We start from the raw sequence: 140,134 nt of genomic DNA on the forward strand, positions 1-140,134 counted from the left end.
CAAGGACATCCTTGGCAAATTCCTGAAATAGGCAATGATCGAAATGATCGAGCATCTCTTGCATTCTGAGATATCAAATGTGCAGCTTCACCTGCTTGCCTTGCTAGGATTCCTTTGTTCTTTCCCTCAAGGGTCTTTCTTCTTATGCTTTTCAGCTTCTTCTTTTACACACACACACACACACACAAAGAAAACCAAAAAAAAAACAAAAAAAAAAAAAAAACCCAAAAACCCAAACAAACAAACAAAACAAAACAAAAAAAAAAAAGGGGGGGGAGGACTAAGCAAAATCCAAACTCTATCCAAACTCTTCCTTTTTCCTGCTTGCTGTCCATATCTTCTGTGAAAAGGTTCCACAGCTGCCTGCATGACACGTAAGCCACTGGCCCAATTCTCCTCTACAATTTATTCAGATCACAGCTCCTTCTTTTTCAATTCTGTGCACAGAAAGGAAACAGCAGAAGGAGAAACAGCAGAAGGAGAAACAGCAAGTTCCCAACCCTTCTAACCCAGCTGTCTCAAAACCAAATTGGGGCAGATGAGAGCCTGGCAGCCTGATCTGAGATCCCCATCCCCACAGATCTTCCACTGGCCATGTGCAAGTGGAATATGTGAGTCTGTGTCAGCTGAGCATATCCCAGATGGGGCCAGAGCTCTCGGAGCACCTTTCCTTCCAAGAATGATTTATGGGCCCTGCCAGTCCAGCAGACTGAACTGCAGAGACAACTGGAGCATGCAGCAAAGAGCACAGCAATCCATCAGCACCAGCTGAGAATCACTCAGGAATCCATCAAGAGCTTCACCACGGTGACATCTTTGCAGAGGCAGAAGGAGAAACAAAGGAAAAAGACAAAGACAGAGACAGAGTGAGCAGGGACTGGACAATCCACACAGCATTTCTCAGAATTTCAAAGCCATGGAAGCAAAGCAAGATGACAGACATTTTTTGGGTCTTTAGTGATTGAGGTGGTCCTGTTTCAAAGCCACAAGTCACAATGCCTCACACAGCTGAGCAGGGCTTTCAGTGCCAGCAGTATTTAGGAATTGCTTTCCCACTGGCTACCTTTGTGGAGGTGTTACTCACTTCCAGGTAGGACAACTGCACGGTTTTGAAGGCAAGAATATTTTATTTTTCAGAAGCTGCTATTGGCAGAAGGAAACAAGCCTAGCTCCACTACAGAGAAGAAAGGTGATGCCCTGTAGTTCAAGAAATATAAAACAAGCTGCAGCATGTCACTATACAGCACTGGAGTTTGTACCCTGACCTAAACCTGACACCTCAGCAAGAGCCAAGCTGAGCCATTTTTCACCCAAAAAACACATAGATACAAGTAGCCCGGACCAGGAAGGACACAAGACCATACACAAAACCTGTAGAGACACCCAAGTTCAGAAAATTCCATGTGCAACAGGTCAGCATACACAAAAAGAAAGGGGTAAACACGGAAATTAAGTGTCTGGAATCTACAGGTTTGGCAGAAACCTAGAAGATGCAGACACACTCATCTGTGCAGTGCCAGTACGAACACAAGAGTGCACACTGTCTGTCTGTCTGTCTTTGATCTACAGCTCAGTGGTAGGAGATATGTCAGGGTCCCCAGTAACACAACTTCTCTCCATCCCAAACTCTCTAAAACAAACAGAATGAAATTTGTCTTAAATCTGTGTTAAGCATCATGGAGAGTAGTAAAGAAGTGAGATTCTGCTCTTAGAGGAAATAAAATTAATTCATATTTGAATAGAGAGCAGCAGAACAAAGCACATTATTTCTTTTGCTTTATGGAGAGACACTGTTGATATTTTGAGTGATGCTGATTTCAGGTTACCTCAGGAAAGATGAAGGATGTGTTGGGACATCTCAGAACACCAGAAAATTTGGCAAAAAACTAATATCAAATGAACAAAAGGATTCAGAAGCTGGAAGTAGAGACAACAAATGTATTTTTACATCACAAGGTGGATAGGATTCAGCAGGTACAAGAGATATGGTGAGGGTCAGGGCATCTGTGGGCAGAAAGCAGAGGTGAGCATGGGCTGGAATGACTGCACAGGAGGAGAGCAAATACCTGAGGCTGGGAAGAAGAGGTCACACATCTCCTGACACAGGTTTATTTCTGATATTATTTCTGTCTCTCCTGGGGTCCCTGACTTACCTCCAGAAGACCTTCTCCCTACCTAAGCCATCCATGATAGAATGAGAGGAGAGGGAGTGTGTCATTGCAATGGGCCCCCAGCTGGGTAATAATTAACATTGATTCCATGAATCACAGAAGGCTGATCAGTCTCTATCTTTTTATTCAGAAACTCATTGCTTTTGTAGACAGTTACAATACAGGTAGACCTAATTGGTCCTCCAATCCAAACACCATCACCAGTGGCTAATTAAGAAACCACTCTTTGGTAAACAAATTTCCATAACACATTTCACATGTTCACAACAACAGGTGCAGCAAGTGAAGATGAGAATTGCTTATTGTTCTCTTCTCTGATCTTCTCACAACCTTTCCCAGGATGATACCAGGGAAAGTTATGTTTTGCTCTCTGTGGCCAGAGAGCTGCTGCCACAAGAGTTTACCTCCCTGCCCTGAGAACACAAGACAGTGTGGGGACAATATGATTATCATTTGTCTTAGGTTGCAAATGAAAGATGTGGCTGGGGGTGTGGATTCCATTGCCGTCTGTTGGACGTGGGGCAGTTATCCTCTGTTAATTTGGCCACCTGGGGCAGCTTTCTTTATCCCTTCCACAACCAATCCTCTCTCTGGAAATTATCTTCTGTTCATGGGCCATTGAGGGTCCCTGCATGGCTGATAAAATTACATCATTTCATTGTGAGATGCTCCACCCCAGAGGAGAAAAGCATTCCTACCTGGATAGAATCTGAGATTTAGAACACCACAGCAGCCTTTTCCCACTGTATTCCCAGAGGAGCAACTTTCTTCTCTACAGGATTCCCAGAGAAAGACCAGGCCCATCTACACCAGCACTGGACCTTCAGAGGAAAACTCCACCCTTCTCCAGGATCACAGCTTCAACAGAACCACATTTGTCACTCCAGGAAGACTGTAAATACCACTTAATCAGACTGCTATTGACACCCTGACCCACAGGGTGTCAGGTCACATTCTGACTCTGGCAGTGTTGTGTTGTATTTTTATTTTTATATTTTCTTTAATTTTTTTTCCTTAATAAAGAACTGTTATTCCTGCTCCCATATATTTGCCTGAGATTCCCTTAACTTCAAAATTATAATAATTTGGAGGGAGGGGGTTTGTACTTTTTGCTTCAAGGGAGGTTTCTGCTTTCCTTAGCAGACACCTGTCTTTTCAAAGCAAGACACCAGTGTAGCAGGAGCTGTTTTCAGAGCACAAGACAGGCTGTGCTGTGTCCAGTTACTGCCAGCACATCCTCTGGTGCCATCTGTGTCACGCAGACCATGTGGAGCCATTTCAGTTCATGATCCTTTTATCTGCATAACCAAGGGATTGTACACTGCTTGTCCCAAGAAGAATAATGAAGCCTCATACATTACACATCACCCCAAAGGATTTAATTACCCTTAACCTAAGGGGAGGATTTGCCTTCAGTCTCCAGCCCTTTTATTATCCAGTTGTTGCTCCATCTACAGCACAGATCACAAAGGAATTTTTTAAGTCAACCTTTGCTTGGGCATCATTAAGGCCTTACATAAAGTCTCATGCTGCTCACAGCTTAGAGGAACAGAATGAGACAGAAGCACTGAAGGCAGCATGGCCTTGTTCTCCCTCTTAACATTGCCCTGCAAGGACAAGGGGATGTCTGGCTCATCACCAGAAAGATTAAATGATGGGTCAAGAGAAATGAAGCACTGACACTTACCCTTTCCTCAGACCCAAGTTTGCTCTGAAATATGCTGCTCAGGCAAACAGTAATAGCTCTGGCTTGGTGAAATACTGTTATTCACACTGTGGGAGCAGCAGCAGCATTAACCAGCGAGCCAAGACTCCTCTGGGCTACACAAGGTGCAAAAATACACCAAGACAACTGCCCCACTGCAGAGAACATAGCCAGTGCTCTCAGCTGTTTTAAACATGCACACGCAGGTGAGCTGGGGCTACTGAATTCATTCTGCTCCTGGCTCTTCCAGTGATCCACAACCTATTTCTTCATATTTCTTATTTCATATTTCTTCAGCTGTCTTTGCTTCTCTTCCCATGTCTGCAAACTGGAGTCTTACAGTTGAATAAAGTAGATTATTTTAAAGAGTCTAGATGTCAGAGTGTTACAACTCAGCACGTAAGAGAAGCTCTACAGGGTTAATCGAGGCATCCCATTCTCTATTTTTTTAACAGCTTTCTGTTCTGGCTAACTTTAGAGATGGCTGCCTGGGGCTGCTGAGCACCCTCCCACGCACAGCACCCCAATTTACCTGCCAATTTGCAGCATGGCCTACTAAAAACAAACAGCTCTCCTACACACAGAATTTAAACACATGGAAACAATAATAATAGTAAAAAAAAAGTGGCCTTACTGTGCATTATAAAATAATGAAACTGGGGTTTTTTCAATTTGTTTCTATCCCAGATAGTGGCAGTGATCAGCACTTTACAAAATATGCTTCTTCCACATCCTGGCATATGTTATTACTGTTATTAATAGCCAGCTATTCCCGAGGGCAGCACTATGTACAGGTACATTTATTTCCTTCCCAGCCCTGTCACCCCCTTGCTGGTGCTCCAGCTCCCTAGATCACATCCCACTCTGAGGCAAGGGAGGCAAATGGAAAGTTAGGTACCATTCTGCCACTCTCCAGACACAGCTGAACCTCATTCTGTCACTCAGGATGTGCCTCTTGTTAGTTTTATATCACCATAATGGCATTACCTGTCTCTCATGCTATTGTTATTTTCTGCTCCTTCCTCCTAAATCAAAACTGGCCATAGAAGAGGGAAATACTTGAACACTGCCTCCTTCCCTCAGAGCTACCAGGAATGGGAGTTATCAAAAACCTGCTACTCAGTAATGAGGCCAACTCTTAATTTTCTTTTTCCAAGTGCTGATTCATGCCTTTTGTCCTCTGGGCATGATCTGACATGTCCCTTGCATGGCTAGTTCTTCTCAGGAGGGCTGCAATAATCAGGTATGTGCCTCGGTGTTACTATGAGGTTCCCAGTCACTGCCTCACATCACACCCTGGCATTCAGATATATAATGAATTGCAGCTTAAAGATATAATGTGCAACAGCTGAGCTGGAATAACCACCCTCTGTCCACCCAAACGATAAAATGGACAAACAAGTCAGTGCACAGCTTTGTTTCTCCACCTCTATGTGGATGTGACATCAGAGAGAGAGAAAGCTAGATAAGTTTTCCCAGAATTGGCCTGGGAAGCTTGAGGGAGCTGGAGATAAACAATGATAGCCAATTATTAAAAACAACCTGTAGGTGTTGTTTTTATAAAATCTGTTTTCCTGTTATTCTCATAAGATTGTTTACAAATTGATGTCTTGTTAATTAGTCAATCAGGTGAAATGTACTGATTAAATGACCAAGCAGGTCCACCAGTGTATAAAAGAAGTAGCTTATGCCACTTAGCCTTTTGGCTGACTCTGTATCATTTCTGACTCAGTGATGCTCTCTACTGCCCATCTCCCACTCTGGGAAGCAAGTCTCTTGGTGTCCAACAGAGCAGGAAGGTGGCCTGAGCAAGGAGAGCATCTCCAGGGAAATTCACCACCTTAGGGAGTTCTTGGGCTGGATTCACAACACACAGAATGCATTGTCTCTAAGGCAGATGTGGTGAGCTCCTTCCTTTCCTAGTTAGTAGCAACTTTTGTAGTCACATTTGCCTTCCCTGGGTGGGATGAGGCTCTGGGTAGTCACTAAAGTGTTAAACCAACACCCTGTCAACAATGCAATCCAGATTTGTGAGCAGAGAAGAAATCAATACCACAGGGAAGTTCAGCTCCTCTTTGCCCACTGGCCACGTTCATCACCAGCACAAGGTAACAATCTAGAGCTGTTTAATAACACAGCTCATTAGGCTTCTGACAACAGGGGATGATGGAACTAAGGCCTCAAACACAAGCCTCATGATTTTATGTGCAAATGCAGTTTTAGGCTGGGTATGCTATACTTCCCAGCATGTGAGGGACACAGGTCTGGCATAAGATTCAGAGGGAAATTTCCTATGAAAATCATGTAGGAACCCCCTGAGGGAGCAAGACAGAATGCTCAGAAAACTGAAAAATAGTTTACATTATGCAGATAGAGATAACCTAGACTAGACAGTTTCTTCAGCTTCCCAATGTCAGGAAAGCATACAGAGCTCACTTTTGTCAGAGAAACTTCAAAAGAAACACTTCTGGATATTCTATTCTGGATTGTAACTTTTCTCCTTGAAAAGTTTGATTTGGACCTGAAGCTTCTCTGCTATTTCTGATAAAAATACTCATAGAGAAACAGAAGTGTAATGGATAACCAGAGTCCAGTTAAGAATACACTGCAGTTGCATGGAAAGAATCTCATTAGCTGCAAGCTTAGACGTGGTTTTCACACAGGTGAAGACCAGTCCCTGCCCAGCCAGCAGAAGAGTACAAGGACACAAGGCACAGCTGTCCTGCCAGGACCATGGTGCCATAGACAAAGGCTGGAGAACTAAATTCACCAATAAAACAAGGAGTAAAATCCTGATCCCTTTGATGCTCACTGATTTTAAGGATGTTATAGTCCCTCTATAACACCCTGTATAGTGCCAGAAGAAGGTAGAGGTGATGTGGAAACCAGAGCAAGGCTCCCAGCCACTACAGCTGAAACACCACCACATTCCTTCAGCAAGCCAGGCCACCTAAGGGATCATAGACTTTTTGGAAGAACCCCCAGCCTGATTCAAAGTTTCCTAATAGGAGACAATCCACCAGAATCTGAGGCAAATTGCCCCATAATTATCTCCTTGTTTATGTTTTATTCCCAGCATGAGTCAGATGACATACACTTCCAGCTATTCCATTTCTAGGCGCTGGATCTCACTGTGGCCGTTGTCTGCTAGATTAATGAGTTTTCTATTATCAGAAATCTTTTCCTTGTACTTACAGACCGTGATTAAGTCAACTCTTTAGCTTCCTTTGTATAAAGGAATATGCAATTTCTTGGCACTGCCACATTTCACAGAGTTGCATAAGAATAAATATACACAAGTTGTGATCCTACCATGATGGAAAACAAGAGTTTTCAGAAATCAGAGCTGTTTACTGAGTTTATCTGTACTAGACACAAAATTTTGATAAAAATTCAAAGGCTTGAGCAGTTATTACTTTGCTGTTGGCCACACAAGTCACATAGAACAGTTTCAATTGAAGGGCACAGAAGTGTGTAGCTGTTCATGTTGACTCCTCTGAGTGCTTGTGCATGAAGCTTCAAATTACTTCAAGAAGCCTTTGTACCAGCAAAATGCACCTAGTTAAATATTTTTATTAAATTTAGTTAAATAGTCTGGTTTTCCCTAACATTCTTCTGCTTCTAACAGGAGAGGCAGTATGATTTTGTCAGAACATGCAAACAGACTCAGTGCCCACAAACAGTCTTCAGATTCTGAACACAGCTCAGACCTTGGGTGAATCCAGACTTTTCTTTGGGAAACTATACCTCAGCAAGTTAGCTGAAATCATGCAGTTTAATCACAGTGGCTGGTTTATAATACGCAGCTTGCTACTCTAGCCTCATTCCAGCTCTTTGGCTTTTGTTCAGCTTTTATTCCATTCTTCTTGTTATGTCCCCCAACATCCTTCAGGAAAGTTGAGGCTTATTTCTCTCCCCCCTCTGATGCTGTTGAATAAGGGATGGAATGAAATTACTCCAAGTCACAGAAGGCAAAAAAGAGAATTTATTGAAAGTAGCACGTCTTTTTATAGTCTGATTCACTGAAAATGGTGAAATATGATTGGTCTCAAAGTAAAACCTTTCACACTATTGGTGAACTATGTATAACACCCCTCCACCACATGAGAGCTCATAAAGCAGTGCAATGAGCAAAAGACCTGAAATACTCTAACAAACAAAGCAATGTAGCTGAACCAGAAGAATCAGAATTAACTCAGTTCACTTCTTACCTGGTCAGTCCAGGCTTTCTTATTCTCCAAACAAACATACTTCTCTGAGCTTGAAATTAGCATTCATTTTAAATGTTTTCACACTCTAAAATGGTTTCTAAATGTGCATATTAGATAGTGAAAGAACTTAGTTAATCTGCACAAGGTAACATTTCATCTCAGCAAAAGCCTATTATACTTTATATGCCTTTGCCTTCATTTCTCAGGATCATAGTACTCAGAAGCACTAATGAAATCCACATATTGACTCTTCATCCAGAACTAGAGAGAGAAGGGTGCCAAGACCAGAATAAAACATACATTTTAGTTTTAGAAGTGCATTCATACAAGAGACATTTGTGCAAGTTTAGCAAAGATGGAGAAACACAACTTCCATACAACCTTCCACACCAAACCATGTTTGGAGGGAGAACTGTGAAAACAACATTTGCTTGATCTCAAGAAGCAAGATGAAAAAAAAAGGTGTTTTAGGGAAAGTTTTTAATGTAACTGCAGCCCAAAAAGGCCAGAGCTGTTATGCTCTTGCCTCACTTGAGGATCAGTCTGAGATTCTAACAGACCTTGCTGTCAGTCATAGAGTTTAATAGGACAACACCTTGAGTGTCCAGGGCACTTTTGGTGGTGACAGATCAGGTCACTGTCCATGTGCAAGAAGACAACAGTGCTCCAGCCTTTGCCAAGGCTCCTGGAAGGTACAGTGCTTCTCTGATAATTGGGAGGAATTCAGTGCTGCTACAGTTAAACCACCTGAAAAAGCCACACAAGCTGCACTAGCAAAATACCGTTTTGCAGGTGTCAGTAATGTCTGTACAAAAGAAAATCACAAGACTTGTCTATGATTTTTCCCACCTCTTGCTGGTAAGGCTATCTGGTAGACACTTCAGATCTAGGGCAGAATACAAAGTGACTTTCAACTGCTATCTGTCAAGGAATACAGAACTATGATAGGCAGGAGTTTGAAAGCACTCAGCTGCAAAATGGGAATGGAAGTGATCCTTGGCATTAGTTTAATCCATATCTGAGACAGAATTGGGTCACACTCCTGGGAAGATACACCTAAAGCATTGGCCAGGGAGGAGAGACACAGTAGCCCTTGTCTTGCCCATTTACCAACATACTTACAACAGTGAAAGGACTTGCTCAAGCTATGTAATGTGTAAAGTACCACCTGGAGATTTCTGGCAGATTTAAATAGGTTCTTGCCTTGTTCCTGGATTGTTACTTCTAAGCAAGGAATAAAGAAATTTCAGCAGTTTACTTTGGGCAGAGAAGGGAGAGGGCAAGTTTCAAAAGTGTTTGGACAGCTGAAAGGTATGTAGGTGTGCTTGGGACACTTTTGGGATGCAATGGACTGGGCTGGGGAATGTTCCAGGCTGCCTTTGTGGGGGCAACGAGACAGTCTGCATAGAGGAGGAGCCCAGTTGGCAGTCTCCATCAGCGAGGGGAGCACAAGAAGCTCCCTGTGGGACACACGGCTCTAGAACTATGGGGATCCTACTCAGATCATTGCTGCTACCCCACAGGAGATAAGTGTTTTGGGGAAAGCTCAATCCATGCTTCTGCAGTGCAGGACATTTGCAAAGCCCCAGCATCTGGCAGAAGGGGAAGGGAAGAATGTGTCTGGCATCACTCCAGTCCCATCCACCTTCCCCAAAACCACAGAAATCCAGTCTAGCTCACAAGTCTCTCCCTTCTTCCTCTCCTCTTTCTGCCTAAGTGTTTGCTAGTGATGGTGTAACAGGGACAGAGAATAAATCAAGTGCTATATCAGAGTGTTCTATCCCTGACTGTGTAAAGAGCTGCTATTGTGACTTGCTGATATGATTTACCACACAGTGACAACGTTTAATGTCCACCGGTGTTATAATCTACTTTATCTTAACACAATCTTCCCCTGCTGAACCCTCCAGAGTCTTAACATCTATTTTCATGGAGTTTTTTTATTTTTATTACTTGATACTGTGATTACTGTTGCACTCCTGCTCTTTGTGGAAGGAGAAATTAATAAGATTTTTTCTTAAGCACTTTGCACCAGAACAGAATACCAATCAGCCTTCAAGCTGGGTTCCTGCCCCTGCTGGATTCATTTATGAACCTTTGCTCTGACTTTCCAAGACACAGCACTTTTCAGATCAACAGCAAGTCAGCACATAAGGCCTTGTTCCCCTTTCCATAGGCTCTCATTGTGGGAAGGAAAGGAGGCAGCCACTGAGAGGGGAAATATGACTTTTCGTAGTTATTTCCACAGATGTGTTCCTGAATCAGGGCATCGGCCTCATCACACCTTGGAGAGGAGGGTTCAATCACTGCCAATTATATGAATTATTCTCTTCCTTTGCCATCCTTGCTCAGTCTCCCAACCTCCTTTCAGAGGTCGCTGCATCTTCCATTCTCTCCAGGAAATCATTGTTATTATGCTATAACTCATCTCTCTGCTCCAACAGCAATGACACTGTGCTCTCCTGGAATGAACACATCCCAGTTGAGGGTCAGGCTACAGAATCCAAGACCTGCCAGTTAGTTAAACTCTAACACAGATGGAAGAGGTTTTGTTTCTGCACACAGAAGTTGTTTATTTCTACCATGGAAACCACTTAGTTCAATGTCTAGTCCTTTCTTTCCCTTTCTACACTCTCTAGAAAAGGAGTCAGAGCTTTCTGCTGTTCCTAGCCTCTTCCACCTCCTGAATAGTGTCTTCTGTTTCTATTTTCTGTTTCTTCTGCTGTCTCCATAACCCAGCAGTCAGCCACTCTAGAGCATGTGTATGAACAAGCCATGAAAGGAGTGCATACACACAAGGTGCCATTTCTACCAGGATGATGTCTATCTCTTCCACTCCTAAGGATTCATTTGGTCTGTCACTGAAATATTTCACAGCTAAAGATGGATGGCTGGCACAGGTCCTCAGAAATGCACTGCAAGGATTGAAAACTAGAGTGATATTGTGTCCTTGCCTTGGATTAGGCTGTTCCAACTTGGCACCTTATTGCTATTACAATACAAAAAGCTTCCCTTCTGCTAGGCAGCATTTGACACCTGATTTGGACAAGTATAATTGAGCATGCAAAGCTGAGGAGATGAAGGGGAATACACTTGGGCTCTCATTTTTCAAGTTTTTTTCCTAAACATAGACCTGAAAGGCAGGATCTGGGTGAGAGTCCTGGCTTCCTGTAACAGGGGACACACATGAAACACATTCACATGAAACACCAGAGAGGCTTCACTGAATAGATACCCACAGATACCAATAAACACAACCAGACAAAGGCACCTCCCAGCTCCCTGTGGTACAAAAAACTAAATTCCATGGGCTTTAAATCCTACAGGAAGAGTTCAGGGCACAGTCTGGTATTCATTGCCTGTGTCTAGGCTCTTGGGGATGATCCTATAGCATTTACCTCTCCCACTCCTGTTTTTTTGGGATGATCAAACCCTCATCATCTCCCAAAGAGCTGACTGCTAAGGCAGCAGGCTAAGTTGGCTGCATGAGCAGCCAGGCTTGGAGCCCAGCCTGCAGAGAAGTGCCAGTATTGATTAGGAAACCTGTAAAAAATAAACAAGCTCCCTGTAATTACTCAGCCTGATGGATGCCAGTGGGTTTGTTTGCTTCCTGCAAAGATGCCAATAGCCTAACGGAGCAAATATCACTGTTATGTAATAAAACAATGCAGATAATTAAAAACATCCTGACAGGACTATAAACATAAGCATTGTCTATTAACTCTTTCAGTGGAGGGGAAGGATGAAGATTTTGCTTTATTTGAGGGGAGATAGATTTAAAGGATACTTGAATAAGAGCTGAGCCAGTAGGTAATCACATAGAGTTCAACATCACCCTCTTTTCTGCCATGAAATATCCCCTTGAATATTACAGCATTCTTAAAGATCTCCAATTAAACCAGGGCCCCACTGCACTGTGTTTATTCTGTATCAACACCTCAGAGACTTTACCTTAAAACAAATAAAAAAAAATGTAGAGGTGCCTTCCAGAGGACATCAGACACCTGATGCACAGCCTTCACCTCAACAGGCCTCTGGTACTGGTCTGTCAGCAGGCAGGAAGCAGGGAGAAATTGAACTATTTAAATGCATTAAGCATTCAATCCTCACTCTGGGATCTGGTCCTGCTGGCATTCCTTACCTTAATGTTTTTACAGAAGGTTTTGACCTCAAACCATGACAGGCAGAGCACTGAGGGGAGGGGACACTTGGCCAGGCCACAGTGGGAACCACGGGGTCAGGGAGTTAGTAGTGTGCAAATAGATCCTTCCTGTATTTGGTCAGTCCCCAGTTTCCCTTCAACATTGGTCAAGATCTTTTTCTTACAAGGTCATAACCAGAGTTCACATTTTGGGCATTGTGCCCCTATACCTGGCTGCATTGGGTCTTTGGTTCTAGTCTCTGTACTCTGCACTTTCCACATTTGCTATTTTTGTTATTAAAGTTTTTATTTTCCAGGCTAGACCATCATTTCCCGTTCCTCTTATTTAGCCAGCTCCTCCTAGCCAAGCCATACAGGGGACTACAGTGGGCTTCTAAGCTCACACCTCACCACAGCACAGCTGGCAGCATAACAACTTCATAAAACTCTTGTTGAAGCCAGAAAAATCTAAGTATAGGCTTCAGTGAGACTTTGCTGGAAACTCGGAGATTTCTGACAACTCCTTGTTAAATATTTTAAATAATTCTCTGTTTTCCTTCTTCAAGTGTATTTGAAAAATACCATTTTTCTATCAAGGATCATGATCAAGCAACTGTGACGTTCAATTGCATCAGTATTAAATGGCAACTGCTCTGAACAGCAGTTCATGAGGAGATTTTGGAAGAAAGGTCAAACTCCTATGTCATGTGCAGCACAGATTAGACAAGGTTTAAGCCAGAAAGCTGCATTCAATGCCTAAAGGGGCCATGCTGCTATTCCTGTCAACAACCAGCTGGGAAGCCTTGGATAACATTTTCCTGCCTTAATTTCCCCTCAATCACAGAACAATTAATTTGTTGGTGCTTCAGCATCATTAAGGCCTGACAGACAGTGCTGTGGACATGTGAGCTATTTCTTTGCCAGACCTTGATGAAAAGTACTGACATGAGCATAGATCACAAAATGTGATCCTGGAGAAGCAGAGATCCACAGATTCAGCTGTGTTGACTCTGTGACTCACTAGATCACAATAGTCCTTAGGGTTTAAATATAGTTTATTTATAGCTGCTCTGAGCACAGAGTCCCTGGCTCTCAGAATGACAGCTGGGAAAGGAAATGTAGATATTTTTTAATTATTTTACCTCTGGTGAATGTTTCCTGCTCACAAGAAGACATAATTAAATCAACACAGACATAAAAATTCCTCAATCACAGACAATGCTGCATTGTATCTCACCTCTTCTGCCTTGCCTACTGAGCAAAAGCTGACCGTGCTCATCTAAGAAACTTATCTGGTGCATGGAAATCACAGCCAGACAAACCTAGGCAGTGAGAAGAAACTGGAAAAGCAGCCAGGTTCTCTTAGAGAGATATGAAGTGTACAGGGACTATACCACCTTTGAGACAGCTCAACTGCACCCTAAACCATCTTTAGAGACTTTGATACTGCAAGAAATTGTAATGTTTTTTTCAAACTGCCCAGCAGCAGGGATAGCATGAAACTCTCCTGGTGTAAGAATTCCTTCCAATATTGCTCCTTCAAGTTTAGGAGACAGGCAGACCTGCATTAGGGACAGGTAGCCTGGGAGCCAGGAAACAAAATATTGCAGGGCCTGTCCAGCATCAAATGAACCAATACCATTCATATTCTATACCACCAAGAGCTATCTCTCACCTACCATTACAAAAAAACTCAGCAGACTCCTTTACTTCCACACAACAGATAATAAATATTTCTTACTGTTTATAAAAGCATAATTACAGAAAATTTTAAGCACAGTAAAGAAAAAGTAAGGCAGAATTTTCCTAAAAGCTTTTCTAATGGCAAAACAGACTTGTCAGTGGAAAGGAAAATTTCCAAGGCAGCTTATATTCTAAAACATATGGGAAATAAGATCTCTGGATGACTTTTGCCTAGCACAAAACTGTTTGTAAGAACGGCACTGACAGGATCTGAAGCTGGAACTCCAGATTTTCAGCTTTGACAATGGAATTATTGCACATTATTCTTTCTAAGTAAATTAAACCCATTAATCATCATAATTAGTAATGTTCTCTGTCAGTGATATGGTAACAGAGCTAATGATTATATTCTGCTAAAGAAACTAAGGAATGGTACTACAGCCACTCCATGCTGCTTGCTGTCACTGGCTGGCTGTGAAGGAGGATGTGAATGCCCAAGGCTCAAGAGAGATGCCAACTTCAAAGAGATACGAGGCAAGCAAGAGATTCCATCTCTCCCGCGTTGGCTTTAAAGCCCCAGGAATGCTGAGAGTTAGAGGAAAAGAACAAATTCATCCTTTGTATGATTCTGTTTGAGTCATTTCAAGCATGACAAAAATGATTTTGGTCCATGAGGTTTCCATCTTGATTTATGCCTAGCAAAGACAATATTATTCAAATGTGAAGCCAACTCCAGTGACATTTCCCCAGGCATGGGCCAGGTTTTGTGTGGAGTCCATCAGGAGGCTGAGCTTTGGCACAATTGTCCTGATGCTGCTCACATCAACATTTCATCACCATTTATATTGGAATAATGTGATTACCAAGCATGAAAGATCTATCCATTAATAAGTGAGTGGGAGATTTTGCTACACATTTATCATTATGCAAGTGCCTTATACCCAAACCCTAACATGTAATACTGAGACTCTAGATGTGTTAAGATATTTGTGCAATACCATAATCTGGTTGTAGTCCATTTTTATTTGTTTGAATGTATTTTTATGCATACTCATAATGTCAGAGGGCAATCTATGTGCTCTATGCAATGCAACCATAGAAAATGAGGCCCCTGATGGTCCATGCCACAGTTTACTAGTCATCCAAATCACAACAAATAACTTTCAGTAAGTTTCTCTTCCTTCTCTTGCAAAATGTCTCTGGAGAGAGGGAGATTTTTAACAGATTCTAGCAGATTTGTTACTTGTAATCAGTTACTAAAATGTTTCACTAATTTCATTTTCATTCCTGCTCACTAGTCACGCTAGGTTGCTTAGTTACAATTGTCATTTGGAATTACTTTTGCTCCATTACTTGACAAATGATGAGCTCTCTGATTGATTCTGATGTCGATACTGACAGAAATTGAATGTAACACTTTTTACATCCTACCTAGTATGACTGCATGGTACGAATGTTACTGAAAAGAATCAATCTGAATGCCTTCCTCATAAAGAACATTTCTCATAGTAATGTCAGTGAAACAACTTGCCTGGAGTGGAAGAAAGGCCAAAATAAACTGATGCAGAAAGATTTGTCTATTTATTCTGTGACAGGCATGTGCTTGAAGAGACAATGTGCTCACATAAACCTGTGCTTGATAAAATGCCATTGTCCTGTAGCAGCTGTCTTTACCTGTTCCACAGAATACTCTTAGGACAGGTGCCCAAACTGCCCAGAAATATGGGATACATTAGATCCTCAGAGCAGTGTCTCACTGAATTGCAACTGCAAAGTAACAGCTCTCAACTCTCTGCTTCCTCATCCCCCATTCTTTAGTGTCAGAACTCAAAATGTCCCTCAGACATTCTTGGAGGTTCCAGGCCCAGGTCAGAAGCATTTGAGACCCTGGCAGGCAGCTGCAAACAGCTGTGATTTTGGATTTGAGCCATGGAATGAATTACCAACTTTGCAGGAAGAACAAGAAGTCACAAAAGTTTAAATATTAGAGTAGAAGTAGTCACAAAGTAAAGGGAAGAATTTTTGAGTGCTGTACAAGGGGGTTTTGGTTTTGTACATGGGGGTCAGAGGTTTTAAGAAGGAGGGATTTTGACCATTCCTGTCCTCCCTCTTTCTTCTTCCTTACCTCCATGTTCTTGGTGATGTTGGCACTCACAGATTGGTTTAGAGTAGGAAAGCACCATTTAATATAGGTAATAGGCATTGGGGAAAAACTGTAACCATGTAACTTGTAATGTACCATATAAAAGATAGAAAAACACCACTTAATATAGGTAGTAGGCATTGGGAAAATCTATAAACATTTTAACACGTAATGTACCATATAAAAGAGAGCAGCAGCCCTGGGCAGGGAGAGAAGAAGCTGTCGGGAGTCAGAGAGGATGTCAGGGTGTGTGTGTGCCTCTGCCTGAGCTGTGAGCAAACCACAGCAGCCCAAGAAGAAAATCTTTTAGATAACTTGCAATAAACAACCATGAGACCAAACAACAGAGACTGCTGAGCCTTTCTTTGGAAGCACGGGTGGGAGGAGAGACTTTTCCACCACATGGAGCCACCCCCGACCCAGGGTGGTCTCCAGCACTTTAGTACCCTCCATGCTCCACTCCATTCACTTCACATTCCATCTTTACCCCATGCATTAATTTGCCATCTCTCACACCAGCTCCTTCTAAACCACACAGTTTAGTTAATAACAGCATTTGGCTCTTCCAAGTCAAGGATTTCTTATGTTGTGAGCTCCATCTGGTGATGTAACTGAATCCTTCTCTCCAGCCAATCTTCACAGTGCATGCAAGATATTTTGTGCTAGACACGAGGGATCTGGAATTAAACATCACCAGGATATAAAGCCTTTCTGCTATTGGAATTTCTTTAAAGGGAACAGTAACTACAAGAGCTGCTGTGTGGCACAGGCAGTGCAGTCAGCTGGGGAGCCAGGCAGAAGGCCAGAGGGAAGTGGGGGAACATGGCCCAGCAGCTTCAGAGAGGACTGCCTCCATATCCACCCCAGACAGGTTCTGTCTGCAATGAGACACATCTCCTACCACAGATGTATCTTCCTGAGTTAATCCTTTTTGGAGCAGTGCCTTTTCAGAGTCACACACAGAATGGGCTGGTCTCCTGCTGTTGCAGAAAGGATCTTGTGGATTTGGTTGAACCACACTGACAGAGCAGTCAGAGGGAAACTGATTTCTCATTAGCTGTAGCAGCAGAGCACTTGGGCTTCCTCTGCTGTCAGCACAAATCTTTCCATCAGAACTTGTTAAAATTGGGCATCAGAGGCCAATAAAAAGATGACAGAAAAGAATAAAGCAGTTTTCCTCCCTGTATATCTAGCTCCCTTCAGAACTATAAGTAACACTGATGTGAAAAATCATAGCACCATGAAGAGAAGACAATTCCACTGTGATCAGGATTCAGTGGAAGTTCTAAAACTGCTGTGGGTGCCACAGGCTGCTGGACTGCATTTCATGCTGAGTTTTGACCACTTGCCCCCACATCCTACTGAGAAGCTGCTTTGAGGCTGACACACTTTTGGAATCACAGGCAAAACTTTGAAGATCAAGGAGAATCAGGTTCCCAGGAGGGGATGAAACAGAGTTACTTGGAACAAGAAAATACTTTCCTTAGGCCTGAAATCTCCAACCAGCCTCCTTTCCTCAATGGGTGTCCTCCACTAAACCCTCATCCTGTGGTTTCCACTGAGTTATCCTGTCCTGCCTCATTGCCTATCCTCTCTTTTTGGTCAGGATCCCATCCACCAGAGGACTCAATTCTGAGCATGGACTTCTGAGAGATCTGGTTCAGACCCCTTTGCAATGACAACTATATCATAAGAATGCAGATACAAAGTGAAATGCACATTTATGTATGTTCCAGCTGCTCTCCCTCGGTTTCTCCCTTTTTGGGCAGCATATTTGGCTTCCTGGAGACATTTTACTGGGACATCAGCAGGGAATAAAGTGTGGCAGCAGCTCTCTGGCCACAGAGAGCAAAACAACTTTCCTTGGCATCATCCTGGGAAAGGCTGTGAGATCAGAGAAAAGAATGATAAGCAATTCTTATCTCCACTTGCTGCACCTGTTGTTGTGCACATGTGGAATGTTTTATGGAGATTTGTTTACCAAAGGGTGGTTTCTTAATTGGCCACTGGTGATGGTGTTTGAATTGAAGGACCAATTGAGCCCATCTGGATTGTGACTGCCTATAAGGGTGATGGGTTTCTTAATAATATAGAATAATAAAGTGATTTTTCCATTTCAGGGGAGGCTTCTGCCTTCCTTAGCAGATGCCCATCTTTCCAAACCAAGAGAGGTTCCTCTAGAGAAAAGGTGCTGCAGCAGCAATGGAAGAGCAATGCTGCCATCTGCAGACACTCAGATTTGAAGCATCCTTATTTGGAAAGAGCAGCCATGTATTGATGTCATGCTGTCCTGCATTTTATCTTTATAACTCTAAATACATTTGTGAAGCACACTCTGCCATTGCCCAAGGCAGGATAATTTCAAATCATTATTTAGGCTCATTTATGACACACAAGGGGGAGGCATTATGCTGTCACAGTTGTATGGAGCAGTGACCATAGCACTGAAAAACTGGTGAGAAGTTCATCTTTATTAAAGGTATTAAAGCTCAGCTGAATCCTCCTTACAAATACTGAACAGTACATGGCACAGAAAACTGCATCAGAGAAAATTCTGCACATTGATTAATATACCAGAACTATTCTAAGCCTGCCATTAGTAGGAAATGATCACTGCTACAGAACTGTTTGCCTTGTGATAAAGGACAGGGTTATGTGATTCATAAAAGGACTTTTACACCAAAAAAAAAAAGTATTATTTTTCAGGCACTTACACTATAAACAAGGCAAATGAAGACTTTCTCTCTTTCTTTTGTGATCATGATTTAATCCATGTACAAAAATACAACTTGAATAATATAAAAGAATCAAACACAGCATAATTAACTGAGTAACATTCAGACAGTTTATTGGGTAAGAAGAAAGACCAGGAGGTGCTTTAGAACACATTAACAGATGGGCTACAGATCAGTTCATCTACCAGTGCACATTCATCACACTGCAATACAGCTCATCAAGAGTGACCTGACAGAAGTTTCTGAAGTTTATATTCAGGGAAAGTAGCATGGGACAGGGAAAAGTGAGGTAGGGAAAGAGACCCAGCATCTTCATCACAAAGCAAACCAATAAATGAACCTCTCTTACCACTCAATGATTATATGTGAAGATTATTTTGGGCTAATTACATTGGTTAAGTCACCCTTTATGTTAATTCATATCTAAAATGCTTTCTAGTACTAACAAGCTTTTTGGAAAGCACAGAAATAAAGCACTTTTTACTTTCAAAGCTCTTTATAACAATGATGTCAGCTCAGCAACTCTGTAAGTTAGGCAAAAATTAGCTGTTTTCTGAGACACAGAGAAGTTAAATACTTCCTCAAAACCATGGTGAAGATGTGTTAGATATTACTAATATCCTTAAGAACCTGGAATGATACTATTTTTCAAAGAGAGGGAACTGGAGGCAACCAGCATCTGCTAGTAAGGAATTACCAAATTTTCTCCTCAGTTTTACTATTAAAACACTTTTAATTCCCCCTACCTTGGAAAGTGTTCCACATATATATATTTTTTTGTAATAATGAGCTGTTTCATCTCAGTAACAAAAAGCACTGGTCCTTTCCAGCCCTAAGTAGACATCCCACCCAAGAAAGGGTAGACAAGATGCAATAAGAGTTACATACTCCACAGCACTAATGATCTTCCCATTATTACAATTACAGTTATCAAAGATACAGACCAAGTTACTTTAAGGAATTTAGCTGGAATACTGTGGTTTTTGTAAAAAAAGTAGAGGAAATTAACCATTCTTTGAAAGGGAAAACCATTAAAAACCAAGCTATCCTAAAATGAAGCACACAGCTGCTACAAAGGAAAGGATTAACCCAATAAACCTGCTTATCCCCAGTTGCAAGGTTAACAGATTTGTCAGCTCAGCCCTTACTTATCCCTACAAAAGCTTTTGGTTTGCAGAAATGTGAAATGGATATTTGAGCTAGGCTCTTCTTCATTCTGTAGGTCCACGAAGAAGCAACAGCAGAAACTCTGTTGTGTGTATTTGCATTGAATAGTTTCCAAAACCTTCTGGATATCCCCTTCATCCGAGCTGAAGTCTTGCATTTTCTCCTTGTGCTTTTAATCCTAACAAGTATTTTGCTGTAGGAAGCAGCTGCTGAAGTCCATCTTTTCTTGTCCTGTGCCTAGCCAGATTAGAAAGATAATTTGCCCATTTCAATAAAAAAAAGATGAAACTGTGGCTCCTTAAATAGGCCTGCATTTCCATTAGCTTCAGCTCAGATATAACTGCTGGATAACACAAAGCCATAAAAGTAGTCTCTAAATAGTGTTACCATTTAATCTGGTACCATCAACTCAGCCCTAAAGGAACACTTGGCTCTTTCAGACTTACACCACGAGGGCATAACTCACCTGTGACAGATGCAGGGTAACACCACGTGAGTTTACTCCTAGCTTATTGCTTGTGTGTAAAAGCCTGACCCAGTGGTGACACACACACACACTTGTACAACAGCAGGGCTGTGACCTGGCACCAGGAGCTCTCTCACCTGTGCCAATTCCTCTGAGCTTATCAGAGCTCCTGCAAAGGAGCTTTTCACAAAAACCTGTGTACAGCTACTAAATAACACAGAAGAGAATTCAGTTGCCACTAAGTAATATGTTGTGGATCATATGGATCAAATCCATCTTTGCACTGGAAGGCACATATTCTCTCCATTATGTTTGGCATGTTTTTCACACAGCTACAGAGCTGCTGAAAGAAACAAATCTCCAAAGGGCCACATGAACAGCAAGTGGCAAGATCTGCAGGAGAAAACAAAGCAATGCTGTAAGGTATAGAGTGGGGAAAAGAGGTGGGGAACTCCCCTTCAGAGGTCACTTAATTGTGACTCATTAGGACTCCATTAGGAAAAATCTTGTTAACAAAATTGGTTTCTTCCCATTTCCAGTCCTAATTTTTATGCAGAGCAAATGCAATAATCCAGATTTGTTTTTTGTAACGCTGTAACTTTCTTCTTTGGTGAAATGGGCTTCTTACAAGACATTTCATGATAATACTGTGAATAATACTTTAAATAAAGAGAGAAAAACAAATTAAAAAAAAAAAAAGCTTTTTTTAAAATCAAGAATTTGTTTTCCACCTACGTACCCACTAATCCACAGCTATTCAGAGAAATACGTCACTCTGTCACCTCCCCCTAACTCAAAAACTGTCATTTCAGAGAGTAAATTCTATGCAAATAAAAAATGGAAACCATTTGTTTTTCTACCCATTAAGGGCTTTCCAGTTGCATGTTTGCATTTACATCTTCAGCTTTTGTAGAAGAATACAGATATACTGGTTTTGGCCTGAAGTTTGTGCAGTGGGCTATTTGTGCCTCATTTTAGCACTACAATCCACAGAGATTTATAACTTTGAGATTTCTAGACTATATGGGACAAGCAGAAGCAATAGTTCATGAATCAGTATCTAGTGCATTTCGGGGGGCTTGGAAATAAAAGCTCAAAATTTGGCTAGGAAAAGCAAAACAAAAATTAAAACATACTAGAGATGAAGATGAAATACACTTAAAAGGAAGTGAATTAATGGCACCTACATTGTGATGCTAAACATTTGGCAGTGTTTTCTGACTCCCATATGGGAGCCACTGGACTCTTTCACCACTATAAGAAAAGAAGTGATAAGAGAAATCATTGTGCTTGTGAAGTGAATGGAGAGTGTGATTTGAGGCTCTATCTTTCATAGAGTGAACTGACAGTGAAAAAATTACATAGCAGAAGGATGAGGTTCTTTAAACATTTCCTTGACCTGTCCCCTTGTTCCTCACATCAAAGCCACACAGTTCTTCTGAAGAACTGATAAATCACTTTTTTGAAAGTATAAGCTGTGTTCTATAAGCTTTCCATGACCAGAAATCATAATTTCACTATCAACAGTGCAAGGTCTTTCCATTCTTCTCACTGTCCATAACGTCCATTTATTCATAAATTCATATTTATTCACTGTTAATTGGCATGAATAGTGAATTATGAGGCTTGACCCTACAGCTCTTTTCACAGTTTGGGCAGAGCACCAGCTGGTGCCAAGGTAATGCCAAAGACATAGAAAAGGCCCAGCAGTAGGTTGAGTTTGGCTGTCCGCTGAGGAATTTTGCAGAAGTTCTGACTCCGGAATTGTCTTTCCAGCGAAAATGCCATGGGGATGGTGAGCAGTGGCAGTGCCATGCTGATGGTATAACGTGTGGCCAGCACACAGAAAATCAGGTAGGGCAAGAAGAGCAGCACAGTGTAGAGGATATAGGAGAAGGTGGGGCCAATGAGGATGGCCAAGGTGACAATGCCCGCCTGCCGGTCCGACTCCATGTCCCGTGTGTTGTTGCTGTGCAGGATGGCCTCAGTGCTGAGGGCCAGAGGGACAGCGTAGAGCAGGGGTGACAGAGACAGGTAACCAACCTGCACTGCGTGGGCAAACATCACAGCCAGGGGCCCAAAGGTGATCAGGATCACCACGTCGCCAAGCGCAACGTATTTAAATCCAATTCCTGTGGCAAGACACAAGGATAAAGTCAAGCATCATTAAATAATTCAAATGACAGAAGAGCATGGATGACATAACAGTTCCCATAGGAATATTCCTATTCCTGAAACGTAAATTTTAAGGAATTTAGGGATTTTAAAGGAGCTAAGATTTTAGTTAGAGATAAGCCTTACTAGAATTAATTAAAATAAATGAGTAGGCCGTGATGAAGTTAAGAGTTAGGAGTTAACTAATAATTGATTGCTTGTCAGCACAATGTTTAGTTATCTGGGTTTATAATGAAGAATACACAAACTGACAAATAGCTTTTAGGAACATAAGACAATTGTGGCCTCCTCTGTTCTGAAACCAATTGAAGACAAGGAATGGGAGTTCTACCAAGAGTTCATTTGTGATATTGGCATTGAAAAGGTAGAAAGGTCAGAACGAGGAAGACTTCATTTACTTCCTCATTTTGGGACCCCTCCCCATGAAAGGGACACCGACCCATTTCAAGGAACAAACCATGCATGCTGAATGGCTTTTGAAGTGATTAGCATACAAAGCAGGGAATGGGATGTACCAAAATGATGAATATGGATTTGTATTTTGGATATTCAATATTTGTATGGATAAAAAGACTCTGTAATCACCTGGAAGCTGCGGTGTGGATTTGGGAGTGATCCTACACACAATAAACACACATTTTTCAACTTTAAACTGTTAGAGAGTTTTTGTCCATCACAGTTGGATATTGGTACTAGATCAATATCCATATTTTTAAATAAATCATTCCCATATTTCTATATATCCAGCCTTGATGCTGTTGAGGCAGGATAGGAATGAATAGACTTTGTTCAGAAGGCTGCGAGTATAACTCTGATTTATTTATCACTCTTTATATTGGTCCTGAAGTAAAAACATCTCACCTATTGATGTGCAGTGAAAGACATGCAGTACCAAAACCTAACTATAAACAATGTGAACAACAAGAAGATAAAGAACCTTATTTACATTCTTCTCAACAGTTTCTCAGGCTTCTGTCTGGTTAGAAACTTTCCATTTCTCTCTGAGAATACCCACACAGCCTTTCTCATAGGAACATTACAAAACAACCAAAGCACATGCAGCTATGGACAAGAAACACATTATCTCCTTCTTTTTTAAGGTAAGAATTTCTCCAGACAAAAAATGTAAGGGCCAGGTTTTAATGCCCATCTAGAAAGACCTGTCTTTTCAGAAACCTACAGAAATAAGGTATTTTTTTTTCAGTGTGATCATGTATACGAAAACCTGATCCTAAAGAAATATAGAAAATGCTCAGAACAAAATGCAAAAAATGACAAGACAGTTTCAGGGAAACCCGCATAACTGAAATTCTGACAGTTAGAAACTCAGCTGTTTTTTCTTCCCCTACTAATGATGTTTGTATCTGTCTATCCAATACAGGAAGACACTAAAATATCCTTGTCTTATTAAGGAGAATCACACACTGTACAGCATTCATAGTGAAGCTCCATCTAAAGAATAACAACGAAACATTCCAAAACAAAGTAACATTCCCAGCAAAGAAAATATGCCATTAGCAACACTGCTAAAGGATATGAGATAAACTTCACAAAAAGATTCAGCAACAGTTCTGGGAAGCATCTAAAGCCATATTTGTAAACAGTAATGCCTCAACACCACTATCTAAGTGAAGATGTTAGTATGACTCTTCCCACAATATTCAATTGCAAAGAATATAACTTTATGTACCAGTACTTCAGGAAACACCACAAATATTTTATTGCAGTGCACTGTGTCTTCTAGAAGCCTCTTGACAATTCCGCTGATTCTATCACTTCTACAAGCAGATTCACAACTAACGGGATGCAGCACTTACCTCCGGTATAAAGGAAGGAGCTGGAAAGTCCTCCAAAGTAAATCAGGGCCAGGTGCTCCAGCTTGAGCGTCGAGACAGCGTAGAGACCAGCAGCGCAGATACAGCCCACGGTGTAGAGAAAAACTCCAAACCGCACCACATCCTGCGGCTCCAAAATCTGGTCCACCAACGTCCTGTCATCACTCTTCTTATGATCGATGCCTTTGGAAAAGTCATAATAGGTGTTCACCAAGTTGCCGGCCCCGTGCACAGCCAGGACGGTCACGGCGCTCCCTAGCAGCAGCCCCGGGTCCAGCGCTCCCTCGGCGCGGTAGGCCAGCGCGCTGCCCAGCGCCACGGGGGTCAGCGAGGCGCTGAAGCTCCAGGGCCGGAGCGCCAGCACGTAGGCCGCACACTTGTGCCTCCAGCTGCCGGGGGCGGCTCCCTCAACGCCCGCCAACGCCGCACCGCCGCTCTCGCTGCCGCTGCCGCGGGGGCTCTCGGCGCTGATACTGATCTTCTGCACCAGCTCCGCCGGTCCCATGCTCGCCCCGCCGCCTCGCAGCGGCAGCACCTAGAGGGGGAAGGGCCGCTCGTTAGCGGGGCCCGGGCGGAGCGAGGGGCGCCGCCGCCGTCACGGCCGGCGGGAGATGCGCGGGCGCCGCCATTACGTGGCCGCCGGCCTGCGCGGCCTCGCCACCCCCGCGGCCCCGCGCCAAGAGTTCCGCACCTGCCGGCACCTCCCGCTGTCAAATTAAAACGAAAATTTAGCGGCCCGCGGTGTCACGCGAGGCAGCGAGGGGGTCACCCCGCAGCACGCGCCGGCACTACGATTCGTGTCATAGCCGCCACGACACGAAGCCTGGCGCGGACACAGCCGCCCTTGCGCTGTCACGGGCAGCCGGACACATTTCGGCGGAGCACGGCGCGGCAGTGCCCTCCCCGCTCCCGTCACGCATGCGCAAAGCGCACTCGGGGCTCAGCTTGCGCCGGGATGGAGCTTAAAGCTCCTCTGGTTTCATCCCGCCACGGGCAGGACACCTTCCACTGGCCCAGGCCCCATCCAACACTTCCATGGATGGGGCAGCCACAGCTTCTCTGTGCCACGACCTCCCCAAACATTTTCCTAACATCTAAACTGAATTTCCTCTCTTTTAGTCTGAACCTGTTCGCCCTTGTTCCTGGTTAAGAGTCCCTCCTTGTATGCCCCTCCTGGTACTGAAAGGCTGCTCCGAGATCTGCACACAGCCTTCTCTTCTTCCACAAGAGCACCGCACAGCTCGGTGTCACTTGCTGAGGGTGCCTCAATCCCATTGTCCATGTCGCCGACAAAGTTGGTGAATACTATCAGCCCCAGCACCACCCCTGAGGGACGCCACTCGTCCCTGGTCTCGATGTGGACAATGAACCGCTGACCGCAACTCTTTACGAGCGTCTATCCAGCTAGTTCTTTATCCAACGAGTGGTCTATCCATCAAATCCACGTCTCTCCAGTTCAGAGACCGGGATGTCATGCGGAACGGTGCCAAAGGCTTCACACAAGCTCGAGCAGGCGATGATAGTTACCTACCCATGCTGCAGCCCGGCCATAGCCGGCACCTCACGGAAGGGCGGAAGCCGGCGTCGGGAAGGCGGGCCTACTGGGTAAACCCAGCCATTCTATTGGTCAGCTTTACTGCCACTCAGTCTCTACTGCCTTGATGATTGGTCGAAAGGCGGCTGTCCTTGCGGTTCTTTGGGTCAGGGGCGGAGATTTGAGCGCGTTTTCCCCGTTTCTCTTTTCCTATTGGTCAGACGAGATGCCGATCAAGGCATTCCTGGGCGCCTATTGGCCAGCGGCGGCTCGCCGGCGCTGCGGGCGCGGCGGCGGGGCAGGCACGGGCCTGGGGCCCGGAGTAGGGGAGGCGGCGGCGGGTGAGTGAGTGAGAGCGGCGGTGCCTGTCATCATCATCGGCTCCCCTTCCCCTCAGCTCCCGCTTCCCGCCCGCCCCGACCTGCCCGAGCCCCCGGCCGCGCGGCGCTGCCGCCCTGCGGCCCCGCCGGCCGTGCTCGCCTCGCCCCGCCTCACCCTCCCTCACGCTCGGCCTGCGGCGCTCCCCCAGCCCCGGCTCGGGCCCGCCGCGTTCTGTGGCCCTGAGGGAGTGCCAGGCACCGGCTCCGGGCTGGGTTGATGTCAGTATCCACCCCCCGCGCTGCTCTTTGATGCGGAGCCTCTCCTGGGCTCCTGCCAGCAGCCGCCTCACCTGTGGTCCCGCTGGATGTCTGCGAGCGCGTGTGGAATATTTGGGGAGTTCTGGTGTTAGTGCTTGGCTTGGTTTTATGTAATCTGAATATGGGGGGGCGTCAAGCGTCTGAAATGTTTTTGACATAAAGAAAGGCTCCCGAGAAAGTTTGTTTATGTGTCATGCTAGGAAACCCCCTGTTGCAATGATTGGTGTTGCTATAACTGGACCTCCCATCTCTAAATATCTGTTGGAGAATGTAACACTTGCCAGTGCTGAGTCTTCCTTGTGTTGGTGTAACACTGAGATTTCTGTGAAGAAACTTGGATGAAAGTGTTCAGGGAGGAGTCAGATATGATCGTGATATAATCCTTGGAATGGTTGTGCTTACTTATTATTGGTAATTGCAAACCCTGGTTTTACCCTGCTGTTTTTCAACTGTTGCATTACTCTTGATTTAAGATTAGATCACCCTAGAGGACCTGGCCTACTGTAATGTATTTTGGTATTTGAGGAACTAGAGAGCAAATAGGCTGGGTGTCATGATACGTGGTGATACAGTTTTATCATGGAGTGTAATGCCTAAGGAATATAGTCATTACTTGTAATTTTATGGTCTACACAGCATCTTTATGGGTATTTTGGGAACAGTCAGGAGGGAAGGCCTTACGAGAGAAGCTTGGAGATTTCAATTCAAGCAGTAAAAAATGTGTCTCTCTGAAGAATTTACAGGACTTGATGCCCCTGAGCCCCAGCACACTACCACCATGTCGGGCACTGTGTCCATTCTCCAGCAATTTGCCAATGGCTTGAAGAGTCGCAGCGAGGAGACGAGGGCGAAAGCTGCCAAGGACCTGCAGCATTATGTCACCATGGAGCTGCGTGAGGTGAGTGCTACAAATGGGATTATTTATCTTTGTGCATCATCTGAGTGTAGATTATTGGGCTGGGTGCCTTGGGAATGGAGGTTTTTGGAATATGGAAGCTGGTCTCAGGGAAGAAATGGGGCACAGTGGAGAGCTTGTCTTTGCTCCCTGGCATGTAGGAGAGGTGAGCAAGTTGGTGACACAAACGGGTAGTCAAATACCAGAATAAATAAATTTGCTGCATATAGGTCACAAATAAGAGAAACTTTTTTTGAGCTTGTAATGTATGGTTGATTTAATGTCTTTCTGTTTAAGTGGCATATGAAGCACTGTCTTTTTGGAGGTTTTGGAGCAGGAGGGACGAAGAGAATGCTGAAAGCTGATTTGAACTTTTTGCTTTTACAGATGAGTCAGGAAGAATCTACCAGGTTTTACGATCAGCTGAACCATCACATATTTGAGCTGGTCTCTAGCTCTGATGCAAATGAAAGGAAGGGTGGCATTCTGGCTATAGGTAAGTGAAAGTGCATAATGCCTCTGCTGAGTTTTCTTTTCATGCAACTATCTTTAGGGACACATTTCAAAAGGAATGAGCTTTTATGGTCGGGGTCTGATGTCTGACAGCTCAAGATACTGGATGTGTTCTAGTTGCTGGCTCTGAAAATCTGCCTGAAGTGTCAGCATGGGAGCTACTGAGAGTGGCTGAAAACCTGGTACTTAATGGACTCTCAGCTCTTCTGGGAGTTGAGCATCAAATGTGAATGCTGAGCTCATGAAAATTCTGTTCTGGAGCTCAGCTGAGAACACTTTGTACTGCCCCTTTATATGTTTCAGGCTAGGCTGACTTTCTCAACTCTCTTCCATCTGGAAAGATTGATTCTTGTTATTTAAATTTACCTGGCTCTATAACAGTAACTTGCATCCCCAAGAGGGGCTCACATAGCTTCTGCTGTGATTGTGATCAGCCTCTCCATTAGTGGCTCTGGCTGTGTGCTCTCTGTGAGATTGCAGAGCTGCCTGAATCCCCACTCTATGGGAAGTCAGCTTGCATAAATACTTTGCCTTCCAGGCAAAGAGCCTGTATTGTAGCTGTTACTCCTTAAATAGCCAAAGAGATGTTTATGGTTTAGGCTCACAGACATAATCATCCAATCCCAATGTGTTTGAAGGCAGTGTAAATCCCTTAGAGAAATCTTTATTGATAACATCAGGTCTTAAGCTTACAGTATCACATTCAAATTGCTTTGTGAATTTAATGATGTTGAAAGCTGCCAGCTTGACAACCCTGATAGCCTCTTTATCTATAAAACAAGTGCAACCCAGGCACTGGCAACAAAAGCTTCTGCCATGCTGGTGTCTGAGGAATTGCCTCCACCCTGACCAGGAGAGACTGTCTCTAGGGCTGAGGAGGAGAGCATTTCCTTGGTCTCTTCAGTCTTTGACCTCTCTTGTGAGGTGGACTAGCTATAGTAGTTGCATGCAGATGTATGTCTTTCTATTAGGAACAGGTCTATGATCACAGGGTGAATTACTTTTTTTTCTCTTCTAAAACTAAAAATGGGGAAAATCTATGAGGCTACCAGATGCATTTTTCCACTCACTTGAAAACTTCAGGCTCAAAAGAATGGTGGCCTTTTCCTGTGCTTGATTTTTTTTTTTTTTCACCCTGTGGATTTTTAGTTTAGAGGGACTTAATAGGAATCTTTAAGGAATGTGTAGGGAATACTAGCTGTCATCCAGGGATTTTCTGCTGTCTGCCTTATGACTCTTTGGGAGAACTGCAGCACATGAGAACTACAGCATTGCTCCCTTTCTCTGCAGCAAGTCTTATCGGTGTTGAAGGAGGCAATGCCACCCGTATTGGCAGGTTTGCCAACTACCTGAGGAACCTCTTGCCATCCAATGACCCTGTTGTAATGGAGATGGCTTCCAAGGCTATTGGGCGGCTTGCAATGGCTGGTGACACCTTCACAGCTGAGTATGTGGAGTTTGAGGTGAAAAGAGCTCTGGAATGGCTGGGAGCTGACAGGAATGAAGGTCGTAGACATGCAGCTGTAAGTGATGCCTTTTTATTTTCCTGAAATAGTTGGGATTAGTGAACAGTGGTAGGAAATATGCACAGAAATCTTCAGAAAAGCTTTGGTCAGGATGGGAATGGTTGCCAGTCCATATCTGAGAATCTGTAATGCTGTCATGGCAGACAGTGTGCTGCTTCATTGCTTCTCCATTAGCTCAGTGACTAATGAAGACCAAGACACTGTTATGCTGGGAATTGTCAGAGTGTGGGGATGGAACAGCTCACAGATGTTGACAGTCTAAACAAATGGTGCTACACTGTAAAAGTTATGAGGTTTGTCTCTGTGTGTCTCATCTTTCAGATTGTTGCTGTTTCCCTCCCCACCTCCAGGTTCTTGTCTTGCGGGAGCTGGCAATCAGCGTGCCTACCTTCTTCTTCCAACAAGTGCAGCCGTTCTTTGACAATATATTTGTGGCTGTGTGGGATCCCAAACAGGCCATCCGAGAGGGAGCTGTCTCTGCCTTAAGAGCCTGCCTTATCCTTACCACGCAACGGGAGCCAAAAGAGATGCAGAAGCCCCAGTGGTACAGAGTAAGAAAATAAATTTGTTTTGAAGCAGCCCCTTATAATGCAGATGGTGAAGTGCCAGTTTTCAGAAGAGCTGGCTAAGCTAAGAACCTGTCACCTTTGTCAGTAAAAAACTGCCTCTCCTTGAAAGGGTTGAAAATACAATAGCTTCTAAAGTGAGTAGCTCTTTTAGCCTACTGCTGCAAAAGTAAGCAAGGTTTAACTCCTTCAAGATTACATTGTTCTATCTGCAACTCATCTTCAGCTGTTGAACTTGACCTAGTTTTATAGCCATGCAATTATCTAGTTTAATCTCTTTCTAGTAGAGGGTTTTATTAGTGTAGATAAAACATAAGTGTGAAAGGTAAGAATTCTTATGTCTGAACCTTTGCTGCCATTGTCACATGAATTCAAGCTTAGTGATATCAAGTAAGTTTTGGGCAGTGCAGTCAGATGTTATGAATTTGAATTTCTTGTAATCAAATAAGTGCTGTAGATAGCAATGAAGCTGATACCATGTTGTTGGATTAGTGCTGCTGAAAATGCTCTGCAGCAGAGTCCACAACTTCTGGGTGAATCAGAATTTTATTGCCTTATATTTCTTTTATTACTCAGTTGGGGTTTGTGGCTACTCTTGGAAAATTCAGAATGTCAGTAGCTCTTGACTGACAGTACTACTTCATTTCCACAGACTTTGTTTCTGCCTTGTCACTGAGATTTTTTTCTTTTCCCCCAAGCATACATATGAAGAGGCTGAGAAGGGCTTTGATGAGACTTTGGCCAAAGAGAAAGGAATGAATCGTGATGACCGAATCCACGGTGCCTTACTGATCCTCAATGAGCTAGTGAGAATCAGCAGTATGGAGGGAGAGGTGAGCAAAGGAGCAAGGTGGTGATTATGGGGGTTGATTGAGAGTATATAGCAGCTCTGCAGTCTGTGGAAATATCTTAGTGTTGCAATGGGTTTGTTGAGTGCAAAACTCATCTCGTTGAGCATTAAAGTGTGTTAGAGAATTAGAAGGGACAAGTTTGGGCTGAGGAGGTAATAAGCTCTGACAGAAAGTCTATTACCTTGATTAAATACAATGAAAAATGTTTTTTCTAAGGAATGAGGACTCTCTTGCATGTTAGATACTCAAATATTTTTGCTGGATTTTACTCAGTTGATGTTTTACAGCCGTTTCAATATTGATTATACAGGATGCTATTCAGGAGATTTGGGTAACACTGTACTGAGAGTATCTTAGTTACATTTTATTTTTTTAATGTTTCTCTACTTTGTCCAGCGCCTTAGAGAGGAGATGGAGGAGATCACTCAGCAGCAGCTTGTGCATGACAAGTACTGCAAAGACCTGATGGGCTTCAGTACCAAGCCTCGCCACATCACTCCCTTCACAAGTTTTCAGTCTCTTCAGCCCTCTCAGTCAAATGCTTTGGCTGGTCTCCTGGGGTACAGTGCTCACCAAGGAATTATGGGTTTTGCAACCTCTCCTGTCCCAGTAAAATCTACTTTGGTAGAAAGTCGATGCTGCAGGGATCTCATGGAAGAGAAATTTGATCAAGTATGTATTTGTTCCTCAACTTGTCTCCCAACATTGTCAACATCTGTTCTGAAAGAACAGATGTTCTCCATGTTTTTACTTAGCAGGCAATACCAGCTAGTATTGAACTGAGCCTTCAAAACTCAATATTTACATGTATTGTGGCTTTGTAATTGTCTGTCTTGGGGCAAATTGTTTATTTCCTTTTGGAAGCAGTCTTGCTTTTCCTTTTCTTTGATGGACTCTGAAGCAAAATGTCAGTAGAATGCCTAAAAGCACACAGGTAATAAACATTTGTGTGCTACTGCCGATGGCCATTCTTTTAAAGCCTAATCTATTTCCTTCCAGGTCTGTCAGTGGGTTCTCAAGTGCAGAACCAGCAAAAATTCTTTGATCCAGATGACAGTTCTCAATCTGCTACCACGATTGGCAGCTTTCCGTCCTTCAGCATTCACAGGTGACAAGATGCATGGTTGGATGTTAGAAATATTGGGGAATTTGAGCTGGAAGTTATCCAGATCTCTGTGGTCCAGGTGAACTTGTGCAGCACACCAATTGTGATGCTGGTCTGATGAGCACATTCCTCTGTGGGAAGACAGTCTTTTTTTCTGAATAAGTGTGACTTGATAGCTGATGCCAGAATGTTGCTCTGATGAAGAAAATACATTGAAATCTATTGTCAGAATTTGGTGATCAATACCATAAGACATAAACACCTCCTTTTTTTGTTTTCTCCTCAATATGTCAGACTTAGAGGAGAATTCTCTCATGCTCTGACTCGGTATATGCCAAATATTGTTAGAGTTCTCTTCCTTTTTCTCAGTAGCATGTACTGGGAAATACCTGCCAGCTTTAAAGCAGTTTAGTTGATTTATCAAGCAAGTTTAGGAAAGTATCAGAGTTGGAGCTCTTAGTGGGTTGTAACAATTTTTCCTTTAATTATTCCAAATTTCCAATCAATCACCATGAAACCAAGATGCTTGGATCTTATATGTGTTTAAAACCTCTTGCAGTGAGGGTGTTTTATAGCTCTTTTATTCTGATGATTTTTCTTTTTAAAAACAAAGCCTTTGTTTATTATATGGGGACATGTTTGCCACTGATCACATCAGCAAATTTAATATTACTATGTCTGTTTTCTAGTTTTACACTTGTAAATGTTTAGTTGGAAATGTTATGCAGCTGTATAAACCTAAGTGAATTCTAATATCTGTATTGTTTTCTCTTATGGGCAGCTGATCAGTATCTTCCAGACACCATGAATCATGTTCTCAGTTGTGTGAAGAAGGAGAAGGAGCGAACAGCAGCCTTCCAGGCCTTGGGTTTGCTTTCTGTGGCCGTGAGGTCTGAGTTTCAAGCTTACCTACCAAAAGTCCTTGAAATCATAAAAGCAGCTCTTCCCCCAAAGGACTTTGCCCACAAGTAAGTATGTGAAAGTTAGAGGAAGAAATGGAAACATTTGCTCTTTATATAATTTTTGTAATGTGGGATCAAATTCTTGTAGTAAAATCAGAAGTGTTTCTGTGAGAGTGATAGCACAGAAGGAGGATGAGGAAAGATGTTTGAAAAATAGCAGCTCCTAGTAATTTTGTGGTCCTTTTCCAGGAGACAGAAGTCTGTGCAGGTTGATGCCACAGTCTTCACCTGCATTAGTATGCTGGCACGAGCCATGGGACCCAGTATCCAGCAGGACATCAAAGAGCTTTTGGAACCTATGCTGGCTGTGGGCCTGAGGTAAGCATAAATCTGTTTTGCTGTTAGCTGCAGGATGGCATTGTCAACCATACAGAGTGAGATCTTAAAAGTTTTCAGATTGATAAGGAAGATTATTGCTTTTAAGTTGACATAAGTGATCTTTCAGAAGATCACTATAGCTGTTTCAGAAGAACGGTATCTTTTAACTGTTAACGTGTCTGTTGTTTAAGAGAATTCATATCTCAGTAAAGAATTCTTGTTGTAGAACAGCTAGTCCAAAAGCAGTCTCCTTTATTTTCCACTATTCAATCATGTTTGACAGCAGCCTGTGAAATTTTTGAAAGCATCTGACAGCCAGTAGATTTGTGCCATATCAAACTGGCAGAGAAGGAGAGCTGAAGTGCTGAGTAATTGCTCCTGGCTTCTTTCACCTTTGTAGCTGCCACTCCTTATTGGAGGAGTTCATTAAGTTGTTAGTATGGAAAGGTGTGGAGAATGTTTTCATGTAGCACAACGCTGTTTAAATTATATTGTCATCTGGAAGTAAATTTAGTTGCTTTTTTGTTTAAAAAAACCTAAGTGTAAGAAGTCATTTAGATTTGTAACAGTATTACAGCAACACTGGCTAATGTAGTGATGTCCCAGCAGTCCTGAGACTTTGCTCACCCAGTTTATACAGGAAGGTCACCTCGTGCCTCAGTTCACACAAGGACCCTGTGCTCTGCTTGCAGATGTTGCTCTTGTGTGTGAATGGCCACAATTATATTCTGATTGGCAAAGGCATAAATAACCAAAAAGGTGAAATATGCACATCATTGTTTCTTTTCTAATGACTTTTGCTTGTTTCTTGCCCTCAGCCCTGCTCTAACAGCTGTGCTGTACGATTTGAGCCGTCAGATCCCACAGCTGAAGAAAGATATCCAGGATGGGCTGCTGAAAATGCTCTCTCTTGTTCTGATGCACAAGCCTCTGCGACATCCAGGCATGCCAAAGGGCCTTGCCCACCAGCTGGCCTCCCCCAGTCTCACCAACATCCCAGAGGCCAGTGATGTGGGGAGCATCACCCTTGCCCTGCGTACACTCGGTAGCTTTGAGTTTGAAGGTAAGATGAAATAAGGAAGCAGGGGGCAAGGGCATATGGGATAGAAACAGCTGGAGCATTGGAGTAGAGTACAAGTAGCAGAAAAATTCTGGGGGCATGTTCTTTAGACTCCTGTTCTCTGGTAAAACTGGTAATTGAGGTGTAAACCTGTGTTTAACTACCCATCTTGCTCTTTTCAGGCCACTCCCTGACTCAGTTCGTTCGGCATTGCGCAGATCACTTCCTGAACAGCGAACACAAGGAGATCCGCATGGAAGCGGCCCGCACTTGCTCTCGCCTGCTCACACCCTCCATCCACTTGATCAGTGGTCATGCCCATGTGGTCAGTCAGACAGCAGTGCAGGTCGTGGCTGATGTCCTCAGCAAACTGCTTGTAGTTGGAATAACTGACCCAGGTTAGTGTGGAATTCAGAGAAAAGGATTCTACTACCACATGTTAATTTTATCATGTGGGCGGGTGATGATGTTATGAATAGAAATAGAATTTGTAATAGAATTTGAACATATTTTGAACATACACTAAACGTAATCTGTCACTCTTGGTAAATTAGAAAAAAAACTCTCCCAATTTCTTTTTCCACATCTTGATTTTTGAGGTATTAATAGAACACTAGTGTGCCCTTGGTAATCCTTTGAACTAAGTAGAACACTGAGACTCCTTTTGCTGCTGTTATGGGTCACAGCCTTAAATTTATAGTTTGGAAGGGAGTTGGTCCTTCTTGTTGAAGCTTTCTACTTGATTTTTTTCATTCTTCAGTTGAACTCATCTCAGGTTGCCACATAGCATCCAAAAGTGGCACTTGCAGGTGCAAGAGATTGGTACTGTACTAACTTGGTTGTTGGGGCATGTTGAGCAGCACGGAGATTTCTGGGCTGACAACGTGTTTTTTGTGTGTGAAACACTGATGTAGTGTCTTGCTCTGGGGAAGCTCTTGTGTAGAATTTTTGAAGCTGTTTTGTGAATAAAGGCAAAAAGGTGACAGGAATTTAGTGCATTTAAAGAGAAATAAATGTGTTCTTGCAGACCCTGATATACGTTTCTGTGTGTTGGCTTCTCTGGATGAGCGGTTTGATGCTCACCTTGCCCAGGCTGAAAACTTGCAAGCTCTTTTTGTGGCCCTGAATGATCAAGTGTTTGAAATCCGAGAGCTGGCCATCTGCACTGTGGGACGCCTGAGCAGCATGAACCCTGCCTTTGTCATGCCTTTCCTTCGAAAGATGTTAATCCAGGTAAGGAGGAGGGATGCCTGCAGGTAAAACACCGTAATTGATGTTGAGACTAAGGTGGTGTTAAAGAACTGGGCTATCTAGCTGTAAATGCATGGAGAGTGGAGGAATCAGTCTCTTGGAAAATAGTTCTTGCCCAGCTTAGTGGGTTTCAGCAGATCTTTCTCATGATAGATGGTTGGACTGAAGCTCTGTGGATGTATTAGAAGAGAAAGGAGAGATAGCAGTTGTTACTTCACCCCTAGTCATCATGCTGGAGTGCTTTCCATCTCTGTTGAGGAAGAATGTTGTGTGGTGCTTTTAGGTGAATGCATGGTACCTCTTTGTAAACAGACTTTGGAGCCATCACTTTTATGCTAATTAATTTTAGCTTAGTTTAGAATAAATGATAACAGAGTGAGATGTAGAACAGCCTTTGCAAGTACTGAATTGAAGTGACAGAAGGAAATGCAAGAATTTTTACCTGCCTTTATTTTTTTCCTGGTTTGCTTGCTTCCATTGTCTCTTGTGCAGATTCTAACAGAGCTGGAGCACAGCGGTGTTGGCAGAATCAAAGAGCAAAGTGCCAGGATGTTGGGTCACCTGGTTTCTAATGCTCCACGCCTCATCCGTCCCTATATGGAGCCTATCCTTAAGGTAGAGTCTCTACCTTTCCTGGTGAATTTGGAATGAAATGACACAGCAAGTGCTTGCATGACCCTCAGGAGCTACAGTTCTTTTTCTTCATCATAGCAGGAAAGAAAACAAATTGGTGTAGATGTTACTCACAGGAATGCACATAGGTGATAGTTTAGCCCAGTTTAATTCCAGATTTGCATAATGCTTATGATACTCAAGTTTCTTTTACTGTTGAAATTCTTACTATGATTGTGGGGCCAATTTCAGGTGTAAACAAAAGGAAAGATAATTTTCAGTACTCTTTAAACACATTATAATTTGTTCCACTGTCATCCACCAGGCGCTGATTGTGAAACTGAAAGATCCTGATCCAGATCCCAATCCAGGCGTGATTAACAATGTCCTGGCTACTATAGGGGAGCTTGCACAGGTAGGGGTATACTGCAGGTACCTCTTTGCCATGCTTGTTAAGGTTTTTCGGAATGCTGGATGAAGGATGAATTTTTTCTTTCAATAGGTCAGTGGGCTGGAGATGAGGAAGTGGGTGGATGAGCTCTTCATTATAATTATGGACATGCTACAGGACTCCTCCCTGCTGGCTAAAAGACAAGTAAGTGTTTGCAACTGTGCTAAACTTGATAGCTGTATAAACTTGATACATATATGAACTTGATATGATATAGTGACCAGAGCTGCAACAAAATATCCACATGTCCCATCATAGCTGCTAAAATGAAACTTTAAATCACTCAAGTCTCTAGTGGAGTTGCAGCCGTGGTACACAGGTGAGTGTTTACAGTGCCTGTTGTGAAATAGTTCAGGGCTGTTAGAGGAAAAAGAAGAGGGAAAAGAAAGCTGTTTTTATTGGAAGGCTTGGACTCACTGAATTGAATGTTTATTTGAATTGTACCTCTGAGTGAGAGCAATTGTGACATCCTAAGATATTGTTAATTATTACTTTATTTATTATTGCTTATAGAAAAATGTTCTTTATAGAGGCTTTCCAACCATGGACTGTGATTTGCAGTGTGATCTAAAATGCTCAAAGAAACTTTACCAAAGTTGCATGACTGATGTATCAGCAGGCATAATAAATTCCCTGGTCAAAACTAATCTTCTTTGGGTTTCATCTATGTAGGTGGCTCTTTGGACACTGGGGCAGCTTGTGGCTAGCACTGGTTATGTGGTAGAACCATACAGGAAGTACCCAACTTTGCTGGAGGTGCTTCTGAACTTCCTGAAGACTGAGCAAAACCAGGGCACCCGCAGAGAGGTATGAGCATGAAACTATCACACAACCACTTAGCAAAGCTTTTTGGGAAGAGAGAGGTGCCAAATAAATGTGCCTGCATAGATTTGAGACAGGGAGGGAGACATCATTGTTGTGGCTGAGCAAAATGCAATAAGCAGAAATAAGAGAGTGCATGTGTTAAGCCAATGAAATGGCTTCCAGAAGCTGGATGAAAAACACTGTTTTTCCCAGGCAGTCACTTCAGTTCCAGATCTTCCCTCTTAAATTATCAGGATCTTTTCAAATATGGGGGTTTGAATGTTGTGTTTGGCCTTAGTGATGAAGTTCTGGTGAATTTTCTTTGTGTCTTTTCAGGCTATTCGTGTGTTAGGGCTGCTGGGTGCTTTGGACCCTTACAAACATAAAGTGAACATTGGCATGATCGATCAGTCACGAGATGCTTCAGCTGTTAGCCTCTCGGAGTCCAAATCCAGCCAGGATTCTTGTAAGCATCTCAATTTCTTTCAGATAGATAGCTTTATGATTTACAAACAGAGCTTGACTGTTTTGCTACCAGTTTGTCTCTTCTTCTTAAAGAATTGTTAGTATACATTTTTCAAATTTTCACTTAAGTGTTCCTGAACCCATATTCAAGACCTTTTAATACCTAGCACATGACACTTCCTTCTTTCTTCTAGCTGACTATAGCACCAGTGAGATGTTGGTGAACATGGGCAACCTCCCTCTGGATGAGTTCTATCCAGCTGTCTCTATGGTGGCACTGATGAGAATTTTCCGAGACCAATCCTTGTCCCAGCACCACACTATGGTAGTTCAGGCCATCACCTTTATTTTCAAATCCCTTGGACTGAAGTGTGTGCAGTTCCTGCCCCAGGTCATGCCAACGTTCCTTAATGTAATACGGGTGTGTGATGGTGCCATCCGAGAGGTGAGTGTGCCAGGGACCACTCCTTGCTGCTCCACTGTATGAAATTAAGAATCCATTTCCTTGAAGAGACTGTGACTGGCTTTGGGCATTGCTGTGCTATGTGTCGATGCCAAGCACACTGCAGAAGTGAGGTTCAGCTTTGCTTTTTCCCTTCTGCGAGCAATTACTGGAATGCCCAGTGCAAACAATTTCTCTGCTTTTTATTGAAATGGCTGCTTCTGAGCATAATCCTTGGAAGGCCAGTATTTGATATTGTGTTTTTACCAAGCTGTTCTTGTTCAGGAGAACATCTGTGCAGCTTCCAGATCTTTCAGTGATCTCTGTGTTAATACTCGGTGGCAAACAATATTATTAAATAATAGGGGTAGATTCTTCAAATTTATGTACAATCATGTACTTTGGCTCATCTCTGAGAAGGAAAACTCAATTTGATACAGTCTGCTAAAATTTAGAGCACCATGGGTGGTGATTCCACAGCAATGCTTTCTCTTCCTTCCCCCTTAAGTTACAGTTATAGAAGGAAATGAGAATTGTGTGAAGATTATGATGGGCTTAAGGTTCACCCAGCCAGAGGAGGCTGCTGTTTGCCAAGGCTCTTCTTCAGGCAGCCAAACACTCTGGGGTGTGAAGGACAGTTTGTACTCGTTATTGCTGCTGTGTTTTATAGGTGGGACAGGTGCTCCCTTAGCAGAATCCCAGCTCTGCTATAGAACTGCTGTTTTCTCCCAGCCTGAACTACTACTCAGATTGTAAGGAAATCATCTTGTGTCTGGGTTGTCTGAGGTTCTAGACCTGACTGATCTAACTTGCTTGAAAGCTATGCACTTGTGCACACTCTGTTTAAAAATTTTCAGGTAAAAGAAGATGGTGAAAGTGTACTGGGGAGAAGAGCTGAGGTGGGTATGCGTGACATAAAGCCTAAAAGAGGAAGGTCCTTGTCCTGTATGTAAGCATCCTCTCACTACACCAAAAAATGGGCACAGTACAGGAGCTCAGAGTTCATCTTTGGTAAATGTATGTTCTCATTAAAGAAGCTGAGATTATTTACTTAGTTCTCATGAAAGCGTTATATCTTTTTATGAGCTCCATGTTGTATTTTGTGACTGTAGTCTTCAAAAACTGCATGAAGAAATGAAATTTAATAGAGGAAAACTTACATTTTCCTATTTTTTGTAGAGCAAATAGACTATCTACATCAAAGTGATTTAGCCCACATGATTTCATACCAATTTAAAGAGTAAATTCATTGTTACAATTGGATGTTTAAGATTGTATTGTGGTGGAAGGAATTGCAAAACTTTCATAGTGTAACCAAATAAAATTCTTAAGTCAAAATTCTTCTTGGTGGTGAAGAATGAATGGTATAATCAACCATCTTTTTAAAAAATGCAGTATTTCTGGCAAGGACCTAACTGCGTTCCCCAGTAACTTTTCACCAATATATCTTGGTGGGGATGGGAAAAAGTCCAGAAGGAGTATCTTAAAATGTGTGTCAGTTTGGTTTTCAGGCAGGGGGAAAAGACTAGGGGCTAAATTTTTGGAAGCATCCTCCAAACATACATTGCAGTACTCTGTAATTGAGGTGTCTGTGCTTGCAAGTCTGTTCAGACACTGTAGATTTGCTGGCACTTTATAAACCCCTGTTTGTGTGCTTGACTGTCTGAGGCTTTGAGCTCACAATTTTTTTTAATGCAAGCTGCAAGCAAACCCACAATAAACCCAAAATCACTTTTCTTCCCCATTGCCCTCTTAAAAACCAACAACCATAAAAATTAATCAAAAACCCAAAACCCATGAAAACCCACAAAACTTCTGAGCTGAAGCTGCCAAGAATTTAGCCCCAGATTTTGAGCAGATGGGAGCTATGCATGCTATTTGGTAAATGAGCTTGCAATTGCCTGTGAAGCTCTTCACCCAGTGGCTTTGATATTTGGATTAGCTACACTGATTATTACACATTTCTTCCTTCCAGTTCTTGTTCCAGCAGCTAGGAATGTTGGTGTCCTTTGTGAGAAGTCATATTCGGCCCTATATGGATGAAATTGTCACCCTGATGAGAGTGAGTGCAATCTTCATACCAGTACTTTACTGTCACAGACAGGTGGACAGTCTTTTTCAAATAACTTTCCAAAAGTATAAATTACTTCAGAAGTTCATTGGAAGTGCAGAGTTGCATACATTTGAAGTAATAATTGTATTTGGAAATACCATTTATTTGGAGTTACAATATACATTATTGGTAGTAACTGAAGTAAGTACAGCTTCAGGTTCTGATAGTGACTGAGTTCTTTTCAGCGCTTGGATTTTATGCACTTATTACTTTCAGAAACAGTTTTAGCAAGAGATATCTGGAGTTCATAAATAGATGTAATTTCACAAAATTTTCACTAAATGTTTGCAAACTTGTAGAAGGATTAGGAAAAAATCAGCTTTCCAGAGGTTGTTTTCAACAACTGTAATTGTAATGGAAGTGCAGAGTGTTTTAAAAACAGAACATATAGTCCTTCCCTGCAATCTTTAATTGATGTACAGACCATCTCCTGCAGTTGCTTTTTTTGTAATTGGTACTGCTCATCTGAAGAACTGCTGGATATTTTTTCCCTTTTTTTTTCTTTCTTCTGTAGGACTTCTGGGTTATGAACAACTCCATACAGAGCACAATTATCCTGCTTATTGAGCAGATTGTGGTAGCTCTAGGAGGTGAATTCAAACTCTACCTGCCTCAGCTCATTCCTCACATGTTACGGGTCTTCATGCATGACAACAGTCAGGGTCGCATTGTTTCTGTGAAGGTGAGTGGGGCTGCAGTAACTGCTGTGCTTTGGGCAGGTGCTCAATCAAATGGGACAGGTGCAGTTCAGCAGTGGCTTAGTGTGAAATGATGCAGACAGTTGTTTAAAGTGCAGAGTTGAAGAAACTTTTCACTGGATACTGTCTTGTTTAAAATTAATCTCATCCATGACTTTGAATCACACTGGGTCCTTTTGGCTGAAGGATTTGGTTCTCCCCCTGTATTCTACTCTCGTGAGACCCCACTTGGAGCATTATATACAGTTCTGGTGTCCTCAGTGTAAGAAGGACATGAATCTTTTGGAGCAGGTTCAGAGGAAGCCACAAAGTTGATAAGAGGACTAGAGCACCTCCCCTATAAAGACAGGCTGAGGAAGTTGGGGCTCTTCAGCCTGGAGAATAAAAGGTTATACGGAGACCCACTATGTGAAAGGAGCTATTGAGCATCCAGAGAGAGACTCTTTGTCAGGAGCTGTAGTGACAGGAAAAGGAGTAACAGGTACAAATTGAAAGAGGGGAAATTTAGGTTAGACATTAAGAAGACATTCTTTACTGCATGGGTGGTGAGACACTGGAGCACATTGCATGTGGAAGTTGTGGATGCCCCAACATTGGCAGGGTTCAGAGTCAGGTTGGATATGAGCAAGCTGGTCTAGTAGAAGGTGTCCCTGCCCATGGCAGGGGGGGTTGTGACTAGATGATCTTTAAGATCTGTTCAAACCCCTTGACATTCTAGTCTTTTATGATTTTTCTCTCCAGCTGCTTAATGCGATCCAGCTCTTTGGAGCTAACCTGGATGACTACCTTCATTTGTTACTACCTCCCATTGTAAAGCTATTTGATGCCCCAGATGTCCCTGTGGTGGCTCGCAAGTAAGTGCTGGTGGCTTTGCAGTCTCTCTCTTTGTAGTTTTACTTGTGATATCCAAGTTCTGCAGTGGCTGAACGTTTACAATTAAATACCACTTCATCCCTTTTCAGTTTTTCAGTGTTAAATCATTGTGGAAGGTTATTTTTGTTTGGACATTACAGCAGTGTCACTAGTTTTTTGGGATTGTTGGTGGGTTTTGCAAACTGTCCTGCAAGTACTAGGTGTTTTAACAGAGTTCTGGTGGCCTGTTTTTTCCTATTATTATTAATCTTAGGAGGATTGAGCACTTTAATAATTTTTCTTATTCCTTCTTAACACTGAGAGATAAGTTCTTCCCTCTTTTTGCTCTGACTTAAGAGCTGCTCTAGAAACAGTGGACCGCTTGACAGAGTCCCTGGATTTCACAGATTATGCATCACGGATTATTCATCCCATTGTACGAACACTAGATCAGAGCCCTGAGCTACGAACAACTGCAATGGACACCCTCTCCTCTCTGGTGTTCCAGCTGGGAAAGAAGGTAATATTATTCTTTGGCTTGAAAGCTCACAGAAGGTGTGACTGTCCCAGAGATCAAGGCTTTAAAATTGAAGTTTTGTAATGTACTCATGGATTTCCCAGAGAACTGATTTTTCTTCTCTTAGCTGTTTCTGGCATAGGGAGTTACTGAAATCAAACTGTCAGGATTGGTTTCCCATCAATGAAACAATGTGATGGAATTTTACTGTTCCTGGTGCCACTGAGTAACAAGTTTATGATGCATTCCCTTTTACAGTACCAAATTTTTATCCCGATGGTGAACAAAGTCCTGGTGCGACACAGAATTAACCATCAACGCTATGATGTTCTCATCTGCAGAATTGTAAAGGTAAGCTGACAAGTGTACAGTTGTTTGCACTTTTGGGATGTTGTCATGTAAACAGATGTAACTGGAACCTTCACTTGGATCTACTCATAAAATGAGGAGTGGTTGTTGCTCTGTTTTTGTGTTTAGTGCAGCTTTTTAATGCAACTTTCAGGTTGCAATGGGGAATTTTTTGTATACTGATATTAAATATTTCCTACAGAAAAATCATAGCGAAGAACTTAGACTTGTAGCCAGTGTCATTACTATTCTTTTTCTTGGTAGTTCTTAAATGTGGTTTTATCCTATTTTTCCCATGGTTTCAGGACTTGAGGAGACCTTGTTATCTATTTTCTGTGGAATGTCTTACATTTTAAAACTTTAGTAACCAGTTTACCAATTTGTGTGGAACAAGCAACTAGCAAGTCAAATAGGCAACAGTGCTTGTTTCAATATGTATTATTTTGGCTTTTTATACTAGGAGCTAAGAGTTCTTGACAGTTACATTGAGCAGCAAAGGGATATTGTTTAGAGTTTCTGCCTTATAAGGTGTAATCTTTATAATGAAACATGGTTATTTGCTTCACAGATTTTGCTGTAAGATTTTGCTGCAAGTGCTCTTTTTTTGGCTTGTCAAGAATTGCTTCTGTATGTGTGGGTGTGATCTTCACTGTAAACCAATTATTGTAGGGTTACACTCTTGCTGATGAAGAAGAGGATCCCCTGATTTATCAGCATCGAATGTTGAGAAGCAACCAGGGAGAAACTTTGCCCAGTGGTCCTGTGGAAACCGGTCCCATGAAAAAATTACATGTGAGCACCATCAACCTGCAGAAGGTAAGACTAGAGCCTTCACACATGAATTTGCCCCTGAAGGGAGCTAATGTGTCACACTGAAGGAGTTTTGTCTGGTGCATCTGAACCACATTTATTTATATTGCTTTTATGTTGCTTTTCTATTCTGTACAAAACTGAGGTCATAGTGTCTGAGACTCTTTAAAAGTAGAAGGTGCTGAGCAGCTTTAAAGATAGGAGTGAATGGCTGTGAAGTAACCTTTACATTTGCTTGTTAAGTATGAACAAGACTTTCTATATCACAATGAATAATCTCTCACCAACAGAGACATCTTTTTCAGAGCCTCTGCCTGAATTTTTGCTTTTGCTCCTCTTACATCCTAGTTTTATGTTTTCTTGGAGGCAGAACTTAATAGCTAAGCACTGGGTAGTTTGAACAGTATGTGCATGCAGCACACAGTTCAGTAATGGGATGGATTGGTTTAAAAATGCTGGACTTAAAAATATAATTCTAAGTGCATTAAGTATTTTTAAGCTGATGTTTCAACAGTGTCTTCAGCCCTACATGTATTTTTGTAGAGAAAGGATTGTTCATGTTAAATACTTGCCATGTCATGGCAGGAATACATTTAGGGAAGATTTCTTAGACATGAGACTTAACTACTGCAGATTATCTGGTAAAGGTAATGGATTTCAGGAAATTTAAAAGGAATTCTCAGCATGTGGTTTGGAGCTGTAAAGAAGTAATGCTGCCTGCTGAAGGATTTTTGTGCTCTTGGATAGTTCTTTGTTTGGTAGGTGAATTGTCTTCCTTTGTACTGCAGGCCTGGGGAGCAGCAAGAAGAGTTTCCAAGGATGACTGGTTGGAATGGTTAAGGAGGCTGAGTTTGGAGCTGCTGAAAGATTCTTCCTCCCCATCCCTGCGCTCGTGTTGGGCCCTGGCTCAAGCCTATAATCCCATGGCTCGGTACAGTATTTCTGGATTTTTATCTCACTTGAAATGGCAGATGGAAGCCAGATATTATAAGGAAAACAAGTTATTTAGAAGCTCTTAGGTTTCATAAATATAGTTTCTGCTTTGGTATAAATCAAAGAGCCAACAGCTTGATTTCATTTCCAGTCTTCCTAGTTGGCTGCTCCATGATGTGCACAAAATCTTCCATTAAAATTCTGCATGTTAGTCCAGAAATATGATAATGCACATAAGTGAAGCTGGAAAAACAGCAGAGTATGAAATATTTGTATTGAGTATTTACTGTGGGGATTAAAAATGCCTCTGAGTGGAATAAACTGCAGTGTTTCTTTACAACCAGCATATTTGGAGAAACTTTGAAAACATATGATAGTACAATATTTCTCTTACTATAGTATACCAGCCTGTTCTATATTTTTTAAATGAAGGTTTCACAGAAGTTAGCTTTATTAAAACTAATTACTGTTTATTGCAGGTAGGCATGTAAGTGTATTTTTTAGCTCTCTTTCTCTGGGTAAGAAGATGAGCCCACTGTCAAACAGACTTATTCTCATTAATCCCCTCCTCACACTGTTGTTTGTGTTCCTCCCCAGAGACCTCTTCAATGCTGCTTTTGTTTCATGTTGGTCTGAACTGAATGAAGACCAGCAGGATGAGCTGATCCGAAGCATTGAGTTGGCCTTGACATCTCAGGATATTGCAGAAGTCACTCAGACTCTTCTGAACTTGGCAGAATTCATGGAGCACAGTGACAAGGTAGAGAGATGCTGTTGGGCAGCTCCTTTTATTGCTATTGTGGTGGCTATTCTGTGTGGAGTTCATGACTACTTTGTAGAATTCATCCTGTTTTTGATGTGTGTGCTCCTTCCCAGGGCCCACTGCCTTTGAGAGATGACAATGGCATTGTCCTGCTGGGGGAAAGAGCTGCCAAATGTCGAGCATATGCTAAGGCCCTTCACTACAAAGAGCTGGAATTTCAAAAAGGTCCCACCCCAGCTATTCTAGAGTCTCTCATCAGGTAGGACCACAACTGATGAGATTTCTGCTCTTGCTGTAGCTACAATTTAAGATACCACTAGGATTAATCTAGGCAGTTCTTAGGACTTCATGCTGTCACAAGATGTTGTTAAACTACTTGCAAATGTGCAATTTTAACTCCTGAGTTCTGTCCTTCTAGTGTGTGGTTAAAACTATGCTAGAAGCTCAGGGAAGTTGTGCAGGAAGAAGTGCAGGAAAAAGTTGTGATTCCCCTCTCTCACCCTTCCAGCTCACTATGGAATGTCATGAAGTGGCTGCAGATTAAATTAGACAGATTTCTACACCTGCATATAAATAAGTCAGAAAAGTTGAAGTTCTTAATTAAAATTTCTCATCACATTCTGCTGATTTACCTTAGATAGGTCTCATTGCTCTGATGTCAAATAGAAGATACTATAAATTATGTGTTGTTTCTGAGCTTGGTCAGTGACACAGATGTTAGCCTGAAATACCTGCACAGGATTTGATGTTTTAAAATGTGAATCTCTATTCTATATCACAGAATTGTTAGCTCAGCTATTTGAGGTGAACAAATTGATTTTGATTGAGCAAAAACTTAACTTTGTCTTTATGTGGTGATTTTTTCAACCCTCCTACTTCCTTGGAATTGTGTTTTCCAATTTTTTTCTCCTCTATTATTTTTTCACCCTTCATTCTGCCTCATGTTATTGAGAAAAATACAAAATTCAGTGTATTTTTAAATTTTTTTCTTGGTCTCAGTTGGTAATGCAGTTGTTTTTTTGTGTATCAAAAAGCAAGTTAAGGAGCAAAGAATTGATGTAAAGCACCCTTAAAAATGAAACAATTTATTAGAAATGAAGATGTTTTAGAAACCTCTAAAAATCCATTATAGACAACAGTTAAAATAGCTCCAACTGTAGTTCCACACAGTTGAAAATTGCATTATGAATATTTGAACATATGTAAATTCCCAAGACACCTTTATATCTTCCATTTCACACAGGACTGAACAACCTATTCTAGATTCAAACTCTCTTCAAGGTGAATAAAAATAGATATATTAATTATAACAATCTTTTCCAACATTTTCAAACAATGGTAGGGCTATAGGAGGAGTCTCATTCTTTTTTAACTGTTATCTTTAACACTGTGTTATGTGAGAGAGAAGTTTACTATTTTTGACAGACTATCCCTAAGTAACTTCCAGCTGGGGTAGTTTTCAAAACAGATTTTGATACTCCTCAATCTGCTGTGCTAGCAAACATTCCCTTACTTTTGGCACTTAGGGATTCTCTGGTGTGTACTGGTGTTCTGCTCATGAATACAGTGGTTTTAAATGTTGGATCTGAGTTCTTTGGCTGCATCAGGACTTTTTTCTAGTTTATCAGCATTTAGGTGATCTGTATGGATAGAAATAAACATTGGAGGGCCCATGGGACAAATCCTCCTCCAGTGCTGCTATCTGTTAGGGCAGCCTTCAGTGAGGATTATTTGAGGCAGCAGCAGGAGGTGGCAGTAAAACTTCAGGGGAGAATCTGGACAATGCTAATTAACACAACATTTTTGAGATTTGTTCTTTCTTCTGTGGGAAGGTAAGCCACTTAGTATACACTAAAGAAAGGTGCATCAAAGACGCTTCTGATTGATTCCTCTGGCTTGAAATGAGTCCATAACTTTTGTGGTTTGAGTACTTCTTGAAGGAAGTTGCTTAGCAGTGCTTGCTCCAGACACTGAAGGAAAGGAAGCCAAGAGGCTTTTGCTTTTCAGTCCCTGCCTATCTGGTTAATAGTACTAAGGCAACCCAGTAATCACACTGCTAGTGAAAACACAGCCGTAGGTTTTCTGAAGGTGCTATAAGTGCATTCAGTTCTAAGCTACTCTAACACAATATTTTTCCCTTTGGAAAGAGCCTGAAGAGGAGGAAACAAGCCTGAGTCCTGATAATACTGGTGGCTGTGACTGGTGTCGCAGTGTTTGTGTACATCACCAGTACATAGCTGTTGCATGTATTGGATGAAATGAAACATTATTTGGCTGTTTATAGCCCACCTTTTGCGTGGTGATGTCATGTAGCTGTACAATCAAACGTTGATTTCTTCTATGGTTTGAAATCCTCTGGCCGGATCTTCATCTCCACTCTCTTGAGTGAATAGGTCGATCCGTGCCATCCGTACCAGGTGATGCCATCCATGCTCTTGGTGTGCTCTCCTTTGCGGTAGTAAACCCCATTCAGGTTGGAATCTGTGCAGCAGTTGTACCAATATCCACCTTGTCAGGAAATACAATAGATTCCTGGTGAGTCATTTATGTTAATAATTACTACTTGTTCCAGAGGACAGGGAGCAGAATACAGCATTTAATCCCTGGAGCCCGTGGCTCTGATAGTTGAGGTTGCAGGTAAATTTAAAACTTAACATAGATATTTAGGAACTTAAAGGCATTACAGCTCTATAGTCAAATTGGTCCAGTAGCTTTTCATTTACTTGCTCATTCCTCTTAGAATATTTCCTTAACGTGTTTCTGACTCTGTGAGTTAGCATAGGAAATGAATCTGGGTAATTCGCTAGAGCATCTTAAGGTGTTTAAAAAGTTCCTGAACTCTCTGAGTATTTATTGAGACTGAGATCAACAGTTTTATTTGCATGTTGTATGGGACAAAATGGGGAAATTAAAGAGCAAGATGTAATGAATAAAATTATCTTTGGCAAAACTCAAAGATACTAAAATTAAGAAAGTAACCTCATTAGAGGTTTGTAATAGGATTGTAATAAAGATCACAAGTTTAGCTGAATGTGGAGGTGAATACAGGAGAATTACAGGTGCCTAATACTAGGATTTGAAAACTTACAAAAATATAAGAAAAAATAAGAACCAGTAGATATTAAGAAATAACTTCCTGTATCACTGTATTTTATCAGCATGTGAAATAGTCTGGCAGATACTATAATGGGTAACGGTGTGTAGGGGAGAGCACACACAGTATTGTGTGTGTGTGCACACAATATTCCTAAAATAAGAGTATTACAATATTCTTATTTTAAGAGTATTGTAGTAGACAGGCTGGCTCTCTGTAAATCAGCTTTAACTGTCAGATTTCCCACATAAGTGTATTTTCCAGAACTGCTCACCTCTCTCTTGATTTGCCATTCAGATGTGACTGGTTTCATGCAAAGAGGGAGTGTTGGGCTCTCTACAACTGACCCAAGCAGCTCTGTTGGGACAGGAAGGGGCTTGTGTGTTTTACCTTTCCGGAACTGGGCGCAGTCATCCACACACTTGTCGTTGTCCTTGTCCTTTGTGCTGAAGGCCGTGTTGTTGTGGTACCTCAGGGAGTCCCGCCCAGTGTTCCCTGTGTAATTCCCCAGGAACAGGCGGTAGCTGTTGATTTCATTGCTCAGGGTGAATTGCTGGTATTGGGCATAGCGTGTGTTACCCTCCCAGTCCTGCACAGAACAGGGGAGGAGAGCTCAGTCCTGTTAGAACACTTACCAAAAAGACTCCAACATCCACGATTATAGACATATATTTTTACTGTATCTGACTGCAAAAACTGCTCTGTTAAGGCAAAGGAACTTTCCAGAAAAAAGCATGAAACATCCAAGTCTCATCTGCCCTGTATTGTACAGAAAACTTCATGTGCAGCTCTTGCATTCAATATCCTTGTGTCAGCAAGCTGCCTCAAGTCATTTTTTTCCTCTCTGAAACTTTAGATATTTAGATATTAACTTTTAATATTAACTATATTTACTTTTCGATATTAAGCCTTTCAGTTTATACGTGTCTTATCCCTCAAAGCTATTGTACCAACTATAAACTAGTCTAGGTCAAATCCAAGCCTTTAACAGACTGAAGAAACTGAGGATAATACAACACAAACTCTTGTGCCCAGGCTGGAAGGAAGTGCTGCAAAATGAAAAGACTCAGAGGCTTGGCAACTTAATGGGACATCTCTTTGAATTTTTAAATCCGAGATGATCAGCAGTTTGATCTCTGTCTTCAGTGACTTCTGCAAAGAACCCCACATGTTCTGAGGACACTGTATGTGTGCAGACAGAAGGTTGTGCTACTGACTTTGCACAGGGGAGAACAGACTTCTGTTTTGTGTTTAAATGTAATCCTAGGCTGATCCTACTTCCTTCTCTTGTAATTAAAGCATGGAAATTCTTTGGGCCTCCGACAGAGACAGGAGATGGTATCTGGTACTGGGGAATAAAAAAGCCTTTTGCTGCTGAAATTAAGAGCTCATTAATTACCTCCAACTCTACTCGCAGAACAGTGGGGCGTCTTGAAAGTCGGTAGATATTTTCATTTCCCAGCCAAAAATCTCCCTTAATATTGCCAAATCCTTCCTTGTATTGTTTCCAGTCCCTATTGAACGATGTCAAACCAACTTTACGTCTTTGGATGACAGTCCAGCCACCTCCATCTGTCTCCATGTCACAGAACACCTGGAATAGGAAAAAAAAGCTGTGGTTACTTGTCAGTAGACTTAGGAAGGTTCAGTTCTCTTAACACAAGACATTGTTCCAGATTTCACAACCTGAAGAAACTTCTATGGCAAAAAATTATTAGATAAACCCTTTTTCTATTTTCTCTCTTAAATGTACATACACTCTTTCCATCCTTTAAGTTTGCTTACATAAAAATGCTGATGGCAAGTGCAGGGTACCAAAACTTAGTGTGTGCTTTTTTCATCTCTGTAGAGAGGTATTTCTTGATTGTATTTTAAAAGAAATGTAATATACATTGTGTACTGAATAGCCTTACCTCCAGATCTGGAATTCCCAAAAATTCATCAGGAGGTAGCTTGTAAACACCAGAAATTCGGTAGTTCCTCTGGTAAAGTGATGAGCAATCATAAACAGCATCTACTTGAATCAGAACCAGAAAGTGAGAATCTGAGCAGGAAGAACTCTTCTGTGAAGGTGCTTTCTGCAAAGTTTAGTTTGTAGTACAAGGAGTAATGAAGAAGGCTTTCCACAAGTCTAATGTTTTCTTGAAATGGCTTTGTTATGAGTAGTGTATGCATTGGCAAAAGGTGTTGGAACTCTGGGATTTTGTGACTTTTATTAAGTTGTTTAATTTTTTTTAACCTCTTCTTTGCAAAAAGACATTTCTGCTTTCTCATCACAGTGCCACTGTGCTGGATAGTATATTTGCTGACCCCCTACTAAGTAATAAAGACTCATCCAATGAAATGGCCAGGCCTGCTGCCAGGTGTCTGTTTTGGATGTGTGAACAGGTTGGCCAAGTTTGTGGATGAGGGATATTTGTTCAGCTCTTTTTGCCCTGGCATCTGTGACTGAGAAAATGCCTTTAAACTGCAGTCAGTCAGTCAGTGAAAGCCTCTTTTCCTCCTGGTGCAGGAGCTGACTTGAAGATGGTAAAATGCATGGCTGTTTTGAGCAGGACAAATAAGCTGAAGCAAGGCTTTATAATGTCTGACAGTTTTCAAAAATGTCTCTTAACCTGGTGAGGTGAGACACATCTGTCCTAAATACCTTCTGGGCCACTTTCTGCTGCGTGGAACTGTATTTTCTTCAGCTTCAAAGAGACTTGTTATGGTCTGACTTTTTTTCAAGGCCTATTGTAAATAGTGATTTGTCAAAACTAACCAGGTGCAACTATTTTAGAGGAAGAATTAAGTAAATAGATGTAGAAGTTTTTCCTTAATATTAAAAAAAAAATCCAAATCAAGTCTTTTGGCAAATCCAGTTGAGACTGAGACAATTGAAGCTCTTTGCAGTGAGTTTCATTTGAAGAGAAAAGTCAGCAAAGAGGATGCTTTCTTCTAGAAGTGCCTTTACAGGTAGCTGACCTAAAAATGCACCTGCATTCCACATTGAATACAGGCATGTGCAATCACTGTGTGCAATGACATTTTCCCTCAGGGAAGAGAATTTTGAAGAATTTAACTGTGGTCTGGCTAGGTATAAATCACAGTTTGTATTCAATTCACAGCCTTGAATTTTTAAGAATGATCATTAAAAAATAATGGATCACTCTTTTTCATACTCTGGTTCAGAGATAGTCATAAAGATACAATTACAAATCTTTAGTAATTAATGGAGAGCATTTCTAATTGTTTTAACTATTTCTAGTCTCCTGTCAGCACTGTGAGCTCAGAGGTTATTACTGTCAGAGCCATTCCCTTACCAAGCCAGCTCCCCTTCTTTTAGGATTGGTAGTGTAGTGCTCAGAAAATGAACTATTAGACTGAACTCCTGACTGTAGAAACGCAATACCTGTTCAATTTCTGCACTCCTTAAAAACAGACAGAGATACAAAAATACAGATGAAGAAATTCCAACTAGTTTTCTCAGGGTCACTGCCTAAGCAGCAATTTTCAGTGTGCATGCTTGCTAACCACATTAGCAGGACATGCTGGCACTAGGAACTAGTCATTAGTGGTGCATTGAGAGGTGTGTGTGGGAGCTTGGTGACTCCCTCCTTACCAGCTGATGTCTGGGTGACCATCTGAGCAGCCTGCAGTTGCATGATGTCTATCTGGTTGTTCATTTCGGAATATTTGCTCTCGGCGTCGATGAGGCGGGACTCCATCTGCTTGGCGCTCCCTTCCAGCTCCATCACCTGCATCACCACATTCACCCAGTCCCCTTCCTGCTTCTTGCTCAGCTCCTGCAGCATTCTGCTCAGGTTGGCTACCTGCAGCTTGAGCTCCTTGATCTCCTCGCAGCAGCCTGGCACCTTCAGCTGTGCATTCCCGTGGATCGTTCTCCTCTTGGGAGGTTTCTGCAGCAGCGCTGGGTAGATCGCCACAGACACGGTGACGATGCAGAGCCATGCCAGCTGAACCGTGGGTCTTGCTGGCATTTTTGCTTACAGCAACAGAAACCTTCCAGCTGACTGCAGTAGTCTGAATGCAGCTGGGATAGGTATAAAATTTCCTGCAGCAGCCTGGTACCTTCCTTGCTTCCAATGAAGTGAGTCTCTGAAGGTGGAGCCTGAGGAAGTGGCTTTTTTTCAGACACCTCCTGTCAGTCTATGCACTTTAGAAGTCTGTCTGAAAGCATCTTATATACTATTTTTCTGTTTACCTCCACCCCCCTGAAACTATGAAGAGCTTGCTGGCCCCTCCCAGTTCATCTGTTCATATCAGGTATTTACAGGGTGAAATTGGAGCAGGTTTCAGCCAGGAAAGGTTGGGGAGAGCAGGAGAGACTTCCCTCAGTTCTGTCTTGAAGGGGTGTAGGAGAGGGCTAGGAAATGAGGAGAATTTCCAGCAATTATTGCCTATTGGATTGGAGCCCTCTTGGTGACTAGTTCTGGCATTTAAATAACATGAGAGCATTAGAGATCCAGAATGTGAAAAGGCTGTTCAAAATGTGTGAGTTTTTAGAAGTTCAAGGAAGGTAACTCCCTGGAAGGTAGCCCTGGCTGCTACAAGTCCTACTACGACCCCAGAAGTTGTAGGGGGTAACTCTATGGTTGTATTATTTCTTAGAGGCAGTGTTTTAGCAAATTAATTAGTTAAGCATCTAATCCTCTTCTCTCTGGATACTGGCTTCTCTGCACTATTAATGTTGTAAAATCCACTGCTGTTCTTTTAGAAATGGGATATCTGAGGGTGGGATGAAATTAAATCTGCAGAATGTGTAAGTAAAAACTCACTCCTCTGTTTATTCATAGTGGGCAAGTGAATGGACATTAAGTAATGGTGAGAATCTATGTAAAATTGGCACAGGGTGGTTGTTTTTACAGGCAATGTGATCTAACTCCAGTGTTAGGGAGGCCAGTTTATTAATAGGATTTTGAGAGAAAAATCTATGGTTAATTAAAATATCTGTAGTTACATAAACAGTAGATTTTAGAATAAATCTTAAATTTTAAGATGTTCAGAATATTAGTCCAGTCTCAGCTGGCTGAGATGGAAACTTCCCCTCCTCTTTTATATCTTTAACAGTTCAGAATTTTACTGATCTCCAAATAAAACCATTTCAGCAAAGGTGCAGCATTTTCCAAAAGGTCTGCAGGCTTATTTCTAGATCCTTCTGGATGAGTTTTTGCTCCTCAGGCCAGCTGCTCTGTAACTGCCTAACATATGTGGGTTCTTGCATCTTCCTGCAAAAATTTCTGTTTATGATAATGGGCAGAAATGAGATGAAATAAAGGATTAAATGCCTCATGTATCTGCTCTTTGCATAAATGCTGTGAAATAACAAAAGAAAGCTAATCTTGCACTTCTTAAAAAGGACATTAGGACAAACCCAACTGACACACACTATCCCATCTTGGCTTCTTTTGCTGATCCAAAGTGGCTGCAGGATTTCTGCTTGATTAGGAACCATTAGAAAAGCCTTGCTGACCTGACATTTGCTTTTAAAGAAATAGAAAGCACAATTGCTTGTTGATGCAGTTTCTCTTCCTCCTCAGCTCTGATACACTTGTTGCTTGATGCTTTGTTATTGCCTCTGATTTTCACTGGGACTGGCTAATAATTTTTCTCCAAAACAGACCCAAAGAGTGTGAAGATGTTGGGAGGTGAAGTCATCAAAGCACTGCAGGAGTGGGATATGAATACAGGTGTCTTGTAAACCTGAATTTTCATAGAGAAGGAAAAGGGCATCTTTATGAGGAGGTCAGGATGAGAGCTCCAAACAAGCAGTTGTCTTGTGGGTGACTGACTGCCTGTGTGCTGTGCTCAAAACAACTGGGTCTGTCGTGTCAGCTTGTGAGGCCACTGTGTGGGATTGGTGAGCTGAGATATTGCCAGAGATATGCAAGTACAATTTGTTTAAAGCACAGAGGATACTTCCATAGCAGACCATAGGCTTCAGTCAATTTTTGTCATGAACATTCCAGAAATCTTCCATAGCAAAATTGCTTTTTATACTTCAGACAAGAAAGTGCCACTGCACACAGATGAAAGCCTGACCTTTTTGTTCTGCCTCTAATCCTGTCTGAGCCCTCTTCCAGCTGGAGCTTCTGTGATTCCCAGGGGCAAATTCTTCACTGGCTTCCTGAGATGAGAAACATGTTTTTGTCAAAGTTGGAACAGAAAATGGGACAGGCCAGACTCTGCTTCTCTGCCCCAAAAAGCCACCCTGCTAACACCCCCATTGTGTTACACAGGACTTCAATCCATTCAGCTTCTGCTCCCACTCACCATAACTCTCCTGTCTTGGACAGATGTGGAAGAGGGGAGCCACTTGTAGGTCCATGTGTTCCCTCTTTATACAAATTTTGAAAAGATCCAAGATTCAATTGAACACACATGTTACAAAACACCACAAAAAGGCCTCCAAATCCCTTCTCTCAACTGGAATATTCAATTGGAAATAAGACAGCCAGGGTTTTATTTTTGGTTCAGTTTCTAATTTGTATATCCAAATCCAAACCATCTTTCTTCCAGGTACTTTGATTTACCTGTTTTAAGAGAGAATATTTTGTTCTGTGTAAGAGGGTGACAACAGACATTGTGCAGGAATGGAAAAGCACAAATCTTCCCATCTGTCACTATTTTAGAGAAAGCATTAAAAGAGGATTGGGCAGAGACAGCCCTTGGCAGAGATATCAGCCTTAGTGGAATTTGACTTTTTTATGAGTATTTGAAAGATGGGTCTTTCCCAGTTTCATGGAGAACTGAATATGGTCACTGAGGTGGCAATAGCTACAGATTGTAGTCATTGCCAGGTTAGGGCAGGAGTTGGAGCTGACCAAAGCTGTTCTGCTGTTCTGTACAGTTCTACTTATGATTTGAATTCAGGATCCTGGTACATTTTGTAAAGAGGTAAAGTTTGGGGTATAGCTGGGGAGAAATGAGTTCCATGATTACTGAGTGGGTCCTGTTCTTTCCTTTCCCCAATACTGATGGAGAAATTGAGCATCATTTGACCTGAAATCCATCACCCTAGTTTTCCTCATTATCTTTTGTATGGGAAATACTGTAGTACATGATAGCTAAAAAGCCAAGATCATAAAGTCAAGAACATGAGACAAATCCTTTTTGACTTTATTCATGATGCAGTTCTGAAGTGGTTTGGGAGAGCTGAGGCTAATCATGGTTTCAATTTGTATGTGCCATAGGTTTATAATGTTGATTGATGTTACTAAATTCAAATATATCATTATTACTTGATTAGAACCAGTTATCTCCTGTCCCTGGAGGGCCAGATTAAATTAGAGGTGAGTTTAAATGACTGCCTTCTCTGAGAAGCTGTTCTGGCAGGTGTATGCAAAGCTGAGACAAGAAGGAAAGCTCACTGCCCTGTGGCTATTTATTTGGTAGCCATTCATTGCAAACCCCTTAATATGCATCTGGCAAATGCTTGGAATCTGGAATTCCTGCTGCTTGCCGAGGTGGCAAAAGCTCTCAGCAGCTCTCAGCTGGCCCATTGTGGAGTCCACACTGTGTTGGAGCTCTGAAATACTGCTTTTCCCTCCCAGGAAATGTGAAACTGTTCACCTTTGGCTTTGGAGATGTTCATAATGCTCCAACATTTACTCTGTTATAGCTTTATGGCCAGGATTGTGTTGTTAATCTCTGAAATTATATGGGACAGGTGGAACAGGGGAGAGGGCTCAATAAGAAACAAAACACTGCTACTTCCTGCTTTCTTTAGTGATTTGTGATTTCTCTTTTATTTAAGGCATCCCCTCTTTGCATAATCAATACACAAAGTCTGGCTCTATGTTTCACATTTTTTTGCTGAATATCCTACTTAACAATTTTTTTCTTCTCTGCTTTCTGGTTAATAAAAAATAGGTGATACAAAACCTTTTGCAGCCTAAGCACCAGGGTTAGCTAAGAAATTTATTGTAACATTTTTCACTGATTTTTTTTTTTTCCTTTCAAAACTGATGAATGTTTTTATTTGATTTGCAAGCATTTATACCAAGATTGGGAATTTGGCCAGTTTTGATGCCTGTGAGTAATGTGATATCTCCTTGTTGGAAGCCAAAGGGGCTGCTCTGGCCTGGAAGCACTCAATCATCACAAATCTTTATTGAAAACACTTCTTTCCTGCTATCAGTTTCTCAAACATATTTGTTCCCAGAATGGTAATACTTTTTAGTGGCATGATGGGCATGCATTGGTTTTTGAGATGTCTTGAGTCAAGGACTGGGGGATGCTTCAAGACAAATAAATCATAGAACTGGGGAAAGTGGCCATCAAAGCCAATTCCTTTTGCCAGTGGATTATCTGTTCCCCCAAGCCTCCACAAAGCAGCAGTGCCTTCCAATCCTAACATCAACTCTCAGCACTTCTTCAGAAGGAAAAACAAGCTTGGCTGAGGCTGGTAAAATCTGCCTTATACAGAATCTTTCTGAGCAAACATGAGGAGACTGAAAAAAATAAGAGTTTATCCACTTGTCTAGATACAAGCTGCTTTATTGCAAAAATGAAGTTTCTCTGTTATGTTTGGGATGCATTCTGGCAATAGGAAATGTGTGTGTTCCCTCATGGATAAGTTTGGGACTGCTTGAAAAGGCTCTATTAAAATAAAGGGTTTCTTCTAACTTTTATGAGAAGATGGGGAAAGTGTGGTTGCTTCTGAGTTCTTGAAAATTTAATATCTTTTGAGTGACAGAGAATATTGTCAATATAAAAGATAATGGGAGACTGGACAGCTCCCAGGACTGTAAAAAAGAGGACATTTCTAGTAAACATGACACATTTATGCCTTGGGTTTGTAGGGGAGAAAAGCCCATCATTTGTGTTCCTGTCCCAGTGAACACAGTAAAGTTGGTGAAGTGGTTTTAGTTTGCCTATTTAAGATTTCTCCAATTTTAAGATTTCCCAACAAATGCACTGATGAGTGTGGTGGGTTCAGTGCTGGTTAATCACCAATGCACTCACTTCTTGCTGTGAGGTAGGATTTTGATTCCCAGATCATTTCTGGTTCTGTTTAAATAACCTTTACAATATACAAGAAGTAGGAGTATATTTCTCTTAAGTATTGTTCTTTTTATGATTCTAACTCAGTGTACATGTAAAACCTACAGTTTTGATATCTTAATAATCAAGCAGTAGGCTTATGTAGCTTTTCACTACTAGTAAAAATTTGAAGATTTAAGATTTTTGACCAAGATTTTTATATTAGGAAGTTTGTCAAGGGTAGTCACTTTTTGTAGGGATAGACTGACATAGGAATTGGAAAATGTTTTTCATCAGAAGGCTTGTTTACATTTTAATATCCCACTCATCATGATCAAGTGCTCCAAATAGGTCAGGGTTGGACATGATTCTGACTACAGTACAGATACTGTTTAATAAACAAGGGGGGAAATTTAAATTATATTGTTCTGCATAATCTGATTATGTAGTGAGCCCAGGTGAGCTGAACTCATCCAAAATTTTATTTATAAGAGTTAGTTTTGCAACTGATTTCTGCTCATTTAGATGGAAAGTATAAGGGTCTTCTGTTGCTTTGTTGGTTTTGCTGGTCACTTTGTTTATTGAATAAAATGTGAAATGAAATTGTGGGTGTTAAGCATGGAAATTAGTGCATTAGTTCAAAGTATGTAAAAGTCTAGTTGATATGACTTAGGAAGTCTTGTTATTTCTGTGGTCTCCCACTTGCAAGCATGGGACAGCTCTATCTTGAAATAGCTTCAGAATATTTTAGTAAGTGTGTTAGCATTTAAAACACATAATTTTAAAAACTTTTCCTTGAGCATTAGTAGTAGAAGGCTCTGCCAGCCCATAGCAGGCCGTAGAGCTGAATACTTGGGCCTTTCCTGAGAGACATTGCCAGTGACCTACCAAACCTATACCTAAAAACTTCTAAAATGTTCTAAATGCCCTAAAAATGTTCTTTTTACCTTCAAGTAGGAGATAGTGGTGGAGTTTTTTCTTGCTTTTTAACAAAATGAATATTTCTTCTCTCAGTGGATATGGAGAACAATTGATCTTTTCCTTTAATATTAAATTTAACATTATTCTGAACTAGGAATAATTGCAAGGACATCTACCAGTAAGCAAAGACTTAAGTTACTGTCCAGCAACTTAGCCAACAGCATTGGCTCTCATATCTTGAGAGATGTTTTCCTTCCTTCTCCTTTATTCCAGAGAGATTTTGTAATTATCTTTTTCCAGATTGGAGAAACCCATCCCCTTGATTCTAATCCAGCAAACTGCCCTGATTTCCAGCAGCAGCACTGTGGCTAAAAACTCCTGGCAACTCTGCCTGGCTGGAATATTAGCCCTCAGGGCCTTTTCTGAATGCCTGGATGCTTTTCTGCACTGTTTTTATTTCTGTTCAGTCTCCAGCGTGGTGGCTAGAAAACAGCTCTGTAGTGCTTTGAAGGGTGTTAGAACATTTAGGAAGATTCTGGCTGAGCACAAACTCCTCAGGTCTGCAGGGAAAGGAGCAGTGCCTTCATGGAAAGAAGGTGAAAGAGAAGGAAAGCACAGAATGTTGTATTTTCTTAATGTGAATTTGAATGTACCAGGTTAAAATAGTGTGTATACAAAATAGGCTGGGAGTGAGGAGTCACAACATTTACTGCTTTTGCAGAAATGGTCCTAAGCACAGGGAAAAGCAGCTGCCAGGAGAGGCTTATCCCAGTCAGAGGCTTATCCTAGTCCACAAAATTACCTTGTTGCTGCTCACTGTGTTGTAGGTCATTTGTTACAGGAGAGTAATTTATTATTATTAACAACTGCTGTGTATTGTAAATCAAAGTCTTTGTCCTCTCCCTCCCCATCTTTTCCTTCCCTTTGCTTAAACCTAACTATAAATAGATTTCAAACAGTTAATTCTGATTTGGATAGTTAAGAAAGTAAGAAACAGAAGAAGTAATTGAGTGCACCAGGAAGTGGCAGAAGAGCAGTGCTAATTGTCAGATAATAAAAGAAAATGGTCAGTATTGTCAGGAAGTGTTGTCAAGAAAGATAAAGTGGAAGAAATTAACTGTCTGATGCTGGAATGTGTCTGCCAATGGCTCTTTAAGCCATCGGGCCATGAAATGTGACAGCCATTTATCACTGTTATGAGGCTGCTGCCAAGCTTTCCCTTGAGAAGCTAGCTGGAGTTAGGATGGTCTTTGACTACTTTGTTGAGAAAAATTGCATGGGTCTGTTTTAAGTGCTTCCTATTGTTGGGTGCCAGTCATCTTGAACTGTGATTATGGTGTATTCTTAGTCTGGCTAAATCTGATTTTAGTTCCACCAATCTGAAGGCCCAGTATCCAGGAGTATTTTACTTAACCTTCACAGGTATCCAGAGTATGTCTGGGAGCTTGATTCTTTGCTTGCCAGGAAAGGAGGATTCCAGAAACAGAAGAAATGTAGCATTCATTTGAAAAATTTCCTCTTTTTTTTGTCTGTGTATTATTCCATTCAATATTTTACATTTGCTTCTCTTACTGATCCCCTGCCTCTTATAAGGGGGAAGTCATGTGGCCATTCTGATGCTGGCAGGCAAGAAAGAGCATTTCTGAGAGCTGCCTGTGCCTGTGGTCCTGTTCAAAAACCACTGAAAGTCTCTTTGCACTGCTCTCTGTTGCCATGTTTTGTTTTGTTAATTATGCTGTTTCCATTCCAAACATTAACTAATGTTAATATTGGGCTGTAGGATGTGTTGTAGGTGCTCAGGTGTTGTGATGTTGCTTTGAACAATTTGCACTTCTGGTTCTCCAGAGTCAGTAGGGAAAGAAGAGGGCAATGAACCAGAGGTTGTTCATAAAGAAGCTTTATAAAATAGCAGAAGCTTAACAGAAAATTAATTTCTTCATTAAATTGGGTTTAGGAGCTGTGCTACTCACTGAGTACCCCATTTCTGATAGTAAAATAAGAAAACCAATGTGAAATAGAAATTATTTCAGAGAATAGCTGTACATCATGAACTAGAGAATCAGGTTCAAGAGTAGCCTATTTGCTTGTGCTTCATAAAATTCAGCAGGCCTTGCAAAACAAGTGTGTCCCTGGTACAGACTGAGGATTGGTTGTGATGGCAACAGTTTCTGGCATGTTCTTGAAAACCAGCAAAAGAAAAGTGCCAGTGCTGGTTAGTACCAATGCAGAGGCTTTGTATGAAATGTGAAACTGAAATTAGGGTTGCACACTTTTTATGTCATTTCCTGGTGACATTTTTCAGCTGTTTTAATGATGTAGACTGTTTCCTGCATCATTAAATTCTCTGCTTTGATTTCTAGAGGAGTTGGCAGTCTGTTTAAGGGATTGGGGAGGAAAAAAGTTATTACTGTAAAACTCTTTAAGTACAGCTGTTTGAAAAATCATGCCTTTAAAATTATTGGCAACTATTCTTCTCACTATGCAGGCTGTTAAATAGCATTGATAATCATATACTATCTCTATTTTGTGTGATAAGTCTTCATATTATGTGCACAGAATGTGTGCACCTATTGTTTGAAAAAAATACAGGTTAATGTGTGCTTTATGTAGTTTAATTGTTCATGTGGAAGTCTAAACAAAAATAATGTTCCATTGGTATTTCTAAATGATAGAGCTTGGTATCATGAATTAGAAGCTTCTACCAACCCCTAATATGCCAATTATGTTAAACCATCTTTCTTTTCCTCCCTTTCCAGCATTAACAATAAACTCCAGCAGCCAGAAGCAGCTGCTGGTGTGCTGGAATATGCCATGAAGCACTTTGGGGAGCTGGTGAGTCCTGCTGGATAATCTGCTTCTTTGTGTCTTATGCTTTTATGGTTTCTGTACTTAGTTTTTTGGTGGGTGGTGGTGTGTTTTCTCAATCAATCACATTGAGGTTCTATCCCTGCTTATAATATTTCATTGTTCAGTGGGATGCTCAGTGGGCACTTTGCAGCAAATGCTGGGTACAGGGTGGGCTTCAAGAACCTGATTTGGAGGAGAATTTTGCAGCTGCTGTTGATACTAAATGCAGCTGTGAGCAACTAGCAACTTGACAATATAAGTCCTTTTATTTAGGATAAGCTGGGAAGGGAGGGAGTGAGTTATTGTTCTAAGCTTAAAGGATTTGAGAAAATGCATCAAAACACTCGAGATGTTAATGGAAGTTACCCTCTAGTATCTCTCAAGTGTTCACAGGTATTACTTAGAATAACAAGGTAACCAGTCCCTTGCAATTTAGACTGCTCACCAAAATCAAGTAACCCCCATATGTATTTGTTTGTGTCTTTCTGAGAATGATGTACCTTTTATTATTTCTTCTCATTTTATGAGTAATTTAATTTGTGTTCAAGGACCAAACCACCTATGCTCTCCTGATAGTTCTACTGGAAAAAGGATGATTTTGCAGTGGTAATTGTTTTAGTGTCTTAGGATAATTAGGAAAAGGGAGGCAGCTGTGGAAGCACAGTAGCCCAGCCTCTCTAAGTAGTAACCTCTAGAAAGTGGGAATCAGGAATAAGCACAAAATGGTAGAAGTCCTCTGGTGTAGTATTATGTGTGGTTTTGACCTAGACTGGAAAATAAGTCCTTTCTGGGAGAAGTATAGGCTTCAGAACATCTTTTCAGCTTCTTATAATTCCTTGGGTGGATTGAGCAAAGTTCTGCATTACCTAATTCTGACTTCACTCTTTAGCAGCAATATAGTCTAGCAGTAAATGTAGGTCAAAGCACAGAGCTTGCCAGAATTGGCAATGAAAAGAAATTAAGAGGAGCTGTGAGCTCTGCTTTCAGGGACTTAATTGAAATATGACTTAGCTGAGGAGTTAAAGGGCTAAGTGGAAGACCTGGCATGCAAATTGTGGTTTATAGTGACCCTGCCCACAGGTCTGGGAAAAAAATCTTCTTTGCAGCCTATGTCCAAGACTGAGCAGAAAAACACTGGCAGAGAAAAGCATGGAAATATATTAAGGCATTTTATTTCTTGAAAATTAGAAACAAAATCTAGAAGGAAAGACTGAAGAAAAGGGTTTAGCTGATACAGATCACTGCTTGGCTAACTTCTAATGGCTTTGTTACAAACCATTACTTTCCCTTGTGAAGGGTGTGATTGGGCCTCAACTTCATACTGCCTGCTATATGAAGTAATTGCCTAGCAGTAGCCAGATGCAAAGTTTGGCCTTTTTTTCTAGTTAGTCATTCCATTCCTGAGTGCAAGGCTGTTTTTCTTGTTTGAATGCAGGTATGTGCAACAACGGGAAGTGGAATATGTTGCACATTTACCCTTATTCCTGTTCCACTCACTCTGCCTCTCCAAAAAGAAAAGCACCAGCTTCTGAACTGGTATTTCAGTGGCACTTGTAAGGGGCTGATGTTGGATTAATCCCTCTGGTATACCTGAGTTCATTTTTGGGCAGGTGGAGCAGTGCCAGCTTTCCAGTTTTCACACTCACTCAGGGCTCTTCTCTGTATCACAGAAGTCCATGAGGTTATTTAGAACAATAAAAGGGTGAAGTGAGCAGCATAGACACAGAACTTTCTAGGAAAAGCTGTGGTAGTTAATATAGAATGATCAACATTAATCCTGCTGTTTATTTTTACTTTTTTTTCCCTTCCCTTAGGAAATTCAAGCTACCTGGTATGAAAAGCTTCATGAATGGGAAGATGCTCTGGTGGCCTATGACAAGAAGATGGACACAAACAAAGATGATCCTGAGCTGATGCTGGGACGGATGCGCTGCTTGGAAGCACTTGGTGAATGGTAAGAGGGGAATGCCTGAAGACTAAGGAAAATTGTCTTTCTGTTCTCTGGATGCTGTCATTCAGGTGCATATTTTTTGCCTGAATTCCTATTTGCTTCCACTTACTTTGAGCATTTGTGTGGCACCTCACTTTGTTCACTGAAGTTAGAATTGATAATGACTACTAAGTCATTAGACATCTATTGGGGCTGGCCATCTGGTGAGTTAAGGTCTCTCTGGAAGAGAATCTGCAATCTTATAATCAGGTCAACCCCATTTATAGCAGAGAGCAGAACTTGTCAGAAACAGTCATAAAAGGAGCTCATTGTGATCCTCCTTTTTAAACTCTGATTAAAACATGAGAGATTTTTGTGTTTATTCAGTGTCATACCTATGCCTTATAGAAGGATGAGGTTTTCCTTATTAGTCTTTTTCAGCATTTCTTAAGCCTTGTCTTTGTGGACATCTAGTATTTCAAGTTTTGTGTCAAATCAGTTGAATCAGTTATGTTGTCAACACATAACTGATTCAAATCAGTGTTTGTGACAGGGTGAGCTGCTGATGACTTACAGCTTACTACTTAACAGAGGGCTGCTGTTTTTTCTTGCTGTTCAATTCCAAGAAGATAATTGGAGAAGGCACCCTGTTCACTGTGGCGTGCAGCTCTACCCAGGGGCAGGTGTGGGTTCGTCCACGTTCCACCTTTCTACTGAACTTTGCATATGACAAGCTCTCTCCTGATGGGTCCTGACATGAACCCAGGGGATGGCACCACACTAGGGAGATGCCTCTTCACTAAAATCGTTTGACTGCTAGAAACAGAACTGCTTGAGAAATCTAATTCTGGCAGCATTTTTCTGCCCTTTTTGTTTCTAAACAAGGGTGAGACATATAGGATATAGCTTTTCTAGTAGGGAAAATAGATCCTCTTACTGGGCATTCCTCAGTCAGCTTTTATATGAGTAGGCAGTTCTCACCAGGGATTTGAAGAATTTTTTTCTCTCCTGCAGAATGTGTATTTGTGTTAAGTGTCCTTTCTGAACCTCCTACTTATTCGTGTGTCAGCAGCAAATCTATGGAACAACAAAAGGACAATTTTCTTCTGTTGGAACTAGATATGGAGCTATTGATAGTCTGTAGTGACAAGAGCAATCAGAGTCTCCAGGTTCTCTTGTGGGACTGGACTCAACACTCTGTGCAGGTGTTTTACAATTCAGAAGTGCTTTTGCAAAGTGCTGTCTGCTGCCCTGCAGCTGACTCTAGGGATGTCATCCTGGGGCTGAGGGTTCCATAGTTTGGCTGCTGATTCTCTTCAGTAGCGTTCAACTCGACTGGCTGTGCTGCTGGAGTCTGCTTCACAGGATGAGGCAGATAATCTAGAATTATTTTGTGCAGCATCATTATTTTAGTACTCTGAAGTGATATTTTTAGAGTACAGCCAAAACATTCTTAGCCATTTGTCTCCTCATACAATTATTCCTGTAGGACACATAGTGTTTCATCAGCATCTATGAAGTCCTGATTTACTGCTGTTGCTAGGTTTGGCTTGGTTTTATATTTGCTTTGGGGTTTTTTTCCCTCCTGGGCCATTAAGCTGTCAGAATTACTATCTTGCCAGTGGCAGCCCATTGGTTCTGTTTGACTAACTCGTGTTCCTTTTTGGGAGGGGAAGGGATAACACTAGGGAAAGCAAGTGGTTCTCCCTCACACTTGGCAGCTGTTTCACTGCTACAGAGTATCCAGCCTGAGAAATCCTGGAACTGCAACACGCAGGGTAATTGGTTCTATTAGTGCAGCATTCACAGCTGATTGGAAAGAAATAATATAAAAAAACTGATGCTTCCTCCCCACTGGAGATGAAAGATTCAGATGCTCTCTGAGATCCTGCCATGACAAGTCTTCATATGAGGTTACAGCACCCTTCATTCCTCAGTCTTTGTCTTCAGACTTGATGTGTTAATTCAAAATGTTTGCTGGTAGGAGCCATGCCCAAGCTATCCAGATCATATGTTTCTTCTACTGACACTTGCAAAAATTCTAAGCATCCTTTTTTTGGTGGTGGTTTGTTTGTTTCCTTGAGAATTTTTTTTTCTGTATTTATAAACTGGCTTTATCAGTCCAATTTTAAAGTAAGCATTAACAGTCACTGAGGAACAAATGCAAACTTCTCTTTGGATGTGTATTTTCAAAGCACAGTGTGCCTTAAAATTATTTTCTGATGATAAGATATTTGTCATCAGACTAGCATGGTTGAGTTGGCCAGAGGAGTGAAATCCTATTCTCCACTCAGTATAAAAAGAGCAATAGGGCTGGTTGTTGTCTTATCAGTGGGAAGTGGTTGTTTAATGAGGCAGAATTCTTGGAAGAGCCTTTTTACTGATCAGAAATTGTGGATTCTTCTTAGGGGGCAACTCCACCAGCAATGCTGTGAAAAGTGGACCCAGGTGAATGATGAAACTCAAGCCAAGATGGCCAGGATGGCTGCTGCTGCTGCTTGGGGCCTGGGTAATGTATCCTCCTGTGCCTGCATGCAACAGCCCATGAGCTGCAAGTGCAGGTAGTGTTAACTTCAGAACTACAGAACAGGAAACAGCAACATCAAATAACTACATTATTTACACTAGGAAATGAAGTGTCAGTCCATACTGAAGTCCTTTGGAAAACCTGCATTTACATCAAGCCTTGCAGTGTGGTCTCTAGTAACAGAGGGGGCTGAGCAGATGATTCCTTAAATGCTCTCTTTTGCTTGGCTTTACACTGAACAGAGCTCAGGCTGGAAATCAGATAGAAAGACTTTCTCAGATTTGTGGCAGACTCTTATTTAGAACAAGAACAGTATCTGTTGAACATTTTAGAGGTTGTGTTTGCCAAGTAGACACTCCTAATAAATGTGTGGTGGTCCAAATGTCCAGTTGTGTTGTTAGTGAGATATTTACTAGAGAAGCTAATTATCACTTGCTCTCTGCCAACCTCTGCTGAGAAAAATTCATCTTTTGCTTTGTAGGGCATTAATTCATTCAAATGTTCTGGAAGTATCAGAATTTTAATTGTTTCATCACAAAGAATGAAAGAACTTTTTCCACAAGGATAACAATTTGTGTAGAAGAAAAGTGCCTATGTTTTTCTTGTCTGTAGCTATGTGTATGTTTATGTATCTAATAGTGTCCCTACCAAAGACAAGCTATTGGAGAGCTGACTTAAACGCAGAAGTACCACACAGCACTCAGGCCTAGGCACTGATGTCTAAGCACTACATCACAGTTCTGTTCTGTTCCCACACTGCAGGGAAGGCTGTTGTGTTACTGAGGATATCTGTGTCTCTGCAGGTCAGTGGGACAGCATGGAAGAATATACCTGCATGATCCCCAGGGACACCCATGATGGTGCTTTCTACAGGGCTGTACTGGCACTGCATCAAGACCTTTTCTCACTGGCTCAGCAAGTAATTATCCTCCTTGCTGGTATCTCAAAATTTGGTTTACAATGTTCTAGGTTGCAGAGTTTCATGGAGAAACAGGCTGTAGTAAAGCAGTTGGCTGTAACCTATGAATTACCCAAAAATGTTTTTCCATTAGACCTGGGTGATAGATCTTACCTTGTATTTCCAGAAACATAGCAGTGAATGTGTTGACAGATAGTAGTGGTCCAGTGCTGTAGAACATTAGAATGCCTTTGTCATTTTTTGGTTTCTTTTACTTCTCTGACTCTTTTCTAGGCAGGCAGGACACAAAGATTATCTCAGCAGTTCTGTTCTACAAGGCACTGATTGTAAATTTCCAGGAATGCCTGAGACACCTGTAAGATTCCTAGTGGATTTTTTGTGCACTTCTGTCCCTTACAGCTTTTTCAGTGAAGTGCTCATATATATCATATACAATAATCTTAATTTTTCTGGTAGCACTGATAAATCTCAAATCTTAGATTGAGGTACCAAGGCAAGGGAAGAGTCTATTAAACAGAGCTTGTAATTTGTATTTGTAATGATTGTATTTGTAATGCTTTTTTGTCACAGAGGAGATTTGCAGAGTGACTCTGTAGATGTAAAACATGTTGTTTACTTTCCAAGGAAGCTCAAGTCCCATTTCTGAGAATTCTGTGCTGGCTTGCCAACTTAGATAAAGGAGTAATTCAATCTGTGCTGTCAAAACTTGTAAATGGATTTTTGGATGATGTGCACAGTAAAATTAACCAGGCATTCAGAAAGGTAGAGTTTGTGATTAGCCTTTAACATTTTGAACAGGAAAAGCTATAGGTGAGAGATTATATAATGACTAGAACTAGAGCAGGATTTATTTCATGCTTGAAGAGCCTGTCTTAGTATGAGGATGAGAAATTAAATTTGCTGTCCTGTAAAATTCATAAAATCCTGTTGGGTTATGTAAAACAGTGAAAGCTATTTTCTTTCATTGTGTGGTACAAGAGACATTTCTTTAGACTCTTTTTTTGTAAACCAGCTCTTAGGCACTAAAATGTGAACCCTTCCTCTACAAATGTTGTTAATGATGATCTCTGCAATTACAGTAGCATTAGAAATACTGCAACATTTGATTTTCCAGGAAGACAAACCTCAAACTGTGCAGGTGATGAATGCAGATCCCTTGACTTCCTTTATATATGCCCTGGACACTGTTTGCCTGTCAAATCTTCCTATTTATAGGATCCTTTCCCAGAGAGAGGAAAGAGAGGACAATGCCAGCTTTGTTCATGAGATGGAACAGCTGAACAGCAGCTTCCACAGTTGACTCTGGACAAAGCACACTACCTTTGCCCCAATGTCTTGTTCTATTTCAGTGCATTGACAAAGCCAGAGACCTGCTGGATGCTGAGCTGACTGCCATGGCAGGAGAGAGTTACAGTCGAGCCTATGGGGTAAGTGTAGCTCGCAGCCTTCATTCCCTTCCTTCATTGCTGCTTCAGACTGTCTCTAAAAGTTGCATAAAACTTCAGAGTAGTGCTTGTTTTAAACAAAACACCTATTTAGGCCCACAAGCTAAATGGCTTTTGTTAGATAAAAAATACAGCTTTGCAGGAGCAGCTTTGAGACAAACTAAAAGTGAGTAAAGTGAGGTCCACCCCCTCAAAAGAAATAAGAATTGACATTTAGGAAGTCTGAGTTTGAATCAGCAGGTCATCTAGGTACTAGTATATAGCAGTTGGTCCTTTTTTTTGTTGGGCAACCTATGTACTTAAAATTTTGATGCCAAAATACTGTTCCTTAATCATAGATTTGTTCTGTAGTGATTGGGATGGAATGTGATTTTTTTCCTTCAGGCTATGGTATCCTGCCAGATGCTGTCAGAGCTGGAAGAGGTTATCCAGTATAAACTTGTACCAGAGCGCCGTGAGATCATCCGCCAGATCTGGTGGGAAAGGCTGCAGGTACATCCCTGTGCAGGTCAAGGATGGAGATGCTGCTGGGCTGGCATGAACAGCTTCCTTTTGAGCCAGTGTGGTGGCTCAGCAAATCCTTCCATCCCAGTAACATCCATGCTCACATGGCTGCATGCTCCATCTCCTTTGTGCTTGTCCTGGTTGCTTTTTTGGGCTTTTTTTTTTTTTTTTCAGGTTAATGTTCCTGAAGTCTCAGCTCATATGACACTTTAAAAGGGTGAACTAAGCCTTGAAATAGATTTGTACAGAAGAGAGACACTAGTAACATCCCCAGGGCTGCTTATCTCAGTATTGGATTACATCTGGAAATACTGGTTTAGATCAAGCTAGTTTGAACTTTTTACCTGGTTGGTTGGATTTTAAGAAGTGAATTCTCTCCAAATGATGGAAAACTGGTCAGAGAATTCACATGCTTGTAAAATAAAAGATTATCCTGTTCCTTTTGGACTTCTTGCAAAAACATTTCCAGCTGATTGGTAACATTTAGGGACATTTATTAGGGGTGGAATTGGAAGTGTTAGGTTTATGGTTGGACTTGATAATCATAAAGGTCTTTTCCAACTTAAATGATGCCATGATTAACTTTGACCTTTCAGAAGAGACCTTTAGCAATGTTGATTTTCCAGTATTGAAATAGAAGTTTGTGCCTTTCTTACACTAAAAATCAAAAATCCAAAGTACCACTGAAAATTTAAATCAGACAAATATTTAACACTATTTCCTTACAAGAGACATCCCTACAGTGAAAGTGAATATCCTCAGATGCAGCAGTACATACAAGAATACTGTTTAAATAGAGGTGGGTGATTCCTGCAAGAGAAAGGGGGTAAAAGGAAAAAAGAGGATAACTGAGATGAAATGCTGCCTGAAAGAAGAACTTTTCCTCATGCAGAATTCTTCACTGGCAGTGCTATAATCTGTCACCTTATGAAAGCCTGCTGTATATTTTTTTGCTGTTTGGGAAACTGTGACAAAGCTTTTAGTCTCCCATCTGCATTCCTGTCTGGAAAAGCTCAGGACCATTCCACTGGGGTAGAGAAACTGAAGAGGCAGGAAGTGTAATGTCTGAATACAGCTTTTTATAGCCCTGAAAGCAGTACAAACAGTTCTTTAATGTTTTATAGGTATTTTTTAATAGTTTTTAAATGCCTATTGGAAGAAGTTTATTTGGGTTTTAGGGAACAAGCTTTGCCTAACTTCCCAGTCCTCAACTTGGGAGAAAAGGAAAAGGGAAAGAATAACTTCTTTGGTGCTAAGATCCTTGCTGGAAAATCTTTTGTTTACCTCAAAATCAAGTAGTTTCTGGCTGAATAGAAACTTTGGAGCATCACTGTACCTTGTCCTTGGCCACTGTATCCAAGTACAGGGTAACAGTGATGCAGGATAACATGGATTTAGTTATTACGGTCCCTTCCACAATTCTACTTCTCTGTAGTATCCTTGAATGTTTGAAATATCTTTGAATGTTTGAACTCATCCTGATCTGACAGTGTTGTGCCTCTCCCATCAGACAGACAAGAACCAGACAATGCTTGCACAAGCAACACAGCAGTTAAAGCTGCACTTTCTGGCAGAAAACCAATTTAGAGGTGCTAGCCTCCAAAAGCAATACATGCAAGGCAAAGAAAAAGGGCAATGACAAAAATATCTTTGCAAGATGGTTTTCTACCATCTCTGTGTTGAGATTTAAACCAAAAATAGGTGGAGAAGGCACTTTGGAAGACACTTTGTCTCACTTTGGAATTGTATGGAGAGTTTTTGTGATTCTTGGATGTGTTTCAGCTTTAGGAGCTTTTCTCCTCTTTCCATTAGAGGATATCATTAGGTTGCAAGCACTGAGCTGCCTGCAGATTGTGAGAGTCAGGGGCTGAACCTTCTTCACACACTGCAGTGTTAAATAGACATGTCAGTCTGCTGTGAATTATGGGCACAGAAGTCTCTATCTTGATGGAAGTCCCTTCAGATTCTGAATCAAGGTTCTGTACAGTACACTGGAGACCAAACACTGACAAGTTCTCTTTTTTCCTGTCAGGGTTGTCAGCGGATCGTGGAAGACTGGCAGAGGATACTGATGGTCCGATCTCTTGTTGTGAATCCTCATGAGGACATGAGAACTTGGCTCAAGTATGCCAGCTTGTGTGGCAAGAGTGGGAGGCTGGTGAGCATTGTCAGGCTCTGTCCTCTTCAGCAGGTTTTTGGGTGATTGGCTTTGCTGTGCTGCTTCAGCCTTGAGCATTCCTAAATGCTTTCATTGCCCAAGTGGGATGGGCTCTCCTCTGAGGAAGAAACTAGTCAGGAATTGCTGAAATGCTAAAACTGTAACCAGCATAAAGTTCATGCTTATAGCCAAGGTTATTTTTGTGAGAATGATATTATACCTGAGAGCCCCTGGGCCAGTTTTTTATTGCATGCTATAACTGGAAGTTTTTATGCACTACTGGAGATTATTACTAATAGCTCTCTCTGCTAGAGCAGAGAGTCAAATCTAGAACATAGTGTTACTGTTGAACATTACAGTCCTATTACAACATTCATCACAAAATTTATCTGGAAATACCTGAAACAGAGACTTTACACTTTCTACTGGCTTCTGAAATGAGAAACTAATGCTCTGATCCAAAGGAAGGCATATGGTTTATCATGTGGTATTCTCCTGAGTCCAGGGAGTCTGCTGTGTCTTTGTTGTATCTGGAGGGTCAGATGTACTCTTACTTTTTTACAATTCTAAAGCAATGTGAGCTGGAGGTAACAATGACAATTATGTTTTAACCTGCTTTTTGTCTTTGCCACTTCTCCAGGCTTTGGCCCATAAGACCCTTGTCCTGCTCTTGGGAGTAGATCCATCTCGCCAGCTGGATCACCCACTGCCCACAGTCCATCCCCAAGTGACTTATGCATACATGAAGCACATGTGGAAGAGTGCCCGTAAGGTACAGGAGAGCACACTGCTTTGTTTCACTGCTCAGGTTTTGTGCAATGCCATACGTGCTAGTTTTTCATATTCCTACAGAACAAAGGCAAATGTCTTACTTTTGCTCCCCAGAAGTGACTAACTAATTCCTTTCCTTATTTTTATTCAGACTGTAAGCTTTTTATTTCCTTTATGACTCTGTAATGCAGAGAAAACCTGGCCCTAGTTTTATTTCCTATATGGAAAGATGATGTTTGCTAAACTAGTAGCTGGTACCCAAAGGATGCAGCCAGGATTAATGGTCCTTAGTAGCTCTTTTGTCCTGTGTAAGTTTGCTGCTTGATTTTCATCCACTGTTTTGATTGTGGGGTCTCTACCCTGTATCTGTGGTCAGGGTCACATGCAGAAAGAGGGAAGTAAAGGAGGGTTTATTACCAGTTTTAGAAGTGTCCTGAACAGTTTGCACTTAATTACTGAGCAGAGATGATTTTCACTAAAGAGATTATTGGAAATTTCTAACTGAAAGACAGCTGAAAAGTACATAGAGTTTTGTCATGGGAACAATTTGGCACCAGAGAGCCCAGGGTGAATGTTTTTGACATTGCAACACAGGGAGAATTTACGTAATCAAATCCAATAAGCTTCAGACTGGATAAGTTATCTTTTTTTTAATATACATTAAAGTCTCCATTTATCCTCATATTCTGCCACATCTTTATTTTTTCTGCCTTGGGATTGCCAGCACTGGAGCAGAGCCATTGCTGTGGGAACATTGCCACAACTAACTACTCTTTATTTGAATTTAAAAGGCAGAAGAAGCTGTTGCTGAGGCCCTGTTCTGTTGGCTCTGTAAAACAGTGAAATTGCCTCTTACCATCTTCAGTAAATGACCCCAGAAGTATGTGGGGTCTCTGCCTGTCTCTGTGAGGGAAACTGTGTTTTGGGGTGTTTGACTTTTGGTCAAGAAGTAGATGAACATGGTGCAGGACACTGGTGCAGTGGTGTGGTGTCTAAAATTAACTGATGGGAGAATAAGTGGAGCCCTTGAAGATGGGGGAAAACAGATACCAAAATAGATAAATAATACATAGTTGCACCTGGTGATGTATGTAGTTTTATGTAACTGTGTGTTCACTTCATTGGTATCCTAAGTAATAAGCTGCTGATGTAGGCTGGTATGGTGGGAAATGACCATTTTTTTTCTAGCTCAGGAGTTCAGGGTTCTTTTGTTGACTAAAATGGCAGTTTTCAGTACTGCCATTTTGGCACTTGTCAAATCCAGCAGGAAGAAAGCTGGCATCTAGAGGCAAACAGCCATATGGCACTCACAGAGCTCCACAACAGTCTTCTTAAACACCATAAAAATTGATATGTACACCCTATTACATTTCTTCTAACAAAAACCTTTGCCAGCAGCTGCATTATAGGCTATATCCCATAGAAAGGATGCATATAAACGTAGCAATTTAGCTGGTCTGGAAAACTTACTGTGTTCAGTCTTAAATGCTCTGTCAGTTTATGGCCATCAGTTTTCAATATTAATGGAAACTGAAGACCAGATTGTTGGGTGTATCTAGATATGAGAGGTGCACATAAAAAGATTCTGTAGTAATTCTGTTTGGCAATATATTTTGTCTATTTTTAATGGATGTCTAGCATAACTATTTATGAGGCTGTTATTTATGCCCCACTCTGTGTCTAGGTTACCAGCTGTGGAATGCACCACATTAATGTTATGAATATGATCCTTTATTTTATTTCATCCTGGGCTAATACCCTTTCTCCTCACCACTGAGTTGTGCATGCTGATATTTGAACAGGATAGATGAGGCATTTGAGCTCAAGTGGTTTTTGTCTCTAACATAGCTCACTCCTATAGATACACAGAAGTAAATTAGGCTTCTAACTGCATATTCTGCACTTCCTAACCTGAAATGACCTTGTAGATTGCAGGAGTTTTACTCTTAATTCTTTGCAGTGAAGCATGCATACTTGTTTCTTAAATCTTTCTTCTTCGGTTTTCCTACCCCAGAATACTTTCCAAGGAATTTTAAAAATATTTTTTCCCTCAGAATTTGGTAGTGAAAGTTGCCTTAGTACTGCTGCCCTGTATAATATTCTGGCAAAGGAGTAATGCACATTTGTACTTCTTCAATAACCTTAGGAGAAATATAGACTTTAATTTGTTGAAACAACTCAAAGTTAATATTCCATGCTGTGTACTTCAAGCCTAGCCAAAGCTGAAAGGTTAGGAGAGAAGATCAGGAAGCTGCAAGTTTTTCTTCAGGCATTATTTTCTCAGGTTGTCATGGGATTGGTTTTTTGTTTGGTTTGATTTTGTTTTGTTTTTTGTTTTCGTGGGGGTTTTGGGATTTTTTTGGGTGGGTTTTTTTTGTAGTTTTGGGTTAGCTTGTTCTTGTTGTTTTGGGTTTTTTTTATCTGCTCATACCATATTATTGGTAGGCTTCTCTGATTTGTGATCCTGTCTATTCAATATTGTTCTGGTCAGATACAGTTTGTAAACTATAAACATTTGATTGTTGCAATTGCCAATTTCTAATTGCTGATTAGAATTATTGCAATTGCTAATTTCATGCTCAGCTGAAAACAAGATATCTCTGTAACAGGACATTCTCTGCTGTTGCAGCTTTCTCCCTGTACAGGTGACCTTGTTGCTTCATTAGGGTGAAGTTCTTGTACACCAGGGCACGGTGTTAACTTGTGCTATGGTCAGCCATACCTTTGGCTCTCTGTGTGAATGACAGTGAAGATGTGCCTGGCATTGGAAGGGTGGAATTATTTGTTCCTCAGTTTAGCAGTTTCAGAGACAACAAGAATCTCTAACCTCTTCATTTATTTCGACATATTTAATGTGTGAAGTGACTTTAGAGGCATGTTAAGTGGCTGAAAAGCTTTGAAAGAAAACAAAACCATCTCTTTTTATTTCTGTGAAAATCACTTCTACATTGTCTTTCTCCCTTGAGAAATTGTGTTTAAGCCCTGTGGTCCTCACTGCCTCCATCATCCCTTTGCAGATCGATGCGTTCCAGCACATGCAGCACTTTGTGCAGACCATGCAGCAGCAGGCCCAGCACGCCATCGCCACCGAGGACCAGCAGCACAAACAGGAGCTCCATAAGCTCATGGCACGGTCAGCACAGGCTCCTGGGACACCCTTTAGCTATAGACTGACACTGAAGGCTTTCCTGAGGGGCAGGGTCCCTGGAGGTGACACATTTCAGACAAAGCTCATGCTTTGGTTAAAAGAACGGGATGTCTCATTTAGCTGCTTTGGTATTGCATTCTTATCTACCATGTAATGCTCAGTAAATGTTACTGGGACACATCAGCCTAAACAAGCTTATATTTCTTGCTGGAGCCTGGTTGTATTTTTCCAGCACTGTGGCTCGTTGGCAGAATGCAGAGCTCCCAGCATGTCTGTTTCTTTGCTTTTCAGGAGATTCGGTCACTAGGAAAGAAACACTTCCCACACGCCTGGCATATCTGTATTAAGTACACAGGCTGCCAAGCACAACAGCAGTGCTTTGGGCAGTAGGTGCCTAGCATGTGATGGTCTCTTATAATACTGTTGCATAAAAACCCTTTCTGCATTTTTCTTTGTGGATCTGTAGGTGCCAGTTCTGTTTTATTCAGTTTAAATTGAAAATTGCATCATGTTTTCTATTGAAGGTTTGCTTGTTGTGAAGGGAGGTGTGCACTCAATTTGCTTTTATGAGGATGGGAACCCTTGTCTTAATTTTTCAGTGACTGTAATGGAAAACAAATTTGTAATTATTTGCATACAGTATTTGTATTGCACAATGCTTTTTGGAAAACTCAAAATACAGAAAGTACAGCCATGTCCTAACTGCAGCATTTAAAGCCTGCTGAGGGAGCAAAGTATTAAGTTTTGTGCAAACCTTGACAACCCCACCCTGCTGCAGTAAAAATATGTTGTTTTTCCTTTCCTCTAGGAGGGAATGACTTAATGGGGTTCTGGTTGGGGGAAGGACAGTTCCTCTGTGTTTCCATTGTTTGTTTGTCAGTGTTCTCCCCAGAAGGCTCATTCATATGGTGCTCACTACAGCTCAGCAGCACATGTGTATGCATTTTATCAGCACAGACTGATGAAATCTTTCAGTGTTGCTGTTACCTACTTCTTACATTTCTTTTATAACTTATACAGATGAGGGAAAAAAGTTTGATCCCCACCTTTCCTCTTAAATTAAACCTTCAGTTAGTTAGTTCACACTACAAGCAAGTTGGGGATATTTTGGCTCTTGCATCCAGCCTGCAGGAGAGGCTACCTGACTGGATTCACCAAATGGAATGCCTTTTAGACTCTAGACAGCAAGTTTGCCTTTTAATCCAGAGGCTTTGTTCTCATTTGAGATTTTTAATCAATAATCCCTTTGCTTAACTAGGTGTTTCCTGAAACTGGGTGAGTGGCAGCTGAACCTGCAAGGCATCAATGAGAGCACCATCCCCAAAGTCTTGCAATACTACAGTGCTGCAACGGAGCATGATCGCAACTGGTACAAGGTCATTACAGAAAAGTTTCCAGATAAATTTTATCAAATCCCAAAGTGCAGGAAAGGAAGGTGTTCATTGGAAGATCTCCTATAATTGTCTGCCTTGTTACTGCCAGTAGGATTTAAAAAAAACTAAACAGAACGAAAAAACAGAGAAAGTGGCCTAAGGCAACCATGAGATTCTTTTTTAGAATTTTATCTGGTTGGTAAAACTAGGCCACAATTCAGTTTTTGTTCTTGCTTTTGAGACTCTCTCCTGTTGTCAGTTAGCAATGAGGGAGAAAGAAAATGGAAAAATGTAACTTGTTCTCAGTCAGTATACTTGAACGATGAAAGTAGCCCTGTTGTTAATTCTCCAAAGAGCCTTTGATTTCATGGTTGTGATATTTCAATTAATATTTGGTGCCAGATCTTCTCTGGCAGCCATATCCTGTATTTTTTCCCATTACACATCCCCAAGTCCTAACATACTAATTTTCATTTTAGCCTTTCAAAATTAAGCTATATGCAAATATTATTTAATTTTTGTTACAGAGCTCATTTGCTTTAATATTCAACAGGGAGTTCCAGGCCAATAACTCAACATGATATTATTTAAGATAATAAGACAGTTCAAATTACAAAAAATTAGAGAAATCAAAGCATTGTGTTGTCTGCAGGATATTTCTTACTGCTGATTTTTGCAGACACAGAAAGGTTGGGATGTATATAACAATTCAGAAGTGCCAGTTGCAGAAAGGAGTCTGACTTCTGTTCTCTCCTGTTGGCAGGCCTGGCATGCCTGGGCAGTGATGAACTTTGAAGCAGTGCTTCACTATAAGCACCAAAACCAAGCTAGAGATGAGAAGAAGAAACTCCGTCACGCGAGCGGAGCCAGCATCACCAGCGCTAACACTGAGGGCAGCAACAGTGAGAGTGATGCAGAGAGCACTGAGAACAGTCCCATCCCATCCCCAGTGCAGAAAAAAGTCACTGAGGTACCCTCCTTCCTCCCTCTTCGTGTTGAGAGATTGGTGCTTACTGCTTAGACACAATAAAAATGTTATGGGCTAAATTAACACAAGTTATTATTAGCCATGACCTGAAGGGGCTGTCATAGGGGATGACAATGCACTAACAAATTCTGTGCACTAACAAATTCTGTTAGTGCTGTTTAGGCCCTTCAGGGAAGACTGAGAAATCTTTTTCATTTACCAGTTATAGTAAGGTAGTAGTTTTTAGGCTGCTTTGCTGTCCATATCTTTGCTAACAAACTGAAGTATAAAACCACTTCATGGCATTTTCCCCGCCAGACTGAAAGACCTTTGTGTAGTCAAGCAAAACATAAAATTCTAGGAGCAGCATGTCCTGTGAAGAGTAGGAGCAGAAGTCAGCTACAGTGGGGTATTTCTTCCTCTTTCCCCTTCTTGAGTTCATGTGGGCTGATGTGCTTGCACAGAACTAATGTAGCAATTTCATTCCAAAAGGATTTATCCAAGACCCTCTTGATGTACACAGTCCCTGCTGTCCAGGGTTTCTTCCGATCCATTTCTCTGTCTCGAGGAAACAACCTACAAGACACTCTAAGGTACATAATAAAGCACATAGTAAATGAAATCCAGCTGATAAGAACACATGGTTTCAGATTAGGTAGAGCACATTTCTGCTCTTTTTTGTTATGGTTTGATTAAGTGAATGCTTTGGTCCAGGCTAATTTTTGTTGGATGGATTATCCCTGCTATCTGAGGGTTCTGGGAAGAAAAGTTGCTTGTAAATAGGTTTTGGGTTGGGGGATTTTTGTTTATTTATTTGGGGTTTTTGTTTGTTGGTTGGTTGGTGGGTTTTGTTTTGTTTTGATTGTGTGTTCGTTCGTTTGTTCCTAACAATAGTATTTCTCTTTTTCAGAGTCCTTACTCTGTGGTTTGACTATGGTCATTGGCCTGATGTGAATGAGGCTTTGGTAGAAGGAGTCAAGGCAATCCAAATAGACACTTGGCTGCAGGTAAATAACACAAAGAGAAATCACAGTTCTGGGGGTAGTTTGGAGATTTGCTGCATGATATCCATTATGACCCCTTGCTAAACAATCCTCCATAGGTGAGTACCAAGAGCAGCGTGCAGTGCAGTCTGTAACTGATTTAACAAGCATCTGGAACAGAAAAATGAGAAATGTTTCTGTATTTATATGCAGATTAGTGCATATTAATGAGAAAGAATGAAAATTCTTAAATTAAAGATGACATGCATTCAGTGGTGATCAAGTACAAAACACCACTGTCCTGCTCTGATGTAGTTCACAATCTATTTCAGGATTGCCTTGTAGAATGATTCTTGTCATTAAATTTAAAAATACTTTATTTCCTATTTAAGCATTATACTTCAAGAAGCACCTTTCCTTAGTAGGATCCTGTAACAGTTTTGCACAGAACAGTTGTGATCTCATTGAGCTGTTGTACATTTCTGTTTGGAACCTTGTGTTACCCTCTGACCAACTCAAAAATGAGTGGTGGGCTTTGCTGTCTCTTTTAGAGGCTGTGAGGCCTCTAGGTGAGGGCAGAACAGCTGGTGCACTGAGCATATGAGATGACAGGAGTGTTTATTTTCCTTATCCTTACTTCTAGGTTATCCCTCAGCTCATTGCCAGAATTGACACCCCTCGACCACTGGTAGGACGCCTCATTCACCAGCTGCTCACGGACATTGGTCGGTACCACCCCCAGGTGAGCGTTAGCTTGGAGGAGGAATTTCCAGTGTCTGATGCCTGCACAGGAAGTCACAGCAAATGATGACAGTGAGGATGGGGACAATTTCTGTTGCTGCTGCTGCTGCTTTCACCTCAGCACTTCACATAAAAATGGAAGGAGGTGCAGCCTGGGAAGAACTCTTTGTCTAATGTAATTTAATGTCCACTGGGCAGCACAAATCACCTTAAATCTCTGTACATGACTACAGAACATACCTCACAGGTTTTATCTAAATTTATTTCCACAATGTGAAATATCACAAAATCCTAAAACCCATTTTTGTTCTTCCAGTTTGTAAGAGACTCTCCATGTCGTTCTGCTGTTCAGTGAATCAAAGTCTTGACAGCCTGTTGTTGGATCAGAAGACTTTCAGTAGTAAATTCCTATCACTACTTTTCAGAAACAAACTTGCTTCCTCCTGTTGATTCCTAAGGCTGCTGTTTGTTAATGTTTTGCTAGTTATTTAAGTTTATGTAGCTCTTCTGTGGGGTTCTAAAGTAGTATTGGTTGCTGTCTCTTGCAGGCTTTGATCTATCCTTTGACTGTGGCTTCTAAATCTACGACCACTGCTCGGCACAATGCTGCAAATAAGATCTTGAAAAACATGTGTGAGCACAGCAACACTCTGGTGCAGCAGGCAATGATGGTGAGTGCTCAGTGGAGCTTTAAGTATGTTATGTTGGATGGATGGATGTCAGTTATAGTAACACAAAATGACTATTTGTTGTTGATTCTATTCAAGTATAATTAATTTGGGGTATTTGCAACTGTTAGAAGTTGCAGTATTAGTGTAATTGCTAGAGAATGTTTCCATTTTACAATAATTCACACACTACATTTTTGTGTTTCCTTATGAATAAATGTAGAGGAGAAATACATGAAAAACCTTTGTTCCATAAAGAGGTGATTTTAATGGGAAGTAGAAACAAAACTTACTGAGCATAGCATAGAAAGAGTAATGTAACTAATTTGATAAAGATTTTTATGAATAAATGAAAAATAATGCTTTCAGACCAAGCTGCACAAGCATGTAGAAAATATCAAAGGTAGCAAATAAGGTGAGAAAAGCCTGGTTAGCTTCTTACAGAAAAAGATGTGCCATCTCTGTGGTAGTTCTTGTGGCTCCCTCTGGCTGCCAGCAACAAATATTTCGTAACATTAGAGAAGAAAGGGGTTTTGCAATTGTAAGTCATGGCCCAGTCCCAGGGATTTCTTTAGATGTTTAATCTTTCCTTCTGTCCTAAAACAGGTGAGTGAAGAGCTAATTCGTGTGGCCATCCTATGGCATGAGATGTGGCACGAAGGGTTGGAAGAAGCATCTCGTCTGTATTTTGGAGAAAGAAATGTAAAGGGAATGTTTGAGGTGCTGGAACCACTTCATGCAATGATGGAAAGAGGACCTCAGACTTTAAAGGAGACATCCTTCAATCAGGTATCAGCAAATGGCCAAGAGGCTGTTCTTCAGGACAGCCACCTGCCCCAGATGTATTACAAGAACCTTCGCCATTTAACACAAAAAGTGAATCTCTTGGGACTCATTTTGTTAGTTCTAGATTTCATTATTGACATTTATCTTCAGATTTGTGTCACTTTTGGTGACTATAAGAGGTCATGGTAGTCCAAATTGCCCTGGAGTCTTGTATTGGCAGGGTGTCTGACAGGGACTGTAAAATGATGACTGCTCTGCTGTTAATTATTCTGCTTTTTTCACAGTAAGCACTAGAATGGATAACAGAGAATTAACTGAGCTTTTAAGCCTACTGAGCATTTATTTCCTCCTATAATGAAGTCTACTTGTGAGCAATATTGTTTGATAAATTCAGTGCAGATCTTGGATCCAGAAATTTCTGGATCTGCTATAAAAAATGCTATAAAAATCTGATCTGCTATAAAAATTTTAGATCAAGTATTTGTAGTGAAACTTGAAAATAGACTTTGATGCTCTTTGTAGCTGTTAAAGTGGTCTCCACCTGTTACACTACAGTCTGTTGAAATTCATTTTTCTGTTGTTTTAATCTCTAGGCCTATGGCAGAGATCTCATGGAAGCTCAAGAGTGGTGCAGGAAGTATATGAAATCAGGAAATGTCAAAGACCTAACTCAGGCTTGGGATCTCTATTATCACGTGTTCCGACGTATCTCAAAGCAGCTGCCACAGGTGAGGAGAGAGATTCAGATCTTCTGTGGGTCTTACAGTGCAAGTTGTCAATACCAACCTTTGCTTTATGTTTTCTGGTTATTCAAAACTAATACTAATTCAGTATTCTGGAAATAACTGCATAGGGTTTGCTGCAAATTTGGTGTTTATTCAGCACTGCCTGAATACCTGAAGTATTGGTGACAGCCTGAGCTGTTGTAGGTCCCTTGACAGCATGAACTCTTCAGATGCTTCTTTGAGATTGAACTGAAATTCTAAGGGCTTGTATTTCTTTTGGTTTTGGTAGCTCACTTCTTTGGAGCTACAGTATGTGTCACCAAAACTCCTAATGTGCCGGGATCTGGAATTGGCCGTGCCAGGAACGTATGATCCCAACCAGCCCATCATACGGATTCAGTCCATCGCACCTTCACTGCAGGTCATCACCTCCAAGCAGCGACCCAGGAAGTTGACATTAATGGGTAAGAGAGAGCAGTTTTCACTTTGTTATTCCAGTATTTAAACAGTTGTTGCTCTTAGGTCCAACTATATATTTACCTGGTAAAACCTCTACAACCTTTCTTTTTTGGTGAGGTTTTTCTTAATCAGTCTTACTGCCACGCTTTCCAGTTTTGGGTGCATGTGTGTTTACTCTTGTCTGTTTATTCAATGAGAATAAACTTTTGTGCACTAATGCTTTTGCAGGAAGCAATGGGCATGAGTTTGTATTCCTTCTGAAAGGTCACGAAGACCTTCGCCAAGATGAAAGAGTGATGCAGCTTTTTGGGTTGGTCAATACTCTGTTAGCAAATGACCCAACTTCTCTTCGTAAAAACCTCAGGTGTGTGCTCTGTGTAATCACTGAAAATGCTTGTGCACTTGTGACTCCTTACACGGGTGCAGCTTTGCAAGTAAACCTTGGCACAAGCAGTTGTATTGAGAAAAAATGGCAAACCTTGGAACTAAGTTAATTAAAAAGAAAAACAGCATTCCTAGAATTCAAATGTGGAGGAAATGTATCAGAGGGGATTGTTCGTTTTAATTGAAGTCCTATCTTGTAAATTGTTATGGTCTTTGAAGCAATGCCTATTTCAAGAAACCTTGAGCACTGCCTTAAAAGCCTGAGAATGGATTTTTGCCAAAGGTCTTTATTATAGTCATTAAATAGGTTGGTGAAGAATCACTGAGTGCAATTCTGCAATGTCTTTCAAGCAAGAACACATCAAATATCATGTGCAAATAACAGATCATTGTGGGTGACATTACATGTTCCTTCTGAAAGCAGCCTTTCAATGAAAACTACATAAACTTTGAGCTTGTCTGTAGATTACCTGGCAACAATCTGTGCAAAATGAGTGCATGAAGTCTGAAAAAAACAAGCAGAGCAACTATTGACAATTTGGACCAGAATCAGATTTTACAGAAGTTGCTTTAAGCGTCTCAAATATTAAGTTACGATATACAACAATTTGAGCTGTGATTCTCCATTTTTCCCATAGCATCCAGAGATATGCTGTTATTCCACTGTCTACAAATTCAGGCTTAATTGGCTGGGTGCCCCACTGTGACACGCTGCACGCACTCATCCGAGACTACAGAGAGAAGAAAAAGATCCTGCTCAACATTGAGCATCGCATCATGCTGAGGGTAAGGGGCACAGCTGGCAGAGGTTTTGCCATTCTTTTAGGACACCAGTGTCTTAGTGAAGGAAAATGGTGCAAAGCTTTTTCCTCTGCCTCTTTTCTGATTGTCACAATAAATAAAAAATATTATATAAGGGTTATAGCTTGCTGTACATTTATTTGTTTCTCCTTTCCAGTTTTAGCAGTGACCACAAGTTGTTGCCATTTGGTAACTGATATGTGTTTGGAATTTTGTATAACTTTGATGTGTCTCATAAAAAGTGCTGTGCTGCTGGCATTACAAACATTTTGTCTAAGCAGCAGGACCAAAATTGGACAGATTGGAGAAACTGAACACTACTAGAAAATTTGAAATTTCCTGCCAAAAAGTAAAGCCTTTGCCAGCCCAGAAGATTTATTTGGATAATGGTTTTTGTAAAATACTTACCTGTGCAGTTTTTTAGTTAAATAGGGCTGTGGAGTACTGACTTTGTGGATACTAAATAATTTGCTATCCCATTTAAAAACAATTCTTCACTGTTGTGTGATTATTTCGCTGTGTTTGAAACATACTGGTCAGTCTATAAATAAGTATAAACTTGATATGAAATTCTTTAGAATTACTGTGTTTCTCACAGTACAACCTGAAGCTACTAAAGGTGGCTTTTTAAGTTGCTGAATATCACTTCTGAATTACAGATGGCTCCAGACTATGACCACCTGACTCTGATGCAGAAAGTAGAAGTATTTGAACATGCTGTCAATAACACAGCTGGGGATGACCTTGCCAAACTGCTGTGGTTGAAAAGTCCAAGCTCAGAGGTGAGTTCAACACAAGTACTGGCAAACAGCAGAGTGTGTAATTACCTTCTCTGCAAGATTGAGTGAGAGATGGAGTTTATTTATCCTAAACCCCAGCTGAATCACTACTGAACGTGTATCCACACACAAGGGGCATTACAAGGCTCAGAGCACAAGTGAAGTGCAAAGCACAAGACTGGAGGTTTTAGTCTCCATATACTCTGCAGGGGAGAGACAGCAGAAGCCCCAGAATATTTTCTCTTAATGGCTTAGACATCTAATCCATGGGCACAGGGTGTTTGAATCCCCTGAAATTTATGGAGTACTGAATCTAAGCATGTCACAGTTCTGCTTTGTGCAAAATGCAAATGGTTAATACATCAATTATAATAGAAACTGAAGCATGCAACATACCTGCCTGGCTTTTTCTGTTTTGTCTCCACTTGTAGGTATGGTTTGACAGAAGGACAAATTACACCCGTTCTCTAGCTGTCATGTCAATGGTTGGGTACATTTTGGGCCTCGGGGACAGGTAAGTACAGCTGTAAAGGTTTCTTTTATTTAAAAGCACAGACTGTGAAGAACTATCAGTTCATTCCTGAATCTGTTCCTGTGATAACATCTTCCATTGTGGTTACTGCTGAGTTGTAGTGATACCATCTTTCAGGTCTTAATTATGCTGCTGTTATTTTCAGCACTGCATGTATGAGATAAAGTTTGTGTATCTTGAGTACAAATAAGACTTTCTTCAATTTTGAAATGAATACACACGGAAGTACACTAAGGGCCACAAGTTCTAATTTTGCCCTTTCACAGAATGGGAAATCCTTCTCCATCCATTTTATTAACAATATAACTTCCAAAATACTTTTAAAGTCAATGTATATTGGATTTAAAATCTGTAATGCAAAAACAGCTAAACCCTTAAATGTTTTAATAACAAGAGCTCTTATTTCTGAACTTTAAAGTCTCTAACATGAAGTTATAAAACTTTGAAAATTGAATTAAAACAAAATTGGAAGGTGTAAGCATGAATACAGCACTGTAGTTTTGCTAGTCTGGATTGATTTTCTTTTCTACGGTGGTAAAAAGATTTGTGTTACTGTAAGTGCAGCATAATGCATTACATTTTTCTACACTAGAAGAAATGAAAAAGCATAAAACAAGTGGCAAAAATTATCCTACCTGAAAAATAAACATTCATATTCAAGAAATGTACTGATCATTCTTGCCCAGGAGGTTATTTATCTTCCAAGGTGAGAAGATCTCTTACTTGTGAGAGTAATTACAAAACACACTGTCGGGAAGGTTTCCTGCTCATCCTGAGATTGAAGATCTCAGACAAGCAATCTACCCACTAGCTTTTCTTGTTCATGAAGATAAATATATTTTCAGACTGGAGCTGCTGTGATTTACTTTGGGTTTTTGTATTGATCTGTCACCAATGGTCTGTTTTTTCTCCCACTCCTTCACCAAAGACACCCTTCCAATTTGATGTTAGACAGACTGAGTGGAAAGATCCTGCACATCGACTTTGGGGACTGTTTTGAGGTAAGTCTTTGTATTTGGACATGACATTTTCACTAATATTTCACATTTTCTGGTGGAACAGAAATTAATCTATAAACCAGAACAACCTGACCTTGGAGTCTGATCCTGGGCAAATCCTTTGGCTCTCTTATGAGCCTCCCTTTATCTATCTACAGGCAGGATGAAAATAGTAGACACTTTATCTTGGAAGTATGTTGTGGGGATTATCTGACCACTGGAACAAGCAAAGAAGTGTTAACATCACTTCCATGAAATTTCTTGGAGCAATTTAAGCTGCTGATAGGCAGTCTGTGTTGCTGGGCACATGCTTGAGTTTTCCCTTCGTTATCAAGTTAATAATCTAGCTTCTCCCAGTAATTCATGAAAACTGAGGAACATAAAGCTGTGACTTTATTTCCTATTTGGAATAAAATCTTCAAGATTGTAGCAAAAAAAATCCCAGTACTTAATAACTTTTAAAAAGTAAGTTAGCTATTAATATACTTGTTCTCCATCATCATGTTTTTAGGTTGCAATGACAAGAGAAAAGTTCCCTGAGAAGATTCCATTTAGATTAACAAGGATGCTGACAAATGCTATGGAGGTAAGCATTCCCTCTAATTTGGAGGGGACTGTTCCTAGGGAAATGGCAACATTTCTCAGTCTCTCCTGTATTTTTGTTTTGTGGCTATTTTTTGGTTTTTTCCACTCCCTAAGAACCTGAGGTGGTAATATTTCAGCCTCATTTTCTGTGATTTAAAATACCACCTGTGATATCTGCACTACATTACAGTGGAAAGCAACTTTTTAGTTAGAAAATAAATTACACTGAAATTCCTCCAATTTCTTAGGCCTTCCTTAGTTTCCTCATTTTAAATAGCTGTTTATATCAACCAGACACAGTCAGTTGCATGGTACTTTACAAAGATCATCCTCATGGAGGAGAGAGCTTCTTAGCTTGTAATTAATGTGTGTCTTGTTTTCTTAATGAACAAACCATAGAGAACTACAGTTCAAAGCTACTTCCTGGTCCCTGAGTGTTGGGGTTGTGCTTGCAGAGTGACCAAAGCAGTTGATTCACTTCTTTTTCTTGCAAAGGTGACAGGCCTTGATGGGAACTATAGAATCACCTGTCATACAGTGATGGAAGTGCTGCGTGAACACAAGGACAGTGTCATGGCTGTGCTGGAAGCCTTTGTGTATGATCCCTTACTGAATTGGAGATTGATGGACAGTAAGTGATTCTGATGAAATAGTGACAGCAAGAGAATATGCATACAGGAAATCCAGAAGCCTGAAATCCAGTGTTTTTTCAAGCAATCTGATCAAACTGTTAGTTTGCATGTGCTACTGCTTTGTGCACACAGTTTTAGGGTTTTTAGTATGAAATTACAGCAGTGATTGGGAGATGGAAATTATTTTCAGGTGACATCAAATCTGGAGAAGGAGAAAGGCAACCATATCTGTATTATTTGTGGACAAATTTGCTCTGAAACACTGAAACTCCAGTTCATCCTTTCCAACTCCTTGTTTTCTTGCAGCAAATACAAAGGGCAATAAGCGCTCACGAACAAGAACAGACTCCTACTCAACCAGTCAGTCAGTAGGTGAGTAGAAAAATGGTAGATGTCACAAATATGCTTTCCAAATTAGCTGATTAGCAGTCTTGCTAATGTTTCCAGAAGAATATTTCAGCTGCTTTTCAGCTTCACATTTATGCTTTTGTGTTTTCATGTTGTTTCCAATAGAAATGTTGGACAGTGTGGAATTGGGTGAGACAGCTCATAAAAAAACTGGAACCACAGTGCCTGAATCCATCCACTCCTTCAGTGAGTTTCATTGTTGTTTCTATACTGATCCAGAAACTGTTCTTCAATCAGAAAATTTCATCATAATCCAAATGCCATTATATGAGACGGTCTCTTGTCACCATAAAAATTATCTGCATTCTCAAATCCCACAAAGAGTTGTATCTGTAGAAAATGTATCTAGGTTTGCTCTCAAAATTGTATTTGGAAAGGGTACATCTAACAGCAATACAAATGCTTTTATTGTTCAGATGAAATGCTAATTTTGTGTCTTATTTCTGCCTTTTAGTAGGAGATGGTCTGGTGAAGCCAGAAGCTCTAAATAAGAAGGCAATTCAGATCATCAACAGGGTTCGAGATAAGCTCACTGGTGAGTATTTAGTTATATTTATAATAAAGAAACTTAAAATGTGATGGATCAGCACTATCCATAGTTTTTGTATTTTGTATTAAACCTTCAATTTAACATATTCTGCTTAAGTGGATGAGGCTATTTTCCTGCTTTTGTCCAAAACCTAAGTACTGTGCCTGCATTTAGATACAAATACGTCTAATTTGAAAAGTACAGAGGTGTTTGTAACTACAAAGACTTAATATTTTGCATGTATTAGCTTGTTAGTGAAAGTTGAATTTCTACTGTCCTGGCTTCATAGTTTGCGGCATTTAGTTGCAAAATTTTACACTTTTAAAGTTTATAAGAAACTACTCCCCACCGCCAGATTATGTGCTTGAAGGGATTAGAACCAGGATTTGTGACTCCTTTCGTGATTTTTTTTCATCCTTTAATTTCAAAGGTCGAGACTTCTCTCATGACGAAACCCTCGATGTACCCACACAAGTAGAACTGCTCATTAAACAAGCAACTTCTCATGAGAATCTGTGCCAGTGCTACATTGGATGGTGAGTTTCTCACTCAGTTAACCTGGCAAAACTCTTCTGGAACAGTCTGAGCAGGGAACTGCTAAAGACAACCTCACTTGAGCAGTTTGTTATTTGTAGGAGCTGTACCACTACTGCATCTGTTCTGGTAGATTCTGCAAACCCATGGCAATGCCATAGACAGTCCTCTAGGAAATTTGCTCTTATAAGTAGTGACAAGGATTTTACATTTTAAATGTTTGAAATAAGAAATGTAGTGGTCAGTGCTTTCAGCTACATTGAAGGATAAAGCAAAGATAATTTAGTGTCATTTTGAGAGTTAGATAACTTAGAAATATGCTTAAGGAAATAGATCTCTTTCCTGCTAATGTTTAAAAGTGATAAAGATCACCTGGCAACTTTGCCTGTGCTCAAATGGTGCCTAGTCTGTATGGAATGTCAGTGCTTCTCAGTATTGTCTTTGTGAAATTACTTGCAAGTCAACATTATTACAATATCTTTATTTTCTTTAGGTGTCCTTTCTGGTAACAGGAGATTCCAGAGTGTGCACAGCCTTTTATTCTGGAGGCTTTTTCACTCCAAACTTGCTCTTCTACAAACACAAATTGAACGTTGGACTGAAATACAGCCTTTGTCAAATATTTTTAAATGTAAATGAAAAGAGTTATTGTATATTAAAAGTTGGTGTAAGCCAATGTATAGCTGCTGTTGGAAAAACAAGCTGTCTGAAACAAAACACTTGATTTGGGTTTCCAGGACGGTGAAGACTGATTGTACCACAGATGTCTATGGTTCCACTTTGTCTTTGGAGAACTGGAGATCCATTGAAAATAACTATACGGGTTTTCACTCACTTTGCAATGTCACTAAGAAACTTGCAATGTAACTAAGTAACCTGGTCATTCCTGTTGATATGGGTGCAGTGAGCTACATGCGCTCTTGGAGGAGGCTCCATTTAGGTGTGGGGGAGCTGCATAACTGGAAAGAAAGATAAGTAGAATTTCACCATTATTTCCTCCTGTACCTTGTTTTCAAACTTGATTCTTGCCCCAAAATTGGAAATTGTCTATCTGCTCATTACGCTAGTTCAGGATTTGTGTTTCTGGCTAGATCACGGTTTTGAGCACATCCAAGATTTGAAAACCTTGAGCCTGAGCAAAGTCAGGGTGCCTCTGTGCAGAGTGGTCGGTGGCAAACTGGATGCAGGGTACAAATAAATACCACTTAGGAGCCTCCAGCAGTGTCTGGGTTAAAAAGCAGTGTTGGGAAATAACTAGGGAAAGTTAGAGTTTGGCACAGGAGGCAGACTGGGGGGAGAACTGATTGTAACTTGAAACAGAAAATAATGGTTATTAAACATGAGGTTGAAGATGAAGTTATGATTTATGAATTAAAAATATTAAAAACAATGCACAAAATACAACAGAGTAGCCATGTTTAGATGCCATGTTGTATTTGCATATTTTTGTGCCAATAAATTACATCAAAATGTAAACACTTCAGCTGTGTTCTTGTTTATTCCTAAGTCTTAATTAGGCAGGGACAGGGAAGCAGATTACCATTTTTTAAGGTTCCTGTTTGCCATTGATTTGTCTTTTTGTGCGTCAGTTCAGGTCATTGGTTTTATTTCCCTTCTGATAGCAGCTGAATGAAGTCTGTCAGTTGCATAAACAAACTGTGACCATGCAACCCCTAAATTTTTGGTTTCCAGGAGCTGTGGTATCATCTGTGTGATAGGAACGTCAGCTTCCTTGGGCTCAGGGTCATGACTACAGCTCCAGGCACAGCATGGAGTATTGGACAGGATTCCCTGGGCTTCCCCAGCTGCTTGTGCAAATGCTGCCCTCCAAAAATGGGAAGTGGGGAGGTGGCAGTGCCAAATTTGGGTATTGGTCCTTGCCCATTTCTGGGCGTTGGTGTGGCTATCAAGGGGGACTGGGCACCACAATACAAGAAGGATTATTAAGCCTGTAGAGTGTACAAAGAAGGGACACGAAGATGGTGAAGAGCCTGGAGGGGAAGAGGAGCTGAGAGTACTTGGTCTGTTCAGCCTGGAGGAGACTGAGGGGAAACTGATGGTAGTCTACAACTTCTTCTTGAGGGGAAGAGGATGGGCACACATTGATCTTTGCTCTGTGGTGACCAGGGGCAGGACCCCAGGGAACAGCTGGAGGTGTGTCAGGGGAGTTTTAGGCTGGATATCAGGAAAAGGTTCTTCCCCAGGAGGGTGCTGGGGCATTGAACAGGCTCCCCAAAGAATGGTCACGGCCCAAGGCTGCCAGAGCTCCAGGAGCATTTGGACAACGCTCTCAGGTACAAGGTGGGATTGTTGGGGTGACCTTTGCAGGGCCAAGAGCTGACAATCCCTCTGGGTCCCTTCCCACTCAGGACCTTCTGGTCCTGGGACCCACCAGTGGGTGTTTGTGGGGGGAAATGGCTGAATGTGCCTCATGGCAGCCGATGGGTGTTTGTGGGGGGAAATGGCTGAATGTGCCTCATGGCAGCCGATGGGTGTTTGTGGGGGGAAATGGCTGAATGTGCCTCATGGCAGCCGGTGGGTGTTTGTGGGGGGAAATGGGCGAATCGGTGTGTTTGTGGGAGAAATGGTTGAATGTGCCTCACAGCAGCCAGTGGGTGTTTGTGGGGGAAATGGCTGAAATCTGCCTCACGGCAGCAGGTGGGTGTTTGTGGGGGAAAAAGGCCGAATGTGCCTTATGGCAGCCAGTGGGTGTTTGTGGGGGGAAATGGCTGAATGTGTTTCATGGCAGCAGGTGGGTGTGTGGGGGGAAATGGGCAAATTGGTGTGTGTTTGTGGGAGAAATGGCTGAATGTGCCTCACAGCAGCCGGTAGGTATTTGTGGGGGAAATGGCTGAAATCTGCCTCAGAGCAGCAGGTGGGTGTTTGTGGAGGAAAAAGCCTGAATCTGTGGGTGTGAGGGGAAAAGGCCGAATATGTCGCACAGCAGCCAGTGGGTGTTTGTGGGGGGAAAGGCCGAATGTGTTGCACAGAAGCCAGTGGGTGTTTGTGGGGGGAAATGGCTGAATGTGCCATACAGTAGCTGGTGGGTGTTTGTGGGGGGAAAGGCCGAATGCGCCTCACGGCAGCTGATGTTTGTGGGGGAAAGGCCGAATGCGCCTCACGGCAGCCGTGTTTGTTGTGGGGAAAGGCCGAATGCCCCTCACGGCAGCCGGTGGGTGTTTGTGGGGGGAAAGGCCGAATGCGCCTCACGGCAGCCGGTGGGTGTTTGTTGTGGGGAAAGGCCGAATGCGCCACACGGCAGCCGGTGGTTGTGGGGGGAAAGGCCGAATGCGCCACACGGCAGCCGGTGGTTGTGGGGGGAAAGGCCGAATGCGCCACACGGCAGCCCGGCCGCGCGGCCGCCGAGCCGCTCCTCAGACCTTCCCGCCCACACAGGGCTCGTCCTGCCCCGTCCGGCCGCTGGGGGCGCCCGCGGTGCCCGCGGGTCTCAGCTCCCTTCCGGCCCGCAGTTCTCGCGACAGCCGCGCGTCAACATGGCGGCTGCCGGCCGTGAGGGGAGCCCGGCGGGGCGGGCGGGCAGCTCCGGGGCGCCCGCGGACACCGAGGGAAGGAGCACGATGCCGGCCTTGCCCGGGTTCGACAGTCCCGACGCCTTCGTCAAGGTGAGGTCGGAGAGGGGCAGGGAGAGCGGGTGAGGCACTACCGCTCCCGGCGTGCCGTGTGCGCTCGGGCCATGCCGGGAGCTGTAGTTCTGTCCCGCGGGGCCGCGTGGGGATCCCAGCCTGAGCTGGGACACCCCACGGGTGTCTCCCAGTGCGAGAAGGAGGGTGTGGGCCGGCCGGCGGGTGCGGGGCCCAGAGAGGTGTGTCTGGACCTGTTACCGGCCTGGGTCGGGCCCTGTCAGCCACCGGGGACTCCTGGAAATGCCAAGGAATCAGGACGCTCATGAAGCCTTGTTGCGATGAGAATTGCCTCTCGCCTTACAAATCGCAGCATCAGCCCCCGTGTGTTTTACCTTTCGGAGAGGAAATGGCTGCTACATCCCAAATTTGCAGGGATTTGGGGTATATTGTTAGAGTAATAAAGTAATTATCTGTGTTCCTGCTGATTTAGAACTGTAGAATATTCTGCATTGGAAGGTTCCCACAAGGATCATCGAGTCCAGCTCCTGGCCCTGCACAGACACCCCTACAACCCCACCTCGTGCCTGAGAGCATTGTCCTAATGCTCTTGGAGCTCTGGCAGCCTTGGGGCTTCGACCATTCCTGGGAAGCCTATTCAGTGTCTGATCACTAGTTTTTAAACTTTTGATATTTAAAGCTGTGTAAATAATGACATGAAGTTACTCCTGGTGAAAAGCCCCGCAGTACCACACATTAGAACCATGCAGTTCCAGCCAGGCAAAGTACATTTCTATCAAAGAGTATCTCGAGTAAAGAGAAACAAAATGCTGATGATAAAATGCTGGTGTTCTTGCACAGTATGCTCTCGGCACAGTGGTGGCTGCAACAAAGGCATCTAGCGGGCTGCCCCAGCCCGGTGACGAGTACGATTTCTACTGCAGCTTCCCTGGGTTCCGCGCGTACTGCAACACGCAGAGCGACCGCCTGCTCCGCTGGTAAGGGCCCCTCTGCCCCTCTGAGCTGTTGCTAGTAGCTGTCAAGCCACACCAAAAAGTAGCCCCCTTCTTCGACAACTTCGTGCTTGCCATAGGTAAAGAGGTGGTTTATTTCATATGTCTGATTTCAGCTGCTTCTCTAGCACTTGGCAGCTGAAGTGGCAAGCTTAAAGAGGGTATTTCATAATGATTGCCATGAAGAGCTGTGCAAAGAAGATACTGAACACACCTGATACTGAACACATTAGGCTGCCCATTTTAAAAGTCATGTTTGTGAGAAACTAATTCTAACACTTTAATATTGTATAGATGCTTTTTCTATTTACTGCTCATGTAATGATATCTATAATTTGATTTATTTTCAGACTTTTAAGGGTAGAAAGTCTAAGAGAATTGGGTGTTTTAGTGTTTAGATAGCCTGCTTTCAGATTGCTGACAGCTGTGCTGTTCTCTTGCAAGCATGAGCCAGGTGATGCAGTACCATGGCTGCCGGAGCCTCATGAAAGATTCCAGCAAAGTGACAGGGCTGGAAGATAAATTTGATATGCTGGTTGACTCCAATGATGTCATTCTTGAAAGAGTGGTAAGTAAATTATTTCTGGATGTGTTTCTTATAAAGTATTCAGTTGCCATAAGTTTTCTTTTTTTTGTTGCAAGAACTCTAGTGGCACAGCTTCCACAATTACTCACTGTTTCCTCAATTTGATGTATTCCCTTTTTATTTTAAAAACTTCCAAATGCTAGGCCAGAGATCGCAGCAAAGGTAGGTGGGCCAAAGGTGGGGAAGGTAATATGGGATGTGTGAGGAAACTAAATACAGTTTGACATAAAATACTCACAGCCTGAGAACATGTCTATACATTTTAGAGAGCTCTGAAGAAACTCTTCCCACCCCTCATCTTCAACGTGGTCTCATGTTTGTCTTTGTGTTGCACAAAATTTGGGGGAGATGGCTATGGAGGTACCTACCTACATGACTTTCTTTACTCAGCTTGATTAGAGTGTCTGGGTGTGGTGATTTAACAGGTGTTTCACATTGGTTTTCTGGATTTTAGAGTATTTTATTGGATGAAGCATCAGGAGTGAATAGAAACCAGCAGCCAGTCCTGCCAGCTGGGTTACAGCCCCCACAGATGATTGTTTCCAGCTGGAACCGTAAGGTGAGGCTCCCATGCTCAGTTTGGCTGTCTTAGCTCAGCTGTTCTCCCAGCCATTGCACTTCCAGTTCTCCAGTGTTTTTTCATGCATTCTAAGTACCTCTCTCTTTTTCTCTTTTTCCTACTCATTCAAACTTGGTTCTGAAATCTTCATGCTTTCAATTGCCATTTCAGTTTCACATGCTCAACAGCCTTTCCTGTGCTTATGAATTCAGGATCTTGAGTCACAACTTCTTTTCCTTAATGAAAAATAGTTACTCAGTTTTAATTGTGGGGTATAACTCTTCCTCTGAATGTTGGATCAGACTGAGGAAAAGAATGTCTGGTAAGTCATGTTAGTTTTACCTCTGTTTTTTTTAAATAGGCAGGAGAATTCCACAAGAGAACTCAGTCTGAAACATTCCGACTGCTTCATGCCAAGAATATTTCTCGACCACAGCTTAAGTTTCGTGAAAAGATTGACAATTCCAACACTCCCTTTGTACCTAAACTTTTTATCAAACCAAATGCTTTGAAGCCTTTGCCTGAAGGTAAGGGGTTTATTTTTTGGGGGGATAACTTGTTGCAGGTATTTGACACAAACCTGTTCTCACAGTCTAGAGGAGAAATCACGGAGTATAAAAACAATTAGCAGGAGATGTTGAACTTTTGGCTGCAGTGATCTTGATGACGTTATTGTTTCCATATGTGGGATGTCAGGGTAGGTCAGCAAACAGCATCTTCTTGCTGGTAGACATCAAGTAATCTGTTCCAAATAGATAATGTGCTGCTGCCTTTTACCACCTTGAACATACATGAGAGTCACTTTTGCATGAGAAGTCTTGACTTCTAATTGGCTTTACAGATATTCTTTCAGATGAGTGAGCTGCAGTAGATGTGTACGGAGACCTATCTTTGATTTTGGTGCTTTATCGAAGCTGCTGGTAATATCCTGTCTCAGTAATACATTCTGCTGCTGTCAGTTCATCTGTATTCTGCACTGATGCAGTTGTACTTTCAGTAAGAATGAATGATTAAAAGTTTTTCTGAAGATTTTTCAATTTCCACCCAAGCTTTTGAGCCAAAACCTTGTGTCTTGCCTAGAAACAGCCAGGTAACTGAGTTGTTATTTCAGGTACAAAGTGACAGCAAAAGCAGCAGCACTAAATTGTTAAGATTTTTGATACTTCCTAAACTCTTGCGGTGGGTGGAGGAGGAGATAGCAGTAGGCTGAGAACACGTTATGTGGGGGACCTAGTCCAGTTATTCCATATTGGTTGTTCAGCCCTCACAAAAAGTGGACGGCAGAGAAAGGAGCGCCCTGAGGACTTGGATGTGCCAGCTGCTTTGGCAGACTTCATACATCAGCAGAGGACGCAGAAAACTGAGCAAGACATGTAAGAAACTAACCTGACAGCAAGATGCTTGGAGTCCCCTGGGTGAACCTGTGTGGTTGGATTGTGCTCATCATGTATAACAGCTCTGCATGTGTTTGTGTCCACACTGCGTTGTATGTGATTTGCTTTAGACCTCTGCAGTTACATTAAACCTCTGCTTAAAAAGAGATAGAACTGGGAAACTACCACAGCTCTCAAAGATTCTGTGCTCTGCCCTCATAAAGAGGACTGGAATTTAGTCTGTGCTTGTCTCTTCCTAATTTCCACAGGTTTGCTCACCCTTACCAGTATGAGCTGGAGCATTTTTCACCACCAGATGGAGTTCTCAAGAAACCTGAACTCCAGGTTGGTGCCCACTTTAATTTTAAACTACATATGCAATACATTTAAAGCCATACTTGACAAATTTCAGGTTTGAGGGTGGAGGTTGGGATTAGGAGTTGACAGTGAACATACAATGCCTAATTCATTTGCTCTGCCAGATGTACAGGCCCATTGAGGAAACACCCTGTCATTTCATCACCACACTGGATGAGTTGGTGGAACTAAATGAAAAGCTTATGACTTGTAAAGAATTTGCCTTGGACTTAGAGGTAATCCAATTGCCTTTTATATTTAGAAGTTACACATGTACTTTTAGGAGCTAGGAGACCATTCTATTCTTCTGGGGGTGGGGGGTTGGGGGTGGTTTTCTCCTGGCTTTTGTACACCCCAATATGAAAAGACAGTTCTTGACCCCTGATCTGTCTGATATTATCTATAAGGTTGAATTAAACTGTGTCAGTATTAGATATTTTCCAATGGCAGGGCTGGCTGCACACTTCTTAGTGAATTTGTTCTTCTTTCAATTAGCCCTAATTTTTTTAATGCCATGTTAGTCACTGCAAAGAGAAAGTTTGCTCATCCAGTGTCTTTTTTTCTCAAAGGAGTCCTTGTTGCTCTTTCTTCCCTCATTCGGAATGCTGTTTGTTTTGTAGTATTGTTTCTGTAATGAATGCTAGCTTACATCTCTCTTCCCTGTTTTCAGCACCACTCCTACAGGAGCTTCCTTGGCTTGACATGTCTGATGCAGATTTCCACCCGAACTGAAGACTTCATTATTGATACATTGGAACTGCGCAGTGACATGAACATCCTCAATGAGACCTTCACAGACCCTGCAATTGTGAAGGTCAGCTGTGAAATTCACCAGATATTTTAAAAGTTATTATTACTGTTATTTTAGTTTAAGCTTTCTTATAGTTAAAATCACACCGTGTGCTTGGTCTTGATCACTTAATTCTGCTTTCATCATAATTTGTTCAGGAGCCTGTTTCCTTGATGTTAGTAGTGAATTGCTTGCCAGATGCACTTATTTAATAGTTCTATACTTAACAGTAAAAAACAGAGAAAAGAAATCTGGTCCTAGACACATGAGTATGAAAGCACAGCACTACCAGCCTGGAGTAGAAATGTTCTTCATATCATTCCCAAATTTTTATGCTTTTCAAGGTCCTTCACGGTGCTGATTCAGACGTGGAATGGCTGCAAAGAGACTTTGGCCTATACTTGGTGAATGTGTTTGATACTCACCAAGCTGCTCGTCTCCTCAATCTTGGCAGACATTCTTTGGATCACTTGCTAAAGCTGTATTGCGGTGTAGATGCTGACAAGAAGTACCAGCTGGCTGACTGGAGAATACGGTAAAAACTGACCCTTAAATGGGCTGGAACTGCAAAGTAGCACTTCTCCTTGTTTGCATTGCTAGAGCTTCTACTTGCAGGACTTGTAGTTATGGGTTAGTCTCAAAGTGAATGAGCACAGCGTTTACCTGGCTGTGCCCAAAGCTTTTGAGTTATATTTTCCATGGTTTTTTTAGAAGACGAGTTCTTTCTGGAAAGATCTGCAAAGATTAAGTAATGAAAATCTGGAAGCCTGCTTCTTAGGAACAGTTCTTAATCACTGCAGTGTTACAGAGATGGTATTTGCTCCTCTAGTGCCCCCACAAGAGCATTTAATCACCCATGCAAGGCAGAGCAGATGGTGTTGGAGCAGTGATCTTGACTATGCAGGTGCACCTGCACACCACAGAGATCTCAAGTCTACTTTTGTAGGCTCTGCAGAGAGAAGAGAGCTATGACAAATACCATAGCAAGCAGTTCTGCCACGTGACTTAGCTATACAGCAGTCCTGCTCTCTGGCACATGAACAAGAATGTGAATTGGAGAGTGCACAGCATTTTACTGCTGTTCCCTAACCAATCCTTCAGTAAGAAAACAGATTTTCCACGTTAGTTCTTGGCATGTCTTATATGCATTTTGCCCTAATATGCCTTGTAAGAGGAAAGTAGCAATTTGGCAGGACAGCTGAAATGTGTTGGTGTAATTGTGGCTCTTTTTATAGCCCTTTGCCAGAAGAAATGATCCGGTATGCCCGTGATGACACGCACTACTTGCTCTACATCTATGATAAAGTGAGGGAGTTGCTGTGGGAGAGAGGGAAGGAGCAGCCCACACAGCTGCAGGTTGTGTGGCAGCGCAGCAGAGACATCTGCCTGAAGGTAAAGCTTCACCTGGTTTGATCACTGGATCAGAGTATGGGATTAGGAGAAAAGGTCCTTTGCCTGTTCTATGTCTTTTTTTTGTGTGTGTGTGTCTGAAAACATCTGTATATACTCTGACTCAGTCACATGGAGTCACTTTCACTAGCTATGGTCCTTGGATTCAGATGCCTTCCTGCTCTTTTTTGAATGCTAGTATTCCTTGGCCTCACAATGCATTCAGGTGTGTCTTTTCTAAGAGAGGTGTTACATTTCTGGTTCTGCTGCATGTTCCTAGAAGTCCAAAGCCTCACTGGAGTTGTATTCATAGGCAGCTATATTGTGCCTGTGGAAAACACTGTCTATGAAAGTAGGCTTTGTGTGATGTAGTAAAGCTTGAAGATAGTGAAGCTGCTCCTGCATTTGATGAGGGTGGATTTCCCCTAACAATGGATGTGTGTTTTTCAGGAATAGGCTCCTACCAATAGTTTAGGATAAAAAGTTCAAAGACACATTGTACCAGAATGAATTTAGTCCCCTGATGTCCATGTGATATTCTATGTCTGAGAGGCAAAACAGAAAGCTCACAAGTGCTTCTTTTTTTCCTGTCCAGAAATACATCAAGCCCCTCTTTACAGATGAATCCTACCTTGATCTCTACAGGAGGCAGAAAAAACACCTTGATACCCAACAGCTGGCAGCATTTAGGCTGCTGTTTGCATGGAGAGATAAGATAGCACGACAAGAGGATGAGAGTACAGGGTAGGAAGTCTTTTGTTCTGGACACTGGTTTAATGCTTTAGAAAATGTCTTGGATCTCTCTCAGCCCCTTCCACCCCTGACATGGAATATTTTGTTACCTTTAGAAATAACTGCAGTGCATCAGGCTGCTTGTTACACAGAAGTTCTGTTATGTTTCTTTTCTTTTTAAATTATTTCATCATCTCAAACCTTGTAATGGGGGCAGAGTTGTGTACTTTGAAGGTGTTTTTAATTGTTTTAGCATTCTGTTGCATTCATACCACCTCTTTGTGTTGTAGGTATGTGCTACCAAATCATATGCTGTTGAAGATTGCAGAGGAGCTGCCCAAGTAAGTTTTGTTCACACTGAAGGAGTCTTGATATTAATATCCAGCAAGTCACTTCTAAGTGTGTAATTACTTCTGCAGTTGGTCTCTCCCTTCCAGCTGTCATTACTGCTTTTCTCTATAGTTGTTCAGTTTGGAAGAGAAATAAATAGCAGTACTCCTTCAGAAGGTTCCAGATATCTGGGATACCTCACTTGGATTGTACTGCACTAAAAAATCACACTCCTTTCCATTGCTCTGTGTCACACATTACCTCTGATATTCCTTCACTTTTACAGGGCAAGAGAGGGGTGAGTGCCCCCAAAATTATTTGGATTTTTATTGCAATTCCTAAAGGAATGGGGAGGGCAAGGGACAGATCCCTTAAAACACCCAATTTATACACTATATTCCTCAAACATTTGGCACTCATCACCTAACAACCATACTTGAGTATAAAAATAATACATCTTTAAAGGCAGGTCCACTGCCTGGCTCAGCTTTCATAGGTGAATACTGAATGAAATGGTGATGAAGACAGACCACAGAAGTGAGAGGAGAGCTGGCTTGATGGCTTCTCCTCATCTGCACATACCTGGTGCAGAATTTAATCACAGATTAATCTGTCATCTTGTTCTGTCAGAATCAGGATAGTGGCTATATCCTTTGCATTGCACATCCTTTGAATGCAAATTCCCAGCATACCAGCCATAAATACAGCATACTGAATTTTTCTCCTCTCTCTCCAGAGAATCCCAGGGTATCATTGCTTGCTGTAACCCTGTCCCACCACTTGTTCGCCAGCAGATTAATGAATTGCATCTGCTCATTCAGCAGGCCCGAGAGATGCCTCTTGTCAAGGTAGGAGTAGTTTGTACTACACAGGAGATGAATCACTGGCATTCCCTAAACCAGGCCCTGGAGTTGTGATGATGTGTATACTGAAGTTTGCTTTTTGAACACTGAATTTTTTAGTAGAGCAGAAAGATGTGTTGTAACTTCTTGCCTGTCTGCTGCCTAGTAGCTTACACACAGTGTAGTTTCCTGGAAAACTGGAGCAGTAAATGAAAAGACACTCCTTGAACAGAATGCAGTTTGTCTTACACTGTACATCCCCTTTGCCTGTGTCAGGAAGAACTGCACGTTGTGGAACTTGCTGGCCATGTAAATGGACTCATAAATGTTTTACAGCTATGGTGAGGCAAAAAAAACAACCTAGGTGTAAGAAGTTAATTAGTTAAAATATATCAGCAGCGTGTTGATATTAATAGAGCTTTCATCTGTAGTGAAAAAAACGTGAGCAAGAATATGCCCTCTCTGTGTGAGGTGTTTGAATGAATAGCCAAGTGCAAACACTGCAGGAGAAGAAGAAAGTAATTTTATTAACCTGCTAGCTTGTTATAAATGTGATGAAAACATTGATAAGGTGGCCAGCCTAGAAGAAACGGGGCTTTTTAAGTGACTTATCTTTCTCTCCCATTCTAGTCAGAGACTACTTTGGCAGTCAGAAAGAGAGCACCTCTGCCCAACCCTGAGGTATTGTTTGCATTGTATTTTTACCTAGTGTCTTAAGCTTTAAACTTGGAAACAAATGTATCAAAATTCTACCTGCTAGTAGATTTCTTCTCTCATCCATTTTATAAGTTTCTCTGCTTTAGTTTAATGGTACTTAGCTGTGCCAGGCTCATAATATTACCAGTTGTTAACTGGTATTTTATAAACTACCATAAAGCAGCACTTAAGTTTTCATCAGCAAACGCTCTGGCTGCTGGACAGTTTCATATATGTTGGAATATACTAACTGAGAAGAGAGGTTTCAGATAAGTTTCTAAAATGAAGTACAGCATCTTATTAGCTTGTGGGTGTTTGCACAGGTAGCCTTTTGGTGCCAGATGCAATGTGCTCTGGCCATGAGCTACACTGAGAATATTCCATCTCTGAATTTCATCCCTTTTTTTTTGAATTTTCATTAAAGTGTCTCTGCAGTATGTGAAAATAATAGATTTGTAGTATATCAATGTCGTTTATAATTTGAATCTCTCTGCAGAAGCTGGAGAATCCCCTCTTTGGACCACATGACAGTTCACGGATTCCTATGGATCATTTTCAGAATAACTCTGCCTTGGGTAATTTAGAGTTAACCTAAAAGCTATGCTAATAATGCAGTGATGGAGCTTTGACATGGGGAAAATAAGCAGTCCTGAAAAAGCTTTCAGAGAAACCGCATGACACAAAAGAACAGTAAAATACACAAGACTCTAATAAAAATTTTGTCTCCTTTTCATGCAGACCCTGCACTAGTTTTGGAAGATGTTTGTCTCTTTTCAGACAGTGAGAGGACAATGGATATTCAAGATAGTCAGCCAGAATCAACATGTCTTGTTGCTACTACCACTGTCAGCATATTCAGTGTAAGCAGTATGTTTGTGACAGTGTCAATTTTGAAATACTAGAAAACAGACTTAATAATCTGATAAAACTGTGTGGAAGTGTTGAAAGAAATCAGGTGGGAATGCATGGCAATGGTACTGACTTTTCACAGGCATAAGGCCTAACCAAGACAACTGGGTTAGGAGGCCAGCAAGGTTACTTCCATGTCTCTCAAGGGTCACTGCTTGTCAGTAGGATTTCAGAGTGAGAATCGGCATGGCATGAAATGGCAGTAGCCAAACCAAAAGAATATTCATGTTAATATTTCTTCCTTTTTGCCTTTTCTTTTAAGGAATGTGATGAAAACGAAGGAAATAAGAAGACTTTGACCACTGCACAGCGGAAAGCTCAGCTAATAATGGAGTCCTTTGAAAATCCATTTAAAATGGTAAAAGCTTTCAGTAGTGGGATTCAAATTACCCAATGCAGAGGGTGCCCTGAGCTAATTTTCCAGGCATATCAGAAAGGCTTGATAGAGCATCAGCTGCTGCTCTCTGACTGAAATCAAGGGATTGTCCTTGCAAGGACACTTCTGTGGACTTGTTTTCAAAACACATTTAAATACCTCATGGATACAAGTCTTTCTATATAGTAAACAGACCATTCAACATGTTTTTTTAAGCTAGTTTTAGTTTTTTCATCTGTCTTTTATGGTTAGGATTAGTAAGCTGATTCTACTCTTGTAATGAATCAGAAGAACAATAGAATGCTGTTATACATTTGGAGTGGTAAATTACCAGAAAATAATACCAAAACTTTTTCTGGTGTGCAGTTGACAGTTGGTCTGTTGGGGGTGTTTTGGTTTTGTGGGGAGGGGTTTTTAGTTGTTTTTTTTCTGTAGTATTTCTATTGGCAATAGCTGTGGTGACTATTCCACAAGGCGTTCTATCTGTAGAATATTTCTTCAAATTAACTCACTGATTTACAAGTAGCATTTTAGCAATGAGCTAAATGTCACATGCTGTTTAAAGCAAAATCTTTTTCCTCTCTACAGTATCTACCTCCAGAGCAGAATTCTGCCTATGTCTCACAATCTGCAAAGTTTGACCCGTCATCAAAAATTTATGAAGTAAGACTGGTGCTAAAATTTCCTGCCAAGTAGTACAAAAGAAAGAAATAAGTAGTTTCTTTTCCATTGGGAGCCTCAGCAATATAGATTTTTTTTTTCTCCTTGGATACTTCTTGAGAAACATAACATGTTTCTGTGACATTTGTATCCTTTGAAGAACCAGGGATTGGAGACATTCTGCTGTATAGTCCCTGTTTGTCAAAGCTGAAAACTCTACTGAAAGTATGTGCATTTGTTTTTGGGGCTTGTTTGTAGCTTTGAATTTCTAAAGCATTTGGTTTTACTTCACATAATGCAGCAGATCTTAATCTCTTTTACAGTTGAATTTGATCTTTTGTACTCTTACTGAACACCAGCATGTGTTAGCAAGTTTATAAACAACTTCTTGCCATAAAACTTTTAAAGAAGGTGTTTCCAGGTAATATTTTTTCATTGCAGATCAGCAATCGATGGAAGTTGATAAGTCAGGCACCAGTACAGAAGTCCAAGAATGAAACCAATAAGAAAGCAGCCCAGCAGTCAGGTACAGCCATTCTTCCCTTCCTTGGTGTGTTTGAGACTTAATACAAGCTGCTTTGCTTGCTTTTTTTAAGCCCCTGGCTAACTTACTCCTGCTTTTTACAGTAATGCTTGTTTGTCTCCATAGCTGCCCATGTCCAGACGCAAAAGTTGCATAAAAAGGCAGCAGAAAACGTTGTATCTGTTCGTCAGCAAGCCATGGTATGTCACAGAATTCCTCCTTCCAGCCACTTCTCATCTTGACTGTTCTAACATCATTCAGAATGAAGCTCTAGCCCTGTAACTGAAATACCTGAAGGACAGTGTTTTGAAAGTAGTCTTTCTGTGGTGCTGGCCCAGGTGTAAGAATAGGCTCCTGCTAATTGTGCTGTTCACATCATCACGTCCTTCCTTGTGTCCAGCAGGAGATGTTTTCCACTGATGCACCTCTACTCCTCACTTTCTTTAAGGTTCCTCAGTTGTTCTGCATAGGTTCCCCCAAATATGCCAGTGGGGCCACAGCAGATCTCAGTTCCCATATCCTGTGAAATAACAATTCAGCTTTTTATAGAAGTCTCTACTGTGAGGCAAAAATAAAAATAGCAGTTTAGGCCTCAGGAAGGGCACAGAGATTTCTCCCCATGCTATTATTGCCAAAGGCAAGAGCAATCACGAGACTGGCTCCATGGGGCAGTTAATTTGCCCAATGAAATGTTTCATTCTCCTTTCTTGAACTTACCCTTTTTTCTCTTCTGTGGGTTGTTTTCATAGCAGGAGCAAGCTAATAGGAAGAGGGAGAGAGGCACAAGTGAAGTGGGAGCAGAAACAGGAGCAGAGTTGCCAACGCAAGAAAAGAAACGGCAGAAAAAGCCCCAGCAACCAGAGGAGCTGGAAGCACTAAGGCAGTTTACTCCCTTTGATTACAGCAAGTCCAGCTTCAAAGTGTTTGCAGGTAAGATCTGATCCCTTGCTGGAGTGCTGCACTCTGTGGAAAATGTTCCCAGCTGAGCCTGGAGAAGGCTGTGTGAGTGTGGGTGCCAATGCAGTACAGACTGTTACAACGTGCGTACCTTACAGTGGGGAAATAATTGAAAAAATTAACTTGAGGAATGTACGCTTTAGTATTCCTTTTCTGATTTGGAAACAAAATCCTGAAACAATTGGCCAAGTGGGTTGTGGATTCAGATTTTGTTTCTTTTCTCTTATTTGTTTATTTGGAGCCAGAAAATAAGAGGCAAAGGAGATTTGACTCCTTTGTAAAAAAGCAGCTATTCAAAAACATCTCCTGCCCTTAAAAGATGGTTCTGGATTTTACTGTGTGGGAGACTGTAGTGAAACCTCCATATCATCAGAGCAGCACTGTGGAATGCATTGTTCTTTATAGCAAATTTTAGTAAGAGCTTCTCTCCTCTCTCTGTTAGGAGGAAGCAAATCAAAACAGTCACAACAATTTGATCCTGCCAAGCAAGCTTACACAGGCAAGGTATGGACCTGTCATGAAAAGAAGAACAGAAATGTGGGAGACTGTATGTACCCAGCCAGGGCCTCTCTGGGAGGGCACATGATATTTTGTGCATCTGCAGAATGTTCCCTAACAGCTGCTGAGATGCAGCTTCCAATCCCAAGTCATGCTCTATATTATTATTTCTTCCCATTCAGGAGGAGCCTTCTTGGAGTCCCTCAGACTGTTTTAGTGTTTCCCACCTATTCATACATTGCTCACACTTATGCCTCCATATATCACAAGCATGACATTTGGACCACAGCAAACCACCACAAATTCCAGTTACAAAGTAAATTCTCAAAAATCACAGGCATTCCAGTGGTTCCAGGACATGTCAGCTTTGTGTGTTGCTAATGTACCCCTCCAAGTACTGTTATTAGGAACAGTCTCAGCTCAGAGATTTTTTACTTAACTTACTGCTAATTAGATTGAAAAGAAGAAAAAACCCATAAACAATCAATCCATGGCTTGCTATGGAACAGACACAACATTTTGTGCTGCCTTTTTATGCACACTTAGGGAAGTTTGTGACCGGCACAGGGAAGTCAATGAGCAGATTCCTGTGAAATTGGAAAGATCTGGCAGCACATACATGTCATAGAATATACTTGGGAGGAACCTCACTGTGGTGGTGTTTTATTTGTTTGTTTGTTTCTTTGTGCAGAAATTTGCTGGAGCTAACAAACTTCAACAGTCTGGAAACCGGAGCATGTCCTACCTGGCGGGGAAAGCTGAAAGGTGTGGTTTTAACCTGCTGTCATCCAGCTGGAGTGTTTGCACACCCCTGCCCCAAAACCATGGGCAGACCTTAGCTATTGTCCTCTACTGCTGTGGGAGCTTTAGCATATGTTTAATGGAAGAGCTTGCATCACACCCTGACATCAGTTTAAAAAGAAGAAAACCCTAACAATTTAGGATTAATGCAATCAAAGACAAGTCTGGGTGCAAGGTTTGAAATGTTGAGGTAAAAGTTTGTGTTAAAGGGTGTGGGAGTTGCTTTCTTTGATCAGAGATAGGTGGAAGAGGAGAAGAGCATCTGCCCAGCTTAGGGAGTGTAAGAGTACTGCCAAGTGTGAAGATTCTTGTTCTGAATAGATACTAAGTATTTAACTTACAGGGTTTGATTATTGTGTGTTACTTAGTCATAAAACAGCAGCACTACCTGAGGGCAGCATTAGAGGGAGAAGGGTGTTCTCTGCCTCAGGAATGCCTTGATAGAATCATTGTAACATGGTCAGTTCAATCTTCAGTGAATTTATGGCAAGAATTAAAGTGTTTGTTAAACTGTTTTGCAGGTCTTCGACACACCACTGGCCAAAGAGATAATCTTTGATACAGGACCCGTGGGAGTTGCTGCTGAATGAAACAGTAGTTAAAAGTGTTGCCACCATGGGAAAGCAAATGCTAGTCATTGATCAGTTTTTGTACAGGAAAATTTTTAAAACCATTAAAATCCTTTTTTTTTCCAAAAGGAAAAACATCTTAATTGACGTCACTTTTGTTATATTCACATTGCTTTTTTTTTTTCTAATTTATTGCTTTGTTTATAATTTTGAAAGCTTATCCTGTGTCCTCAAACATAATTAGGCTAAACTTGTCACTTCTTGGAGCTGCCTGCAGTCATTGGAGTACAGGAGGAATCTCTTGGCATCTCTGCAGATAGCACGGAAGTAACAGAGCTGCAGCAGATGTGACTCAAACACCAGCAGTTCAGAGAAGGAAATGAGGCCAGAGTGTCTTTCACGACAGACCTTGCTTACAAATTGAACTGCACAGCTCATCTCTTACAATACAAGGTAATACAGAAAGAGAGCATGTTTACCTCACAGTGTTGGTGTATTTTAGTGGAAAGATTGTATTTCAAGGAAGAAAAAAAAAGGTATAGGAGACCAATGACTTCACCATAAAGTTCCAGAGTGAAAGTAAGAGAAAAGAGCATTAGGCAGAAGGAATTGGCAGTGTTGTGGGGGGGAAAAGGTAGAGGGTTCTGTGCTACAGCTGAATCTCTACAGCTGAACTAACTTGTCCAAGTTTCAAATACCCACACTGAGTTATCTTTAAGTCTTTGTAGAAACAGTATCAGAAACAATATCATTAGTATTGGATGGGTCAGTGACAGAGTTTAGTCTAATGAAGACCTCTGACAGCTGGTAATATTGCTGTGGGGAGGTAGGGAACATGACATTTTAATAGGGCTTTATTTTACAAAGACTAGGAGGAGGCTTGAGATTTAGTTTGTTTTCAATCTTTTCCCCTGTTTCTGGGAAATAGGGAGTGGAAGGAACAGAGGAGGGGTTTCCCTCCTTAGGTGTCTTAGTGTGAACAGTGCTGACTAAGCATTGTAATGGTAGGATAGTCTCTTTCTTATAAAATCAGCTTGCATGGCTGAATATTGGAGAATGTTTTTGTAAAGAGGCAGTTAAATAGCAATTGTCTCCAAGTGCATTTGTAGGGGCTGCCAATTCCTTGTCAGCTTTACCAGTTCTTGTTATTTCTTTAACTTGAAGAACAAATAAGTGTTAGCAAAAGCCCCATTGGCCCAGGGGATAGTAAAATCTTTGTGGTTTAAATCCTGTACTTTAATTCCTAGGAAAGTGACATTTCAAGGATGATCCTAATTTTAGGCTTTTTCTGTTTTCCCTTTATGAATTGCAAAAAGTTTTAAAAATGTCTTTAATGGAAGTGACTAGCAACTACATACATGCTTTATTCACTTGATTGTGCCTGTGAAGTTGTAGCAGCGGAGTCCCCTACTGCGAGGTTGTTTTACTCTTGTGCAGCAGTTGTTGGAGGTCTTTGTGTAACCTAGCTGGACAACTACTCTCCTTAGAACCTTGGTGCAATTCTCCCAACATCTGCTTCTCACAGAACACACCGCATTCTGTAAGGCCACCAAGCCCTCACCTGGGCCCACCAGGGCTAGAACTGAACCTGCTTTTGCAATATCCACAGAATCGTAGGCTGGGTGAAGTTGGTAGGAACCACAGCAAATCATCTGGTCCAATATCCCTGCTCCATCAGGGTCATCTTAGAGCACATGGCACAGCATTGGTGGAATATGTCCAGTGAAAAAGTCTCCACACCCTCAATGGGCAATCCATTCCTGTCCTTGGTCACCCACGTAGGAAAGTTCTTCCTAATGTTCAGCTGGGACTTCATATGCATAAGATCTGCCTGTTGCCTTGTGTCCCAGTGCTTGGTACCACTAAGTTGCCTTAGTTGCCTCTTCTCGGTATTTTCCCTTTAGATATTTACACATTAATGAGTGCCCTCACCCATCTCTTCTCGAGGCTAGACAGTCCCAGCTGCCTCAGCCTTTCTTCTTGAGAGATGCTCTCACCAGTTGTCCTCTTGAAATCCAGCACAATGCACGCTCATTCCGTCCAACCCTTAAAAATCAGACTCTTCGCTTTCCCGAAAATCGGTCGCGCGTGGTTCCGCCGGCGGCGCCGGGCGCTCAGAGCGGAGGCTGTGGCGGGCCGGGACGGAGCCGTGCCGGGGGCTCGGTGCGCGGTTTTGGGGGCTTGGTGCGCGGTTCTGGGGGAGCGGGGCGCAGCCGTGCCGGGGGCTCGGTGCGCGGTTCTGGGGGCTCGGTGCGAGGTTCTGGGGGAGCGGGGCGCGGTTCTGGGGGAGCGGGGCGCAGCCGTGCCGGGGGCTCGGGGCGCGGTTCTGGGGGCTCGGTGCGAGGTTCTGGGGGAGCGGGGCGCAGCCGTGCCGGGGGCTCGGTGCGCGGTTCTGGGGGAGCGGGGCGCAGCCGTGCCGGGGGCTCGGGGCGCGGTTCTGGGGGAGCGGGGCGCAGCCGTGCCGGGGGCTCGGGGCGCTCGGGGCGCGGCGGTGGCGGCGCGGCTCGGGCGCGGCTCCCGCGGCGGCGGGCGCGGCCCCGCCCCGCCCGACGTGGCTCGGCCGTCACGGGCCCCGGCCAATGGCGGCGCGCGCAGGCGGGGGCGGCGCGGGGCCCTGCGCGCGGCTCCCGCGCCGGTGGGGTCGGGCGGCGGCGGCGGCCGAGCGCAGGTGGCCCCGGGGCGGCCGCTCCGCTGCTGCGCGGGATGGAGCGCGGCGCGGCGGCGCTGATCCGCGAGGGCTGGTTCCGCGAGACGTGCCGGCTGTGGCCCGGCCAGGCCATGTCGCTGCAGGTGGAGGAGCTCCTGCACCACCAGCGCTCCCGCTACCAGGAGATCCTCGTCTTCCGCAGGTGCGGGAGGGCCGCCCGGGGCGGTGGGTGGATGGCGGGGCCGCTCAGCGCCATGCGGTGGGGCCTGGCGGCGCGGAGAGGGGGCGGGGGAGCGCGGCCCCAGGCCGGCTCCAACCCCGCTTCCCCGCTCTGCCCAGCACCACGTACGGCAACGTCCTGGTCCTGGACGGGGTGATCCAGTGCACGGAGCGGGACGAGTTCTCGTACCAGGAAATGATCGCCAACCTGCCCCTCTGCAGCCACCCCGACCCCCGCAAGGTGAGCGCTGCCCGGCCCGCAGCTCGGCGGTCCCGCACTCCCCTGCGGGGCCTGTCGCGGGCCGGCTCTGGGGCCCCGCAGCTCGGGCAGCGTGGCCCCGCGGGGATCTCACGCCGCGCTCCTCCGGCCGCACAACCAAAGTTGCCCCGAGCCGGCCCCGCTGACAGTTCTGCCCTCTGCTCTGCCAGGTGCTGATCATCGGCGGCGGCGACGGGGGAGTGTTGCGGGAGGTGGTCAAACACCCGACCGTGGAGTCCGTGGTGCAGTGCGAAATCGATGAGGTGCGTTGGGCTCGCGGCTGCGGGCAGAGCCTCTCGGGGCGGACGGGCAGCCCGGCCAAGCCATCCCGGGAAAGCCATCCCGGCCAAGCCATCCCGGGAAAGCCATCCCGGGAAAGCCATCCCGGCCAAGCCATTCCGGCAAAGCCATCCCGGCCAAGCCATCCCGGGAAAGCCATCCCGGCCAAGCCATCCCGGGAAAGCCATCCCGGGAAAGCCATCCCGGCCAAGCCATCCCGGCCAAGCCATTCCGGCCAAGCCATCCCGGGAAAGCCATCCCGGCCAAGCCATCCCGGCAAAGCCATCCCGGCCAAGCCCGCCCGGCTTCTCATCGTCCGCGGTCGCTGCGCTTTCACCTGCTGCCCCTCGTCAGCACCGGGCGCGATCGCTGCTGGTCCTGCTGGCGTGACAATGACAGCGCCACCTCTCTTTGCCTTACAAGTCATCTACGTGGCAGCTGGCTGCCTCTTCCATGTGATTTCTTTCACACACACACACACACACGATTCAGGCCCTTCCAGGCAGACATGGGCCAAGCACGGGATCTGGAGGAGTGCCCTGGCTTTGTGGAGGTGCTGCTTTTCCCTCTCCTTCACTGCCAAACAGAGTACTTACTCCTGGCTCCTGGGAGAAGAGGATGGTTGCTTTGTTGAGCAGTCTCTTGCAACCAAAATCAGGAAATAAGCAGCAGGGTTTTGCTTCTGTGATAGATGGGCCAGTTGCTTTAGAAATGGTCATAATTTTCTGTCTAGTACAACAAACTTGGAAGGGAGGAAGTCACTACCAATCAGAGTGTGTTGAGGCTTTGCCTTACTGATGCTGACTCTTAGGAAGTGGGGATCTGCTAAGAATCAGCCTGTGCCTGGTAACCTGTCTGCTTACAGAGGCCTCTCAGTGAGAATCAGTGTTAGGATGTGGGCTGGTAACTCTGTCAGACCACTGAAGTTTTCTCTTTTCCCAGTCTTCCTCTCAGCCAGTTTTATTTTCCTTTACTCAACCTGATACTTTACTTTCTCAGGAAGTTTTTCTCAGAGTAAAGCTCTGTTAAGAACAGGAAACATGCTATATGAGACTGTGTGCTCTGTCTGCCAGCTAAGTAGGCAAATGTCCCTGGTTTTAACAAGCACTGCCTGATACCAGCATATATTTTTTTGTTTTGCCAGCTGTGAGAAGCTGCTAGTGTTCAGTACTTGCTGGGCCCAGGGCAGTGGCTCTCTAATGATTTTAGAGAGAAAATTTTATTTACAGGGTGATTGATATAATGGCTGTAGTGCAAAGATAGAGATATTTCTCATCTTGCATTCAGAAACCTGCTGGCATGGTTTTACTTAGAAAGAAAAATAAATGGATTTAGCTGAGGTCACCTATGCAAGTGATGTTCTTTAGGAAAAAGGAGCACAGAGCAATCTGACCTGTAATCATATTTGCACAGTTCCTCAGGGAGATTTTGAAGCTCCAGGTTTTTGTTGAGTTTGGCATAGACAGACCAACAATGTCACTGAACCCTGAGGCTGTAGGAGAAGGCTGAGAGTAGCTTGCTGGCTGAAGATGCTGGCAGCTTTTGTGGATTTCACTGGCGAGTCAGACTCGAGCTGAAGGTAGGGAAGGAAATGACTCACGGTGCTGTTCTTCACTCACAACTGCACAGGAGTCTGAGAAGTAGCTTCTTGTAAGCCTCTGACCCACTTGTGCTCTCTTGTATTGCAGGATGTGATCCAGGTATCTAAAAAATACCTCCCAGGGATGGCAGTGGGGTATTCCAGTGCTAAGCTGACACTGCATGTGGGAGATGGTTTTGAGTTCATGAAACAAAATCAAGAAGCCTTTGATGTGATTATCACAGACTCGTCTGACCCTATGGGTAAGAATTCTAGCCATAAAAGGGCACTGCTTTCCACATACCTCCTCATACTTTTTATTCTGCCTACTTCTTGGAAGTTATGCCAGTCTGCTGAGGATCCTTTCAAGTGAAAAGCTGCTGACTTGGTTCTTTTAGTAAGGAAAGGGAAGGATGGAAACCATAAAATTGTATTAGCAAGCCTTCAAGCCAGCTGTTACATTTCTCTCCTCAAAATTCAGCTCCAGCAACTATTCCTTCTGGCAGAGTTGTTCCCTGAGTCCAGCAATCCCATGAGGGATACAGCACCATGCTGGCAAGGGCAGCTTTGCAAACTGATAAAGCAGTGGCTCACACACTGTTGGTACAGCCCCTACCCTGAAGATAGCTGTGGTGAGGCTGCTGCATTTCTGAAGGGGGAAACTGAGGTAGGGAAGGACCAAATGTAGATGTGGTACCTTATTTTAGGAACCCATCAACAAGTCTGAATCACCTTCAGTCTTGCCCTACTTAACACAGAGAGAAGCATCTCTAAAAGGAAATTTGGGGCGGAGTTCTGCTTAAAAAATGCTCGGTGAAGCAAGAGGCAGCTGCTAAGGCTTTGTTTAATAGGGGACCTGGGCTTGCTATTTAGCTAAGCTAAAATTTTGACTGTTTTGCCCTGCTAGGTGCAGGCTGGGGTTCACCTAGGCTCAAAACTTTTCTTTATTCACCTTTCTCCCAGGTCCTGCAGAAAGTTTGTTCAAAGAATCTTATTACCAGCTGATGAAGACAGCCCTGCGAGAAGATGGGATTCTCTGCTGCCAAGGTGAGGACACTGTCCCTGGGCAGAGGCTGATGAGCCCTTTACAAACCAAGTGTGAGGCACAGAGGGGACTCTTCTTGGGGAGATGTGATGCAGGGAGTGAACATGTAATCTCCAGGTAAAGCAGTGGTTTTGATCTGTCTATGTCAGCTCATTAATTATTGGACTGGGCTTAGCAAAACTGGCATAAGGGTCTTGTCTCATCTTTGCAACTACGTGAGCTGTACAGGTTGAGACTTGGAACCACTGTTCAGCTGGCACAGTTCTGTGCAGAGGAGAAGGGCAGCTCTCACCTTACACCTTGACTTTCTCCCTGCAGGTGAGTGCCAGTGGCTGCACCTGGATCTCATTAAGGAGATGCGTCAGTTCTGCAAGTCTCTGTTCCCAGTTGTGGAATACGCCTATTGCACCATCCCCACGTATCCCAGCGGGCAGATTGGCTTCATGCTCTGCAGCAAGAACCCAGTGAGTAGCAGGCACCTCAAGTGCCCTTTTCCATTCCCTAGAAGCCTGCCTGAGGCTGTCCCTTGCAGAACTGGAGCTGTGGCACTGAACTCTCCCAGCTGTGAGGCCTCAAGATTTTTGCTGGGGCCAGCTCCAGAGCTGTAATGCAGCCTGCTCAGTGCTGAATGAAGTGCAGAATTGACCAGTTGCTTTAGAAATGTTCATAATTTTCTGTCTAGAGCAACAAACTTGGAAGGGAGGAAGTCATTACCAATTTCCAGAGCATGTTAAGGTTTTGGCTTATTTGATGCTGACTGTTATAAAGGATGTAGCTTCTGAGAATCAGCCTGTGTCTGGCAATCTGCTCACAGAGGCCTCCAAGGGACAGTCAGTGTCAGGATGTAGGCTGGTAACTCAGTTTACTCTGAAGTTTACCACTGAAGTTTACTCGTCTCCCAGTCTGCTTCAATGTGACTGTCAGATGGGTTTGGGGTGCCAGCATTGCTGCTGCTGCACACGACTAATCTGGGATGCTGGCAGCATGCACTGTGCCAAACTTAACACAAACATGGACTCTCCTCTGAAGAGCAAAGCCTTCAAAGGATGCTCAGGCACTCTCACAGCTTCATCTGGCACATGGCTCATGCAGTCCGACCTCATGCCCTGACATCTGTGCATAAGTGCTGGTCACAGGAGTCCAGAGCATCAACCCCAGCCCTTGGTACTGGGGCTGCACAGAACCTTTGACCTCATATTAGAACAGAAAATCATTTGTTTTCCTGTGAGTCATCTCAGTTCTCTGCCATGCATCAGGGTGCCTGTCTCACAGCCTCTGGCTCCTTATCCAAATACTCAGAGCCACCGACTTTGTTTTTGCAGAACACAAATTTCAGGGAGCCTGTGCAGCAGCTCTCACAGCAGCAAGTAGAGGAGAGGAGTCTGAAATACTACAACTCTGATATTCATCGGGCAGCATTCATTCTGCCAGAGTTTGCACGGAAGGTAAGGCAGACTGTGCCACAACACCTCCCTCAAGGATGAGGTAGGAGTGGGAGTAGACAGGACTGAGGATTTCTTGCAGTCCCAGGGACTTCTGTGGGCAAGTCAGAGCAGGACAGCATTTTGTATGACAGAGCAGAGTGTGAGTCAGTCAGGGAAGACAAGAGTTCATTTTAGGAGCTGTTCTTTGGGCTGATGTGTTGGGCCTTGATGACAGATCACTCCTACTTCACCTACCAAAGCCAGGTGCAAGAGCCTTTCCAGAAAGCTCCAAAAGTCTTAGCTAAAATGTGCTTGTGATTTCTAGCACAAACAAGAGGGTAAAGAAGGGATGCTCCAGCATAGTTTAATCTTGTTTCTCGAAGGATAGTCTGTATTCCACATTATTCCCTCATATGCCCACTGGGCTGTAGCTTCAGTTTCCAGAAAAAAATTCCTTAGAGTGTGGTAGGGATGAAAGCAAATACCATAACTGTATTGCAGAGGTGGTGATTCATATTTCCACTGCAGACTGGTGGAGCTGTGGCAGGCCCATCCTGACCTGAGTTTGTCTTTGGCTCTCTGCAGGCCCTGAGCGATGTGTGAGACCGAGACGCTGCTTCCTTCCTTCCAGCTGGACTCTGAGATCATCAGTGATGTGGCTGGGATCTTCTCAGCAGGCTGCAGATTTGCTCTCCACTGTGTGGGATTGTTTAACCCTTGGCCAGCCAACATTCCCTCTGATGTGTTAAGGATGATGGGGCATAAGCCAGATAAGACTATTGAAAAGGTCCAGTGACTTATTGTGTGAAGTCAAAACTGTTCTTTCCAGTACTGGAAACGTAAGATGTCTTTTTCCTTTCTCTCCTCCCTGCACCCATTCTAAATTCTCCCACCCCAACCACACCCCACACCCCCCATCTGGCGTGATGTATTTAAAACTGACACATATTTCTGTCTGGTGGTCTGGGAAGAGTCCAAAGGGTCCCTGACTCAGCCTTAAGCACAGAGAGAGAGAAAGAGAGAGAGAGAGCTTTGTGCACAGTTGGCTCACTCTCTCCTCGTGGGAGCTCCCTGCTGCTGACACATTTTGACTGGTAACAGGTCTGAGCTTTTGCATCCCACTGCCCTCCTGTGACTCCTGCACAGCTGGAGAAGTCACAGTGCAAACTGTTGCCATTCACAACAGGTCTCCCTCCAACCCTGATGGAGTAGCAGTATTAAATACCAGCCAGGCATGCTGGCAGCAGTCTTGTGGCTTTTTTTGTTTGTTTGTTTGTTTTGTTAAGGTTGCTAATTTTTTAAATTGGTTAGAAACAGAAGTGCTGAGGTGCCAACAGGCTGACTGCTGTTCTTATCTCTGCCCTCAGAGAGGTTCCAAAGAATGTTTATCAATATGGTGACTGGCACTATATATATATATTTAAAAAGCAAACCTTAGCTCCATTGCCTGATGTTCAGTACTGATGTTGGGGAGTCAGTTGTGCTGACAAATCTCTCATCTCAGTCATGCTGAGATGCCTCAGGTCTGGGTGTTTGCAAGTCCTTAGGAGGCATCATTATTTCCAATGCTGCCCCCAGATGCATAAGGTTTTTTCCATTGCACACTGTAAGATGGATTTGCCTTCACCTCTTTACTTCTGTTCTGAAGATTCTGTAGCCCTGCAGCGTGGGAATCACCCTCCCAGCACAGCCACTGTGCCACTGTCACTCCCTTGCACTCAATTAAACACTTGGCTCGGGTTAAGGTGACATCAGTGTGGGGCAGTGTTCTTTGTGGGGAGTGGGGGAGAGAAAACAGAGATCCTGAAGGTTTGCTGTGCTTCCAGGTGCACTCTCTAGTTGGTCTGGCTTCCTCTCTCACTTATCTTTAGGGATGATAAGTTACCATCAAAGTTAAGCACTGAAGATCCTGTTGCATATTTTGTATTGTGGTGTAGCTGCCCAGTAGCTCCTCCACCTTCTGTCATCCTCTGTGCTGCAGAGTCAGTACCTGCTATCCAAGCTATTCTGCAGTCCAAATGCTGCCTCTGTTAGAGTTTTCCAAGTGGTTTTCCAGCTGCCCATCTCCCTGCTGCTCTCAGGTAATTCCTGTCAGTCCTGGCCCCACTGAGCTGCGCCTCTTTTCCTCTGCAGAAAGGGTGCTGGCTCTGAGGGCTGAACCACTGAGCTCCAGCTGAGCATGCAGGGGAAAGGCACTAGGTGGCATCAGGAAAAGACAAAAAAGCTCCCTCTGAGAGGCTTGCTAAGAGAGAACTGAAGAAGCAGACTTTAGCAAAGTTGGGGTTGAGCTTTGCCATAATAGTGACCCTACAAACCGTGTAGGTGGTCCAGCCACTGTGTGCCCACAGCAAAGGATTTGTGGGGTCAGTACTCTCCTGCTTTCTCCTGTTTCTTATGGGATTTAGCACTTCTTTCCCAGTGTCTCCTTCTACCACCAGTATTAGTACAGTTTCTTTGTGGTCACAAGGGTTTGCAAAGCATTGCTGAGCTGCAGAGCTGAGTCTAGATCTCTGTATTCTTGTGCTGAGAAGATAACACCTATTTTTCTCTTAATTGTCTGGGTGACTGTCTTCTTTCTCACACAAATAGTTTGGGTTAAAGAAGCATTTTCATTGCTCAAGTCCTGTGCTTTTATAAGGAGCAGATCAGGAATGGAGCCTACTTCTAGCTCCTCCTGTTTAAATTCTTGTGGGACCTGAACCCCACTTAGCCCTTCATCCTTGACAGGAAAGTGGCTCTGGCACTTTCCCCTAGAATGGGAATCAAGACCAGGATTTAGTCCGGGAAGGCCTCAGAGCAGCAGCCAACTAACAAGTTCAAACCTTTCACCCATCCTTGGTGAGTACAACAATGCCCAGGAGGGAAAGAACTTCCTCAAACCTGGTTTTGGACTCCACACAGCTGATTATTCCTTCTGGTTATTTGAGCTTTCTCCAAATATGTGAGTTCAGTGAGTGGCCATTGATGAGAACAGAAGACCAGACTGTTTCCCAGCCAAGTCACATATTCTGTCCACAAAGGTGATTCCAAGTCACCCCTCAGACAGTGCCAAACACTTCAGTGTGAGAAGGCAGAGATCAGTGCCTGAGTCAAGCACTCCAATGAATGCAGCAGGAGAGGGAGCAGGGGCTTGTGCAGCTATAGCTGATTCCACCTGAGCAGCTGTGAGTTTCAGGACTTAAAAATCACCCCTGTGCTGAGCACTGCCACAGGTCTATGTGCCCTGTGAGCTGCTGTGTGAAAAATGCCAATCGCTTGGTTTTTAAAATTTTAAAAATTTAATAATAATAAAATGGTTATAAAAATAATAATACAATTAGACTAATGAAGTTTAGAGCTAGGACAGTTACAAGACAATAAAAAGCAAAGAATTACAGATGTCTGGATGCTCTCAGACACTAAGTCACAAAAAGCATAACTTGTGAACAAAGGAATCACCCTTAAAACAATACACTTGTTGCATATTCATATATCCTTCATGGTTATGCATATATTCTATTCTAAACAAGAAACTCTGTTGTATGTCAGCTGTTTCCTTTAATCCCCTGGCATCTTCGAGTCTGATCAAGGCCTGAAGAAATTAGTTTCTTCTGATAAGAAGCCATAAATTCCTCTCCTTTGGAAGGTTTAGGTGTTCCTCAAAGCGAGTATCTCATTCCATTCCTAAAAAAACACTTCCCCCACATACATAGTCTCTATTTTAACCTCATGTTGTAACCTAAAACTACATTTAACACACTATGTAAGAGAATTAATACAGCATAACTTTCTAACATTGCACATATAATATCCATTGTAATATTTGTGAAAAGCCAATCATGAAATATGCATTTTTCACATGCTGGGATGGTGTTTGGCACCTGCAAGGCAGTTGTGTCTACAGATCCATCATCCCTTCCACAAATTCGTGTCTGAGCTGTCATGCTGCAGGATGTGCTGGCCAAGGGGTGCTGGGGGTTGAAGAGATACTGGAAATTTGGGTCATGGTCAACAGGAGGAAACTGGGGTCTCATGTAGAACTGAGCACTGGCCACTTTTGCAGTGTCTCTAGGTGGGCAGCTAAAATACTGACCTTTTTCAGAGTTTCAGCTGCCTTTGGCCTCAGGCTGGTTAAGCAAGACTTCATAAGCAAAGAGTCACATTGATGATGTTTGCCTAGACATGCTGCAGTCGTGTTCCAGCATCTCATTAAGCCAGGAGAATATGAACATGGGTAGGCTTTGTCCCAGGTAACATAAAACCTAATGTCAGTCGGAGCAGGTGGAGACAAGCAAGGGAATGGAGCCTTTATCACATCGTAGCCCATGGGATGGGCTTCAGCACATCGTTGCTTCAGTTGCTTGGCACCTTTTGAGCTGTGTCAAACTGCTCTGAGCTTTACTCATTGAACTAACTCAATTCTTAGAAGCTCAGAAGAGAGTTTCAAAAAATTGAGAGAAACCTCTTGCCTGTATCTCTTGAGTCCTTTCAGTCAGTTAATTGAGTGTCATATTCACCCAGAGCTAATCTTATTGAGGCCTGGCTAAATTACTGATGGAGCTTGGCTGGAGCAAGAGGCTGCTGAAGAATAACATTCATCAGAGCAGCAGTCTCAGTAAGCAAGCAGTCAAAAAAGTATTAAAAAGTGCCACCAGCTTCAGGTAGGGGAAAGTTCTCTTGTTAAAATGATGGGGGAAGAAGAGGGAAAAGTGTGGACAATGTGAGATGACAGCTCAGGTCTAGCAGAAGAGCCAGACAAAATCTGCTAAAAAGTAAGATGAGAAATCAAACCAAGATAAATACCAAGAAGTCTGGGAAATGCTCTTTCCTAGTCATCTGTTGGATGGACTTTTCTGCTTTTAAAATATGCAAAAGATGGGGAACTGGAGCCAGGGAATTGCAGTTACAGCACAGTGATGTGTGAAGCAGACACAGATGGAAGTATTATTACAAATGTTAGGGATGTCAGTGCAGGCTTCCAAGGACAGCAGCTCCATGGCTGATGGGGCTTGAAGGGCTGCTGAAGCAGGAGATCCACAGGGACCCTGCAGGAAGCCTCTCCATGGTACCTAAGGGCTGCTGCAGCAGCACCAACCCACAGCCAGGCACCTCCAGAAGGAATTTACTATGCAAAGCTAATTGTGTGTTAAGAACAAAATTATGTATATGATGCCCCTGCTTGTGTTTTGCCTCCTTAAACTGTAGGAGAGAAGAAACCAGAACTGTCTGCAATTCCTGATTAAGGCTCTCCCAGCCAAGCAGTGCCTTCTCTAGTGCTCACGGTCTCACAGGCCCATGTGTTAACACCTCTGCCCAGCTCTCAGAATTCCCACAAGGTGTAGTGCATAAGCAATTCCTCAGGTAATCCAAATGGTAAAGGAATGTTTGTATCCAACTCTTGTCCAGCCAATCTTGCCACCAGTGGGACAAGTGTGGTGTAACAGAGGCCACGAGTGCATGGCAATGGATAATAACCCCAGGCTGCACAGCCTGAAATGCCTCCTGCTTGGAGCCAGGCAAAATGTTTTTATATATATTTAACATATATATCTTTATATAGAAGTGTTTCATTGTGAGTAGTTATTTTTGAAGAAGATTTTTGGTAGAATAATTGAAATGTTTAACTGCGTGCAATAGTCAAATAACAGAAGGCTTTGAGTGCAGAACTGAAGCATTCTGCTTGCCCTTCCCTAATCCTCTTGCATGATGGAAAAAGGGGGAATATTCCACTGAAATCAAGCCCTCGAAGCCTAACCCTGACCTCACTGTAACCCTAACCCTAATGGCCTAGCCCTAGCTCTAACCCTAGGTGTAGCCCTAACCCTAGGCATATGTTCTGGTTTGAAAGCAAAACCAGTGAGAGACTCCAAGTCAGAAATACAGTTTATTAGGAAAGGGGGAAAGAAACAAAATACATGCAGTAATACAAAAGGAAAACCACTGACAGAGAGTCAGATCACGCTGACACCTCTTTGGTAGCAGCCCAAATTGGAATGGCTGCAGTCCTCCTGGAGTGGCAGATGTGGTTCTGTCAGAGCAGTGATCCTGTAGAAGGGTGCAGTCTTCCACTGAATGTCTGGTGGAAAACCCCAGTTGCTCCTCTTGGGAACCAGTGGAAAGGCTGAGTCTGGTGTCCTAAAAACCCAGATTATATCCAGGTAGGAATGCTTGGCTCCTCCCTCTGTCAGAGCATCCCACAATGGGATGTTCCAGTTCTTATCAGTCACTCAGTTATATTCAATAGCCCGTTATCAGCAGATAATTGGTTGTGAAAGAGATAAGGAAAACTGCCCACTTAACAGAAGACAACTGCCATACAGATGGCAATAGAACAAATCTTGCTTCTCAGTCTGGGACAGGACAACCCTAACCCTAGGTGAGGGAGTAAAAATTGCATGGGTGAGGCTGGTGCTGAGCAGAAAGGCAAGGAGGAATCCGTGGTGTGTGTTCTGTCCCTTGGCATGCCTTTAGCAGCTGCAGTGTGCCTGGAGCTCTGGGCTTTGTGCTTTTCAGAACCCTAACCCTGGGTTATCATAACCCTAACCCTAGGTTATCATAACCCTAACCCTAGGTTATCATAACCCTAACCCTAGTGAGGGAGTAAAAAGGTGCATGGGGGTGACACGTCCTGGTCCCCGAGGGGCTCTGCCCAGCCAGGGACCTCACCAGCCACTCCGTGACAACATGGATGGGTGCACAGGTGACCTTCACCAGCTCTGAGGGTCTCCTCTCCCTGTGTGGAAAAACAGGGCTCCAGGGGGCAAGGATGGAATTCAGATTTTCTCTGCATTTCTCCAGCTCAGCCACTTCCACGTCTGCAGCAGCATCATCTTCTCCCAGCCCGTTCTTTTTCCGAGTGTGATGACAACACGAGATGAGGCTTGAGGTTTGTTCTTGTCTTTAATACTTTCTGTAAGAAGATGACCACCACCAAAACACACATCACATACTCCAAAGGATTTTCCTGGTATAAATTGTGCCAGCAAGGTGCTCTTCTGTGTATGCAGAAGAGATTTTTTGAGAGGGAGAGGCAAGGGGAGGAGAAATAATGTTCTAGACAGCTCAAATCCATCACTGTGCCACCTCCTGTGCAGCAGGTCCTGTGGCAGGATGGGAACTGAGGGGGCTTGAAATTTAAAAGGTAAAGACACCAGCACAAGCTGTCATTTTGCTTTTTCAAGGAAATGATTTCCAAATCAAAAAGTCCCCCCACCATAACCCCTCCTACCACAACCTGCAAGCAACTTGATTCTGTTTTCAAAAACACAAGGGAGGCCTCAGAGTTCAGTGAGTTCTGCCAGGGCAGCCTTGGTGCCCCTGTCTCCATGTCTGCCACCCTTGCTTTCATCCTCAGCCACAGAATTCTTCTCCTGTGGACAGAAAAATTGTTCCCATTTCTCCCGTACTCCTCTGGTCACCTTTTCTCCAAGGTACAGGAGCCACGTGAGGAGGCTGTGATCCTCTGTCAGCTCTGGTGACACGGGCAGCACTTTGTAAAATCTCCAGAATACAACTTTGAAACAGAAAATGCAACTTGGTTCTTTTACAGCCAAGATCTAATCATCTAACTTGAAATGAGCAATTTGGCTGGTATCTGATCAACTTCCAGGTAAAATGAACACCACCTGCTCTCAGCAGCTCCAGAGAAGGAAGGACATTCTCCCTTCAAAGCTTCACACCACAGGTGCTGTTCTATTCTGGTAGCAAGACAATTTTATCTTTTCCTCCAAGGTTTTGATACCTGAAATACTCAGGCTGGATGCTCCCAAACCTGAGAGCTCCTGGCACGTGAGTTTCCCTCCTGCTGAAGCACTGTTCAGGCAACAAATGTGCTGGTTGGAGAATACAGATCCCAAAAAAAGAAAATTCCCCAACTGCAGGAGCAAAACCACAGCACCCACGTGAGGCTCCAGGATGGCAGGAACCTGCTCCAGTTTCAGGGGATAAGGATGGGACTGGTTTAGACAATTATTTCCCTCTCCACACATACACAAACCCAACAAGGAACAGATTTTCAGGAGGCCCAAGGCAGAGTCACCTGTTCCTTTCTGTTTGGTACTTGAGATCTCGAAGCCAAGAGCTTCTGTAGTTTGGGGTTTTTTGGTGCTTTCTTTTTAAATTCTTACCTGGGAGCCCTCATCGCACAAAGGACTGCTGGAAAAGGAGAGAATGACCTGGAAAATCCTCTGGTAGTCATAAAGCTCATGGCAGTGCTTGTCATGCAGCCCTTCCCCAAGAAATCTGAGGATCCACTCTCGCTCAGTTTTGTACGGGAAGCCACAAAGGAAAACACCACCATCAGACATTCTGACATTTCCAAAGAATACCTGCTCCTAAGAGCACAAAATCCTGCTTCCCTCTGAGTGCCAGCACAGGGCTTACCACAGCTTCTTCTGGACTTTCCATTCCTATCAAATTTAATCACTAACATCCATTGGGAACAGTCAGTCTGCAGCCCAAACATGCAGTAGAAATGGAATTTTAGAAAAATACTTCAGTTGAACTCAGCGTTACTGATCTAAACTCATGAGTTATCTCTGCTGTTGACTTACCAGGGTTCAGACCTTCCGCCCTCCCCAAAAACAACCTGCCCAGCAGCTGGATTGCTGGAGTGGCACCTTTGTTATCCTGCAAGTTCCGTGTTGTTCTCTGCCTCTGTGTGCTCACTCAGCCACATCTGTCCGCTTCATTCAGAGCCTGCTGAAGGCCCTGGAGGTCTGAGTCAACAAGAGATTAAAGGTGCAGCTTTAGAGCACAAAAAAACAAATATCAGACAAGAGAATTTAGCTAAATGATCAGGCAGTGGGTTCAGAGTAATCATAAATATTTTCTTTTTTACCAACAAATATGCGCCACACTTGGTACAAGCTTCCAAACTAATAATAAAACAAAAGTTCTTCCAGTGCTATAAAAAGCCAGTGTGGCCCATGAGCAAACTGAGACATGAACCCTTGGGAGTGTCACAGAAGTGTCACTGGATGTGCCTTTCTGAAGGATGTGGAAATAAAAGACCCTTCCATGATTAATCTGTCCCTCATATTTGCCCCCTTCACCATTTTCCTCTCCTTGTTCCCAGATTTAAGAAATTCATCTCCCTCCAACCTGATGTGCCACAGAACCCCTCACCACCTTGGTCACCTTGCATAGGATTTTCCAGGTTTTTTGTCACAGGTATGTCCCAGGAGAGAGGTTGGACATTTACCAGGAGACATCAAAAATTCAAAGATGCCTGGGACAACTGACAATTCCCAGCTGGGAGACACCAAACTGTGGGTATTTGCTATTTAAAGCAGATGATTAATGCTAATAGGGGTATTGGGATTCCCTGTGTCACCTCATCCTGTGGAACAGCAAAGCAGAATACTGATCTGCTCAAAAAGTGTCTCACCATGACAGCAATGAAAACAACAATAAATACCTTTATCAGAAATTCTGACAGTGCAAATATCCCAGGCAGAGGAGAACGTGGCATTTGTCTTTCAGATTCTTGGAAATAAAAGAACAAGTTAAGCTCCTGGAAAGATTGAAGAGTGTTTCTATCTCCACCCTGATATTTTTTATCAGAACATGCGAAATATTTAATGCAAATTCTCCTTGGGTGTGCCATTGCTTTTATGGACTTTTTATTGCTTATAAACCAAATCACGTCACTGCTGGTACTTTCTCTGACCCTTTAGTTAAAAAGTTACCCCAAGGACAATCACATCTTTGTGTGCTCAGTGTTTGCTGAGTACCCCAGGATCCTTGGCTTTGTGTGGGGTGGGAGCAGAGGCCCACGCAGGAGTAAACCCAATCCCATCAACACCTCCTGCAATCATTTTGCATTTTTTTCCAGGAAAAATATTGAAATTTTCTCAAAAAAAAAAGAGCTTCATTTGAAATTAGCAAGTACTTCTTCTGTTTCCTAGGTGGGGGCAGGTCAGAATTCCACTGATATTAAACAAAAAGACAAAAAGAAGGGTGACTGAGCATTGGAATGGGCTGCTCAGGGAGGCTCTGGGCTCTCCATCCTTGGAGACATCCAAAAGTCATCTGAAAATGGTCCTGGACACTCAGGGCCCAGGGAGATAAAACTGGAGGATCCCCAGTGTCCCTTCCAACCTCAACTACTCCAGGATTCTGTGAAGAAACGGGTTTCAGCCTTCATATTTTTGTACATTTGAAAGGAAGAAAGTTTTTTTTTCTGTTAAAACAACTTCTTTTCCTGCTTGCCTCAAATGCTGTCTGGATTTATCCCTTTATGGAAAATGAAAATAAATACATAAATAGATAAATAAAGAAAGGTGGAGGGGAGGAAAGAAGGTTGACAAATATTCTGACATACAGGAAGAATACGGGCAAATAATTGCCAGATGGGTTGGAAGCCAGTGGTTAATGGGAATAGAAGCAGATAAACACAACATTTCTGGGTAGAAGGGATATAGGGTAGGAATCTGAAAGAGGTGATGGGGTTATCATTTTAATAGGATCTAAAGCTGGTCTGAGAACACTGGTGGCTAGAACTAGAGAAGAGAGTAAAAATATATGAAATACATCGAAATTATGTATTTTAAACTAATTAAAAAATGATCAGGCCAGGGAATTTTGCGTTTCAGCAGAATAGAGGGAGAAAAGGGCAAGGAAATCCCATAAGGACCCCCATAAATCCCTCATGGGGGAGGAATGGAAGGGAAGGAATAATGAAAGCTGGGTAAAGAGCCACATTGTGGAATCAAGGAGGAAAAAAACAACTCACACTCCAAAAATTAGAGATAAGAGACAAGGGATGGTGACAGTAGGAAGGACCAGAACTGGCAGCCAATAAAGAGAATAAATGGATGTATCAGCCAAGACTTGGATAATTTGGAAATGCGGAAGAGCCAAGCAAAGTGAGGAGAAATTCAGGGGGAAATGTGAGGCAAATTTAAGGGAGAAGAGGTACAAAAGTCTGTGTATACAATACTGGTGAGAAAGGAGGAAATTCCCACCTCCCTGATGACTGTGGGCATCACAACACGGAATTACACAATGATAAAGGGATGAGGGGAACCAGGGGCTGGGAGTGGCAGGTGCTGGACACGGGGAAGAGCTGCCAGTCTCTGTTTCAAGGAATTCTTGGAATTACAGACCTGATGGAATTTGTCACCTCAGTGCTCAGCAGCTGCAAAAAAGTTCCACTGTTGGGAGCTGGCAATAAAGGAGTGTTAGGGTGGGTGAAATCTCATATGAGGAGAAAGATATCAGCACCAGGCTGACGTCTGTGCTCTCATTAGTGATTAAACATTAATAGAAAATCAGAGAATCAGTCATATCAGAGAATCCCAGACTGATCTGGGCTGGGAGGGATCTTGAAGCCCATCCCATCCCATCCCATCCCTGCTGTGGGCAGGGACTCTTTCCACTCCAAGGTTGCTCCAAGCCCTGTCCAACCTGAGCTTGGCTCCCCATCCCCACAAAGCACTGGGATTCAGGTGTCACTTATAGACCACAAGTGGAGAAAAGGAACGAACTTTTTAATAAGTTGAATGGGGAAAAGAATGGATTTAGAAATAAGAAGGGTGTGTGAGGTAACACAAGCCTGATGGTTTGGTGAAAAATGAGGGAATCAATGTAATCTTTTCTATAATGCAAATTACCCAATTGAATCACCAGTGAGACAATTCAAATTTTTTTTAGCTCATTTTTTAGGAACTGAGGTGTTGAAGAATCATAGAACCACTGAATGGTTTGGGTTGGAAGGGACCCCAAAGATCATTTCGTTCCAGCCCCTGGCAGGGACATCTCCTGCTGGACCTCTCAGGAAGGGCTTTGCAGTGTTACCTGCTGCTCAGAATTCAGGTGTGCCAAAATCACTTATTCCTGACGTGGGATTTCACTCAGCTCAGCTTTTGGGTTATAAACATCATGAGGTGCTGCCAGAGCAGTGAGATCCATCTGCTCCCTGTGGGATGGAGGCTGGGAGCAATTTTATCCCACAGCACTTGGGTGAGCTGAGCAGGGCAGGCAAACACTCATCAGGCTCAACCAAGACTTCAAACGTTAAGGATTCATTAATGAGGCAGATCTGAAGTTAATTTGGGAAGCCAAGTGCAAGTCAGGGACCAACTGGGGTGCAGGGACAGTAAAGAGGAGCAGCTCACCAGTGATCACCAGGCAGGTCCATCATGAAGAGAAGATCCCAGCTCAAGCCAGGGGGTGGTTTGTGGATTGGGGTCCTGATATCTGGCCAGGCGTGGTGGGAACCAGCAGCCTTGCAGTATCTGCTGTGGTGGAGAGCTGCACCCTCCAACACAGCCCAGAGCAGCTGGGGGCCCAGGAGACCTCAGGTCCATCAGAGCTCCTCCAGTGTGGGAATGCAGAGCTTCCTTCTGGCTGCCCTGGGACCCTGGCAGGGGTCAGAACCCCCTGGACAGAGCCCCCAGAGACACTGGCTGTGATCTCTGTCCATGGAAAAGAGTTTTCAGTCTTACAGCATGAATTACAAGCTCTGAGTGTTTGATATCAGTAATAATTAAGTGTGGCACGGGTGCAAAAGTAAAATTTTAGGATTCTAGATTAGGGGTCCAAAGGAGACAAGATGGAGGAAATTGGGTGTGCCTTGTCCTTTTTCTCCTTCTTCATGCCCTCCATGTCTCACTGTGGTGTTGGCATTTTTCTGTTGGTTCAGGCTGGGGACACACTGTCCAACGTAGGTGACAGATATTGGCACGTTCTTGTAAATCCAGCCCAGGGAGTTTCTGGTATTGAATGTTTGTAACATCCACTGAGGGCAGAGCCCCACACGCTGCCCTGCAGGACAGAGCTGGGCAGGGCAGCAGAACATGTGAGAGATAAACAGAATAAACAACCTTGAAACCAGCACAGACCAGTTATGGCTTCTGCTTTGGCAGCGGGGCTGACAGACAGAGACTTTCTACAATCTCAGAATCATCAATACCTCAGATTCTGACACCTCAGTACACTCAAGGCTGCAATCAAGATCACTAAAAGACCTTAAAAATACAGCACAGAGTCTGGTCTGTGGGGAGCATCATCAGAGGCTGCTCTTTGAGGCCAGGAGCAGCCGGTCCCATCCTGGTGCTGCTGGGTTGGTGGTGTGGTTCTGTAAATCTGTGATCCTGTGAATCTGTGATTCTGTGATTCTGTGATTCTGTGATTCTGTGATTCTGTGATTCTGTGAATCACAGCTGCTCCTGCAGAGCTGATAACAGATAACTGCAGGTAACATCTCCATGTGGAACAGGATTTCTCTGACTGACCTCCAAACCCTCAATATCCCCACGGGGAATGCCAGCAGACCTTTCCAACCCCTTACAGTCCTGTGGGGAAGGGCAGCCAGGGCTGATGGGGGAAATGCTCTGCTGCTCTGGCTTACTCATTCCAGAGCAAGAACAGAGACACAAACAGCCTCTGTACATTGCAGTGGAGTGAAGCACATTTTGGGTTTGGGGGGAAATGTCCTTTAGGTGTTCCCAGTTCTGCTTCTCCCTGCTCAGATGAAGACCTGCAGAACTGGGGGCCTGGCACCTGCATCTGCAAGGACCAAGATCAGAAGTCTGTGTTATCTTTTCTCACCCGCTCTCAGCTCCCTGACAAACAGGTTCTAATCTTCTTTCCAACAAATCTCCCTTGCAAAATCCATCACTTCCTTCTCTGCAGGAGCTGGTCCAAGCTGCTGTGCTGGGACCTGAGGATTTGTCACATTAGTTTTAAAAGAAAATAGGAAGTACCTCCTCTATTTGGAGAAATAAATTCAGTGTTTAAGCCAGGAAATCCCATTTCCCAACTTCAAGGCAGCAGGAAGAGCCTTAGTGAGGGACTCTCTTTGGAATTTGCTCTGGATGCATTTTGTCCTGAGGTAGTCAAAATAGTGGATGTAAGGAATCCTCTTCTACACCCTCACAGTCTTCCTGTCAAATGAAGTAGGGATTTATGCACCTCATGATAATTTTCTAATTTCCTAATTTTCAATTCTGGGCTGGGGGACAAGATAGGGATCAGGCACAGGTTGGACTCAATGATCCTGGAGGGCTTTTCCAACCCAAATAATTCTGTGATTCTGTGACTACAAACTGGTTTTAAGTTCAGGACATTGTTAAAAGATATCTTTCATTCAGGGATTCTTTCATTAAGTTCAGGATATATTTAAATGATGTCTTTCATTCAGATATTAAATGCCTTATATGGGGAAAAAGCAAGCAGGCAAGAAGAGTATCCTAAAACAAAATCCACCCCCAAACCCAGCAAAAACAAACAAAACAAAATAAACAAAAAATATCCAAATTATTATTAGTTTTTTATTGCCTGTACAGCATATAAACACGGACAGATAATTTCTTCCCAATCTTGCCACCAATAAATAAAACAACAAGCAATGCTTTCATTTCAGTGTGATTCTAGCACTGCACTTTGGAATTCCTTTCTCTCAAAGAGAGTTTAAAGAACCTTGATATTCCAGCCAGTGAAGAAGTGTTCCTGTGCTGCTGCACACCCATTCCCTAAATCAACAACAATCAGTACGAGGAACAGGCTGATTTCTGGCTGTCAGAGTGCTCCTAAACACCAGGAATTCAGCTCGAGTGACTTGTTGCAGTTCTGCTACAAACTCAGAGGTGTCACCTGCAGACAGGTGGAAGGGAAAGGATCCAACACACTGGGAAAGGGAATAACCCAGGGGTGTTTTGTGTAGGGGAGGCCAAACCACAGGCAGATATGAATTATTAGATACTACTTATTGGGCATTAAATATTAGATATTAGGCATTAAAAAGGCCGCAGGGGATGCTGAGTTTCACACAGCGTGTTCAAATCCGGGCAAAATAGTGGGAAATGAAACCCAGGGCATTTCCAGCCCAGTGTCACCCAGCTCCTGCAGCACTGGAACCTCTCAGAGGAGTCCCAGCCTCCCTGCTGGCACATCTGCTCTGCTGGTGGCACCTGATCCAGGTGCTGCAGGACTGCAGGGATGTCCTCACCAGCAGGCAGCTCCAGCTTGGCTGCAGTGGGAGATGAAGCCCAGGAGTATTGATTGTTGAAAGTACATGATCTTGCCACAGGAATGCACAAACTGCCCAGCTGGACATGTCTTCTGTGGGTTCTTCCACCTTGTCAGAGGCAGCCGGCGCAGGCAGCGTTGGCACAGATCTCACAGAGGTCATCCTCAGCAGCCAGGGCTGTCCAGGAGAAAGGAGGGGATCAGTCGGGTGCCAGCAGGGCAGAACTGCCTGCCAGAGCATTTGGAGACTCATTTGCATTCCTGCTTTGTCATTTGAAAGACCCTTGTAGGTAGAACTGCTCTAAGTAAAATTAGCTCATGCTAAAACCTGGCTGAAGGAATGAAACCTGACCTGAATCCTTTCCACGTGGGAACATGTGGAAGCAAGAGGACAAGAGGACGTGGCAGCATTTTATCCTAAAGTGTCCCTTGTACTGGACAGTAGATAACTGCAATAGAATAACTTTAAAAAGCAAACGCTGCAGCAGCAGCAGCCCATGGCAGAGGGACTTTGGACAAGGAGGAATGGCTTAGAGAAGGGTAGATTTAGGTGAGATATTGGGGGAAAATCCTCCCTGTGAGGTGGGCAGGCCCTGGCACAGGTGCCCAGAGCAGCTGTGGCTGTCCTGGATCCCTGGAGGTGTCCAAGGCCAGGCTGGACAGGGCTGGAGCAGCCTGGGACAGTGGAAGGTGTCCCTGCCATGCAGGAGGTGGAATGGGATGAGCTTGAATACCCCCCCAACCAAACTATTCAGTGATTCCATTATTCTACTTTGGATTTTTTTCCCTGGTCACAGCAGTGGGATGTGCCCAGCTCAGCTCAGCACTGCAGGAATTTTCCTTAGGTGGTTCATGGAGCCCAACCTCTGCAGGAGAAGGGGCAGCACAGAGGCAGCACAAACCCTCCCGGCTGCCCTAGAAGGGACACGGAAGTAACTCCGTGGCTTTGCCTCCTGCTATTGGAATGTTTAAGGTTGAAAATTGTGGTAAAAATGAAAATTGCGAAATATGAACGACATACTCAGCCTCCTAAAAATCATGAGTGCATCTTCCTTCTTGCACACAGGCCGGAATTCCTCAGGGAGGAGTTTCTCTTGGCAGGGGGAGTAGCTGGCCATGGGGACCATCATGCGAGGGTTGATGTGTCTGTTGCCATCCATGAGCTCCTTCAGCTTCTTCACAGACTCCAGGGGGAATCTCAAGTCTCCATCCTGTGAAGAACCAGAAAAAAAGAAGTGTCAGGAAGGCAGGCTTTTTGCAAATCCATTCCATTTCAAGCAAAAGCTCTCCCAAAAAATAGAGTGGAGGGGAAAGATGGTGTTGAAAGGAAGCCAAGATAAAACCTGTGTTGAATAAAAGCAGTGGGCAGAGGGACAATTCAGTCCTGGCTCATCCCCATGAGACAGACCCATAAAATCTGGGACAGGAAGAGCAAGGCTGGGAATCTTTAGCCTAAAAAGTGAGAACTGGGAAATATCACAGAATCCTGGAATGGGTTGGGTTGGAAGGGACTTAAAGCTCTTTTCATTCCACCCCTGCCATGGGCAGGGACACCTTCCACTAGACCAGGCTGCTGCAAGCTCCATCCAGCACTTCCAGGGATACGTGGTAGAGACCTACAAAATCATGACTTGAATGGGGATAAATGGGAATTTATTTGGCTCACTGTTTTCTCCTAACACAGCAGTGGGACTGTCAAGTGTTGGCTGTGACCTGGCAGGGGGTGACCACACAAAAGCAGCTCTTCTTTCACACCACACATTGCTGAGGGCTTAAACCCTTCGCCTCAAGACTCTGTGGAAAGCTCCCATTAATTTAGAATCACAGAATCTCTTGAGCTGGAAGGGACCCACGGGGATCTTTGATTCCAGGTCCTGGCCCTGCACAGATGCCCACCAATCCCACCCTCTGCCCATTTAAAACTTGCTCACACAATCCGTGAATAACAAGTTTTGGGAAGCATAAATATAACACTTCTGACTTAAAGTTCACACCAGAAAATTAAGGAAGCTGGAACAGGACTCTGAGAAATATTCCTCTATGTTTTACTTGAACCCCGTTCATTGGTTAAGGGTTATTCCCTCAATTTCAAGAGATTTCCCCTTTTTGAGGTCATAAATTTAAATTGCAGGTGTTGCAGTTATTTTACCAAGTGCACAAAGTCTGTACCCATCTGCAAATAATCAGAGTTGGGCCTAGAAAACAAATAAGCATTTTCAAACAGATTTATATCTGCTGTTTTAACATGGTTTCATGGTCAACATGTAGTCAGCAAGGGGATGTGGGAGGTTCCAACCCCCTAGCACTGTTTGGAATGAGATAAATTTTAATGTCCCTTCCAACCCAAACCATCCTGGGACTCTGGAATCAAGTAACAGCTCCTCATCCAAAGAAATAAAATGAAGTTACTCTGATACAGCAGAAAACCCAATATTAGCATTTGTTTCACATCCCCATGAGTCCAATGGGGAATGGAGTGAGACAAGTGGGGAGGGGATTTGATTCTGGCTGGGGTTTTGGAGGGTTTTTTGCAGTATCACATTATTTTGGTGGTAAAGGTTTAAAAAACCCAATCAGATAGGCTTTGGATATGCATTTACTCTGTCAAAATATTTTCTCTTGCAATCAGTTTATGATCTTACTCAGGTTAATTTATCAATGGAAGTCAATGATCTTAGAGATCTTTTCGGACCTTAATGATCTATAAAAGTTAATCAGGCACTGGCATCAGCTGCCCCTGGGAGTGGTGGAGTCACCATCCCTGGAATTGTTCCAAAAATATGTGGATGTGGCACCAGGGGAAATGGTGGATCTCTCTGTGCTGGAGGAACAGATGGATTTAATAATCTTAAAGGGCTTTTCCAACCTAAACAACTTTCTCATTCTGTGATCAGCCCTGGCTGCCAATGAAAAATCACTTTTCCTATAAAGGCAGCTCTTGATTCAGCTCTTGGTCACACAACTGAGAAGCAAAACCCATAGATCTAAAAAAAGGTGGATTTCCACAGGCACAATTTCAGAAATCGGGAACTGGGAAGAAACCCTGAGATCTGCAGGTCCTGGGGACAAAAAAAAAATAACAAAGGAACAGCAAAATAGAGACAAAACCCCACCACCTCAAGTAAGAAAGATGTATTGGAGAGAGCTAAATTTGACATTCTATGGGACAAGGAAGGGAAGTTTCAGGAACAATTTCAGGGAAGAAGAGTGCAATCCAACTTTGTGCAGTGAAGAATCAAAGAATCACTCAGACCTCAAAGACTTCAGGTGAAAGGAGTGCAACACAGAGTTCACTGCAAGTACAGAGGGGAAAATAAAGATTTAATGATTAATGAGTGAAGAATTCCAGCCCAAGCTCCAGAGATGCACTTTCTACTTTTTTTATGCAACCTAGAAGCAGCCATTTTCATTTATTAATATTTTTAGTATTAATAAAAACGGGGATGTTTTTCACTGGGTAGGAAGCTGCTTGCTCCTCTGGAGAATGTAAAAGTTGAAGAATGGTTTGAGAGAAAAGAATAGTTTAAACCTGCTGCCTCTGGATATCTCTGTCATCCAAAGGACAAAAAAGAGGATAGTCCAGGACACAAAGATACCTTAGCCCTGGAAAGCTGCTGCACACACACAGATAGAGTCAATAATTGTTTAATAAGGATTCATTTTCCTGGTCCCCAGAGGAAGTTGTTTACATTCAATCAGACTGAAATCCCCATGCTGTCTCTCAGAAGAGCAGAAAGATCCAAAACTGTCCCAATAACAGACCAGGGCCTTCTTAAGAAGTGCCTTCTTAACCCCTTCCACATTGCATGGACTGTCAGCATAGGTGCTGTGTACTTGGAAAATTTCACAGAGTCTCCTTTAATCACTTCTCTGCCTATTAATATTTAATTGGATCCAGCTAAGCTCTTCTTTTCCCTTTTTTCACAGGTTCCATCCCATAAACTCACAGATCATTTCCACAAAGAACTTCCTGCCTAGAACCAGGTAACACCAGGCAGTTTCTCCTTTGTCACACCTTGTTTGCATCACTCTCTAAAGTCAGCACCTTCACCACACGTGGCTTTATGTCTAGGAGAAAATTATGGGCATGAAACACCTCAATCCCTAAGGACTGAGCAGAGCCATGGCTGGAGAAGGTAAATAAACAGCAGCAGCATTTAGTGATAGCTGAAGTGTTTTAGGAAGGAAGGAAAACCCAGAGTACAGGGGAGATACAGGTGGAAATCAAGGCGGAGCAAAGCAAAAATTCAGGTTTATTTATTTAGTTCAAGATTCCTGTTGCAACCAGAATATCAGCACTTTGTTGAATTTGTAATAACAACAAAAGAAAGAGAAAAAACTTACCTGAACATAGACTGCCTGGGAGATGTGCACCAGGACAAGGACTGCCAGGACTGTCCAGGAAAGAAAGCTTTTCATAGTGCCTGCAAAGCCAAGTCTCTCCTGAACTGGACAGATTTTATTTCCTCTGCCTTTGGGCTTTTTTGTGTCTCTCAGACTTTCCCTCTTCTCCTGAGGTCTCAGACTGCCCAGCAGTCAGAGCTTTATAAAGACTTCATCCAGCATGATGCTGGTAATCCATTAATCCAGACTTTCTATTGGCATATCATAAACCCTGAGGGGACTCTCAGTTATCTGCTCAGCAGTGCAGCTGGCCCGTCACACCCAGAAACATCCTGGGATTTATGAGTCGCTCCCACTTTGAGGCACTGGCTGTGACATAGGCAGGCAAAATGTTCCAAACTGCAATAAATAAATGGTGGGGACGGAGCTCAGGCAACAGCTGAAAGTCCCCATAATTCTGGCCACTTTCTGCAGAACTGGAAGGAAAAAAAGGAGTTTGGAAGAAGATAGAAAAAAAAAAAAAAAAAAAAAAACCAAACCAAAAAAACAGTCAGTTGCCTATTCTGGATGTCCCAGGAACTAGGAGTGTAATCACATAATCATGGAATTGTTAAAGTCAGAGAAGATCACTGAGTCCAACCATCAACCCAGGATCTGCTGGTAGGCTGCTCACCACTAACCTTGTCCCCAAAATGCCACATCCACACCTTTTTTGAACATTTCCAGGGATAGTGACTTCACCACTGGCCTGGGCAGTGCCCGACCACCCTTTCCACAAAGAGATTTTCCCAACACCCACCCTAAAGCCCCACTGGCACAACTTGAGGCCATTTCCCCTGGTCCTGTCCCTTGTGATCCCAACTCCTGCCAGGGTTTGGAGAGAACCCAAAGCTGCACCTGCACCTGCCCAGCTCTAAAATGTCACCTCTGCTCTTTGCAGCCCCTAATTAAAAGGCATGGGGGGTGTCATTAAGGGCAAATGCTGCCAGGAATCAAATCCATTTCTCCGTGACTTCCTTGCTTACATGGAAACACGCACGGATGGCACACCGATGAAGGATCAACGAGCCTCAGCTCAGTTCTTACATCAAGCTCAGGTCCTCAAATCTGTAAATGATTTCTGGAATTTTGTGGGTTTGGATTGACACAGGCACCAGGAGAACAATGTTCCTGACCCCAGCAGAGCAGAAGAGGGCAACAGTCACCGCTAAGCACCTTCCTCAAATCTCAGCAGTGTTTTATGCCCCAAAGGCTTCAGTTTGTGCTGTAACACAAATTATTGTTCAAGTTACAGTGAAAATCATCTTTCTGCTTGGAGTAAAATTCCAGAATCCAAAGCAGCCATGTCCCCAGTCAGGGGGTTTGGAGGGAGGGAATGGGACTTTTCTCATTCAGTATAACCCAAAAATTGCTGTAGAATTGAAGCTGAGCTGACAATGCAGAGTGTGAGCTGACAGACTTTGCTTCTCTCCTCTCCACCAGCCTCATACACAAAATTTGCACCCCTGGAACAATCTTTATTCCAACAAAACAAGCCTGTTTCCTCTCCAGTAATGATTTCTCTACTTTCTGCTGCCCTGGCCAGCAGCCAACAGCATTTGCAACCCCACAGCAGCTGAGGCCTCTGCCCTTAATCATTTTAATGTGGGCCAAGGGTGGAACAGCAAAGGGCAGAGCAAAAATCTCCTCTGAGAGCATTTCATTTCCCACATGCTTGGGAATTTTTACAATCATTTTCTTCTCCAAAACTTGGTTTATCTTCAACCTGTTAAGTCCTGAGTACAGCTTGGTGGAAACCAAACAACGGATTAAAGAGGCATTGAGGGAACAAGAGAATTGGTAAGACTGAAAATAAACAAAATTATCAAACCCAGCCTTGGAGAGATTCCCAAAGAGGCAATTTTGGAGAGGTGTCACAAGAACACTGAAGCAACAGACAGAGGCAGAGCTGTAGTCAATGGTTCTGTGTCCAGTGAGGTGTGGTGTACCCAGGACCAGTGATCAAAGAGCAAGGACCAGTGTCCCTGGACAAGGACACGGAGAGGTGGAGCACACCCTGAGCCCCTTGGCAGGTGACAGGAAGCTGAGCAGGACTGGTGATGCTCCTAAAGGATGGGGACATCCTGGAGGACCTGGCCATGCTTGGGAAGTGGATCCATGGGAATCTCACGAGGTTCTACACATGAGCTGGGTGAACCTCAGTCCCAATACAGGCTGGGAGTGAAGGGCTGGATAGGAAGATTGGGGCAGCAGAAAGACAAGAGCAGGACTAGCTCACTTCTGGACTGGTACTGAAATTACCCCAGGCCATGTTCAGGACCTTGTGTTTGCCCACCTTGGTCCTCCTGAGGTTCCCATGGGCCTGCTTCTGGAACTTGTCCAGGTAGCCCTGAATTGCATCCTGTGTCCCAGGTGTATCACACTTGCACTGCTCAGCTCAGGGTCATCTGCTGTCAGAATCTGAGCTATTGATGATCCTGAGATTGTAAAAGTCTGTCTGTCAGCCCCCTGCCAAAGCAGAAGCCAGAATTGGTCTGTGCTGGTTTCCAGGTTTTTTATTCTGTTTATCTCTCACATGTTCTGCTGCCCTGCCCAGCTCTGTCCTGCAGGGCAGCGTGTGGGGCTCTGCCCTCAGTGGGATGTTACAAACATTAAATACCAGAAACTCCCTGGGCTGCATTTACAATAACGTGCCAATATCTGTCACCTACGTTGGACAGTGTGTCCCCAGCCTGAACCAACAGAAAAATGCCAACAGCACAGTGAAACATGGAGGGCATGAAGAAGGAGAAAAAGGACAAGGCACACCCAATTTCCTCCATCTTGTCCCCTTTGGACCCCTCATCTAGAATCCTAAAATTTTACTTTTGCACCCATGCCACACTTAATTATTACTTATATCAAACACTCAGAGCTTGTAATTCATCCTGTAAGATGGAAAACTCTTTTCCATGGCCAGAGATCACAGCCAGTGTCTCTGGGGGCTCTGTCCAGGGCGGTTCCTGACCCCTGCCAGGGTCCCAGACCTGCCAGGGCAGCCAGAGGATTCTGACAATTTGCCAATGTGCTGAGGATGCCCTCGGCCCCACTGTCTGTGTCGTTGGTGGAGACACTAAAAGCACTGGTCCCAGCAGAGATCCCGAGGGATCATCCTTTGTCTCTGAGCTCCATCTCAGCCACTCAGGTCAGTCCTGGGAGGCACATCTGGAGTGCTGTGTCCAGTTCTGGACTCCTCAGGACAGGAGAGACATGGAGCTCCTGGAGCAGGGCCAGTGGAGGCTGCAGAGATGATGAAGGGCCTGCATCTCCCTGCCAAGGAAGGGCTGAGGGACCTGGGGCTGCTCAGCCTCAAGAGGAGGCACAGATGAGAGAGAGCCCCATCCCTGTTTGTCCCTGTCTGCAGGGAGGACTCAGAGCAGGGACCAGGCTCTGCTGCAGCGATGGACAAGGGGAACAGGCAGGAGCTGATGCCCAGGAAGTTCCAGCTGAAGCTGTGGCAGAACTTTGCCGTGCAGCGATCGAGCCCAGGACAGCGGTCCAGAGAGGGGGTGGAGTGCCCCTCACTGGGGGTATTTCAGACCCATCCAGACACAATCCTGTACCATGTGCTCTGGGATGGCCCTGCTGGAGCAGGAAGGTGGGACCAGATGAGCCACTGGGGTCCCTCCCAACCTCACCCATCCTGGGACTCGGAGTCGTCCACGTCCACCAGTCCCATCTGCATCACCAAACACTCTTGTCCCAACCAGGGACTCAATCCCTGGTGTGGAGCAGCAATTTACACACCAAGCTGATGGGTTTCTAGGCCTTTATTCCTTTTTCCATGGTGCCATGTGGTTGCCCCCATGTCCCAGTTCTGTTGCTGTCTCTTAGTGGACCTCCAGCTTCTTCACCAAGCTCAGATCAGATCCAGAAGCTGTTCAGGATTCAGGAGGTACAGTCAGGAGGTCATAGACCTTCTGCTCACCTCTCCTGGAGGTTCTGTAGTCTCCCAGACACCCCTGCCCTGCAGACCCAGCTCTGCCAGCCCACAACCTGGGAGAGGCCAGGCCAGAGAGCAGAGGAACCCACCTTGTCTCCACCTGCCTCGTCCTGCCTGAGGCTGTCACCCTGGGCTGGAAGGCAGATCTGGTTCAGGGACAGCTCCAGGACCCCCCACACCCAGCCAGTAGCACAGACAGTGCTGCAGCCAGGCAGGGGAGGAACATGCTGCCACAGGAAAATGCATCCTTGCTTGGAGATACTTACTGAGGGAATCGTCGTTGGACCATTTCCGTAACTGGTTCATCTGCAAGGCCTTCGCGCACTGCTCCCGGGCAATTCTGTATGGCTGCAGATTTAGCAGGACCTGTTTTGCTCGTGGGGTCCTGCAAGGCAGGGACAGATTCTCCTCTCACACCCTGGCTGGAATCCTGCCTCTTCCCTTTGGCCCCACCAGCCCCTTCTGCACATGGGACACCAGGAGCAGGGGCTACCCCAGGGCATGCCCATGTCAGGGGCTGTCCAAGGGACCACACCCAGCCCAGAGCTCATGGCTCCACTTCCTTGATCCTAAAGGGGTCCCTCCTACCTGCTCAACCCCCCTGCTCCTAACAAGCACTCGTACCTTGGCTGTGGTCTTCTCTGAGGGGACAGTGTCTTCTTCTCCTTGGTCCCTTCTGGGGATAAAGCAGCAGCCACTCCTGCCACAGCAGCCACTCTCTCCTTCCTTAGCCTTTCAAATCCTCCAGGAGAGAATGCAGCAGCCTTCTCCAGACTCCCCTTCTCTGCCAGGGGTGGAAGCTGTTACATGAAGCAAAGGGAAGGCAGCTCAGACATTTTGGCAACAATAAGAGTCCCATCCTGCACCCATGACCCAAAGGACAGTTTGGATCCCTGTTCCATCCCCTAGAGTTCTTGGCAGTGACCCTCTGCTTCCTGAAGAAGTCTGGGCACCACAGAGGTTCAGTCCAGTGAAAGATTCCTGGCAGCACAGCGCAGAATGATGAATTTGTTCCCAGGACTGAATGGAGGACCCAAAAGACATCCCAGCAGGGACAGATGCAAAGAGATCCTTTCAACAGCCTCCCTGCAGTGCTGCAGGACATGGTCCTACATCCACGTAACACACCTTGGCACGTTTTCCCTGCCTGGTGGGGGCTGCCAGCCCAGCTCTGGGTGCTTCCATCTCCTCGGTGGCTCTGCCCTTCTTCACAGAGTTCTCAATTGGAGGCAGAAAACTGAAAAGAGAGTTTCTCTGAGAGAAACAGTGAGAGCATCCTCTCTGGTGTTTTTCCAGCCTCTCCAAAACATTGCTGCCCACTTCCCATGCCATGGGAAGGACCAAGGCCTAGGGCATGTGCCCACGTCTGCTCTCCATAAGTGCAGGCAGCATGGCCAAAGGTGACAGCTCCTCACACCTGTCCAGGAGCATGGAATTACCTAAAGTCAGCTCTCCCAGACTCTCACCTCCCTCTCTGCACTCCACCATCAGCCTTTTTCTTCTCTCTTCCCGTCACTTTCACATCAGGTATCCGACTTGGAGAAAGACATGGACGACGAAGGAGGCGTTGGCTGGGAAGGTTTCCTGAAGAAGAAAAAGAGGAAGCTCCTCTCAGCTGCATCTCCAGAATGCTTTGGACATGAGGGATGTCCCAGCCTTCCTGTCCCAGCCCAGTCTCCTTCCCTGAGGGATGTCCCACTGCTTCCTTGGGTCCCCATTCAGAAAAAGAGGGACCTGCTGGGACAATTTTCTGGCAGGAGACAGAATTCCCTTTGGCATGGAGGACCTCAGTTCCTAGGAGGGGACGTACCCAGAGTCGTTTGGTGCTTGGTGTTGGTTTTGCATGTTGTGCCAGTGCCTTGTAGGTAAACACTTATAGGATGTGGCTGGGACTTCCCATCTGCCTGCACAAAGCTGCAAAGAAGGTGGTGACACCAGTTGGAATACGGGCAGTGGAGTCCATGGCAGCCTGTGGGAAGAAGCTGTTCCCAGGTCACCACTTTTCCAAAGGAAACATAACACTGGAGCACGGGCAGAAGAGTCTCCCTCCACAGGGCTCCTCTCAGCCAGGTCTGGGATCCCAGAGATGCTTTCCAGAGAAAACAAACCCGCCGTGACTGAGAGCATCCCAGGCTCTGGGGCCTGCTGGCTCCCAGTCCTTCTCAAAAGACAAGGAAGGAGCTGGTGAAGCTGTCTGCTCCATGGCCCCAGCTCTGCCTCCAGTGGTCTTTCCCACTGAGCTGGGAAGGTAAAGCAATCCCTCTTCCCAGGGCATCCACCTGAAGATGCTCCCCAAAGAATTCAGAATGGCCGTGGACCTCGCACCATTTCAATTCCACCTCCAAAATGAAATACATCCAAGGATTCCTCCGAGGTGGGAGGAGCCAGGACCAAAAGGTGTTGCTGATAATCACCCCGCCATGCACAGAAACAATTGCACTCACTGCGGCAGCACAAAGACGCCTCCAGGAGGAAACTGGGAAATGTCCTTTTCCGTGTGGGCGATGAACAACGGCTTCAGATTTGGGGACTGCAACAGGGACAAGATATGGCAGGATCCACAGGGAATTTGCCTGCTCTTCACAAGGCACAAAACCCCTCTTTTCTCCTAGCCCCAGCTGCCTCTCCTCAACGCCCAGCCCCAGCTCTCTCCCCACCACCCTGTGCCCCTACACTGTCCCAAATCCATGAACATCCATCTCCACCACCTCGGCGTTTTGGGACAACGAGGCCATGCCAGCAGCTTCTCCACAGGAGCCAAAGCCCAGGGCTGATTCCCTGGGAGCAGCATGGCAGGACCATGGAAAGCCACCCAAGGGCACGGCGGTGTCCCCAGGAGTCTGGGGGCACACGAAATACGTGCCAGACTCACCTGGAGCAAACCGTCTGCCACGCTCTGCGACTGAGCCACCTCTCGGACCAAGCCTTCAAAGAACCTCATGGCCACGCGTTTTCCCCGGCAGACCAGGACGCCGATGTCCTTGAACACAAAGTCGAAGTTCTGGCCACTTGACAGGGCCCACTCACAGATCTTGAGCGTGGCCTTGACGCACGTAATGATGGTGGCTTTGGACTTGTGCAGGCGCAAGGCCACCTCAGCACAGACCAACTCGTCCGCTTTGGAGAGCCCTGTGGAGAAACCACCCAACACAAAGTCACTCACTCAGCCCTTCTGTGGCCCCTTGAGAGCCACCAACCCCCTCCCACCAGTGACTCTTCACCCAGCAGCAAATGTCCTGCTTCTGTGCCATGAGCCCCACTGCACTGCCAGCTCAGCCACCACGCTCCAGCTCCACAGAACCTCTCAGGTGGCTGCAGGAGCCAGCAGGAATGGTTCCTGACTTCCCAAGGTGGTGGGGACCATCAGTCCCTTCGGTGCCAGGAGATTCTCAGAAGCACCTCCAGGAGCTCTCCAGCAGCAGCAGCAGCACTCCACGAGCACCCAGAGAGCCCTGGAGGGACCCAGGGAGCACAGGGCTGAAGGGCTCATCTTACCAGACACGGGGCTTTTCCCATGGAGGAGCTTCTCCCCCACCAGAAATGGCTTGTTCAGATTAAACTCCAGACTGTCTGCCATGAAACCTTCCCCTTCTCCGTGCCAGATGGGTCTTTTCATGATGTGGAGGGTACCCAGGCCCATCAGCCCAACTCTCTGGAAGAAAAAGCAGGCAATCAGAGGGCAAACAGGAGGGAAGGCAAAGGGTGATCTGTGGCCTTTCCATCCCTGCAGCTCCAAGGCCTGAGATGGAGTCCCCACGACAGCTTTGGAGAAGAGCCTTTCACTCCAAATGGTTCTTCACTCCCTCCTCTCCAGGATCTGCAGGGTGCAAGACACATGGGAGAAACTCCTGGAGCCTGGGGAGGCCCAAGGAGTGCAGGAAGGCCTGGGATGGCTGGAAAGGAGGATGTCCCTCCTTTCCAGCCTTCCTGGGAAAGGCTCCAAAGAGGAAATCCAATGTTCTTCTACTCAAGCATCGCTCGACTCCTTGCCTGTGCTCACAGCAGGTCTCTGACTAAAATGCAGCCTGGGACACTTCTGCCCTCCAGGCTGGCTGAGGGCCAGACAGGATGGGGGAGGATCAGGAAACCACCATGGATTGGGGGAGGACCACGAGGAAAGCAGCCCCACCTTCTTCAGCAGCAGGTCTTGGTGATAGCACTCAGACACACAGTCCCAAACTTTAGTGATTTCTGTCGAGAGAAAGAGCCGTGCTGAAGTTACGAAGTTCATCATCCTCCCTTCACTTCCCTAGTGTCAGATCCCCTTCTCC

General features: G+C 43.3%; 6 protein-coding genes and 2 long non-coding RNA genes across 11 annotated transcripts; 3 read left to right on the forward strand and 5 right to left on the reverse strand.

The window, feature by feature from the left end:
• Positions 1-18,507: 18,507 nt before the first annotated feature.
• UBIAD1 (UbiA prenyltransferase domain containing 1) lies at positions 18,508-25,987 on the reverse strand. The gene is made up of 3 exons (XM_021537839.2): positions 25,964-25,987; positions 24,415-24,967; positions 18,508-22,554 (listed from the first exon to the last, which is right to left on the reverse strand). The coding sequence occupies exons 2-3, from the start codon at positions 24,935-24,937 to the stop codon at positions 22,067-22,069; spliced, it is 1,011 nt and encodes a 336-aa protein (XP_021393514.1). The 5' UTR covers positions 24,938-24,967; positions 25,964-25,987; the 3' UTR covers positions 18,508-22,066.
• Positions 25,988-26,223: 236 nt separating this feature from the next.
• On the forward strand, positions 26,224-89,071 carry MTOR (mechanistic target of rapamycin kinase). 2 transcript variants are annotated; one of them, XM_031506675.2, is made up of 59 exons: positions 26,224-26,307; positions 27,339-27,502; positions 27,887-27,995; positions 29,303-29,535; positions 29,889-30,089; positions 30,803-30,937; positions 31,352-31,627; positions 31,955-32,063; positions 32,842-33,028; positions 33,212-33,340; positions 34,159-34,403; positions 34,583-34,798; positions 35,428-35,633; positions 36,144-36,266; positions 36,589-36,678; positions 36,766-36,858; positions 37,387-37,521; positions 37,855-37,984; positions 38,178-38,428; positions 39,283-39,324; positions 40,401-40,487; positions 41,053-41,220; positions 41,978-42,090; positions 42,446-42,608; positions 42,864-42,956; positions 43,623-43,769; positions 44,552-44,694; positions 45,294-45,456; positions 45,573-45,718; positions 61,216-61,291; positions 63,121-63,260; positions 65,645-65,745; positions 66,567-66,682; positions 68,032-68,109; positions 68,512-68,619; positions 70,664-70,789; positions 71,430-71,561; positions 74,578-74,693; positions 75,967-76,084; positions 76,845-77,051; positions 77,541-77,641; positions 77,959-78,055; positions 78,675-78,773; positions 79,321-79,443; positions 80,047-80,229; positions 80,820-80,954; positions 81,241-81,415; positions 81,639-81,774; positions 82,433-82,580; positions 83,255-83,377; positions 83,806-83,888; positions 84,835-84,907; positions 85,416-85,490; positions 85,985-86,120; positions 86,428-86,493; positions 86,635-86,715; positions 86,984-87,064; positions 87,489-87,594; positions 88,086-89,071. In XM_031506675.2, exons 2-59 carry the CDS (start codon positions 27,383-27,385, stop codon positions 88,099-88,101), a joined length of 7,608 nt encoding a protein of 2,535 aa, XP_031362535.2. In that variant the 5' UTR covers positions 26,224-26,307; positions 27,339-27,382; the 3' UTR covers positions 88,102-89,071. The 2 variants fall into 2 exon arrangements, with proteins under 2 accessions (XP_031362535.2, XP_021393515.1); XM_021537840.3 differs by lacking the exon at positions 39,283-39,324.
• ANGPTL7 (angiopoietin like 7) lies at positions 47,634-52,712 on the reverse strand. 2 transcript variants are annotated; one of them, XM_021537841.3, is made up of 5 exons: positions 52,155-52,712; positions 50,467-50,567; positions 49,953-50,147; positions 48,944-49,142; positions 47,634-47,967 (listed from the first exon to the last, which is right to left on the reverse strand). In XM_021537841.3, the coding sequence occupies exons 1-5, from the start codon at positions 52,531-52,533 to the stop codon at positions 47,798-47,800; spliced, it is 1,044 nt and encodes a 347-aa protein (XP_021393516.1). In that variant the 5' UTR covers positions 52,534-52,712; the 3' UTR covers positions 47,634-47,797. The 2 variants fall into 2 exon arrangements, with proteins under 2 accessions (XP_021393516.1, XP_031362536.1); XM_031506676.2 differs by having other exon boundaries at positions 50,467-50,570; positions 52,155-52,711.
• A 2,000-nt stretch (positions 89,072-91,071) lies between the features above and the next one.
• On the forward strand, positions 91,072-105,276 carry EXOSC10 (exosome component 10). Of its 2 annotated transcripts, none has more exons than XM_021537842.3 (25): positions 91,072-91,215; positions 92,035-92,171; positions 92,631-92,754; positions 93,227-93,331; positions 93,693-93,858; positions 94,593-94,704; positions 94,974-95,049; positions 95,187-95,297; positions 95,732-95,875; positions 96,196-96,386; positions 97,087-97,243; positions 97,836-97,984; positions 98,263-98,313; positions 99,039-99,150; positions 99,775-99,825; positions 100,337-100,415; positions 100,579-100,700; positions 101,012-101,107; positions 101,714-101,788; positions 102,227-102,311; positions 102,435-102,508; positions 103,058-103,238; positions 103,708-103,769; positions 104,455-104,528; positions 105,086-105,276. In XM_021537842.3, the coding sequence occupies exons 1-25, from the start codon at positions 91,087-91,089 to the stop codon at positions 105,114-105,116; spliced, it is 2,694 nt and encodes an 897-aa protein (XP_021393517.1). In that variant the 5' UTR covers positions 91,072-91,086; the 3' UTR covers positions 105,117-105,276. The 2 variants fall into 2 exon arrangements, with proteins under 2 accessions (XP_021393517.1, XP_077644298.1); XM_077788172.1 differs by having other exon boundaries at positions 100,618-100,700.
• Positions 105,277-107,784: 2,508 nt separating this feature from the next.
• Positions 107,785-113,828, forward strand: SRM (spermidine synthase). Its single transcript, XM_021537843.3, has 8 exons — positions 107,785-107,982; positions 108,120-108,240; positions 108,429-108,521; positions 110,226-110,379; positions 111,080-111,163; positions 111,480-111,625; positions 112,484-112,606; positions 113,171-113,828. The coding sequence occupies exons 1-8, from the start codon at positions 107,837-107,839 to the stop codon at positions 113,186-113,188; spliced, it is 885 nt and encodes a 294-aa protein (XP_021393518.1). The 5' UTR covers positions 107,785-107,836; the 3' UTR covers positions 113,189-113,828.
• Positions 113,829-127,650: 13,822 nt separating this feature from the next.
• Positions 127,651-132,042, reverse strand: LOC110474425 (guanylin). The gene is made up of 3 exons (XM_021537820.2): positions 131,882-132,042; positions 128,559-128,748; positions 127,651-127,715 (listed from the first exon to the last, which is right to left on the reverse strand). Exons 1-3 carry the CDS (start codon positions 131,954-131,956, stop codon positions 127,651-127,653), a joined length of 330 nt encoding a protein of 109 aa, XP_021393495.1. The 5' UTR covers positions 131,957-132,042.
• Positions 132,043-135,675: 3,633 nt separating this feature from the next.
• On the reverse strand, positions 135,676-136,149 carry LOC144247444 (uncharacterized). The gene is made up of 3 exons (XR_013341159.1): positions 136,130-136,149; positions 135,953-135,996; positions 135,676-135,797 (listed from the first exon to the last, which is right to left on the reverse strand). It is a non-coding gene; the product is annotated as an uncharacterized LOC144247444 (long non-coding RNA).
• Positions 136,150-137,392: 1,243 nt separating this feature from the next.
• LOC110474421 (uncharacterized) lies at positions 137,393-138,378 on the reverse strand. The gene is made up of 3 exons (XR_002466071.1): positions 138,308-138,378; positions 137,674-137,777; positions 137,393-137,447 (listed from the first exon to the last, which is right to left on the reverse strand). It is a non-coding gene; the product is annotated as an uncharacterized LOC110474421 (long non-coding RNA).
• Positions 138,379-140,134: the final 1,756 nt, after the last annotated feature.

Source organism: Lonchura striata, chromosome 24 (assembly GCF_046129695.1).
Source record: "Lonchura striata isolate bLonStr1 chromosome 24, bLonStr1.mat, whole genome shotgun sequence".
In the NCBI taxonomy this organism is placed as follows: domain Eukaryota; kingdom Metazoa; phylum Chordata; class Aves; order Passeriformes; family Estrildidae; genus Lonchura; species Lonchura striata.

What these genes read in the sequence shown, in the direction of transcription:
- MTOR (XM_031506675.2), top strand. Translation starts at nt 27,383, where the DNA reads ATGTCGGGCACTGTGTCCATTCTCCAGCAATTTGCCAATGGCTTGAAG. An exon ending in ATGATCGCAACTGGTACAAG is followed by an intron (nt 76,085 to 76,844) that starts GTCATTACAGAA and finishes TCCTGTTGGCAG; the next exon opens with GCCTGGCATGCCTGGGCAGT. An exon ending in CTCAACCAGTCAGTCAGTAG is followed by an intron (nt 86,494 to 86,634) that starts GTGAGTAGAAAA and finishes TGTTTCCAATAG; the next exon opens with AAATGTTGGACAGTGTGGAA.
- LOC110474425 (XM_021537820.2), bottom strand. Translation starts at nt 131,956, where the DNA reads ATGAAAAGCTTTCTTTCCTGGACAGTCCTGGCAGTCCTTGTCCTGGTG. An exon ending in CCCAGGCAGTCTATGTTCAG is followed by an intron (nt 128,749 to 131,881) that starts GTAAGTTTTTTC and finishes GGTTCTTCACAG; the next exon opens with GATGGAGACTTGAGATTCCC. An exon ending in CATGATTTTTAGGAGGCTGA is followed by an intron (nt 127,716 to 128,558) that starts GTATGTCGTTCA and finishes TCTCCTGGACAG; the next exon opens with CCCTGGCTGCTGAGGATGAC.
- EXOSC10 (XM_021537842.3), top strand. Translation starts at nt 91,087, where the DNA reads ATGGCGGCTGCCGGCCGTGAGGGGAGCCCGGCGGGGCGGGCGGGCAGC. An exon ending in GTCCCGACGCCTTCGTCAAG is followed by an intron (nt 91,216 to 92,034) that starts GTGAGGTCGGAG and finishes GTTCTTGCACAG; the next exon opens with TATGCTCTCGGCACAGTGGT. An exon ending in CACCTCTGCCCAACCCTGAG is followed by an intron (nt 99,826 to 100,336) that starts GTATTGTTTGCA and finishes ATCTCTCTGCAG; the next exon opens with AAGCTGGAGAATCCCCTCTT.
- SRM (XM_021537843.3), top strand. Translation starts at nt 107,837, where the DNA reads ATGGAGCGCGGCGCGGCGGCGCTGATCCGCGAGGGCTGGTTCCGCGAG. An exon ending in GCCACCCCGACCCCCGCAAG is followed by an intron (nt 108,241 to 108,428) that starts GTGAGCGCTGCC and finishes CTGCTCTGCCAG; the next exon opens with GTGCTGATCATCGGCGGCGG. An exon ending in TGCTCTGCAGCAAGAACCCA is followed by an intron (nt 111,626 to 112,483) that starts GTGAGTAGCAGG and finishes TTGTTTTTGCAG; the next exon opens with AACACAAATTTCAGGGAGCC.
- ANGPTL7 (XM_031506676.2), bottom strand. Translation starts at nt 52,533, where the DNA reads ATGCCAGCAAGACCCACGGTTCAGCTGGCATGGCTCTGCATCGTCACC. An exon ending in GGTCACCCAGACATCAGCTG is followed by an intron (nt 50,571 to 52,154) that starts GTAAGGAGGGAG and finishes TTCTGATTCAAG; the next exon opens with TAGATGCTGTTTATGATTGC. An exon ending in TGGGAATTCCAGATCTGGAG is followed by an intron (nt 50,148 to 50,466) that starts GTAAGGCTATTC and finishes TTCCTATTCCAG; the next exon opens with GTGTTCTGTGACATGGAGAC.
- UBIAD1 (XM_021537839.2), bottom strand. Translation starts at nt 24,937, where the DNA reads ATGGGACCGGCGGAGCTGGTGCAGAAGATCAGTATCAGCGCCGAGAGC. An exon ending in CTCCTTCCTTTATACCGGAG is followed by an intron (nt 22,555 to 24,414) that starts GTAAGTGCTGCA and finishes GTCTTGCCACAG; the next exon opens with GAATTGGATTTAAATACGTT.